Source organism: Mytilus edulis, chromosome 2, assembly GCF_963676685.1.
Source record: "Mytilus edulis chromosome 2, xbMytEdul2.2, whole genome shotgun sequence".
In the NCBI taxonomy this organism is placed as follows: domain Eukaryota; kingdom Metazoa; phylum Mollusca; class Bivalvia; order Mytilida; family Mytilidae; genus Mytilus; species Mytilus edulis.
In genome coordinates this window covers 12,238,753-12,382,931 of record NC_092345.1, presented here as the reverse complement: position 1 = coordinate 12,382,931, position 144,179 = coordinate 12,238,753, and the positions used below count along the sequence as shown (strand labels likewise).

The following is a 144,179-nucleotide window of genomic DNA, read 5'->3' as shown; positions in this document are numbered from 1 at the left end:
GAGAAGGGAGACTACTCACTCTACCCTTTTTGGGACAACGAGATGAGCCAAACTAAATAACACCTCATAAGTCAGACATCCCACACTAGCCAACTGTTTCAAATGATGTACCCACATGCCAGACAGACTAGCAAACAATACCAATCTCACTGGATTTTTTTTTATTGTTACATAAAAGTCGATTTACGATGTTTTATAGTTTTTCTGCAATTGTCGATTTATACTATTTCCAACCAGTGCATTTATTTTTCAGAGAAAATTTAACCTAATGTAAATCACTCTTTTGGAATTTTACCATTTGAAAGTGTTTCCTTAACTTGGGAATCTATCAAGTCAAATATTAAGAAAATGATTTTTATTGAGAGGAATCCATGAAAAAGTAATGTTTTAAATCTGATTAAATTGTATATCGCCAATTCAAGTACTAGTACATGGGGATAATTCGAAACGTTTTACGTCCAAACGTAAATTCTAATACTGTCCGAACGACGTTAACTTATAATTCGTATTAACAAAAACGCATTTCTAATGCAAATTGTATAATGCGATTAAGCCAATTCAAATCAATAAAAGAAGAGTGTGTGAACGCGATTAGCGAATTCCATTCGAATTCAATTTGAATTAAATGAACGTATGAACAAGGCATAACAGTTTCTGAGGTACGACAGAATGTTTATTAAAGCTTTTACTTTCGCTGAAAACCCGTTTAATGGACATATTTGATCCAAAACGTAGTTTGTTTTGACCGATTTTGAGACCAAAGAAGTGAATGAAGTTTAACCGCAATCGACCTTTAACTATGGTCAGCAATTGGAACAGTCCTACTAGGTCAAAATTAAACGAACGGGAAAATATCAAACTAAATGATAATACAAACATAATAGTTTTTGGTGGATAAATAAACTCATCATAGATCCCAGGGTTAAATTTTGTATTTACGCCAAACGCGCGTTTCGTCTACACAAGACTCATCAGTGAATCTCGAATCCAAAAAAGTTAAAAAGGCCAAATAAAGAACGAAATTGAAGAGCATTGAGGACCAACATTCCTAATAGTTTTGCCAAATACAGCTAAAGTAATCTATTCCTTAGGTCTAAAATCCTTAGTTCAAAAATTCAAAAGTTTCCTTCTGTTGTTTTCTGCTGTTTTGTCGGGTTGTTGTCCATTGGACGCATTCTCCATTCAATTCTCAATTTTATATTAATAAAGATACGTTTTTTTTTCAAAACGCACAACTTACAGCTTGGTCCAAAAGTGGCAGGTTTCCTTAAAATATAATAAAATGGACAGCAACTGTCATCAGAAAGGATGTTCAGACACAATACAGGAAGAATTCGGAAAACTTACCCTGGCTGATATAATAGAAATAATAAGATGTGGTATAGATGCCAACGAGATAACTCTCCACAAAAAAACAAATGACGTAGAAGTTTGCTTTTACGGTTTTCAACAATAAGCGAAACCCATGCCACAAAGTAAGTTTGTAACACACTAATAATGCGGATATTCAATATCAAAAAAGGCTTTTCCTTTTTTTTTTTGTTGCCTATCAAAAAGGAAGTCATTTACTAAACAAGGCTGAACATTCTGGTTTGATTTTGGTTAGCAACAATAATGATATTAACCTCATTCAATGTTGACCTACAATATGGAGGTATCATAACTATTGAAATATTTTAACTTCCAATGCATTATTCGGTAAACAGGCAGTGTTCTACTTTGTAAATACTTTCATGTTAAGTAAATACTCAAATTATCATCCTTAATACTTAGTGTCCATACTCATAATTGTAAACCATCTTAAGTTGAATAAAATATGTATAAATAAAAAGGTTATATTGATAGTGACGTATTCCATTAGAGAGTGTAGGATGCATTTACCTTGCCAACATCAATATGACAACAGAGTATTATTTGTTTATTTGACATCACACCTTACAATCTATGTTATTTCTATTTAATAAAATGGTTGAAATCAATTATTTTAAAAAAGACAGACACACCAATTACTTATCACTAGATTTATAATGAAGTCCGATTTGCAACAGTTTTAATTTATATTTTTTTTATTATTTCATTTTTTATTCTCATGTCGTATTCTGTTGTTTAATTTTTGATTTTTTGATTTTTTTATTTTTTTTTTGCTTTTAAATTGTTATTTATATATTTTTTTCAGCTCTTGTTGTATTTTTGTATTTTGTTTTCGATGTTTTATGTGTGTTCTTGTTTTATTGTGTATTTCATTGGATGTTTTTTGTGTGTGCTCATGTTGTATTCTGTATTTGCCGTTTTATTTGTTCTTACGTCGTATGATATGTTTTGGCTACTTGCGCTCATGTCTTATTTTGTTTGTTCGTGCTTTTTTTGTGATTAAGCTTTGTTCTGTATACTTGCTAATTTATTCGTCCTCATATAAAATTCTATGCTAGCTTGTTGGTTTGTGCTTCTAGTCTCATTCCATTTTAGTTGGTTTGTTTATTTGTGCTTTTTTTCTTTATTCCATTTCTGTTTGTTTATTTGGGCTTCTAGACTTATTCTTTTTTGTTTGGGTCTTTTTTTTATTCTTGTCTAATTTTGTTTTGTTTTGATATTTGTGTTCTTATCGTCCAGTTTTGGTTGGAATGGTTTATTTGATTTCTTGTCTTTTTCCGAGTTGTAGGATTCCCCTTGTTCTTTTTTGGTTTAACTATTTTTGTTTTTGCCTTATTCTTTTATTTGTGCTCATGACTTATACTGTTTTGGTTAATTGTGCTTATGTCTTCATCTGTTTTGATATATTATTTGTGTGTCTTGTCGTATTCTGTTTTACTTTGATTATATGCTCCTAATGACTTGCTCTGGTTTGATTTATTATTGGTGCTCCTGACGTATTCTTCGCATTTGGCCTGATTTGATTTTTTAAATAATTTGTGTTCAAAATGTTTTATTTTGTTTTGGTTTATCTATTTGTGTTGGTTGGATTATATGGGCTCATTTCTTATTCTGTTTTGGTTTAATTAAATATGCCCACGTCTTATTCTGTTTTGGTTTCAATTAAATATGCTCATAGATATAAGAAGATGTGATATGTGAGTGCCAATGAGACAACTCACCACCCAAGTCACCATTTGTAAAAGTAAACCATTAGAGGTCAAAGTACGGTCTTCAACACGGAACCATATAGCTTTCCCCAGCAAGCTACAAAGGGCCCAAAATAATGACTAGTATTAAACCATTCAAAAAAGAAAAACAAACGGTAGAATCTATATAAAAAAACGAGAAACGAGAAACATTTATGAACCACATCAACAAACGACAAAACTGAACATCAGGTTCCTGATGAAGGACAGGTGCAAACCGAAGTGGGTCATGTCTTATTCTGTGTTGATTTAGTTATATGTGCTAATTTCTTTTTCTGTTTTGTTTTTATTATTTATTTTTTATTTATTTTCTGCATTTATGCTAATGTCTTATTCTGTTGGTTGTTTTTTTGTGTGCTCATGACCTATTCTGTTTTTGGTTTAGTTAGTTGTGTCCTTCATCGTGATCTATTTTGTTTTTGTTCAGTTATTTGCGCCCATGACTTACTTCTGTTTTAGTTTAGAATTGAAATTCTGGTCACATTCTGTTTTGGTTTGATTATTTCTGCTCGTGACTTCTTCTGTTGTGGTTTATATATTTGTGCAAATGAATTATTCTGTTTTTATTCAGTTTTTTGCGCCCATGACTCATTCTGTTTTGGTTTGGTTATTTGTGCTCATGACTTATTCTGTTTTTTTGTTTAATTATATGTATTCGTGTCTTTTTTTCTGGTTTTATTATTTGTGTTCATTTCTTTTCTGCTTATATTTAAAGTCATTTGCGTTCATGACTTATTCTGTTTAAGTTTGAATATTTGTGCTCATTATTTTTTTTGTTCCGTTATGTTTCATTTATTTGTGCGCACGACTTATTTTGTTTCGATTCAATTATTGCATTTATGTTATTTAATTAATGTCAAGTAATAGAATGTTGAAATTCAGTTGATGAATAATATCATTTAAATTTCAAATATTAGAAAAACAAAGGCGAAACAATAGAATGAAATTCAAAACAGTGTGGCTGTGGCTATTGATTGACACATTAAATTCATCCATCTTTCTTGTAATTAAAATTATCTGTCTTAATAATTCAAAGATACGCTCTGCACCTTGTCTCATGTCTATAGACTTCTTCGTGTTAGTCCAATTCTCTATCATTTTTTCCCCCTTTCCGAAAGCGGGATTTAGGACATACGCACCCCATTTTAACATTCCTTTTCATGACAGGATGGTATATAAAGTATCGACAACGCAATTCAAATTAATCTCTAAAAAAATGCACACAAATTGTTAGATAACTAAGCAGAAAAGGATGTATTTTACAACAGTGTGATAGTTAAAACTAATAAATATTTCTAATGCCTCAAACTCCCATTCTAAGTAGAAAATCATTTTTCTTTCAATTTCCTGACAAATTATAACGTACTAAAATTGCTTGAAAAGGGTAAATAGTACAATGATGTATATTACTAGATTTGTAAACCGCGTAATGCTCATATTTTGGTAGTTTATAGAAAGTGTTCCCTTAAGTAAACAAAGTGGATTTGAAGTGATACACACCCACGACAGATATTTATACCAAAGAAGAGATGCTGTACTAACTGTTAACATCATTCAAAATTTCGGAAACAATGTTTGCAACAGTTCTTGTCACAGGTAAAGAATATTTACAACTATTTGCTATCTTTTTTGTTATTCGTGTTGTTTTTTGGTTTTTTTTAACCTTAAAACTTCCGAATCTCGAAGAGAAAACACTGTATTTAATATTTTTCGTACGTTTAAAAAGATTATAAGCGAATGATAAAATCAGAAGTGTAATTTCTTGCTCTAATAATTTGACTTAAAAAAAATGGAAGAAATTATTTTTATCCTTACAATCTACGGTAAAAAAAAATAAAGCAAATGTAGACACAATCCTGAGTTTGGCATCTATTGAATCTATCAGAAGCAGGCGTATATTCTCATAAGATATCATATTACTAGACATCCATTTTAGATGGGGATTTGTCTAATCGGTGCATTACGTTTGCGCGAATTACCATTACATTTGCGCGCACAAATCGTTACGTTTGTGCGCAGCTTTTAATTACAATTGCGCGCATTTTTTTGACAGGTAAACTCAGGTAAATTAAAAGTAGTAATAAAAATAATTACAAAAATATTAAAACAAATGTTAAAACAAAGCTAATCTTAAAAGTAAAAGTATTGATAAATTCATTACTTTACATGTCGGTGCGTGCCGAAACTCCATGTGTGTGCCTTAGTGTAACTTTACAAACTAACTTAAACTATTTACTAATTTTAAAAACGATCACTATTCGTTGAAACACTTTTCACTATGAAATATTCGCAATGAAGTTAATTATGTATGCATTAAGCTATACTACGGAGTTTATAATGATACTTTATAATTAGTTCTAGAATTCAATATGAACAAAATATAATTTGAATTAAGAAATATTTTCAAAATAAATAATTGATAGTCATATTTATTATGAAAAGTAGTGCCAAATTGCGGAAACGTAAAACGCCGAAAAATGTATATTTAATTTTTATTGATATTTTTACCTGAGTTTATCTGTAAAACGAATGCGCGCAAATGTAATAAAAAAAAATCAAAAGCTGCGCGCAAACGTAAAACATTTTAATCCCCAAATGCGCGCAAACGCAGTGCGTCCCGTCAAATACATTAAAAGGTGTATCAACCTGTCTTATCGTCCGTTTTCTTCTTAATTTTTTCTTGTTTGGTAAAAAAGGGGGAGAAAATGAAAAATTAACAAAAAATATATAACATTTTAAAATGATCAAAACGCATATCTAAAAAATGTAAATGTTTGGCTTGCGTCAATGGGACATCAACATTACAGCACAAATAATGAAAAGACATTTAGAGGTTTAGGGTTTATTTTCTTTCTAATATTTTTTAATAAATTTCCAATTAACATAATTTATAACTGTAAACTGCATTCTAGTTACTGTGGATTCTTTATTTTATGTGGGATATCAACTTTCGTAGATATCATGAATAAAGGTGACCCACGGATTGTTCAACGAAATACAAATGTTCTATAGTCTTGTATTCAGACTTTGGAAAAAACCACGAACTCAAATATCCACAACAATGCAATATTTCTTCAATCCACGAACTCAAATATCCACAACAATGCAATATTTCTTCAATCCACGAAAATTACCCATGAAAACAAATGAATCCACAGAGTAACATGCTGTCAAACAATTTTTGGAAACGGTATCAATGATTTTTTTTTGTTCCAATAGCTTTAGCTGTAGGATTGGTATTTGGATCCCCTACTGACAGACTAACTAAAGCAATAAAAGCTCAAGAATTCAGCTGCTACTCTTGTGTTGATTTACCCGAGGGAGAGACATGTGACCAGACCACTGTCTGTCAACCTGGCCATGTAAGTGTTTATTTATGTTTATTATTGAAAAAAAACCCATTAAAGTGGGATCTAACGATCCAGGTATCAATGACCAAAATCGCTGTTCAACATAAACAATATCAAACCAAGAAACAGCAACGCTTTTTATGCCCCATTTATGGGCATTATGTTTTCTGGTCTGTGCGTCCGTCCGTCTGTTCGTTCGTTCGTCCGTTCGTCCGTCTGTCCCATGTCAGGTTAAAGTTTTTGGTCGAGGTAGTTTTAGATGAAGTTGAAGTCCAATCAACTTGAAACTTAGTATATATGTTCTGTATGATATTATGATCTTTCTAATTTTAATTCCAAATTAGAGATTTAACCCCATTTTCACGGTCCACTGAACATAGAAAATGATAGTGCGGATGGGGCATCCGTGTACTGGGGACACATTCTTGTTTAAACGTAATTTTATCACTCTTACATCAATCTTTCATGAAAATTTAATTCTACCCGTCATAAACTTTGTTATTGACGATAATTTACTTATTAAACAAATAAAGGCATTTTACCATTTACAAATCACGTAAATTCAAACTATGACCATATGAATACGATTAGACTCTTAAAAAACTCTTATTATTTTAAAGGTTTGATCTGGTTGGTCATTTTTTTAAAGGAGTAGGTTCAGTAAGACCCCTTTTTGGCCCAAAAATATAGCTGTTTTACAAAATTGTGAAAATGTAATCTTTTAGCTATTTACTGGAAAGTAGAATGCTTCTGCTACACACATATGGGCTGTTTTTGACAATACAATGCTCATATATCGGGTACTAGCATCATTAAGTCATGCTAAATTACTAAAATCTTCACAATTTTAGCATTTTCGTTAAATTTTAGACAGTTTCCGTCTTAAATGAAAGTGGCCGCATTCGTGTTCATTCATTATTAGAAATGTAAGTTGTATTTCATGATATTACATAACATATATAAAGATTGAGGATAAACACGGATGCGGCCACTATCAATTTTGACAAAAACCATCTGAAAAAATGACTTTTTTTGCATATTTGATAGATTTTTCATATTTAAGTTTGAATCGGAGCGTTTTTAATGACTAAATCAGTTAAAATCTTTCACATAAACTAATTGAATCAATTGAAATAGACGCTCTTAAGTGTTTAAAAAATGTCTCGAAATCTTTCGTTAGATGAACCTGAAATTTGAGGCCAAAATCGTCCCTTACCGGACCTACTCCTTTATTCACTTATTTGTTCTGAATATTAATGCAATATGTGTCACTGGAATATAAGCAAACAACAATCAATCAACAAATCTCTTCTATTTAATGAATGCTATCATTTATTTTGAATTTATTGAACCATAAAATTAATTTTTGACACTTCATATTTTATATAATCCGCTTCGCGGATTAATCAATGTGAAGAGTAAAAAAAAACCATTCATTATAAATAATTTTTTATCAAAAATAAAGCTCAAAGAACATTTTATTATTTGTATTAACAATAAGAACGTACACACATGTTGGCGTATGAATACACAACGTCAGAGTGGGCGTGTCGCCATAAAAATTGACAACATTGAAAATAAAACTAATAATTTTAACCAATCAGAAAACAGTAAATACACCAAATTTATTTATAGGAAGATATTGACAAACTAGGAATTGGTTTTGACCTTTATAAAGATCATAAAGCAGTTAAAAGCAAACATCAAGTTTTACAAGTAAATAAATGATCGAAAAATCTATTTTTTTCTTATCTTTGAAAAATACAACACTTTAGCATTCTTCATACCATTAAACATAAGTTTGACCTGACACAAACAGTAAACATACTACAATACTCCTGATTTCTGCACAGTTGATATGTTCAACTGAGACAGCAGCCAAACAACACATTAAAAACAAAAGACATATGGAGAAACAGACATAAGCAATCAAGTATGTTTTCTCTATTAGGGCTTTATATAATTTCAGGAACATTGTATGACCCAGCATCACTATGAAGAAGATGGTACCAAGTTAATAACAACTGGGTGTAGTCACATGCATGTAAGTATTCATACTGTTGTTTATTGTTTGGAGATTGATTTTCTCTCTATTGCATTTGGTTATTTTTTTTTCTACTAATTGGTAGGAATTTCCATTGAGCTCTCGATTGTTATATTTTTTCATACCTGACAAAATTTTCGGAACATTTTCACTAGAAAGCAATTCAGTAATTCCTGGACTACATGCTTGATGGTTTTCGATATCAGTGATAAAAACCGTTTCGCCAACTACAATATATTTTTCAAATAACGATATCTTGTAGGATTGCCAATGAGACAATACTATACACAAAGTTCAAATGAAGTGAATGTTATCAACCGAACGACCTTCGACAATGAGAAAAACCTATACCGTATATTCGGATATAAAACGCCCCGACATTAAAAATATAAAAAAAAACTAATTGAAATAAGGTTACCATTGCGTTAGATATATTAGATAAAATATGCAGTAAAATTACGTTCTTTTATCGGGTGTCGTCATGTATGCCATAATTTTGTCTAAAATATGTTCAATTGATACTTTAATCGGATGTTTATCTAATGAATCAATTATGACTGACGATTTAATTGACCTTTTGATTCTTCTGACCTTTTGTGTTAAATTTGCAGATTTGTATGAACAAAGAAGAAAATAATGCCGAAGAGTGTTATTGGGATGAGAGTGGGGACTTTGAAGGATCTTGTACCTATTGTTGTGAAGATAGTTTATGTAACACAGTAGTCTCCCCTCACGATGACTGTGGTGAGTAATTACAAGTCAAAGTTCGTCGAAACTCTATTTGAACAGCACCTCGTATAATTGAAATGTATGCTAGACAATCACTATGCATTGAACAGTTTATATATATCTTGTTCAGATTGAGGTATTTGCGATAAATACTTACCAATAGGAAATAGGATTACCCAAGTCTCTAGACGAAAGAAGTTTGTTATCAAGATTGGTATTTTAACAAATACCCCTTTTGAAAATTATACATCTGTTAATTTCACCAAATGTGAATCGTTTGAGATTATAGAGCCTTTTCTAATGACCATTTGAACAGAGTATCATACGATATTAATACTTATTTAAAGTTATTTAAAATACACATATTTAAAATCTACTTTAGTAGTGTGTATTTAGTGTTGTTGTCAAGCGCTTTTATACTAATGTGATGTTAACGCAATCAACGCGCATCTACTTATAGATTATCGTTGATAGATTATCTTTGAGCATCTCAACAAGATTGATTTTCTCGCTTGAAAAAAAAGCAATCGAGTTGAGATGACTAATGATAATCTGTTTATCGCTATTTTACATATGACGACGTTTTCAATTTCATGTCAATTTCATTGACAACGCCACGTGCACCCTTAGTTTCTAGCGATAATTTTTTTTTTATATCACTCGACTCCGATGAGAAAGGAAATGATCAGTTTGCAAGATCAACGGAAAATTTGTAAAATAGCGAAAATATTATTTATTGATAAGAATAAAATAATAAGATTATCAAGCATGTTTACTCTTCGGTAGGCTACGCACAGGCACAAAAAGGGTACAGCGATGAGTTCAGATTAAGATAATATAAATACTCCTTTAGTTTGAAATAATTGTGTTAAGCTAATCCAATGCTAGCTAAAAACTGTTTTCGAAGAAGATAAATGGACAATATTTATTAACTTAAGATGGGAAAATAAGAACTATAAAATCATGATAATCTCACACTTGTTTTTCAGACGACCTTGACGACAAGAAAAAGTGTATGAAAAATGTACCTGCTGATAAACCAAATTCGAAAGATGCAAAGCCAGACTCAAAACCCACAAAACCAAATTCAAAAGGAACTAAGCCAAACTCAAAAGGAACTAAGCCAAACTCAAAAGGAACTAAGCCAAACTCAAATGGGAAACCAACTAAGCCAAACTCAAATGGGAAACCAACTAAGCCAAACTCAAATGGGAAACCAACAAAGCCAAACTCAAAAGGAACTAAGCCAAACTCAAATGGGAAACCATCAAAGCCAAACTCAAAAGGAACTAAGCCAAACTCAAATGGGAAACCATCAAAGCCAAACTCAAATGGTAGACCTACAAAACCTGTGCGTTCAACACCTTCTAAGACACCATCTGTAACTCAAGCTCCACAAACAAGACCACAAGCAACAAACGCACCACAAACTCAACCACCTGCAACTAATGCACCACAAACCAAACCACCTGCAACTAACGCGCCACAAACCAAACCACCTGCAACTAACGCGCCACAAACTCAACCACCTGCAACAAGACCACTGGCAACAAATGCGCCTCAAACCAAACCCCCGGCACCTCAAGGGAGCGGAGGTTCTTCATGGAACGGAGATTCTTCAAGCATAGAACATGGTGGTAATCGTCCATCATGCCATTCACACAATGGGCGTCCATGTTGTAAAAGTCATGGTGGACCTGCTATAAATGTTGACGTCCATGTCCATATAGATGGTGGCAGTTATGGGTTTGGCAATTGTCCAGCTTGCAATAACAATGGTGGTAAATCTACGAAACAACCAATAGTCAATATGCAAAAAACAGGTAATGTGAATAGATAATATTTTAATGCTCAAATTAAACTCATTGATAGTATTGCATCAGTAGTTTGATAACTAATTCGAATACCGATTATATCAGATATAAAAAAAAAAATGTCGATAAAGTGTTTTAAAAATCATGCGAATATTTTTTTAGATAAAAAATATAGATGCATGAAATATGCTTTTGTCTTTTCAATTATACAGATCTATTTAGTTTTTTGTAAATTATATTTATCGACATAATGACCTCTTTTTACATTTCCGAACATTGCTTTGCCTTTAATTTAAAGGACGATAATGATTTTGTTGATGTAGTTTTATTTGCAGGATCAAATATTTAATGTGTTTTCTTTTATGGACTCGTTGATTTATCAGTAGTTGGAGGAATGTTATATATTTGAACAACGGTGAAATATAAGTTTTGCAAGCGTGTCATCGTCTAGATAGGAATCTACACATCTATATTTATGTTTTTTTTTTAATCATAATCTTCATATAACTGAATTTCCTCTGTCTTAATGAAGAACTTTACTTATGAATTATCTATCAAGTTGTCAGTGACAATAATGATTTCATGAATAATTTGCATCCCCCCCCCAAAAAAAACCCCATCTTTTATTCGGAAAATAGAAAAAAATTGTTCGATAAATGTAAGAAATTAACATTATTTTCATGTGCAATTTAAAAGAATTTTTGAACGTTTTTTTCCCTGTTAATACGCACATAAGAAATTTTTTTTGCCAAAATTATTATAAAAGTCACATGGATTATTTGATAAAATGTCATGACTCTTTTAAAATATTAGCTGTTAAAAATTGTGAACGGAATATTAATAGTATATATCTAACCCAAACGATGATGACAAACTTAGTCATCAAAAGTTGAAATACTTTGCCAGAACATTTAATATTACAAAATACGAACTTGCAAATATCGGTCGGCTTTAATAAGTAAGATATTTTAATGCCATCTATTGTGAATGTTGTTGCCACTGACAACAGAGAATTGATTTTTAAAAGTAATTCATAATCATTTTCATTGTTGATTTTGTTTGAAACCTTCTCATATCTATGTCATTGGTAATCTCCTTCTATTCACATCATACCATATATTTTATTTAATTTACTACCCTAGACCTTTTGCATTAAAATGACAAGTCAATGTTTACCTGAAAAAGACTTTCTATGTCACCAGACGATAAAAGAGTGATTGTTGTATCTTTTCACATGGTTGTCTGTTTTAGCTGTTATTTTTGTTGGTCTACCTTTTTCATTTAGTTCTATTGGTCATGAGATTTTCCTAGTTTTATACCCTATGCTACAAAAAACACCTTTCTATAGGTTTTTTTTCTGGGAAGTTTATTTATGACTTTTTCTTTTAAACGTAATTTCGTTGAAATGAGTTTTTGTCGTGACCTTAAATTTGTAGTTTTATAACATGCTTTTATGCTTTTATTGAAACAACTTCAAATTTGTTTTTAGCTTGAATACTTCAAGTTCATTTTATAAGTATGTTGAAAGTTAATAGTATATTTCTGAATATAACGATCAGTTTTAGCAGACTTTATACCTTAATATTTTTTAAGATTAAAGGTTTTCAAAAATAGAAAACTAACGACAATATCATCAGCATTGTTTAAAAATGTATTGAAATATATATAAGTTAGCTATGAACGATTAATATTTCTGAGAACTGCCTAATTTTTGCAAGTTTTCACATTTTGCTTTCAAAATGTTCACATTATTAAAATAAAGAATTTGAATAATGAATGTACTGGTTGTTTACGTGAAGTTTTTTTTTAAAACAAAACGAAAGTTTTTGACATCATTCATTTGCATCAATAAAATTAAAACTATCAAATATAAACGCTAATAGGACTTTGTCTTTGTTGTCAGTTGCAACAACGCCCACTAAGTTGAAAGCATTAGTAACAACTGAAAAACCAACAACTGAAAAACCAACAACCGAAAAACCAACAACTGTTAAAACACCACCAGCAACTAAAAAACCAACGACTGAAAAACCAACTACTGAAAAGCCGACGACTGTTAAAACACCTCCAACAACTGTAAACCCAACGACAGAAAAACCAACAACAATAAAAAATCCACCAACTACTACAACAACAGTTCTACAAACTACAGACCAACCAACGACATCAAAAGCACCATCAACGAATGCTACATTAACGACAGAACAACCTACAACAATAAAGACGCCACCAACTACAGATCAACCAACAACGACAAAAGCTCCACCTACTACAGAGCAACCAACAACTACAAAGATGCCACCGACTACAGATCAACCAACAACGACAAAGATGCCACAAACTACAGAGCAACCAACAACCACGAAAGTACCACCGACTACAGATCAACCAACAACAACAAAAGTGGCACCCACTACAGACCAACCAACAACGACAAAGCTTACACCAACTACTGATAAACCAACAACATCTGCACCAGCGACTTTTATTCAAACAACTATCTTATCTACAAATATTCATACTTCTACAGGTCATCCAACTACTGACAAGCCAACAACTGACAAACCTACAACTGAACAACCAACCACAGTTCAACCAACTACAGCTAAACCAACAACTGTCCAACCAACTACAGATAAACCAACAACTATGCAACCAACCACAGCTAAACCAACAACTATCCAACCAACTACAGCTAAACCAACAACTGTCCAACCTACGACAGAAAAACCAACAACTGTCCAACCAACCACAGCCAAACCAACAACTGTCCAACCAACCACAGCCAAACCAACAACTGTCCAACCAACAACAGCTAAACCCACAACTGTTCAACCAACGACAGCTAAACCAACAACTGTCCAACCAACTACAGCTAAACCAACAACTGTCCAACCAACCACAGCTAAACCAACAACTGCTCAACCAAAAAGTGTTCAACCAACTACCGTCCCAACTTCTCCAAAACCAAGTTTGTATTTTTTTTCTAAATTTAAATAGAACTTTATCTTTACTGTTAATCATGACAAGAACTATCAAAAATTTATTGATTTGAAATAATTATGATTTATTCCATATTTTAGCAATGATAAACAATAACAAATTAACAAAGTTCAATAAATTAAAAATGCTCGCGCTTTTGTATGATTCAGTAACTGTCGATCTACTGTAACGCATTTCGTGTTTTCATTTTCCAATGTTATTATTTTACTGCAGTGTTATACTTCAAATGTAGATATTTCGTATGTGCTTAGAAATTATAATCTCTCTGGATATTTGGTAGTTCTCTTTCTTATAAACTTATCTTTAATCCATAAGCATGTTGTATAAAAGATATGTTTGTGTGGGTTGAGCGCTATTTTTTCTAATGCTTGTCATATAAAGGTTTGGTTGGCATGCTTCAGTTGGATGTTTAACTTTTTCTTCAAGCATTTTTATTAAGTTTGACATTTGAAATCAATAAATAGGCGTGGCTTACATTATACTTTAATGTTATATTATGTTCAGTATAACGCAGTATACTGTATACTTTAAAAGGTATTTCATATTTGATGGGTTTTTCGTTTTATATAAAAAAAAAAATGATTTACTTACGTTTACCTATAAAATGAGCTCAAATGAAATGCTGCTTACTCGTAAATTTAATGCAACGTTTACCCTTATTGTTATCCCTTTTGAATTTTGATAAAATTCACCTACTAAATAATAAACATCAAAAGTGATCAAATTAAAAAAAAATGATGAGAAAATAACCTGATTGAATATGGAAATGTATAATATTTTTCCTTTTTACTAGGTTTTACTTGCTACACATGTAAAGATCGTATTATATTTTTCCTTTTTACTAGGTTTTACTTGCTACACATGTAAAGATCGTATTATATTTTTCCTTTTTACTAGGTTTTACTTGCTACACATGTAAAGATCGTATAATATTTTTCCTTTTTACTAGGTTTTACTTGCTACACATGTAAAGATCGTATAATATTTTTCCTTTTTACTAGGTTTTACTTGCTACACATGTAAAGATCAAGAATGTCAAGACCAAAAACCCACAAGTTGTTCCTCTGGCTCTGAATATTGCATGACAACCATTCAGCAAGATAAAGATGGTAAAAGAATATTTACAAAAGGGTATGTATATCAAGCAGTAAGGCTTAATCATAATACTTTTAAATTATAGATTAATGTATACAGGGTAAAATAACAAAAATACCAGTTTCCAAGAAAATTCACCGCTGGTACATTTTGTTACATACAAAAAACATTCCTTATGTGCCATCTCAAGTCAAGAGCCTGTACTTCAGTGGTTGTCGTTTGTTGTTTTATATAATTTTTTTGTTTTTCGTTCACTATTTTGAAAATAAATCGGGACGTTAGTTTTCTTGTTAGAAATGTTTTACATTTGTCATTTCGGGGCATTTTATAGCTATATGGTATGAATTTAACTCATTATTAAAGGTCACGCGGTGACTTATAAAAAACATTGATTATGAGTTATTCACTTGCAAGTGAATAATTCGACCTCATTGAATCCGTATTCATGTGAACTTCAATTTATCCCTTATATTGAGATGGATAACACGTGAATTGTATGTGTGAAATTATTTAAAGGAAAAGAATGTCAACATTGAAAGTGAAACAAAGATAAATAATTTGATTGACTGATTCGATCCACAAAAAATCGTTCTTATACAGGTAAAAACGATGATAAACATTTATTTTTTCATCTATGATATGAAATTAAATAGACCTAGAATAATCCAACAGCACGAGTTTGCTTAATCGTTTATATCTATTTATGTTTACATCGCTCATATAGTCATCGCATGACTTTAGAGGTCAGCTCGATAATTAATCAGATGGCGTCTGGACTAAAATACATACGAAACGAAGCTACGTATGTTCATGTTCGTGCCCTGTTTATTATCTATTTTATAGAGGTCAACTCGATAATTAATCAGATGGCGTCTGGACTAAAATACATACGAAACAAAGCTATGTATGTTCATGCTCGTGCCCTGTTTATTATTTATTTTAGACTTTTAGATAGTTTGGATAAATGTTAAAATACATTGTTATAAATAAAATATGAGAATTTGATTAAAATCGGTGAAAATGAATTTGGCAGCTAGTGCCCCTTTAAGGTGAACATAAGGTGACAGGACGGAGTGCTCTTACATTCTATGTACAATGTACCTGCCTCTGAATAAAATATTTTACGATAAAAACATTTCTATACTAAATTATGTTAATTATTGAAATTAATATCTATATGCTTGGCTTTCAAATAGTCGGCTTTGAGCGTTCCTGGTGAAAGTACATCTACACAAGTGCTGCATGAAATTTATAAAAGTGTTGTTTTCATTTTTTATATTTGCTATTAGTGTATTTGGTCTTATCTTTTGTATTTTCCAAGATGTGTAACAGAGAGCGTGTGTAAGAATAAATGGTGGTTAGCTACTGCACCTAACCCTGATTGTCTTCTTAACATGGATGATGGACCTACTGGATTACCAAACCAAGCAATGACGTGTAGTTTCTGTTGCGTTACCAAAGAATGTAATGAACACGCAGTTCCGGAATTCTCAACATTTTACACCTCTACAAGAAGGCGATAAACTATGAAAAAAATTACATGTACTTCCAGTGATTGTGTATATTGTATTCTTAATCACGTAATTGGTGAAATTGCTCAAAATGGAAACTGAAAAACTTACAACAAATGATACGAATAACTCAAATGTAGACACATTTTAACCTTGAAACAAATTTTTGTATACTGTACATGAGACTAATTCAACAACTATATACAAATATATATACATGTATATATATATATATATTCACTATATTAAGGAGATTAAAATTATGAATACAAAACTAAGTTGGTGTTCTGTTGTATTCTTTTACAAGGAGAAATATTGTTCTCCAGTACAGGACAACTTTATGTAAGTATGATTTTCCTCTGGACTCTACACAAAATGTACGCAAATTTATTTTTTTGAATAAAAATACGTTGTATTATGTTGTGATTTAAAAGCTTTCTTTATTCTTGTGGGAACAAGTTAGTGGCAAAGCTAAATTAAGTTTTATTTATGTGGTGACCTTCATTAACTTCTTGGCTTTTCAAAGGATAACGAATAATTAGATATAGGAAGATGTGGTTTGAGTGCCAATCAGACAACTCTTCATCCAAGTCACATTATAAAAGTAAGCCATTATAGGTCAAGATACGGTCTTCAACATGGAGCATAGGCTCACATCGAACAACAATACAGAAAAGGCCCCAACAATTACTAGTGTAAAACCATTCAAACGGGAAAACCAATTGTCTGATCTATATGATAAACGAGAAATGAGAAACACTTCGGAACCACATAAACAGACGACAACTACTGAACATCAGATTCCTCGACTGAAGACGTTATTATATTATCTGCCTGAAGGAAAAGTAATGATTTACAAATGGTTAAAAAGTTAAATCACAAAAGTACTGAACTCCAAGGAAAATTCAAAACGGAAAGTCCCTAATCAAATGTCAAAATCAAATGATAAAACACATCAAACGAATGGACAACAACCGTCATGTTTCTGACAGGCATTCGCAAATGTAGAAAATGATAGATTGAACCTGGGTTTATAGCATCCAGTTAGGGCGAAGAGAAGAGATATTAGATTTGAAAAAAATCTAAACAGAAAATGGTTTAGAAAAAATGTTAACATCTGCCATATCAATCGGGATGGGGCAGTGACACAAGTAAACAACATCATTATGAAATTCAATTGAAAAAGTAATATAACAAAAATACTGAACTCCGAAAAAAATTCAATAAGGAAAGTCCCTTATCAAATGGCAAAATAAAAAGCTCAATAATCAAACGAAAGGATAAAAACTGTCATATTCCTGATATAGAAAATGGCAGTACTAACTGGTGTGTCTAGACGTCATTTGAAGAAGAATAAACAAACAAATGACAACAAACAAAATACGATGGGTGGTTTACAAACTTTTTGTAGCAATTTTAACTGAATTGGAGATAGAAATATACTCAATACTCGAAATACGGTAATATTTACATCTTAAATTTAAAACAAGAAACCACAATAATTAATCAACATCTTTAGTGAAATCCATCAAAAACATTATAGTTTGTTTTTTTACTCGTGTCTTTTTGTTCTCCTTGTATGTGACATGTTCTTTATGGGTCAATAGTTTGTTTACGAAAAGTGTATTTTGTATTCGTTTTCGTATACCTACAATATCAAACATGATTGCTAATGAGACAACTATTCAACAGAGATCAATGGTGGGGGTTGTAACAACTACAAATGCATTGTTATTCAGTTATGACTTTTTCTCCTCATGTTAGCTTGAAAACGAGTACAACAGACTCACTGTTTAATAATGACATTTATTAATTTGTATATATGAAGATTAATTGTACAATTTTCGGACCAAAACTTCTCTATGTATATGCTTATTGCATATTTAAAATGACTGGGTGAAAAATAACTTGTATGCAAACATTTGTAAATAGTTATCAAAGGTACCAGGATTATAATTTAGTACGCCAGACGCGCGTTTCGTCTACATAAGACTCATCAGTGACGCTCATATCAAAATATTTATAAAGCCAAACAAGTAAAAAGTTGAAGAGCATTGAGGATCCAAAATTCCAAAAAGTTATGCCAAATACGGCTAAGGTAATCTATGCCTGGGATAAGAAAATCCTTAGTTTTTCGAAAAATTCAATGTTTTGTAAACTGGAAATTTACAAAAAAAAATTACCACATTATTGATATTCATGTCAACACCGAAGTGTTGACTACTGGGCTGGTGATACCCTCGGGGACGAAACGTCCACCAGCAGTGGCATCGACCCAGTGGTGTAAATAGTTATCAAAGGTACCAGGATTATAATTTAGTACGCCAGACGCGCGTTTCGTCTACATAAGACTCATCAGTGACGCTCATATCAAAATATTTATAAAGCCAAACAAGTAAAAAGTTGAAGAGCATTGAGGATCCAAAATTCCAAAAAGTTATGCCAAATACGGCTAAGGTAATCTATGCCTGGGATAAGAAAATCCTTAGTTTTTCGAAAAATTCAATGTTTTGTAAACTGGAAATTTACAAAAAAAAATTACCACATTATTGATATACTTGTCAACACCGAAGTGTTGACTACTGGGCTGGTGATACCCTCGGGGACGAAACGTCCACCAGCAGTGGCATCGACTAAAAATCACGGTAGGATAATAATGTATCATATGCCCTTAAATTGATACTATACAATCAACAGATATTTCGAATTGTAAGCGATTAATATCATGACTATCATCACATCAACATGTCATTTTTATCAATTTCAATTTTTTTTTTAACTTATCTTAATTGAAAAAAACTATGATAATGACAAACTGGTCGCCTTAGTCTACAAATAAATCAAGACACAGAGAGTATTCAGTGATAAATCTGGTAAATGTTTTGCAAAAAGTCGTCAGCAATAAGTAAAACGGTATGAAGATAATCAATTAATATGACATTTATTTTCGAAGACATAAATACATTATGTCAAGGGCTATTTCCCACTAAATATACCATATTAGCAACTGTGTAATTAATGGTAAATAATCAAAATGTGAATAATCTAACAGGATCGGTGCATTACGTTTGCGCGCATTACCATTACATTTGCGCGCAAAAAAACATTACGTTTGCGCGCAGCTTTTGATTACAATTGCGCGCATTTATTTGACAGGTAAACTCAGGTAAGCTCAGGTTATAATACTTATTTATTTATAAATTTGTTCAATTATTTTTAAGTAAAAGTACCTTTCCGTTAGTCTAAGTCACCTACTCACCCACGAGGAGGTTGAAGTGGGATTCAAGCAGGATAAGTCGGTTGCATTATATTCTATTAATACGAAAAGTTTTATATTCATCATGTTCTAATGATTTTCTTCCCGATTTGTTATAAAAAAAAAACGTCAACTGTTCGTGCCTTGACCAAACTTTTCAAACTAACTTAAATTATTTACGAATTTAAAAGAGATCACTACTCGGGGTACTTGTTCACCCTGACAAATTCGTAATGAAGTTATATGTTTGCTCTAAGTTATGACGGAATTTATTAGGAACACTTTATATTTTGTCTTAGAGTTCGATTTAAACAATATATAATTAAAAAATATTTTCAAACTTAATGATTTTAAGTCCTATCTAATATGAAAATTATAGTCATTTATATTTTGATATTATTTATATCTTATTATATTCCTTTTTTGACCTGAGTTTACCTGTAAGATGAATGCGCGCAAATGTAATCAAAAGCTGCGCTCAAACGTAAAACATTTTAATCCCCTAATGCGCGCAAATGTAATGCGCCCAACAGGATACAGGTAATGCCGCCAAGGTTTCTGTCAATGTGTTAAATATAAAGTACTAAAAGGTGGCCCCATTGCTGGCAATGCTGTTTTTAGCTATTCTACTTAAAAGGCGTTTTTAATAAATTAATTATGGAAAAACTGCTGTTGTCTAATTGGAGCTCGATATTTATTTGTGATTTTACCGCACTCAAATATATATGGTCCCATGGCTTTTCTTGGTGAATTTTGCGTTTTTTTACGATACCTCACGATTTCGCAGAAAATTTTCCTTTATTTTGATCAAAACAAAAATAATTCCGGACCTTCATCATATACATTTCCGGACAAATTTGTGCTTGCATGAAACGTTATTCATTATGCTTTCTAGAAGAAGAAAAATATAAATGATATAACACAAATCAAAGAGAGTCGTCTATTTGTATCTCTCTGTCATGTTCATGTAATTCTATTTGGTACATTATAACCTGTTCGTCTATGCTTTTATTTAACAGCAACATACTTATTGCATAAACAGATGACTCGTGTATAACCGGGTCTATAATTGTCTGAATTATTTTGATGTCCAGTATAATATAGTTATATATTTTGATCCATTAATATTTGTCAAAGCGGTTATGAAGTCCGAAGAAAAGGTTGCTACCAATATTGCATGAAATCCGCTAATAGTTAATAAAATCTACATTAAAAACTGTCACAGAGTTCTTTCGTTTTTATGAAGATGGATATAGTTTTCTAACAAAGAAATTATTGACAAATGAATTTTTTTCCAGTTAGCATATTACAGGAATATTTTCCATAGACAATTTTGCATACATATTTTCAGAAATAGTCGTTATGTTTTGTAGTCAAATTGATATACATGTACTGGAAGATAACGATTCTTGGGAAAATGACATGTTACATTTTTTTCAACCAATCATATATCTAAAAAAAAAATGAGAATTAGTGTCAACAAAATAGGTATTGGAGGGTCGTCATAGAAAGGTTGTTCAAGATAAAAGAATTTGTTGCGTTTGCTACCCGAATTTAATTGAAGATGAAAATGATGGAATATCCAGCATTCAAACAACAACGACAAGCATTGCTAAAATCTGCTTTGAAAATATGTAATTTATTCAAAAATCTTCATACAGATAACTAACATATTCCTTCTTGTGATTATAAAGAAATATGCAATTCTGAGACTACAAATATTACAATAAGAAATTAACAGTTAAAGGGGCCCTAGCTACGAGATGTAAAAAAATCTAACATCTTTTTGTTTGCTCAATCAATAATGAAATGCAAATAGTGACATAATAATTCGCTTTTAGCAGCCAGAATGGTTCAATTTTTTTTTCAAAATAAGCTAAAAATCCCATTTATTATGAATTATTAACTTGCAAGTGAATAATTCGACCTTATTGAATCCGTATTCATGTGAACTTCAATTTAACACCTTAGCTTGAGATGTATAACACGTGAATTGTTTGTATAAAGATATTTAAAGGAAAAGAATGTCAACATTGAAAGTGAAAAAGGTAAAAACGATAATAAACATATATTTTTCATCTATAATATGAAATTAAATAGACCTAAAATAATCCAACAGCACGAGTTTGCTTAATCTATTTATATCTATATTAATGTTTACATCGCTTATATGGTCATCGCATTATTTTAGAGGTCAACTCGATAATTAATTAGATGGCGTCTGGACTAAAATTCACACGAAACGAAGCTACGTTTTCATGCTCGTGCCCTGTTTATTGTTTATTTGAGACTTTTAATAGTTTGGCTAAATGTTATACATTGTTATAAATAATATATGAGCATCTGATTAAAATCGGTGAACACGAATTTGATAGCTAGTGCCCCTTTAAATATATATTGTCGTAAGCAAGATCAATATTTTTTTTTACTTATATGACTAGTTGTACTGATTATATGTAACGTTCCCTTTATGGGTCGATAATTGGTGTAATAAAGAATTCGTATTCGTATGCCTGCATTGTAAAATAAGGAGGTGTTAAGACTGCAAATGAGATTGCTAGTCCAAAAGTGTGAATTAAAGCAACTATGAATGTATTTGTATTGTTACTAAATCACGCCTTTTCTTCTCGTTTTTTTTTAGAAAACGAGTACACGTAACCCTCTTATAAAAAGTGCATCTGGTTTCATTATATATGAACAATTTAATTTTGAATGTAACCTGTCTTCTGATTTGCTGACGTTGTTTAGTTTATCTGCTCATAGACATAATTTTGTCGTGTGATTGTGACGTCATCAACGTTTTTTCATGGTTTACTCGGGTTTAAAATGGAATTTTTAATTAAATTATAAGAAATTACTGTAATATTTTTTCTGTCTATTCGAAATAACATTAAAAAAAATGTGGTGCACACATTAAAATAACCCGCGTACAGTGTGCACCACATTTTTAATGTCATTTCTTCATAGACAGAAAATCATTACAGTCATTCCTTAAAGATTAGTTGTTCAGTTTTTCATAAACAAATCACCGATGCCTCTTTTTTTATTAAATAGATTTACAGCAAAAATACCGTTTAATTTCTAAAATCATGAAAATATAATAAACAAACAAGTATTTCCAAAAACGAAAAAAGTGAAATACCAAAAATACCGAATATCAAGAAAAAATTAAAAATGGATAGTAAACTATCAAAAAGCAATTAACATATTTGGACATAAAAATTTGAAAAAAAAACCACTTCCCTAGCTAAACAAGATATTGCACAGCTTGTGATCGACTGTATCTACTTCTATCCATTGCTCAAGAAGGAGGACATCATCAAAAAATTGAAAACAGCACGTTTAATAATTTTGTGTGTCCGAAGCGCTTTTCTGGATTTACCTTCATCAGGAACGCTCAAAGTCAAACATTTGAAATCCGAAGATGTATAGGTAGCAAAACCGTTGAAGAGCTATATGTAAAAAAAAAAACCTTAAATAAATAGCCAATTTCATCTTAAGCCAACTTTGCCTGAGGGAGTTGAAACCTTAGATTCAATATGCATAATTTATAGGCTAGACTATGTTATAAACTTCACACACATAGAATCAGACTATTAAAGCTCTAGCTAGGATATGTGTCATTCAAGGAGACGATTATAAACTATGTATATAAAGTGTATAGTGAACAGTGCTTTGACAAGAATTTTTTTTCTATGTATGTATGTATATGTTACAGTAAATAGGTGAAATTAGGAATTACATGTAATTACTAAAATTTAGGAATTACATGTAATCCCCGATGTACTTAGTAAATACAAGTAATTCCTGAAACGGCCCAGTTATTACCAGTAATTACTAATTTTAAAATGAATTTTTACACCTATTTACTAACTGTTAAAACAATGTTGTAATATGGTAAGCTGATCAAAAGTTATGGTAATTCTAACTATAGAAGATCAGTGAGTAAAAATGTCCCTTTTTTGTTATAAGAGCATTAGCTACGAGATATAAAATAAATTAAATATGATTTTTTTGTTTGTTAAAGCATTAATGAAAATTATATAGTGAAATATAATTCACTTTTAGATGTCAATCTGGTTCTACTTTACTAAAATAAGCAGAGAAACATGGTTGATGATTTTTTTGCACTTGCAAGTGAATAATTGGACTTCATTGAATACGTATTCATGTGACCTTCAATTCAAAACCTAGCTGGAGATGTATTCAGATTTAAATTGTAAGGGTTTCGCAGAACCCAGTATCTCGCCTACTTTAGCTGTTAGTTACAAGCTCAACAAAAATGGGGGGAAATATCAAATCTTTTGACTAGTGCTGTAAGAAGCTTCTGTCCAACTTTGGTTAAAATCCAGGATGGTTAATGAAATCTAATAAATGTTTAAAAAAAACTTTAATCGCAGAGTGTATGTAATGTTAACTGAAAAAAACCAAGTCCATTTATAAGGAATATACGAAAAGGGATTCTTTTTTACAGACTTTACTTCTGGATATTATCTTATGATCACAAACAAGATTCCGTCCAAGTTTGGTAGAAATCGAGGATATTCTGAGAAAGTTATCAAAATTTTAAAAACTTTAACCACAATGTGAATGTAATTTTAACTGGCATATAAGTCCATTTATAAGTAAAATACGGAAAAACTTTATTTTATTTTCACAAAATTTACTTCTTGAAAATTATATCATAATTATAGTCAAAATTTAAACACCTTTAACCACATAGTGAATACTTGTGGATGATGCTAACGACAGAATGGTTTGCTCTGTCTCGCTTTTGCGACAAAGGTCGTAGGCTCGACAAAAAGAAACATAATCATAATGACAACATTGAAAGAAAATCAAAAGGGAATGGCTGATTCAATCCACAAAAGATCATTCTTATACAGATAAAAACCAATAATAAAATTTTGTTGCAGGTATATAAGCTGGAGTTTGGAGGTCTTGAAAAATACCGACCGTGCAAGGGCTGTATAGCCAGTCAAGGTCGTTAAAAACTTCCATTTGTTGTCTTGAAAAACTCATAAAAAAGAGAAACACAAAAATATGAAATTTGACTCCTAACACCATCAAATTGTATAAATTTGTTTGTGAAGAATGTCAGCTTTATTATAACAGTTTGACAAAAGAAGTCGTAAATAAAATTATTTTGTTAATTGAATTAGACTTATGTCATTGGGCAAGTTTATATGCAACAACAACAAACAACAAATATTTTATTTGCCAATCACGGCGCCCAAAATGAGCAGAACAATTACAATGTAATTTTCAAACATTATGTAAAGTAAATTAAGAATAGGTTAAAAAGGACATAATATGATTGATTTTGATTTAATTGATTAATATAAAATATTAAAGCAAATGAAGTAAGCAGGGTATGCCTGATGGAGTTTGCAATATAAAGAAATTATGAGATTTTAAGAATTATTCAACCAAATTTAGCATTATCAAAAAGAGCTGGCAAAGTTGCCTATAAACTTCTCACAAATGTATATCTCAATTTTGGATTGATATCATTGTCTTGCATGCTGCAAATGATATTAAAAGAGTTTCAATACTTTTAAAACAACCATTTTTCAGTTTCAATTCACAACCACTAAAGGTGTGCCTTATATTCATTAATCCTTAATTAAGTCAGCCCTAAAATACCTACCCTTTTATTTTCTTATTTTGTATCTTAGATTATATCTTTAATTTTAAAACAAAAATATCAAGTTAGTAAATAGCTGTAAAAATGACAAAGAAAATCAGTGAATACCAGTAATCACTGAAACAACTAGTAAATACATGTAATTACTAAATTGGCTAGTAGTTACAGGTATTTACTGAAATGTTTAGTAATTACGTGTAATATTTTACTGTATAAAGTATTCTCTTAGTTTTTTACATTTATAGGCTTATATAAATTTTAAAATAATTTTATTCCCATATTGTTACTGCATAAAATTAAAGTGTCCTCTAAGTATTTTAAATTATTGGTTAAAATAAGTTTTAAAATTGTTTGACACGTCAAAATCCACATACACATAAGAAGAAGAAGAAGAAGAAGAAGAAGAAGAAGAAGAAGAAGAAGAAGAAGAAGAAGAAGAAGAAGAAGAAGAAGAAGAAGAAGAAGAAGAAGAAGAAGAAGAAGAAGAAGAAGAAGAAGAAGAAGAAGAAGAAGAAGAAGAAGAAGCTCGCTATGAACAGGCATTTCCTTACGTTTACCTTTTTGAGATATTAGCCATTGAAATTATGGCGGGAAAATATTATCTCTTGACTTTTCATAGCTTTTATAACACTGTTAAGAAATAATTAAAATTTTATAAGACATTTACAGATGGCTTACCATTATACATTCAACAAATTTATAAAAAGAAAAATGGGGGTCAATGGGCATTTTTTTAAGGCATTCACAATGGATAAATCCAGAGGATTTCGAAATTCTGACAAAAATCCCAAAACATGACAAGCGAACTTCTTTAACAATAACATGCTTGTGTTAATCTGTTTAACATAAACGCTAGGTATGTTTGTCCAAGGAAGAAATATAATAGAAACCGACATTTTAAGTTAATTTCTCCCAGTGAACCCATTTATCTCTAAAAGTTAAATAAACAACAAAAAAAACAAAAACAAGGGTATATGTGTTATTACATATCCGATCTGCCTAGGTGAAAATAGTTTGTATGTAAAATTTTGTTTAATAATATCGCTTAAGAATCAAAACTATTTCTCCTTCCTTTTAATGGATGCATTACCATTCGAACGTAACATCAAATTATGCTTCATAAAAAAACATATAAGTTATAACTATGATTACTGTCAACAGCATACAACAGGTATGACTACACGTGATATTCGTGACAATGTAAAAACAATGTATAGAAAAACAAACTAAAATCTTAATATAACTTTTAATTTCATGATTTTAGTAAAATAATTTAATTATAATTGTATACTGTATTCCAACACCAATCTGAATTCCGATAACAATTTAAAAATGTTATTCGGAAGACTTCGTATACATATATATATATATATATATTCATTGAAGTTACATTACAAAATATTGATCACACGATGCTAGTATCACAAGACTAGCAATTGCTTTACATCAATCCGACACTAATTTAGTGTTTTGGCGATTTTTGTATTATATGCTTATGATAAATGTATAACATTTATGAATGGGTTTAAGCATTGAAGGTCCGCCATCATCAGATATTTACCTATCAGTTTATTTTAATTGTGTCGTTGTCAATAGATCTGCTATATGTTTATGCTTTTTAAAAGCTATTATTGGTTTGATTGAAAATATTTCGTTACATACTGCATCCTGTTTTAGTAGATCCCAATGTTTACTAATGCATTGTTTTAAATCATAAATGCATGGATTGAATTTCGTTGCCAACAGTAAAAAGTAAAATCTCAAAAATACTGAGCTCAGAGGAGAATCCAATCGGAAAGTCCATAATCATATGGCAAAATCAAACGACAAAACATATCAAAAACTAATGGACAGGAACTGTCATATTCCTGACTTGGTACAGGCATTTTCAAATCTAGAAAATAGTGGATTAAACCATGTTTTAAAGCGCTAAACTTCTCACTTTGATGACAGTCTCATCAACTTCCGTTATATTTACAATGATGCGTTAACTAAACAGACATAATAAAATAAATATTCAAAATATGGGTACAGCAGTCCTTATCGTGTAACAATTTTAAAGGGAACAATTTAACAGAACACAAAACACATCTATCTACAAACACATTCATTGATTCGCGTGTCTGACGTCAGAAAATCTTATACGTCACATAAATTTGTCGTTCAATGTATATACAATCAATTTAAAAATTTCACATGTGCAATGTTAGCATACAGGTTTAAAAATTCAAAGTATGCAAGAATTAATTTCAGAAATAGACCGAGATTTAAAATAGTCCAAAAAGTTATATAGAACTTATAAGAATCCACAAATAGTTTATTCAACTACGCGATTGAATAAAGGATTTTCTTTGTGTGCTTTTTTTGCCTTTTTTTCTGATTATATAAGATTTATCACACAATAATGACTCAGGGTTTGTTTTTTTGTGTTTTTTGTGGGTTTTTTGGTGGTTGTTTTTGTGTTTTATTTTTGTCATTCGGGTGTCGTTTGTTTCCTCTTATATTTGAGTGTGAATTGACATTGCTATAAGACGTGTCACGCTACTTTTCTATCCCAAATTCATGTATTTAGTTTTATGTTATATTTGTTATTCTCATCGGATTTTGTCTAATGCTTAGTTCGTTTCTGTGTGTGTTACATTTAAATGTTATGTTTCTGTTGTGTCGTTGTTCTCCTCTTATATTTAATGCGTTTCCCTCAGTTTTAGTTTGTAACCCGGATTTTTTTTTTTATCGATTTATGAGTTTCGAACAGAGGTATACTACTGTTGCGTTTATTTCGTAGTAAATAGTAACATTTATTTTTGTTAAACTCTTAAACATTATTGATTATGGGCCTGCGGACACCCGCCTCTGAGTGTGTTTCCCCTTATTGAAGACCCATGGATGGCATTGGGCTGTTTTTTTTCTTTGGTCAGGGTGTTGTCTCTTTGAGAATTCTCCGTTTCTATTCTCAACTTTATATTACACAAAAAATGCCGCCAACAATTTTTGGAGAAATATCATAACATAAAAACTAATGTAATAACTATTTTCAACCAGCATATATCATGTATATGTACGATGTTAAATAATAAGGTGTCGCATGAGTGTTAATGAGACTATTCAAAGAAACCATGTTGTGGATTGAAACTATTAATGTTTTTGTATTGTAATTTGATCATGATTTTTCTTTTTCTTATATTTGCTCGAAATCGAGTACACGGAGCCCCCATATCGAATGTCCAAAAACTATTGATCTTTTAAAGCAATAATAGACATATATTTTATTACATATTTGAATTGAACAGATGAAAAGTAATGTTTGTAATAAATCACGGTGGGATCAAAACTGTATCGCATGCCCTTAAATTTATGCTTAACAATTAGTAGATGTTGTATATATGTATTGTATTCGATTTATATCAAAATCACAGCAACATATCAGTTTCAAAAAATTCAATCCAAAATTCAAACAAATTGTTTGAATAAACAATTATCGATAATGACAAACTAGTCACCGTCTACAGAGAAAATGTCAAACGATAATTTAGGTTAATGTAATACAAAGACTCAACTGCTAAATAAAAAGACAACAATGAAACTAATCATTTTTATTCAAAAGGGATTTTCTAAAGCCCGAGCCACACTGTCACGTTTCAAGAGCTACGTTTTACTACGTTTTGAAAGGGTGACGAAACGGGAAAATACGTAACGAAGCAAATCGAAACGTAGTGACCCTCTGTTCAAAACGGGACCTTGTTTTGAGAATTTAACAACAAACGAAAATTGAAACGAAGTAGAAAACTAGTAAATACGTTTCAACGCTTAGCGGAACGGAACAAAACGTGCTTACTACGTATCGAAACGTATCAATGCGTGGTGTAAACATGGAGCTTCACGGACTAATACGTAGCAAAACGTGATAAGAAAGTTGCACAAACCAAGTAAAACCTAGCTTTCAAAATAACGGAACATTTTTTATTCAAAATGTAGTTAAAACGAAGCATTTTCAAACGTAGTTAAACATGACAGTGTGACTGGGGATTTAGAAACAGATTGAGTTATTACAAACTGAATATTTAATATCAACAATTGCGTACATAATGTTACCATGATAACAAATATAAAATAAATAGCCTTTCTGACTACATGAATAAGTCAATATTTTCCAAGTCTTCTTTCCATGCATTTGTCTTCTTTTTTTAACAGCAACATACCTGTTGCCTAAAAAGATGACTAGTGTAGAAAATTATAACCGGGTCTAAAATTGTCTGAATTAATATTGTTGTCCAACTGATCTGATATAATGTTTCAAAGTAGTCTGGTCTGCCACAATTGATAAGCATGAAAATAAACAATGGAATATGTGAACCAACGTGAACAGAAACAAGAAGACATATCGCCTTGTATGCCTGTAATTTTTTCTTGAAAGCACGCTGAACAGAAGTCGCAGGACATGACAACCCGTTGAGTGGTCGAACGTTTAAAACATTAGTTTCCAATCCAATTGTTTTTAGAGTCTTTTTTATCCTATAAAGTGTAGCAAAGCAAAATGGAATTGCCGCAATGAATATACACGAAAGTGTCCATACTCCTTGTAGTTGTGCGAAAGATATTTGAATGCTCGTTACAAGACAGTTTGTATTATCCGTGTTTCCAAAGTAAACGGCTGACGAACATACACTTATCACAAGGCCTATATCAAAGGTTAACACAAAATATCCCATTATCACACGACGTTTCTGTAATAAACTTGTGGTCATTGGAAACGAGGCTTGAAATCTATCGGCGGCTATTACTGCAAGTTGGAACGACGAGGCAGCGTATGTGAAGGCTGCAATAGTGTCAAGTATAATACAGTGATATTTTGATCCATTTGTTTTGGCCAAAGCGGTTATGAAATCCGAAGCAAAGGTTGCTACCAATATTGCATGAAGACCGCTTATAGTGAATACAAATCTATAATACAAACTGCCATAGAGTTCTTTGGTTTTTATGAAGATACAGAAAGTAGCGACGTTTTCTAACAATGAAATTATTGAAAATGGAAAATTTATCCAGTTAATAACAGAAATATCATTGTAAGGAAAGATCCAAGAACTGTTTTCTGAAGTATTCAAAGTTACCAACATGATTAGTTGTTCACATATAAAACAGAAAGTGACGAGTATCGGGAATATAACATATATCATAACATATAGTATAACACAATGTGATAAATGATTAGAATCCTTTACCTACATTACGGATATGGAGGTTTAATATGATTGCTAATGATATAACTATTCAACGGAGTCTAATGACGTGGATTGAAGCAATTGATTATGTGTTTGTATTGTTATTGAATCCTTTTTTTCATCTCACAGTCGTTAAGAGACTTAATTAGACGAGCTTTAGAACCAGAAAGAAAACACGAGGCTTCGTTAAAAATGTTTTATAACGAGTACACAATTATTTCGATTTGAGACACCTACCACTAGGAGAAAATATAGGGGATAACACTTGTACATATTCAAAACCACAAAGGGTATTTATTAGTTACAGAAAATTATACTATTATCATTTTTGTTTCAACATTAACAAAAGCGGAATATTGAAATATCATCTCGCTATAAGCAGTTGGTTTTGTTTAATTTGGCCAATACAAGCTTTCAAGTCAACAATTCAGTCTCGTTCGATTTCGTATTCAGGCGACCTTATTTTAACCATAAGCTGAAAATGTGTCACTTAACGCATGTGCTAAGAATGTGTAACAAATGTGAACACTCAAAATTGAAATAACAGTGAACTAACAGGGAGTGTCAAATCTATGACTGACTTATATGGACTTGAACAATTGAATATTTGGCTTCAGCTCGCTGCACATTATTTTTTTTATATCTTTACACTATATGTTTATATGATAACATTAAGAATCCACTTAACTAAGAAATGAAGTGTTTGGGTCAGTGCAACAGCTTTCTAATGAGTCGCATGTATCTTCATCATGGTGCATACAAGTTATTTTATACATGAAATGTACTTTTTTTTTTAAATCGAACGGTTACATCGTTTTCTGACACTCCTTATTTTCTTTCTTTCTAAAAGCAAGCGACAACATACTTTCCTGTGGATCATTTGTATGCATAACTTTAAAAGCAAAATCAATGTATGTGTTTTTATTCTCGAGGGTTATTGATTTTCAACTTGTGAAAAGATTTCATCGACATAATTTTTAATAATTTTTATTCATTTTTCGAAAATTCTCCCTGACCGATCAGATTTAGAGTTGACAATTCAATTTTCACAATTTGGAAGCTGGAACTTTCCATTTTTTTGTCAAGTTTTGTTTTCAAATGTTCTTTTTTTTCTTAACATTAAAACAAAATGGTCACTCATTTTCGTACTAGCAGAATGTTTTTGAGTATTGAAATTGGCATCATGATTAATTCATTTCATTTTCATCTTTTATCATTTATTTTCCAATTACAGTATAATGCTTTTTGTGGTATAGTCTCAGGTCTTTTCAATCATAAAACATTATCAGAATTGTACTATAGTCTGATATATTCTCACGTAGCCTTGCGACCAGATAAGAAATAAAAATGTTTGTTTTGTAAAAATGATCATTCAAAGAATTAAAGACAATAAAACATTGCTGAAAGGCAGTGAAACATCAGACATATAGAGATTTTCTGCCAATAAAAGATCATAGATCGTTATATCATAATACCTTAATTTTCATAATACAAAATCATCTAATAAATATTGTCTTTTTAGGAATTATCTTACGAAACGGAACAGCAATGATTATATATCATATTACTTTAAATGTTTCATATAATTTGAAGAATCACTGCAAAAAGATCGTTTCTTTTTTTTTTTTCACGGGAGACATACAACTACATCACTCAACGTACAACAGCTTACATTATAAAAGACGGTTTAATCAGAACAAACAGAAATTACAGAAAATCAAGAAGTAAAGGACAGGACTTGACCTTTCAAATTAAAACTATTTAAAGTATCTTTGATAATCATTAGATGTAAATTATTGATGCACAATTTCCCTAATGTTTTACCTGTAAATATTTTTTTCTACAAAATTGATTCATTTCAATGGTGTTAGGAAACTTGAAAATTTCACGGTCCCTAACACAATATTCACAGTACCGTTAACGGAATTGTATATGAATATATTATCAATCTAAAGTATGTAACCATCATGTTCTTGTTGTCATATCAAAAATAGGGTTTACAATCCTTTATCTTATTTCAATAATGATAATAATAAACTCGTTAAAGTCTCGTTTATCATTCTATTCAAATGAAATAACTATAATTGATAAAGAGCGATTTTAAAATTGAATCCTCGCAATACAGTGTGAAGCTATAAGTTTCAGTCGAAGTTCACACTATCTTGAAATTATTACTAAACAACATTTAGTTCTGATTCGTTGCTTATTGGCTATGACGAGTTTTTGACTTGGGAACATGGCACGAAGGGGATAAGAATAGATATAATTATTTATTATTTCATAATGTTATGCTTTAATCTGTATAACACGATTCTTATTTTTATTTCAATTACTTCTTTTGTAGAATGGTATTCACATCATTTCATGATCAGTCGTTACATATATGATATATTACGCTTTCTTTTTACACTCTCTTATTCATCACCCTAAGAACATAGCTAATTCCCTGAAAGGTGGAATTTTGTATTATATTACTAATAGATATGAAATCTAAATCAAAAAACGTGTATCCGAAAATTTACAGAATACATAATATTTTTGAAAAGATAAACTATTGGTTTCTCTAAGAAAAATTATTGACAATAATTTGTGAAAATGCAAGACACTCGATATCTTCTCGGTTAGAAAGGTTAAATGTGTACTGCTCTGTTCGTTAAGGTACAAATGTCATTCGGGTGTCACTATGATGACCAAACCACTTGGCAATAAACATAATTGACATAATATTTCACTTTTTCATATAGTTGATGGAAAAATTGAATACAAACAGTAGCAAAACACAAAAAGATATGTATTCACATAATCATATTTGTATGAAATATCTATGATGAGTTTATGCACAAAAAATAAACTCTATCTTTGTATGTGCTTTGTGTATAGGCCATTTTTAATAGTAATTAAGATTATAACACAATGCTGAATGCTGTGCCTCTATAGCTATATTTTACATTTTTACATATTATACCGGGTAACAGATAGAAAACTGAGTTAAATCATGGTTAGAATTCTTAAAACAGACAAGGTGCAGTGGCAAATATTTCATGTATCACAGAAAGGTCCCCCGCCACCCTTTGTCAAAAAAAAATCTTATTTGTCTTTTATGTGCATGCGGACTTTATGTTTTAAATTGTAGTTTCACTTCCTGTATTCGGTATTTATTCTAATGTTGGCCACATGTGATAAAAATCACATTTTGCAGGTATATAGTGTCTCGACTGTCATGCTGTCATTAGCTAGCTATTAAATCGGGTTTTATCCACAGTTTTCAACATAACGAAATGCTTTTATCTTACTTCCTATACATTTCTAGGGAATATGATTGGTTAAAAGCAACCGCGTGTATTTTCCATATTAGGTTAGAGGGGTTCCATATTAGGTTAGTAGTCGGTGCTTTTTCCATACACGGTTAGTAGTGGTGTTATGTTCCTTTATACACACAAAACAATCCCGAAGAAATTAGTTCTTAAAAGCATACAGAAATTGTACCAATTCAGGAATATGACAGTTGTATATATAGAACTATAAACTTTTGCATGCTCTTTGAAAGGAGTTTACTTTAACTAACTTTGTTAATTGGAACAAACTTTTTGTTGATTTGCTAGATTAAGAACCACAAATCAAAGGCTTTCTCCTGGACAGGGAAGATAGAAAAATGAATACGTTTTGTGTTATATAAATCAAAACCAAATATTGCCAATGAATGCCATCGTACATAAGGTTTCAACTCCATCAGGCAAAGTTGGCCATATATTGATTTAGCTATTTTTAGGTCATTTTTTGGTAAAAAGTTCTTCAGCGTTTTTGATTCTTATACATCCTTGGCTTTCAAATATTCGACTTTGAGCGTTCCTGATGAAGGTAAATTCAGAAACGCGCTTCGAACACATGGAATTTATATCGTGTTGTTTTATTTTTTTCAGCACTGAGTGGATACCTCTGCTAACTGGTGGACTATCAGTCCCCAAGGGTATCATCAGCTCGGTAGTCAGGACATCACAAGATTCATAACAAATTATCTAAAATTAACCGATTATAAATTTTGAAATTATACAGAAATTAAGGTTTCAACTACCTCAGGCGATTTGGTCTTCGATGGATTTGCATATTTTTATCTCCTTTTTGGTTTATAGCTCTTTAAGTTTTCGGCCCCTATAATCTTAAGCTTCGGCTTTGAGCGTTTCTGGTTAAGGTACATCTAGAATCACTTCAGATGCATGAACTTTATATCTTGTTGTGTCAGTTTTTAGAATGTAAATACTTCGATGAAAACAAAAAACTTGGTATGTCAATTTTTTATAATCAAAATGCACATTTTTTTAACCACAGGAATATCAGAACTTTAAAAAAAAAACCAAATGAATATCATATTTAATTTATTTAATAGCAACCATTGTACATTAAAGATTTTTCAAACATTGAATAGGCATATTTTTTTTTTGTAAATATTGTACATATTTGTTGGGTTTCATGTTACCTATGTATAATTATATACTATCTAAGATAAGATAATAAAAGATATATAAATTTAGAGTAGACTGTTTTTGTCGTATTTGTCAATATCTTGTCGTAGAAATGTAAACGTCAGCAAAGTTTGATCAAAGTATCGCCATGCTTCTTCTTGTGTATATCAACTGAAATAATAAAAAAAAGAATGAAATAGACTAAGCGTTTGGTTATGATCACGTAGTATTTAAAAATGATAAGATAAGGTATGATTGCCAACGAATCAACTTTCAAAAGAAGGTCAAAGGACAAAGTTCTGGTAAAATATTATATTCACATTTTTCATTCTTTTCATCGGCCTTTTTGAAGTGAATTTGCATGTTGATATTATATCGGAATGTTTATGTTGATACAGTAACATTATGATATTTTAACGACATAATAATATAAAGTGAGTAGGTTCAAATATTGAATACCATATACAAGTATGTAATGCGAAATCATTTCTCAGGTGCAATGCCATAAATCTAATTTCAGTTCAGTAAAGCTGTCCAAAAGATAAAAGGGGTAAATGGATTCTACAACGACATGTATGGATTAAAACAATTTTATAAATATCGACATTCAAGATTGAATATATATGCATGTATATAATTACTAAAACATTCTATGATATCATATATAACATGGTATGTTACTTCTCAGAAAATTATTTCTTACGGATCAATCACATAGTACATCTGAGAAAGGTCAAAAGAGACATAGTACTACATTCACTAAACATAAATAAACTCATCATAGATACCAGGACTAAATTTTGTATATACGCCAGACGCGCGTTTCGTCCACAAAAGACTCATCAGTGACGCTCGAATCCAAAAAAGTTTTAAAGGCCAAATAAAGTACGAAGTAAAAGTATGCCATGCAAACCACATTTATCTAACACTTGTTCTGCAACTTCTGAAACAATATCAGGGGAAAAATTTAAACGGGGGATTGTCATTGGTAATGCTAAATATATATATATACAACTCGTCTAAACATCAACCCAACAATGTTTGATCTGTAAATTTGTTTTCGCAAATATTGTTCTTCCCTCGCCGGGATTCGAACCTATGCTACTGAGATATCGTGACACCAAATCGCATGCACTGTAGCCGTCCGGCTAGACCACACGACCACCTGACCACCTGGGCTTCCAAATAAAGTCTAAATTGAAAACTACGTGTGCATGTAAAACAAATTTCGCTGTAGAAGGGTCTAAATACAGCACAAACAACATTTTTCCAAAAGACCAAAAAAGTGAAGAAGTATATTTAAACTAAACGCATTTGACTAACAGGTCGAACAACTGATGTTCTTTAACCCTGCTGACTGCCATTGGCGATTGCCAAATAAAATTGATCACAAGATGTAACAAAATGGATCTTAATATAAATGTAATACTAAACAGAAAACAATTAACGTGTGGCCACGATATTATGCCACAAACATAAGGTGTTAATATTTTTTTTGTACACCAGATTTGGATTTCGACAATAAATGTCTCTTCAGTGATGTTAGGGATCGAAACGGTATTTGGAAGGCCATATAAAACTTACCCTCATTTTAAGATAGACTCATGAATTTAAAGAATCAATATAGGATGAACAGATCATATAAACCGGAGGGGAAATATATATACGAGTCTAAATTGAAAACCACGTTCAAAGCTATGATTGCGTTGGATAAAAACCGCAATTTTTATACATGTGCATGTAAAACAAATTTCGTTGTAGAAGGGTCTAAATACAGCACAAACAACATTTTCCCAAAAGACCAAAAAAGTGAAGAAGTATATTTAAACAAAACGCATTTGACTAACAGGTCGAACAACTGATGTTCTTTAACCCCGCTGACTGCCATTGGCGATTGCCAAATAAAATTGATCACAAGGTGTAACAAAATGGATCTTAATATAAATGTAATACTAAACAGAAAACAATTAACTTGTGACCACGATATTATGCCACAAACCTAAGGTGTTAATATTTTTTTTGTACACCAGATCTGGATTTCGACAATAAATGTCTCTTCAGTGATGTTAGGGATCGAAACGGTATTTGGAAGGCCATATAAAACTTACCCTCATTTTAAGATAGACTCTTGAATTTAAAGAATCAATATAGGATGAACAAATCATATAAACCAGAGGGGAAATATATATACGAGTCTAAATTGAAAACTACGTTCAAAGCTATGATTGCGTTGGATAAAAACCGCAATTTTTATACGTGTGCATGTAAAACAAATTTCGTTGTAGAAGGGTCTAAATCCAGCACAAACAACATTTTTCCAAAAGACCAAAAAAGTGAAGAAGTATATTTAAACAAAACGCATTTGACTAACAGGTCGAACAACTGATGTTCTTTAACCCTGCTGACTGCCATTGGCGATTGCCAAATAAAATTGATCACAAGATGTAACAAAATGAATCTTAATATAAATTTAATTCTAAACAGGAAACAATTGACTTGTGGCCACGATGTTATGCCACAAACATTAGGTATTAATATTTTTGTACACCAGATCCGGATTATATATATTTATTAAGAAACTATCCCTTTACAACGGGGGCACTTGTAGGCAGGGTACCCACAAATGCGTCTAAGAGCATATACAATGAATAATGTACAATTAAATAAAATACACATAGGACAATATCAAAGTTAAAAATGAATTCTCTTTTTAAAACAAGTCAACATTCATGTAAAACATAACAGCATTATATCTTAATATACAATCTCAACATTTAGAGATCGCATCAATGAAGTTGCACATGTAAATCACAGTTAGCTTAACTTTCTAAAATTGAAGATCTGTAAGTGTACATTTCACTCAACATCTTTTTACTAAAAGTGTCAACATGTTTACAAACATTATGATCAACCTGATAAACATATTCACCTAGCAGTATGTTTATTTTTTTCGTAGGACGGTAACTCCGTGAAGCAAAAGTCGGGGAAGTTAGTACTTAGGTACTCATTTATATCGGCAAAATACTTATTTCGTATAGGAGACTATTCAGAACATTAGAGAACGAAATGTTCCACGGACTCCTCAGATTTGCATGAACACATTTGACAAATGGTAGTCTTAGACATATTCATTTGATACAAAACTTGATTTATGGGTAAACAATTTGTTCGTGCTAACAATTTTAACCTTGTAGACTTAAAATCGAGCAAGTTTGACAAATAATTGATTGTTGGTTGCTTAACGTCCAGTGGGTTTGACAAGTTAGGCTGTCTAACAGACGCAGGGTTGAATTTAGAGAACGCATTAAGACTGCTTTTATTTCTTATAACTTGAAATTCTCTTTCACGAACAAACCTTCCAAAAAACTGTTTGAAAATATTCATGCTAAAAGAAACTTAATTTAAAGTAATTATAGTGAAACAAGTGGAAAGCCCCACTGAATTGGATCTTGTATTTCATTTTTTTTTATTGCTGATATGCGAGCGTAAAAATTCCTTGTATATTCCTAATATAATCATGTAACATTTAGCTATGTGAAGCTTACCATGATTTCGTTCCGCAAGGTTTACAAACATCGTAGACATGCTGGCAACTCTGACGTCTGTAATCAAACACAGTACCGACAGCACAGTTGTATCTAAATTGTCTCCCATAGTAACACCAGATATATCCCCGGCACCCTAGAGTAGGGTAATACTTATTTATCTTCCGGCTACATTCAACGACCTGACATGTCTTTTTGTTGAAACCATATCTGGCGTTTGGACAGATTCCGTCCTTTACAAATCGTTCGCCCTTGCAAAGCATGTACCAAGGAGAGCCTGCTCCGGTTTTCTCTGTGTGAGGGTTGGCACCATCTGGGTACCCTTCACAATTTGGATGCTGCAACTCACAAGGTGGGCCACGATTTCCAGCGCCAGGATGTGAATGATATTGACCTGATATAATCAAATGATAAAAAAAATAATTACACGTGATTTTGAGACAAGTCTATGAATATAAAGATTAAATGAAAATGTCATACATGATCATTTCAGATGAGTGTATCATATTTAATAGGATCTGTTGACCCTTCTTAGTAGATGGGTTCACGCCAGAATTAGTCTCTATTACTCTGTTGGGTCCTTTTATAACTGACTAGGTAGTACGGGCTTTGCTCATTGTTGAAGGCCGTACAGTGGCCTATAATTGTTAATTTCTGTGTCGTTTGGTCTCTTATGATGAGTTTTCTCATTGGCAATCACTCCACAACTTCTTTTTTTTATATAATGTATATAGCTATCTTTGTAATGTTTAATTTTTCGATTTTTGCTATACTGTTGTGGTTTCTTTTCGACTAATGAATTTTGATTATTCTGTCTCTCCTGACTCTTTTTTTCAATCAATCTGAGATACCACTGACGCACAGGCCCGGCAGGAGGATTTTTTTTTTTGGAAATAGGGTATAAGATTTTGATATATTATACATATCTATTTCCGGGATACAGTGTTATATGCAAAGAAGGCTTTTTTGGCAATTTAATAAAATCAGTATTAAAAGAGTTGTCACTACTTTTTTGTCAAATGAATCTTATGATTATATATCGTTCGTTAATCTCTTAATCCTTTCTTTTTCGTTGTATTCTTATCTATCAATAGTTCAGAATCTTTATTTTTATATCTGAGGAAGGGGCAAATCATAAAAAAAAATTCTGCCAAGAACATCTTGTGTTAATATGTAATGATTTGGGTAATGTTCCTACCCAAACAAGTGTGTTTGTGCACAATCGATATTCATTTTGGGGATTTATATAACACAATTATTTGACATTTTATGAATAAATTGAAGCTTTAATGAATAATGTATATATAAAGAAGTTAACCATACTTACAGTAAGATTTAAACTCTATCCTAGAACCACATTTGACTTTCCTGAAGTCTCGACATGTGTTCGTCTTTGTTGAGAATAGTTTCGGATACTGACAAATCTTCGATTTAGCAGGGTTAGAACAATCGTAATACAGATGACAAAATTTAGAATCTGGAAGTAAACCCGATGTCCTCTTGGAACATGCCTGCTGTCTTCCTGGAAGGAAATAAGTTTTCAGATCACGTATACAACATCTGCTCTAAAAATCCATATATGGCGTTATATATATATGCATTCATTTAAATTATAAATAGTCAATTAAAAAAAATCAAATGCATCAAAGTGACTGTTTGTATATAATATATAATAGTTATCGGAATCCCTTTTGTTTCTTTTTTCTTATTTTTATTCTTATAAATTAACATTAATGACTATTTACCATATCAACACATAAATCCACTTCCCAATAATGTGCGATCAATTATAAAAATACAGTATGCTGTTGTGAAAGAACAAATCTAAACATAGCTTAGCTGAATCAAAGATTAATTTAATAGTTAATAATTTGTATGCCTTTATTTGTATTCATGTACCTCAATATACTACAGATATTTTTATCGATATAATTATGTTACCGAGCATATTATCAAGGCTATTTAAGTTGATATTTTAATGTATTCGATCGTATTGTGAATGTTTTTTTTTAATTTGATTTTCGAGTGAGTTTATCGAATGATGTTATTTAGCAAGAGCGCAATGTGGTAGGAAAGTTGATGATGAGGAAGTTGGGACAAACACATTTAATTTGATCTTAGAAGATGTTGTGGCATAGTCTCCTCGAAATAAAGAAATATTAAAACAAAATTAAGGGCGGACACATGATTTTAGATTAGGGGCGTGACCTTTAACATCTTGTAGAGAGTAAATATATCTGGAAACTTGTTTGATGACAAGTTATGACAATTTCTAGTTTAAGGGATGTGATTAAGCCCATAACGCCCTCGTGATAATCCGGAACTTAATCTTTAATGTCAAAGACAGTTTGATTTTCGTACAAATAAAACAATGTAGACGTTGACACAAGTTAACAAAAAAATCAAGGGAAGCCATAGGATAAATAAATATATATACAAAGAAGCCATACAATGGTATAAAGAAGAGTATGTTCTTTTTTGTCCATTCATCTTTTTCTCTCCTTATTCTAGTGACCCTCATTCAAAATTTTAAGATAAAAACTGATTCTGTCCCATTTTTTTTTGTTAGTGGAGGCTGTTTTATGACTGTGTACATGATAACTAAGTATATACAATGGATTTTCTAGGCGATCTTGATGTTTATTTGCTTAACATTGGGACTTACTCTGTAAACTGAATAGGCAATAAATTAATCAATTACTAGAAACAGATTGTTTCTCTGGTTTATTTCATTTTAACTAATGAGGTTATACCAAGATTTTTTTTTTAATTTTTACATTTTATATTTAACATACACTGAAATTCCTATTGGCTTGGAAATAGGCAATCAAATATGTATGTCTATCGAAAAAAAGATGGTTCAGCTATCCTTTCATCGGATGTTTGGATCCATTTTTTTAAAAATCTAATTTTCATTGAATACGTCAAATTGCCAATGATGTGTTGTGTGAACTTGTTTTCCAGTTTACTAGACTATTTATACTTTAAAACTTACTTTGTAATTTCCGTAAACATTCATAGCTAGTGGTCATTACACACGACGAACCAGAAAGCTGTAAATCATTCCTATGTCGACAGGAATAGACACGAGCAGTCCCTCTACAATCAACCGATGTTGCACAATCATCGCTCGTGACCACACCATTTTTTGCTATATGTTTACAATATGAAGAATCTAATTTAGCAACACTTGGATTCAAGAACATATAGGTTAAACTATACCCCCATAACAAAGAAAATGTTTGTAGGAGTAATACAGCGCAACACAAATTCATCTTTTAACGATCGAACCGTCTGAAATGTACGTTCACCAAAAATGATACATTACAATGTATATTTCACAACAGCTTGTTTATATAGAACTGAAATAGTCACGTCATCCATAGATTAAGGAATTACAAACTTTCAACGAATTTTACAGCATCGACAAATCCATAAAAAAAAACAATTTACAAACAGCGCATTGTCTGAGGGGATAAACAGGGATCTGTCATTCTAAATTCCTGACCCTACTACCTTAGTCCTATTACCTTTTTATTATTGTTATAAAAAAATCAATGAAAGGAACTTTACATTATTTCCCTATTTTTACCTCTTCTCTCGATGTCTTATCGATTTTTCTTCCTGTCCCATATCTTTTTGTCTCCCTCCCGCTGACTGTAACTTACCAACCCTTCATTTACTAATAACCCAATCCAACTCCTCACATTTATTTGATTTTCTATAGAAAATGAATAAATCTCTTTTTGGACAAATAAAATATAAAAACGTGCACATATTGGATTTGCTATTTTTATCTGGGAATGAGGGGCTATTCAAATGAAGGGTGCACAACTAGGATTTGTTTAATTTTTGTTAGATTTAATTTTTGCTGTTGAAGTCGAAAAGATACGTTTTAATATTTTTTTAACTACTAAAATCTTGTTAATTATTTTTTGCATCAGAGCCAACCTAAAATGGCCCTGGAATTGTGCGACTCTGTTGACCGACTATGCTTATTTTGAATTCCATTGGCTTTTAATGAGTTTACTCTAATTTTTTTATTTCAATATCTCTATTTATTCTTTATGTGTCTGTCAAAAGCATGTATTAAGTTGTTTTTGTTGGTTGTTGTCTGCCTTATTTTTTAATAAATTGTTTAGGTGTAAATCGGGCAGTTAGTTTTCTCTTATAGTAGATTAATTTGATTTTTTGTGTAAAATGTCTGAACCCAGGCAGAAATATAGCAGTTGTTTTTAAGTTGTTCCGTTTATTGATACCGTTTGATTTTGTCCGTTTTATGGACTTTTTGAATTTGCCATGGAGTTCAGTATTGTCGTTATACTTTTTGTCATACCAGGAACTTTTAAATCTTACTAAGGTGAGGGTACCCACATTGCACATATTTAAACAGGTTTTTACCTTCGTTTTTTTTTTATAGACGAAAAGTCCATTCAGTGTCTGTTTTACAGGTGAATTTTTATTTTCTAAATTATACCACTGACATATTTAATTTTGAGTCCATACTGAGTCATAGTAAAATAGGTTTGAACCTACCTAAAACGAACCAAGATTTTGTAATGAGGAATACATAAAATTATACCTTAATATCACCAATTCTTAACTTCACTTCCATACAAATAGAACAACTGATGTTTTGCTCTATTTCTCCACATTTTAGGAACAACTGCACAAAACTACATACATACTATGCATATTGTTAAAAAAACGAAAGCCCATTCGACATACGGATATTTAGCACATACTAACAACTTCTCGTCCAATCAAATTGCTTGAATTTGCCTTCTAATTTTCATAGTACATACTTTTTCCGTGTACTAAGTAACTACGCATGAATGACCACAAGGGTACGATTTCATTGAATTGTAATCAAGATATTAGAACAAATATTGCTACTAGCTATTTTGAAATAAATGATGTGTTCCAAATTTAACTAAATAGTTTGTAATTAGTTTTCAAACAGATTTTTATCATCCTACTAATCAATCTTTTGATCTAAATTTTGTTTTGACAATTAAAAAGTTTCTTTCATTTAAATAAAGAGTAATAATAATGGTGCTTTATACCTTGATTAAAGTACAACTCAATCTAAAATGTGTAATCCTTTATCTTCCATGCAATTACTTTGTACACAAAAAGAGTCAACCATGAATCTTTTGAAGGGAAATTATTAATAAAGCAATTTGATATATTTAGTCATAAATTGGTCGATAATTGGTTGCCTAATGTCCAGTGACAAATATTTCATGCATATAAACTATCCACTAGACTACCTATGGGTACATCCCAAGGGTAGATTCAGCCATTTTTAAAACGTGTTTCAACCAAAGATGTGGGAGGGGGATCCGACTGTTTGTAATAGTTTTAGGTTTTATGTGAAATAAAAAAAATGTTTTCAAGAACGTAAAGCTTTCACTGCAATTTAAGAATTGTCTGCTCTTGGTCAATTCATTTTGTCATCTTACCATGTAAATAAGTACATGTATATTAAAACAACGCTTCGTTCATATCAATAAACATACTTACACCAGCAGCTACCTTCTTTACATTCTAAAGTCAAGGGCCTTTTGAAATCCCATTTTTACAATGATGTTATTGTGAGTAGATTAACAAAACTACGTAAATGAGCTACATCCAGTCAGCCAAAACATATCAATAGACTAATTACAGAATTACTCAAGTTGTAAATATGTGCTAAATTGGATATTGTATAGAAAGGTATATACTATGAAAATAAGAGCTTGGGGCAAATCATAAAAGACATAAATCAACATTGGTACAGCCAAACTGATAAAAGGACACAAAACCAATAAGTGTGTTTCTTACTCAGTGGTGTGCACTAACATCATAATAATACGTCTATGTTAGACTTTGTTTCGATTTTTATTGTAAGTATTTTACATAAATTTCTTTGTTTAGCATATGTATAATTCTGAAGGTGTTTGCCAATAAAGATATATATTTATTTAAATTAGTGTAAAATTAAAGATGACAGTTTTGTCGTATTTCCTAAAATCTTGTAGTGGAGATGAAAGGATTGTCACAAAAACGTTTTCCTCGGCAGAGTTAGATTAAAAAATATCGTCCTGCGTCTTTCTGCCTATCAACTGAAAGAAGAAGTCGACTTTAAAATAGGTTAAGTTTACATGGGTTACTCATTATATTAAAACATGTTATAACTTTCATTGAGTCAAATTTCAATGCGGATCAAAGGACAAAGGTTTGAAAATAATTATATTCACTCACATTCTTTGTTTTATGTATCGGTCTTTACAATTTACTGTTCATCTGATTATATCTGATATTGTTGCTTTCATTTTATAAAACCAATAGATAAACAATTGTCGTTGTTAACACATGTAATGATAACCAAGCATCGTGTAATAAAGATGTTATATGCTAAGGTTTCGTCCTCGAGTTATCCCCAAACCTAGTTGTCAGGATTTTTTTAACTTGGCTTCCAATTTTGTCTTCCATCTGCTTTGATTCGAGCTTCACTGATGAGACTGATTAGATGGAATGGGCATATTGAGTACAAAATAATAAGCCTGGTATCATTGAAGATTTTTTAAATGTATGTTTCTTTTGCTATTCACTCCGACGCTTATTCTAAAGGATTTATTCATATTGTAAAATTTAAAAGAACTGTCAAGCGGCTTAGTACAAAATTCATTAAATATTTAAGTGTGATATGTTAACCAGGTAAATTAAACATGTTTTCTGTTCAGATACGGAATCAGCAAAATTGAAATAAATCAAAAGGATAATTTTTCTGATGAAGGTAACGCTGAAAAAGCGATTCGGACACACACAATACATACAGTGTTGTTTTCATTTTTATTGCATTGGGTAGAAATCACTACTGGTGGACTGTCAATCACCGTGGTCAGTACTTTGGTGCTGATATGATTTATAACAAACCTTTCCTAAATTATATGTTTATAAATTTAGAAATTATCAGGTTAAAAAAAGGTTTCAACTTTCTCATGCAGAGTTGACGTTAGATAGATTTGAATATTTATTTGTTTCCTTTTAGGTTATACATCTCTTCAGCTGTTTTTTATGCCCAACCTACGATAGAAGAGGGGCATTATGTTTTTTGGTCTGTGCCTCCGTTCGTCTGTTCGTCCGTCCGTTCGTTCGTTTGTTCGTCCCGCTTCAGGTTAAAGTTTTTGGTCGAGGTATTTTTTTATGAAGTTGAAGTCCAATCAATTTGAAACTTAGTACACATGTTCCCTATAAAATGATCTTTCTAATTTTAATGTCAAATTAAAGTATTGACCCCAATTTTTCATGATCCACTGAACAAAGAAGAAGATAGTGTGAAGCTCAGGTTAAAGTTTTTGGTCAAGGTAGTTTTTGATGAAGTTGAAGTCCAATCAACTTGAAACTTAGTACACATGTTAACTATGATATGATCTTTCTAATTTTAATGCCAAATTGACCCCAATTTCACGGTCCAGTGAACATGTAAAATGATAGTGCGAGTGGGGCATCCGTGTACTATGGACACATTCTTGTTTTTAAACAACATTGGCTTTCAAATATTTAGCTTTGAACGTTCCTGGTGAAGGTAAATCCGAAAGAAAAAAATACCTCAAGCGCATGAAATTTATAACTTAGTTTTATTTTCATTTGTACAGCATTCGGGTGGATTATCAGTCCCCGGGATATCATCAACTCAGTAGTCAGTTCTTTGGTTCTGGTTTGATTTATCAAATAAAGTCAACAGAAGTATACAGGTGTTCAAAAGCCATAAATCAATTGAGAGAAAACTAATCCGGGTTACAAACTAATTCCGAGGAAAACACATCAACTATAAGATGGGGGGAAAGGAACAACAGGAACACGGAAGTGCATCACAAACAAACGCCAACATACATAGAATGAACTATTGGATAACAACTGCCATATTCCTCACTTTTAACAGGGCAAAAAAAGAAACAATCTGGTTTTTTGGTTAGCCAAACAAACCTTTCTTAAATTGTCCGTTTATGAATTTATGAACTATTAAGAAACTTAAGTTTCAACTTATTCGTGCAATGTTGCCCTTAGATGTTTTAGATAGGTCCGATTTCTGTCCTATAACGCTTCTACGGTTTCAGTTTTTATACATCTTTGGCTTTTGAATATACAGCTATGAGTGTCCCTGATGTAGGTAAATCCAGAAAAGTGTTTCGAACACATGAAATTCATCAAGTGTTGTTTTCATTTTTTTGGACGGTTATATATATATCGTCTGATAAAACAAATAACCAAAGATGCGGCTTTTTTAAATCCATTCTGTGTTTTAGTCTAAATCGGGATTGTCAACATTTAAGTAATACTAACCTGACTATATGCTCGAGTTCCGCAAGGTTTATACACATCGTAGACATGCTGACAATTCTGCCGTCTGTAATCGAACACAGTACCGACAGCACAGTTGTAAGGGAATTGTATACCATAGTGACACCAGATATATCCCCTACACCCTAGAGTAGGGTAATACTTATCTATCATCTGGTTACACTCGACAATCTGACATGTCTTTCTGTCGAAACCATTGCTAGAGTTTGGACAGATTCCGGTTTTTATCAATCTCCCGTCCTTGCAAAGCATGTAAAAAGGTGATCCATCTCCAGTTTTCCCTGTGTGAGGATTGGCACCATCTGGAAACCCTTCACAACTTGGATGATAAAACTCACAGGGTGGGCCAAAATTTCCATATCCAGGAGATGAATGATATTGACCTGATATAATCGAATGATTAAAAAAAAAGTTACACGTGATTTTGAAACATATCTATATACATAAAGATAAAATGAAAATATCATTCAAGGTAATTTCCGATGGGTTTAGTAGGACCTGTATACTCATCTAAGTACCTGGGTTCATTCAAGAATGTTGGTCTAGTGTCAGTTACTCAGTCGGGGCCTTTTGTAGCTGACTATGCGGTATGGGCTATGCATGCCGTACGTTGACCTATAGTTAGTAATCTTTGTGTCGTTTGCTCACTTGTGAATAGTTGTCTCATTGACAACCATACCGCATCTTCCTTTCTTATATATATATATATATATATATATAGTTATCTTTGTTGTGTTTGATTTTTCAATTTTTGCAACGGTGTTGTGGTAACTGGTTTCTTTTCGACTAAGGAATTTTGCGGAGACAAGCGACACATTGTTTCTGAATTTTTACAGAGCATATTACATTCAAAGACTTGCTACAGGTAGATCTAGAAAAAAGCCGTTATTCGTCAGAGCAATTTCGGTCTTTCATGGAAGTAATTTAAAATGTGACCATACCAATTTTCACATACCAATAACGATAAAACACAATTGGCAAAAAGTTAATTTAAAAAAATACAGAACACCGAGGAAAACTCAAAACGAAGATTACAAGCATTTTCACATACAGAAAATGGTGGATTCAACATAGATTTATAGCTAACTGAACCTCTCACTTGTATGACAGTCACATAAAATTCCATTATATTGACAACGATGTGTAAACAAAACAAAAAGACTTAATAGATAAAGATGTTAAAATTGGGGTACAGCAGTCAACATTGTGTTCAATCTTAATCATTATAAAACAAACACATATGTAACAAATAAACCCCAAAGGCCTATACACAAAGCATATTATCAAAAATGAAAGAAATCAACATTAGAATTTGACATGGCACAGTAACAGGCAAACAGTGACAAAACAAAGCCCATGTTAGCAAATTTATCAAATATCATATTCTAAATATGAACATACCTTATAGGAATTTGAAGTTATGTATAGTGATATGAAAACAGATAAAAAATTGATTTCAGATATTTTTTCCCTGGCAACCGTTACCATTGAAATATGATCAAAAAGCATTTTAGAAAAATGCAAATTTCTTCTAATTTCATTAATTTTTTTTAGAAACAGCAACAGTATACAAACTTTTATTATATATTTCCTTTAAATAGATGCCCTATAGAATAAATTTAAACAAAAACAAATTCGTAATTTGTTTGCTGCTATAGGTGGCAGCACCTTCAAAATCATCAATTTCTAATTATTTTTTTTTATGTTATTTCTGATTTTTACGCACCATGTTAATCCAATTAAAGTGAAATATTCACTAAAGTCATGCCAATACCTCTACATATGATCTACCAGGGTTTAAAGGGTTAATTTTCGGCATTTGAGTAGAACAATATATAGCGTGTTTGTGTATTATTGGGGAGGAGGGTCGCTTAAACTATTTCCAAGGCGGAAAAATGTTATGATTTGCATTAGAAATGAGCTAAAGTCCACAAGAAATTGTTTTGTTACTTTGCAAGTTAAAACTTGTTGTTAGGTATGCACTGTCGTTCCATGGCAAGTTTGCGTTGCTATTTTAAAGAAGAACAGAAATTGAAATGTTGTGGCACTACTCTTTTTGTAAATTGAATCTGATGATTGTGTGTCTTGTGTCTTTATTTAAGAAGAGTTCAGGACCTATATTTATTTCTAAAGATATTGCATATTATAAAATGTGACTTGTTTCTGTAATGATCCGGGTAATATTCCTACCCAAACAAAGTAGTTTATGAATAATCAATATTCATGTAAGGGATTTGACATACTTTGACATTTTATGCATGAAATTATTTAAAAAATAAAGAAAAGTCATTTGAACCTACTTACAGTAAGATTTAAACTCTTTTCGGGATCCACATTTGACATTCCTGTAGTCTTGACATGAGTTTGTCTTTGCTGAAAAAAGTTTCGGATACTGACAAATCTTCGATACAGCAGGGCTAGAACAGTCGTAATACAGATGACAAAATTTAGAATCGGGAAGAAAACTTGATTTCCTCGTGGAACATGCCTGTTGTCTTTCTGGAAGATAAAACGTATTAATTTAAGGATCACTTACACATAAAAAAAAGTGCTAAGATATTCCATAAATGGCGTAAAATATGTATTCATCTTAATTATAAATAGTAAAATATAAAATAAAAAATGAACCGAACTCCGAGGAAAATTATAAACGGAAAGTCCCTAAGCAAATGGCAAAATCAAAAAAGATCAAACACATAAAATGAATTTTCCTGACTTACGTAGAAAATGGTGGAATAAACTTGTTTTTTAGCAGGTAAACCTCTCACGTGTATAACAGTCACATGAAATTCCATAAATAGAGGTAGGAGATAAAAATGTAAAAAAAATAGGGTACAGCAGACAACATTGTGTAATAATGATAATCACTATAAATAGAAATAAAACAAATGTATCAACAAAGAACAACAAATGCATATAGACAAACCAGATTAGCAAAAACGAAAGACGAGAAAACACAATTTTACCAAAGCACAATAACACAATGACAAGATAGATATAGGAAGATGTGATGTGAGTGCCAATGAGACAACTCTCCATCCAAATAACAATTTATAAAAGTAAACCATTATAGGTCAATGTACGGCCTTCAACACGGGGCCTTGGCTCACACCGAACAAAAAGCTATATAAGTACCGAGCCACGTCAAATTAGATATTACCATAAATAGACTAAACAGTAAAAGTCATTATTTACAAAGAAAAATAAAAGAATACTATAACACGTTATTAAGATGATAAACAACGTCAATACTTAAATTCTAAACTTCAAGACCGTCGATGCACTTGTGAAGTTGATACGGAATATTAAGAACAAGTGATTTGTATATTCCAATAAAGTTTTTTTTAGAAAAACGACGAGACGTTCTTTAATGAACCCCTGGTTCCTTACATTTCTGCTCAGAAACTGGTGACGTTTAACAAAGAATGAGTAGCAGCTGTAAGCCCTTGAATATTGAATATGTTAGGAAATGTACATCCCACATGCAGGTGGAGTTGGTATATTGCTATTAAGGTCAGAGAATAATTTGATAATTTGTTTAATTCAAATCGTCTTGTTTGTCATAGATTCTGGTACTGAGATGCCCGCTTATGTCAAATTCGAGGTATAATAAGTCTGAAAATAAGACAGAGAAAGACGTGTCTGCTGTATCGGGCGTATGACATTTGCGCCGATTTTGAAAATTTTCATTCTTTCATTTGCGCCGATTTCATTTTTTCATTTGCGCCGATTTTATATTTTTTCCTAATTGGATTTACAGGTAAGTTACAGGTAAGTTTATACTTTTATATTGGCTGAGCACAGAGTATAAAGACAAATCAAGTGACATTGCAATTGGTAAATGGCTATCCCAATGTTTCAGGTTACCATTCCTTTCCCTAAATGAAATCGATGAGTGCTTCACGTTTGACATTGTCTGACACTCCGCTCCTTCTGATGACAAATGTCATACATTCTTAGACAACGTGCAAGTACACATTCCATAACGGTCAACTAATTCGCCAAATATAGAAGATGCGAAATCATAAGAAAGGAATATATTAGATGTGTTGCCTAAACATACTCGGCAAGAACAGATTTATGATTTGAATGTATTCCGATTTTATGGATTTGAATGCTGCACATATATTTTCAATTCGTCATTTAAGTATAAACAAAGTGCTTTTATCTTAGAATTTTACTTCTTGATTTTAAGCAGGAGACAACAGTTTTATACATGTTATGATTGACAATTCATAACATATGTACAACTGGCTAACGGAAGAGGTCTTTAATGATAAATGAAAATAACATTACTGGGATGGAGAGTTGTCTCATTGGCACTCATACCACATCTTTTTATATTATTTCACCTGTAATTTACCTGTTATTTACCTGTAAAAAAAATCGGCGCAAATGAAAGAAAAAATCGGCGCAAATGAAATGCAGATCGGCGCAAATGCAAAACGCCGGCTGTATCGTATTACTACACGGGCCTCAAAGGATTTCAAATCGAAAATAAATGCAAAACATGTGTTTTTGTGTCTTTCAAAACACAATTAATATACAGAATTAATTGCAGGATAGAGATAATAACTGTTTAGTGTCTTTAAATATCAGCTGTATTTGTACTCGGCTTGAAACAGGTGTAATAGCTCACTAAAAGTTCGCATACACCTTGTTTCCTAGCCTTGTACAAATACAGCTGATATTTAAAGACACTAAACAGTTATTGTCTATGTAGCAGTTCAAACTTTAAACAGGTTTTGTTGATCAGAATGTTAATAATGAATCAAATTCCACTAATAACGTTGCGATTCAGGTTTACTGTCGAATAATGATACAAGACTTTCATTTTCAGTGTAGACCGATTCATTACTATTGTATATGCGCTGCATTTTCACGAAATGATATTAATTAAATTTCATCATATAAAGTCGTAATTTAGCCGAAGCTTTAACAAAAATTATAAAGTCAGAAGGATTGATTATGCATACTTAGCGAGTTTAAGTCGGAGGTAATATATCAATAAATTATGCAAAATTGGCATTTATTTCTAATATTGTAAATTTTATTTCTGTGAGAATTTGTTCAGACCTAGATCTACGTGTAGGATTAAAAGTAGGAAAAGTTCCTATGACATGCCATTATTGTATGTATACAGCTAAGCCAATCTTGAAACAGTATATCTAACGTTAATATATATAATCCTGATCCAATCCACGTCACCGAAAAAGCAGTTTTCGATTTCGGTCAAAATATACCGCACATACTTATAAAACGTCTCAAGAGATATGTTCCTTATGCTTGTCGTTCAAAGGTGTAGTAAGCTTGCTTGCTTTGTTTGCAGAAATGTGTGCTTTAAAGCAATCGAGTCAATTTAATTCATGTTTGAGTTTCTCACAAATCGTTGTTACAAATAATCAAATTCAAAATTGTAAGAATACAAGGATATATTTGATAGTTTATTACTGAAAAATTATTACACCAGAGTTTTCGATATCACAAACCTGTCAAAACATTTACTAAATTTTATCATCGGTATAAGGACATCATTCGTAAATATAGCTCAACATGCAGACTTCTTATACGTTCAGGTATTTCACATCCAATTTTTTATGGAAATATTCTTTATAAAGCACAAAGGTGTCAGTATTCACCTCAAAAACTAACAAAACCTTTGAATAGACTTATTAAGAAGGGATATAGTTAAGATACTGTTGTCAGGTCATTAAAGATTGTATATTTTGGCGTTAATATTGATTCACTTATAGGGTCTTTGCATCGGAACTAAACACATTTATTCATGATGGTATGATACTAAACCCCTAACGGGAAGGATTGTGCCTGATGTTCATATGATGAAATCATAATCTTTCAGTCAGTTTAATTGAAGTCTGGAGCTGGCATGTCATTTAACTGCTAGTAGTCTGTTGTTATTTATGTATTATTGTCATTTTGTTTATTTTCTTAGGTTACATCTTCTGACATCAGACTCGGACTTCTCTTGAACTGAATTTTAATGTGCGTATTGTTATGCGTTTACTTTTCTACATTGGCTAGAGGTATAACAAACATGTTTAACCCCGCCGCATTTTTGCGCCTGTCCCAAGTCAGGATGCCTGATGTTCATATGATGAAATCATAATCTTTCAGTCAGTTTAATTGAAGTCTGGAGCTGGCATGGCAGTTAACTGCTAGTAGCCTGTTGTTATTTATGTATTATTGTCATTTTGTTTATTTTCTTTGGTTACATCTTCTGACATCAGACTCGGACTTCTCTTGAACTGAATTTTAATGTGCGTATTGTTATGCGTTTACTTTTCTACATTGGCTAGAGGTATAACAAACATGTTTAACCCCGCCGCATTTTTGCGCCTGTCCCAAGTCAGGAGCCTCCGGCCTTTGTTAGTCTTGTATTATTTTAATTTTAGTTTCTTGTGTATAATTTGGAAATTAGTATGGCGTTCATTATCACTGAACTAGTATATATTTGTTTAGGGGCCAGCTGAAGGACGCCTCCGGGTGCGGGAATTTCTCGCTACATTGAAGACCTGTTGGTGACCTTCTGCTGTTGTTTTTTCTATGGTCGGTGTTGTAAATGTATATATTGGTTATTTCCAAGTAAAGGACTATTGTTATTATTGTATTAAGAGAGTTTATATAAGTTGTCAGAAGTTATTTCTAGTATTTAGTATATTGAATGAGTAATTAACGTACGTTTTACTTTATGTTATTAGCTGTATCGATAACGTCGTATATGGCGCAACTTTGTCATGTATTGTTCAGAACGTTACCGTTGGGTCAATATTTTAAGCGTGAACCCAAAAGTGTACATTTATGAGTTCTTAACTGGAAGAATTAATATGTCTAGATATGTTTATTTATAAGAGTGTTTGATTATAAGCATTTTGAGTCGAGGACTCCTATATTTTATGTAAGCGTTTTACGTTATGTTACGTTATGTTTTTCTTCCTGCCTAGAATATTTACTTCCGGTAATTTGAAATAAATACCAGTGCAACGTCACGTTCGTGAGTCTTTGCTGTGTTTACTTTTGGCTTGCAGCAAGGCTCATCCCGGGGGTTCCTAGAGGTAAGAAGCAGCGCATTAGCTGTATGCCTCGCATTTTATATTACAAGTAAGGGTTATAATTTAGAGGTAAAAAGCAGCGCAGATAGCTGTATGCCTTGCATATTTATTTATATTGTCAAGTTAATCCCGGTTGGTCCGTACGAAAATACAAGTAAAAGACTATTATTTTAGTAGCTCCGCCCGTATGTAAATTATATATATTATGGTTGGAATATTGTACTTGTATGGAAATATATCGGCTGTTTAATAAAAGTATCATTTTTACTATTGACTAGTTATTCACGCTACCAATGATGAGAGAGAACAGACAACAGATTTGACGTCCGTATTTATTTATTACCCCGTGCATTTACTAGTTTTATGAGATATTCGTATTTGCTGGCTTTATAACTATATCAAAACATAGAAAGAAGCAGAAATTACGACAATGGTGGCAGCGGTTTAGTTCTCACGTTTCAAGGAATTTGGCACGTCTATTTTTAGAAATATTAATTTGTATGGAACACACTAAGTGACATATATTGTGTATGGAGTGCACTTAGCTCTATAGATTATACTGTGTTGAATGGATTATTTTGGATAAAACAGGAATGCATTTAGCTCATATATTTTTTAAATATTTATTAAGGAGGTGCATTTAGCTTCCTATAAAAAAATATTTATTAAGGAGGTGCAATTAGCTTCCTAGAAAAAAAAATATATTAAGGAGGTGCATTTAGCTTCCTAGAGAGAAAATATATAAAGGAGGTACATTTAGCTTCCAAATAATTATTTATTAGGGGAATAGAGGTGCACAGTTAGCTTCTATTGGCATATTACTGTTTGTTTTAAACATGGATCTTAGGAATAGAAAAATCCCAGCTCCAAATTTTGGAAGGGGGGAAAGTATGGAGAATATGATTATTTCACAGAGCGGAACTGTTCAGCCCTGTAATTTGATAGATTTGGGTATAGAAGATGATGTTAATTTATCTACCTACAGCCCCATAGTAAGCCCGATAAACTCGTCTGTGCAGAATACTAGGACGATTGAGGAAAGTAAGACGAATTTGAATGATAACAATATTATTGCTATTCTAACGGACATTCAGAGACAATTAAAAAATCAAAATGATAGATTTTCGGAGCTCAAGACGAAAGTTTCTGAGATGAGCACGCAAGTATCAGAGATGAGCACGCAAGTTCAGCTAAATCAGAAAAATATAGCTCAATTAGCAAGGGGTAACCATATGGCTGAAAACAACACCAATACGCAGAATTTCAGTCAAAATAGCATGACCACAACTGAACAAAATAACCAGGTATCAGTGACCCAGTTAGCAGCTGGTCCAAGTACTGACAGCATTTATACACCACGTCCAGTTAGTACAAATTTTGTAAGAGAAAGTAGTCGTATTCAGCAACTACAAAGGGAAGAACCAAAACCTAGAAATCCATTCTTTGATGGTAAAGGGGATTTCAAGGCCTTCTGGACACAGTTTAGTTTACTAAGTAATAGGTTTAGATGGTCCAATGACAGACAAATAGAGGAATTAATTCTAAATTGTCTGAGAGATGAAGCCCTAGTATATGTAAATGAGCTTCCTATGCCATTCCATAAAGATATCAAATGTATTCATAAGGCTATGTCACAGAGATTTGGGGACCATATATTACCAGAAACTTATAGGACCAATTTGCAGTTTATAAAACAGGACCACAAAGAAAGCATACAAGAATATGCATTTCGTGTTGAGAGACTAGTAGGTAAGGCATACCCTGATGTAAATGACTTGAGTTTGCTAGATCGTTTCAAAACGGAACACTTTATTAAAGGTCTACCAGACCAATCAGTAGCATATGAGGTCCTCATACAGAAGCCAGCAACATTGCAGGATGCAATGAATATAGTCACATGGCACGAGTGTTGTCAAAAAAATGTAAATAAAAACTTTAGTGTCAGACAAGTAAATACAGATGCAAACTGTATATAGCACAAGAGAAAACAGAAGACTTCGAGGTATGGAGGACGAAGAATCCAACCCAATATGTCACTCATGCAGAATTTAAAATGGGCATAGACAATTTGAAAAAGGAGTTCAAAATGGATGTTGAAGACATAAAGCAGGATTTAAATGAGATAAAAGATCTATTTAAAACTGAGAAACAAGAAAGAGAAAATTTTGGTCCGTTGAATAGGCATAATGTTAGGAAGAAAGACCAATTTAAAGCAAACAGCAGTTACCGAGTAAATACATGTTACTCGTGCCACCAAGAGGGACATTACAGCAGAGATTGTCCTTTCTCAAGAGGAAAAAGAGGGAAACCAGAACATATGAATACTTTCGGAGGAAACCCGCAGTTTGGATTTACAAGTCAGGATTATCAGAAATAGTTACGACTATATATCTGATAAGCCTACACTGGCCAAATATCAGAGTATTTTGTGTAGATTCTGATTTTTTATAATGTACATATGAAACTTGTGTGATTATTTGTAATTGATGAAGTGTAAAAAGTGATTTATTTGTTTATTGAGAGGACTTGTAATATTAGTGTATACACTAAGTATAATAGGCACAAATATGTAGAGTATACAGTATTATAGATTTTTGCACTTTTGAAATATATTATGGTATTGAAATTGTTTTGAGATATTTTGGAAACAGGTGATTTTTTATCAGAATCTGGAATTTGATGGTCCTATTGGCGTTGTTGTCTTAATGCAGTAAAGATTGTTTGATACTATTTTGGTGGGAAGCTGCTTTAGGTGGTTGTATATTGACAGTTGGGATACTTTAGGTGCCATTTTTCTTTTGGTGCGAGAATAAGTTAAGGCTAATGATTAGTCTAGATTGTAATATACATTTTGGTTACACCATGGGTATGCTGAGCTATAGTCTACACCATTATAGATATTTCTCGGGGAATACTGATGATTTTTTTGTTTATTTAGTTGTACTTTGTACCTATTTTTATGCTTATGTTTGTATGGTGCATCAGTATCGAAGATAGTGTATATATTTATATGCGGGGTACCCTTGTGGTATAGAAATTTATAGGACATTTTTTGGCTTATAGTTAGCCGGGTGTTTACAAGAAGTTGAGCTTCATGAATTCCAGCGTCTAATAGAATAGAGAATCTTGGATTGAAATTTTAATGGAGTATATTAGTGTTGTAACTGGATGGAAAAATAGAACTTTAGTTTTTTCGTGAGATACTTTACTGTTATTCAAGTATAAGAGAAGATATTTATACATTGAAGGATATTTTTTAGTTTAAATGTATATTTTGTCTTTTAAGAATAACAGGTGCATTAGTTTGTTGACGCAGATATTGTTTTTTAAGATGACATTAACAGGCGCAGTAGTTTGTTAATGTATGTTTAAGTTTTAAGTTAGCTTAAATACTTGCTTGTTTTCTGGCAAATAAGAGATTTGTTTATTTTGTATGATAGGGGATTACGTACATAGGAATATTGTGCAAGAAGCTAGATGTATTGTCAGAATTGCCAAGCCCATATTTCGAGGACGAAATGTATTCTGGGGGAGGGGCAGTGTTGTAAATGTATATATTGGTTATTTCCAAGTAAAGGAATATTGTTATTATTGTATTAAGAGAGTTTATATAAGTTGTCAGAAGTTATTTCTAGTATTTAGTATATTGAATGAGTAATTAACGTACGTTTTACTTTATGTTATTAGCTGTATCGATAACGTCGTATATGGCGCAACTTTGTCATGTATTGTTCAGAACGTTACCGTTGGGTCAATATTTTAAGCGTGAACCCAAAAGTGTACATTTATGAGTTCTTAACTGGAAGAATTAATATGTCTAGATATGTTTATTTATAAGAGTGTTTGATTATAAGCATTTTGAGTCGAGGACTCCTATATTTTATGTAAGCGTTTTACGTTATGTTACGTTATGTTTTTCTTCCTGCCTAGAATATTTACTTCCGGTAATTTGAAATAAATACCAGTGCAACGTCACGTTCGTGAGTCTTTGCTGTGTTTACTTTTGGCTTGCAGCAAGGCTCATCCCGGGGGTTCCTAGAGGTAAGAAGCAGCGCATTAGCTGTATGCCTCGCATTTTATATTACAAGTAAGGGTTATAATTTAGAGGTAAAAAGCAGCGCAGATAGCTGTATGCCTTGCATATTTATTTATATTGTCAAGTTAATCCCGGTTGGTCCGTACGAAAATACAAGTAAAAGACTATTATTTTAGTAGCTCCGCCCGTATGTAAATAATATATATATTATGGTTGGAATATTGTACTTGTATGGAAATATATCGGCTGTTTAATAAAAGTATCATTTTTACTATTGACTAGTTATTCACGCTACCAATGATGAGAGAGAACAGACAACAGATTTGACGTCCGTATTTATTTATTACCCCGTGCATTTACTAGTTTTATGAGATATTCGTATTTGCTGGCTTTATAACTATATCAAAACATAGAAAAAAGCAGAAATTACGACAGTCGGGTTGTCTCTTTGGCACATTCCCCATTTCTATTCTCAATTTTATGTTACATGTTTAACTTGTTATAAACCATGAAGTGGGCGTCTACAGTAATAGGCCTGGGTCTTGACACTGCGGTTTTGAACCTTGGGGATGTTCCCAAGCTAGCAGAAGCTTGACTGGCTCATAACTGGACCAATTCTCCCCTGTGACAAGATAGAGTCCACCGGGTACAACTCCCGAAGTTCTTGACCTCTTCTTTCTCCAATCCATGACATAATTTATATTTGTATCCTCCAGTGAATTAATACCCCTGGAGAATTAACAGGGACCAGAGTAAATTGAGATAGCAAAGACCATCCACCAGCAGCACATACTTCCCTCATTGGTCCCATCTCCACTTCCTGAACGGTACTGAGCCAGTTTTTCATCTTTCGATAGACCAAGGCAGCTAAACCCCAAATATCCACTCTTCCTAAAATCATTTTTGACTGGGTCTGGAGGGCCTCAAACCGAGCTTTAACCAAAAGGTTAGATCTAAGCCCTCCAGACGGTTCCTGAAAAATCTCAAAAAGGTGTTCTCCCCTGATGTGTGGTTCTATGTTGATGGCCCTAACATTGCAACAATCTACCGGACACAACATAAATCCATCCTTCTTGTCCTTAGGAGACTGTAACTTGTCATTAGGAGACTGTTTTGTCCTTGTCTCTACGGGACAGCGCTGGACATAGAATTGAAGGCCTACCATTCGCATAAGAATGCTCCAGGGTCCGTCTGGTTTCCTGACTGTTTTTTCTGGAACTTATGACTTGCCCCCTTTTTCTTCTCTAAGTAATGCCCTTCGCCTACGCTCAGCCCGTTTCCAGTTTTCCTTTGCCCTCTTCTCTGGATCTTTGGCTCTTTGCTTGCCTGAGTAAAAGCCTGTTTTGGAGAAACCACCGGCAGGTCCCACTGTCCTTGTAGGATCATCACGATCAACTGTTATCCAACGCTGGAAAGGGACTGGGGCCTTGATTCTGCCTATCTGGCCTTCCCCTCTGGATCCTTTGGAATACACACGGATTTCATCATGACCCTTCTTGGCGCTGATCCGTCTCCCTCCAAATCACTTTGAGTGTCTGTCCACTCGCTACATACGAGGTCCTGGACAAACGTGCCTCGGACCATCTTTCGGGAGCCTTGCCCCTTTTCTTTCCCCGGCTATTCTCTTGGGGTCTATGGGACTGTTCTATAAAGGTCCTCGTCCTCCTACCAGTACGGTCAAGATCTCTCCTGGAAAGTCTGTTTGTTGAGGCGGGTCGTCTGGACCCTGCCCCTCTGTGCCCTGCATATTTCTTCTTTTTCTCAGCCTGTTCTCTCCCAAACTTCCAATCATTGTTTCTTTTAGAACTCCCTTCGTCGCTTGCACTGTTCATTTTGCTTGAAGTTCTAAAAAATACAGGTATACCCAACCTTACTCATCACCTCAAACGAGTAAGCAAGTTCCCCTACCCAACCTAAAGTTCCCTTACCCAACCCCCCTTTTTTCCTGTCTCATCAACTACCACTTCACTCTTTTGTAGGACGCCGGCTGCGTAAGCTCCTACGGAGTTTAATGGGAGTTGAGGTCACTCCCTTTGTTTCTTTGTTCTCTTTGCAAGTTTGGCATAGGTGTTCCCCTAGTTCTTCCACCTCTTGTGGTGAAATACCCACATACCTCCAATGGAACCATTCTGTGCACCCATCACACCCAATCATAAAATCCCCTATATCTGCACACTTGCAGATGCAGTACATTTCTTCCTGAGAGCTTACAAGGCCGGGTTCAAAATTATGTACCCCTGACGGTTTCCGCTCTATGCTCTGAGTGGGCCTACATATTTCAGTGCCCTCCTCATCCTCCCCTACGTCTAAATCTTGTAAATGTTCTGGTGTGGGTGGATGGTCATCCTGGGTTTGTTTAGGGGTTTGTTTTGGGTTATCTAAGGTATTCTTCTCTATTCATTCGTTCCCCTGTTCCAGTCTCTTCTTTTCCTTAACTAACCAAGGAGGGAGTCCCCGATCTTTACAGATCTTTAACCTATCGTGATTGACTGTTACTAACGACTTTTTCATTTTCACCTTGTACAAGTATGCGGAAACCTTGTGAAACACAATCCCGGGGGCCCTTCCATACAGGACAGAGTTTCTTGCATTTCCCTGGGGTTGTGGCAGTGTCCTATTGGTACACCAAGTCCCCCACATTGTACTGGCGTAGATTTACCCGCAAATCATAATCCCTCTTACTTCTGTGTTGGCTAGTCTTTATGTTTTGTCTTCCCACATTCATGAGCTGCATACAAAGCCTCGACTTATTCTGCCAAATCTTGCGGGCTCCCATCCCTGGGGGGAAGGGGTCTAAACATTAACTCGGCTGGGGTGGTAACTGTCCTCCCTAGCATAAGCTTATTAGCCGTAAACCCTGTTGTTCTATTAACTGATGCCCTTATTGCTCCTGCCAATTGGGCAATGTTCTCGTCCAACGCCTTTTGAGTGGTTCCCACAAAGCACCTAACTGCGGCCATTTGGGTTCGATTGAACCGCTCAACCTGTCCATTAGCTCAAGGACGATATGGGGTTGTTCGGGCCTTATGAATGTGTAGTACTCCACACACAGCCCAGAAGAGTTGGCTTTCAAAATTTCTACCCTGATCGGTAAAGATTTCAAACGGGTACCCAAAGCGACAGAAAAACTCATTGACCGCTGCCGTTGCAGTCACTTCGGCAGTCTGGGATGGAAGGGGGACACACTCAACCCATTTGTTAAATTGGTCTACCATCATGAGCACATTCTCATTCCCTCTCTCCGTCTTGGGGAGGGGTCCGATAAAATCAAGATGGACTCTCTCCATCGGATAACCAGAGTGGTAAATGGTTTGGGGACACCTAGCAGACCCCGTATCCTTCTTGTTCTGGCTACAGTGATTACAACTTGCTACATATCTCTCAACATCCGCCCCCAGCCCGTGCCAATAGTAACTCTGGTGTCCCGCGGACGGAATGTCATGACACAACTCAAGAATCTCATTCCTCCATTCTATTGGAACAACTAAACAAGTGTTTTCCCCTTTCGTAGGAATAAGAATCACCTCTCCCCGGTCTGTCATCGTGAATCTAGACCTATTCACCCAATAAAACTTTACATGTCATTTTTTGTGGACAACTTTTGATAATGTCTCCTTGCGGCGGGTCACCTTCACCCTTCAGCCCATTACCAACCACTCTAGTTCTGGGTCCTTACCCTGACTCTCACAAATCTCATCCACTGCATATTTCCCCAAACCAACGCCATTTTCACCCTGAATGACCCGAATGGACATTTCCCCTGTATCTGGAGAAACAATCACATTCCCGTCTGCCACAAGTATCATTACCCTGGAAACATGAATTTCATCCAACTCTTGATCTCGGCTACTGGCTTGGCCCTGAACTATTCTGACTTCCGGTGCGGATGTTACCTTGGAAGCATGGGGTACAACATAATTTACCTCCTCCGCAAACACAGACTTTTGATTTTAAACATATTTTATTCATTAAGATATGAAAAGGATTGAGCAACAGGCACAGCCTATAAAAGCTCTCTCCATATTACATGTTCAAGGTATAATTCAATTATAACAACTGTATTAAAATAATGCAATATACATGTAGTGGGACATGCATGCTACTTATGAGCACACACGAGCAAATATATGTTTACAGTGTTACTTACTAAATGCAAAGTATATTTAAATATATAGACAATTACTCATCATGTATTCAAGAACCTTGAAACATGCAAATATCCTTTATAAGTCATTAGAAATATATATATATGGCTTGAAAGAGACACTAAGCTTGCTTAGTGGATTAATTGAATTAATGTTTAAGTGGAGGAAAAAAAATAAAAAATAAAACTAAATGAAACAAAAAATAAGTTAGTTTCAAACAAAACGTTGAGTGTCACTGATATATTTATGAACAGATTTAAAAATAGCAATATTCATATCATATGAAAATAATCTGTTTCCAAAAAGTAATAATTCAATATTTATATCAACATTATCAGCAATGGAGTTAATGGAATCAAGAAGGATCTGTCTTACATCATTGTACTTAGGGCAAATGAAAAAGAAATGTTTGTTATCCTCAACAGGGTTATTACAGTTTGCACAAATAGTGTTCTCGGATAAGAATTGATTAAACAGATGAGATTTTAGGTTGCTAGCATTATTTCTGAGTTGACAATGACTTATATTAAGTTTCCTTATCCCATAGTTGAAGGGTTTAAATATATCATCAGTCCTATAAAACTTTTCCAGTCCACTTCTAAATATACCCAAACTTGGGGATTTTTGTAAGCTCAAAGGAAGACTGTTCCAAAGTCTTATAGTGGAAGGAATGAAACTATTGAAATAAGAGCTAGTTCTAGCAAGAGGCGGATGAAAAGTGTTATTTTCATTCCTCAAAGTATAAGGGGTTTGTCTGGGAAGATATGGCTGGACTAACTCATATAAGTATGCAGGTGTCATCCCATTTAATATTTTATAGAATAGTACAAGCTTATGTTTATTACGTCTATTCTCCAGAGTTTCTAAACCTAATTCAATATAAAGTTTTTGTCTGGAGGAATTACGTCGTAAACCTGTAATTATTCTAGCGGCTTCTATCTGAATATTTTCAAGAAGCTCAGACTCGTGCTGGGAGCAGTTGCCCCATATAACATCCCCATACTCTAATATAGGTCTAATAAAAGCATAATAAATACGTATAAGTGAACTCCTATCTAATAAATGCTTAACTTGACGAAGCACAGATAGACGAGAGCATGCTTTTTTATAAATAATATCAATATGTGAGTTCCATGAAGCTGATGACTGAAATGTTATCCCAAGATGACAGTGAATATTTATTTTCTCTACCTCTTCCCCATTTATCCCAAAAAATACAGGTGGGTGTTCCTTTTCCCTTCTTGTAAATACAATATTTTTAGTTTTCTTAGAGTTAAATTGAACAGCCCATGATTTTGCCCAATTTGAGATAACATCCAAGTCATCAGTCAAAGAAGCAGCTGCTACAGCAGGATCATCATCTACTATAACAAATAAAGAGGTGTCATCTGCAAAAAGTCTAATATCATTAGAAATGTCATTTACTATATCATTTATATAAATAAGAAACAGAAAGGGTCCTAAAACTGATCCCTGGGGGACACCTGCATGTATACTTCTTAGAGTTGACGAAAAACCTTCTGAAACGACCTTTTGTTGACGATCTGAAAGATAGCTTTCTATCCAAGATAAGAGCTGATCATTTATGCCAGATTGTTTAAGTTTAAATAAAAGTCCTTTATGCCAAACTTTATCGAAAGCTCTAGATACATCACAAAATACAAACCTTACATCCCTCCCATTATCCATATTACTAATAATTTTATGATATATTTCAATTAACTGATTAACAGTAGAGTCACCTGGCTGGAATCCAGATTGAAACTTTGACAAAAGGTTGTTACTTCTCATATAATTATATAAATGTTTAAATAGAACTTTTTCCATAATCTTACAAACAATACTAGTAACAGATATTGGACGATAGTTTAGAGCTGAATGTGGACTACCTTTTCCTTTAAAAATAGGATTAACATGTGCAATTTTCCATAACAGTGGAACCTGTTTAACTGATAGAGACATATTAAATAACTTAGTTAATGGTTTAGAAATAAAGCTAGCAACCTCTTTTAAAATTCTAGGACTGATACCATCAGGTCCAGCTGGTTTGTTAACATTCAAGATTTTTAACTGATCTAAAATTTCTTTCTCAGTGATGACAAATTTATTTAAATGACATGGAGGAGGCTCGTTATTATCCGGAATTTCTGGTTCTGTATCAATATTAGCTATATTAGCAAAATGATTGTTCAGGATCTCTGATTTGTCCAATGGATGAATAAAAATTTGGCCATCATGTTCCAAAAAAGGGGGGGACTCTCTATTTTTAGTAAAATTTGATACAGACTTGGCAATGCGCCACCATTTACCAGGAGGAATATTTTTGTCAATAAGTTGAGATGTCAGTTTGCACTTATAATCTTCTTTTGCCTTTCTAACTAAGCTGATAATTTCATTACGAATTTCTCTAAATTTTTTCCAGTGATCTGGATTATTTGAAGTTTTCGCTTTGTGGTGAATTCTATTACGATGTCTTATCTTGTTTCTTATTAAGTTGTTCATAAAAGGTTTATCATTTGGTCTTACTGTAATAGTTTTAGTAGGTATATATCTATTTACAGTACTTTCGAATGTTCTGACAAAGTTCATATAAACATCATTTATATTATTTGAATTAAAAACAACATCATCCCAGTCAGTATCATTCAACTGGTTTTTAAGACCTTTGTAATCTGCACGCTTAAAATCACGAATTTGTCTTTTAAACGAGTGTTGTTTAAAAGTTTTAAATGAAATTTCGACTGAAACAGGAGAATGAGAACTGCATATCGGTGTAAGAACAGTTACTGATTTAATTAAGTTCTTGCGATTAGTCACACATAAATCAATACAAGTTCCAGTTTGGGTTGTAAAGTTGGTAGGCTCCCAAACAACATTTTCTAAGTTTAAACGGTTAAGTAACTTTTTAAAAGAGTTACTTGTGTTTGACATCATATCACAATTGAAATCACCACAAAGGAAAATTGGCAAATTACAATCAAGTGCTTTATCTACTGACTCATTAAATAAGTCCCATATATTAGAATTAGAGTTAGGAGGCCGGTATAAGACACCAACTAAAAATTTTTCATTACTATAATTCCTCACTTCAACCCAAAGCAACTCAAGATTGCTTACAGATATGTCATTCTGTATAATAAAATGTAGACTATTTTTCACATAAATGGTCACACCTCCACCATGTCTATTTCTATCTAACCTAATAGGCTTATGAAACCCATTTAATTTAATTTGGTCATCGGTAATTGACTTGTCAAGATGAGATTCTGATATACAAATAATGTCATACTCATGTAGTTCATTGTTAATGAGATCTAACTTAGGAAGTAAGCTACACACATTATTGTGTACTATTTTCAAATTCTTTTTGTTACTCTGATCTGGACCTGGATTTTGCTCAATTCCAGCAACCAGTAACAAAAACTGTATAATATTACTGAGGAAAAAAACATTTTTTATGATTATAGGGAGGATTATTTTGTGATTAATATTATAGTTTACAAATTTACAGATTAATGTTAAAAACATTGATCAGTCAAAACTATCAAAACTTATAATGAATATATAGTGAAACATAAGCACATGATGTACACTTTGGACAGACCTTCGAAACCAAAAGCTGGCATATGCATTGATTAACAGGACACTCAAAACTAGACGAGATAAAGTACAACACAAAACATACATGTACATAACATATATACAATAGGAAAACATTGATAAATAACAAATGTTAACGATATCAATTATCACTTATATTGTGATACTGTTGAATTTTTTTTAGCAAGGTCTGTGTTCATGCAATAATTTTTGTTTTAGAGTTACAAAGATGTGGGCAGTAATTGTAAATTGTGAGACTGTGAAATGTAGAAGACAAAACAAAAATAAATAAGTAAAAGTAGGATACTATTTAGCTTGCATTTCAGACGAAAATTGAATAATGCGCAGTGATATTGACTAGACTAATCTGTAGAATATGCTAGACAGAAATTTGTAAACTCGACTTAAATTTCAATTTACGAGTGTAGAAGTGAGAAACATATTTATATTCTCTATGTTTTAGATTCTGGTAATACTATAGTTATGATAATAAATGTATGGGGCACCCTTTACTATTGCAACCATTTGTCAGTTGTTTTTGTGTAAATCTCATGTGTAAAACTAGTTACCTATGGATATAAATAATAAAAATTTTATGTTTACAAATCTGCAAGCAAACCGGAAATATGAGTTTTCAAAAATTAAACCAAATACGTAGGAAACGTATATTTTCCGGAAAATAAGTATGAAATAAAAATAAAAAAAACACAGACCACTGCCTATGGGCTTTTGCACAGTACATGTATTTGCAACCTTTACATGGGAGATTGGACAATTCTACCTCCGTAGAGAACCCCGGGCATGGTAGTTCTGTGGGGATTCTGGAAAGTCCATCATCGTTTCCATGTTTTACACTCTGCCAGTGTTGGACTGTCATATGGTACTGGCTGAGTTCTTCCAATCACATAGCTAATTGCCCCTCTGGGACCAGGGTTCTTGAACCTAGGGAGCCATGTGAGACTCGAATGATCAGTTCTGACTACAAATGGACGTCCCGCCAAATAATGACGAAATTGGTGGGTGAACCTCACAATAGCCAATAGTTCTTTGCGTGTTGTACAGTAGCATTGCTGCTCTGGGGCCAGTGTTAAACTTGAATACGTCACAACCATTTCTTTTCCTTCCTTGACCTGTATCAGCTCGGCTCCCAAACTTTTATCGGAGGCATCCCAGTCCAAGATGAAGGGATCTGTGGCATTCGCTAGGGCGAGTACGGGGGCTAAGGTCAAGGTCATTTTCAATTTGTCAAATGACTCTAGCTTGCTGCTCAGTTTCACACCTGAATAGTCTTTTACCTGTGACCTCTTGGAGGGGGACAACTATTTTTAAATATGCATGAATAAAGGATCGATGGTAATTGGCGAATCCCAAGAACCTCTCGATATATTTACTATTGTGAAGGGTAGGCCAATTTTTTTACATCCTCAATATAGCCTGGACCTATCTCCATACCACCTTCTCCTACTACTCTCCCCAGAAACTCCACTTTTGTGAAACAATTCACACTTTTTCGGTTTGAATTTGAGCCCATATTCCCGGAATCTTTGCAAGACCGCCCTAAATTGGCGAAGTGGGCCTCGAGAGTATGACCTAATACCAAAATATCGTCTAGGAACGCCTAGACTATGTCCCACGTGAACCCCGTAGGACCAGATTCACAACTCGTGCGAACGTGGCCGGACTTTTGCATAAACCGAACGACATCCTGGCAAATTCAAACAGCCCGTACTTTGAAATGAACGCCGTCCTATACCGATCTGGTTCCCGAATCTTAACTTGCCATTACGCACAAATACCACTGGTTTCCCGCCAAAGTATCTAGACAATCCCCGATCAGTGGCAAGGGGTGTTGAAGAATCTTAATGAACCACGAGTTGTGTTTTTCTATACGTTTAATCGTCGTGATACCTAATGCATATAATATAACGTCACAGAGTAAAGCGGTATGGTAACAACGTTACCATAACGTAATGTTTGTACTTCGCGTATTTTCCGACATTCTGGGGGCCGACAAAAGTGAAATATGTAACGAAAATTAAAAAATGTAAATTCACAATATAGATAAATAAATTTAAAATTAATGTCTATCTCAAATAAAATAATCTAGTCCCTTAACCTTAAATAAACACAATTAAAGTTTATTTCTTAGTCCATTCGTGGATGTTTCTTCTGGCACACACGGCGGCGTCACGAAACGGTAATCGTCTTTGTATGTTACTAGTTCCTGGTTGTTGAGTTTCACGTGTTTCCTTTTGGGTGAATATTGTCACATATCTCTAAGGGATATAATGTGACGATCGATCGAGAAAAGCATCCGGATTTTGTTCTCACTTCGGCTGCTCTTGTAAGTCCATCGTTTCCAGTTATTAAAAAATCAACGACTCCGATTGTCCATTTGTTTCTTGGATACTTGTCTTCATGGATTTGCACAGCATCTCCCACTTGAACTGTCTGGTCGTTATCTCCTGTTCGTGGTATTCACGTAGCGACGTTAGATATTCTGATTTCCATCGCGACCAAAATTGGTCAATTACGAAAGTTTGTAGCTCATTACGTTTTGAAATGTCGCTTCTGTCTATGAAACTTGTATTTTCGCCGATGTCTTGTCGTGGATACGGTGTAGTTGTAATCCTTCTCCCATAAAGCAGGTGCGATGGTGTCAAAGGTTCCTGATTCTCGATGTCGGTGGACACATACGTTAAAGGCCGATCGTTCAACACGGCTTCAATTTCGGTGACTATTGTTTGTAAATCCTCCAATGTAATGTACGATCTTCCAAGAAATTTTCGTAAGCACATTTTTGTTAGTCATATTAAGCGCTCCCACCAACCACCATACCAGGGAGCTCGTTTTATTATGAATTTCCAACTCGTCCCACAAACGGATAACGCATCATTTGAGGTTTCAGATTTGGTTAGTCTCTCTAAAGTCTCGGATGCGGCCATGTATGTTGACGCATTGTCAGATACCATCACTCTCGGCAAAGACTTGCGGCTCTTCTGACGCTTGAAAAAAGATCTTTCTTTAAGATCTGTGACGACTTCTAAATGCACTGCGCGCGTTGACGCACATGTAAATAAGCATATGAATACTTTGCTTCCTTGTCCGTTATTGTCTTTAACATATAACGCTCCAGTAAAATCAACACCTGTGACGGTAAACGGTGGTGCTTCCATTAATCTTGTCTTTGGTAGATGTGGAGGATCTGGCGCACTGTACGGTTTTCCGGTTTCTTTACGGCAAGTAACGCATTTACGAAGAACTTTTTTCACTTCTTGACGTATTTTAAGTATCAAATAATTTTGGCGAATCTCGGTGACTGTGGCTAATACTCCTGAATGTTTTAAATTCTTATGAACTTACGATATAAGTAATTCAGTAAAATGATAATTATTTGGTAATAAACACGGAAATCTAGAATTTTCACTAATTGGAGCATTATGAATTCTCCCGCGGCAACGAATGATTTCTTTCTCATCTATATAAAGTCGTAATTGTCGAATTAAGGTATTGGGTGTGTTCGATTGCGACTTCAAAGTCCTGATTTCTTTATGAAATGAAATCCTCTGAGCACTTATTATCCATTTTTCTGTTGCATCTTGTAGTTCCTCGCATGTGATGAATTTGCTCTGTATTCTATGTAAGCGTGATTTGCGGCAATTCGCTATGAATCGGTAAATCAACGAACTAACACGTAGTATCTTTGTTAATGTACTGTATCTCATAATATCCAGTATGCAATGAATGTCATGTGTATTATTCACTTCAATTGTATTTGTAACGCTTTCCTCTTGATCTATATTCGTGTGCATGTGTTAGGTGTCCACTGCGGCCAAGATGTTGAACAATTGATCCATTCCAGTCCATTATTACACAGTTTAGCATCTGCTAGTTGTGAAGCGCTGATCCCTCTTGTTAATAGGTCTGCAGGGTTGTCATTCGTCGGACAATATTTCCACTCTGAATCCTGTGTTAAAGATTTAATTTCTGTAATTCTGTTGTGAAGGAATTTTTTCAAATGTTTAGTCGTTGTTAACCAGTGTAAAACTATTTGACTGTCCGACCAATACGTGACTTTGTTTATTGATAAAGCTGATTTTACGTGTGCTGCAATTCTAGCTCCTATCACAGCGGCCATTAGTTCTAATTGTGGTAATGTCAATGTCTTTATAGGTGCAACACGGCTCTTAGCAAATACTAATGTTGACTGATGTCCATTTGTAATATAAACAGCTGATCCGTATGCTCTCTGGCTGGCATCAACGAAAACATGTAACTGTTTTGGTTCATCTGTACTCTCAGTTAAAAACTGTCTCGGTAACTCTGTGTTTGTTGAAAATTCTAAGTCTCTAGCTAATTCCATCCACTGTTGTTGTACGTTTAACGGTAGTGGCTCATTCCACTTAAGTTTGTCTTTCCAGAGGTCTTGCATTAAGATTTTGGCCCTAACGGACACTGGCGAAAGTAATACCATAGAATCGTAGATTCGAGATGATTGACTCAGTATTTCACGTTTCGTAATGTTCGTCAGAACCGAGATCTTCAAAAACTAATTACCATAGGCTTCCAAAGTTAGACTTACCCTATTTTAATGGAGATATTCTCAAGTGGCAAACATTTTGGGATTGTTTTGAGTCGTCTATACACTACAACGACACATTAACGCCAATCCAAAAGTTTAATTATCTTAAAGCCCAGCTAGAGGGAAGCGCCGCACAAACAGTAGAGGGATTCGCTTTGACTAATGGTAACTACGAAACCGCAGTCACCTTTCTCAGAGATCGGTTCAGACAACCTAGCAAACTTATACATGCTTACATGAAAGCACTCATGAATTTACCCGCACCGACAAATGATGCTTTTAGTTTTAGGTCTTACGGAGACAGATTAGAATCATACGTACTAGGATTAGAGTCACTTGGTCAAACACCAGAGATGTATGGTTCGCTTTTGATACCTGTAGTTTTGGACAAGTTACCGATTGACATTAGAAAATCTATTGCACATCTGTTCATATCATCTCTAGTGTCGGGTGTGAAATGATATGCGTCTGGGTTAAGTCTGCTCGTTGAAGGACCAACAGTATCATGCGAAATTATAGAATTTGTTTCAAAGGACTTAATAAATTTCCGAATTTGTCTAATTTTACGATCGAGTTCGTACATATACTCATCTGAGTCGGTGATTTCCTGCTCCAGATTTTCCTCCGATGTCTGTTCTAAAAGTCTGTTATTCAGGTCAATCAATGTTTTCTGTTTCTGCGTGACGGCATCATCAAGGCTTTCACTTCGTCAACCTCTGTGTCTGTTTTTGACTTTAACTCGTTGAATTTCACCAGTAGCTTCGTGACGGCTCCTTTGTGTTCAGCACGAACTGACTTCAGCTTTGAATCCATATATATCCTGGTCACGGCACTATTAAATGTTGAAGAATCTTAATGACCCATGAGTTGTGTTTTTCTATACGTTTAATCGTCGTGATAGCTAATGTATATAATATAACGTCACAGAGTAAAGCTGTATGGTAACAACGTTACCATAACGTAATGTTTGTACTTCGCGTATTTTCCGACATTGGGTACACATCTTTGACCGTACCGGAAGTACGGGTCTGTAATCAATGCACCACCTGACCCACCATCTTTCTTTCGAACTAGGACCGGGGCAGAGCACCACTCTGACACTGAAGGTTGGATTACCCTCGCCTCAAGCATTCGCTTCAAGTGGGCTTCCTCTTCTTGAGCAAACCCAACAGGCGTTCGCCTAATTCGACAACAGAGAAGCTAACTTTTTTTGGCCATCTGTATCTAGATTGGCTTTTGACTTGTCAAACAGATCTTTCAAATGATTGGGCACACCCTCCTCAACCAATGAGTGATCCTCCCCTTCAACTTTGCAAACCCAGGGGTTCTTTCCTTGGGTCAACACCATCTCCCTGCCTGGAAGTATTTCAACTTCAATCGCCCGGGCTATCATCTCATTCTCTGGTATTGTCACGTGCTTATCCTAAATATTCATCAAACAAATAATAGGGCGACACACCGGGGCCTGTAAAGTTCTGGGGACTAACAGTTCATCATGGGTACAGGCCTCAACCACGTATCCTGACATCACTGAGATTACATGATACCCCTATAACTGAATTCGGAGGAAACAGTGACTGTCTTATCTAAGACTACATTAGCTTCACGGGGGACTTGTCCCACCGCACCAGATGTCATGGGGATAACTTCAACTCCAATTTTCAAATGCCCTTCTAACATATCCCATGCCACTCCCTCTTCTCTTAACAGATCAAAGCCCAAAAGCATGTCATCTGAGATTGGATCTACATAGATATTAGCTTCCATCACTCGTGCACCCAACTGAATTTCAGCGGGTCCCACGATGAATCCATTCATTTGCATACCCCTACCCGCCGTGTGCATAATTATTTCCTTAAGAACTGGTGGAACAACCTTCAGTAACTTGTACACTTCCTCTGAAATAAGTTTCACCTCAGAAGCAGTGTCTACAACTGCAAACAAACTCTGCCCTTAAACCTTCACAGGTACCTTGAAAACTGAACCAGAACGAAGTCGACAGACTTTAACCACGCGGGTACGCCTTCTTCATTATCAGGATCACCTTCACTGTCTTGCGTGCCTTTCACCAGGGTGTTATCACTGACTAAGGTTTCGTCACCAAGTACCCTAGTTGATTCACGATATACGGGCGGAGTGTCATCTTCAATTTCAGAAACCCCGTCCCTTGTCGAGTCTGACCAATTGTTCAGTATTTTGGCCAACTGTTCCCCATTCAGTTGACTTGCATGAGTTGTCAAAAAAATGTTTGCCGGGGTCTTCACTTCGAGTAGACTCTGGCTCACGTGCCCGACTTCATATGACCCCTTTACCTGCTCTGAAACCTGTGGTGTATCATGATGGACACACCTAACCTCGTTCACACTATCACATGAAGAACATATGACCATGATTTGCCTTAATCTATAGTCGACCTGTCATATCATCAGTTGACAATCCTAACCTCTTTTTGTCGTCAAATCTTACCACCCTACAAATATCTTCGACCGAGTACCCCTTTAGACCAGGTTGACAACTCAAGATTTCATTAACAAACAGGTACCCATCCAATTGTACATCATAATTGTATTTCTGGGCCCCATGCCTTAAGATATAGGCTAAAGTCTTTGACAAGTGGCGATCCGCCCCGCTCCCTCACTCCCTGTTAAGGTTAAGTCAGATCCCACATTACCCCCTCCACTCCCTTCCTCCCTACTACTTTCAAAATAATCCCAATCCCCTGTGATGTTTCTCTTAGCTTTGGGGGCATACATGCAGGAAGCATTGGTTCAGGTAACCCTACATCAGATAAGGGTTCAGTCTAACTATCAACAATGTTGCCTCTGGATGTTACATCCATGGCTGGAACACCCTTGTCTTTGGGGTTCTCTACTACTTCCCTTACCCAAATATTTGTGGTTTCGCCCTTATTGAGACATGCATCTATTTGGAACTGGCTCTGGCCACCCGAGCAGCTCCGTTCATGTTTAAAGCTCTAACCTGGTCTGCGAAAGTCACAGCTTTTTCCCTATTCCTCGTGGGCCAATCCTTCTTCATATGCCCAGGGCGGTCACAATGAAAGCAATTTGCCGGAGACCCGGGGGATGGAATGTGGTAAGGTGACCTTCGCAGTTTAGGGCAATCCCGCTTAAAATAGTTTTGGGAACCACAGCTATAACATTCCATCCACGCTGGAGATTGATTTCTCCCTGTTTGTTGGCTAGGAGCAGGGGCTGGAATTGCAATCTTTTTAAGTTTAGAAAGTAAGTCTGACTGCATCTTGTCAATGTTGTCTTCTACCCTCTCTTTGTCTGCTTTCCAAGGGGTCTCTGAGTCCCTCTTAGATGGTAAAGTGGTAGCTGAAACAGTTACTTCCGGTTCATACGGGTACCCCCTATAATGACATGTCTGTCTCACTTCCCTTTTAGGACCCCTACCATAAATAGCCTGTTGGTTGTGTTGGAACCATCTCATTTTATCAATGGCCTCCTCAATACTTTTTGGACGGCAATTCGAGGCTGCAGTCCACGCCTTCTTATCAGGCACACCCTGACAAAACCTGAGTACCGCCTGCTGGTACATGTGTTCCTCAGGTAGGTCCCTGAATGCCTTTGTAGCAAGGGAAAGGATCCTGTCAGCCCAGTCTTCCAGATTTTCGTCTGCCTGTTCACGGGCAATCTGAAATTGGACCTGAGTAGTTTCAGGCAACTCTTTATATCCGAAACGCTTTTTAAACTTTTCGATCATATCCGTGAATGACATGTGTTTATTTCGCTCGGTCAACATTGCGTAATATTCACTGGCCTTACCCTGTAAGTATCAACAAATTTGATCCTTACACTCCTGAGGGGACCATTTATATACCTCCGCGTACCGTAAAAATTTCACATAAAAGGCTTTCCAATTTGATATTCCATCATACTTTAAAGTTTGGTGCATGGTCAACTTGTTTATGTGGCTGGGACCCCTGCACCCTTGACCTGGTTTGAATTTCTGATGGCAGACCTGGATTTAATGGTGTGAAACCTACCTGTACCTTGTTTTGTGTGACTGGTTCGGATCTATGCCATACCTATAATCTTGTCCCCTGCCATTTTATCCTGACTGTGGGGCCGTATTGTGCCTTACTTGGACTGAGCCTTCCTCGTATGGGGTACCTGGATACTGTACCCTTGCCCGCATGGGCTGTGGCCCTACACGGTAATGTTTTGTAGTTCTGCTGCTTACCTGTGTATTCATCTGACCCACCTCATAATGGTTTGAGGGTGGGGCTTCGTTTAAATATGGGAGTTGGGGCCTTAAATTATTCTGATCCCTGGGTCCTCTTGGTCTTTGGCTGGCCCTCACTTTTTGGTGTTTTTCATACCTTCTTCTTGGCTTCTCACCGGGTCTCCAAGAGGTCTGATCCCCACCATATGGATGGTATGGTGCTGGGGAGAAGCCCTGGGACTCATCAAGATTAGCCCCGGGCTGAGATGGACCTCCATAACCTTGTTGTTGGTATCCAGTATTTTAGTTTTGGGATGGTGGATACCACTCCGCTTTTACATAACCTGTATACCCCATTTCATAATCTTGAGTCTGGGACCTGTACCGGCTGTCACTCTGGGCGGGGTTTAATTGAGGCTAACATATGTATGCTGTACCCTGCTGCCATACGCTCCTTGAGGCTCAGTATCCCATGGAACACTCTCATCGTCTGATTCTCCTAAAAAGGCGGAATTCATAAGAACCAGGGTCCCCTGGGATCTGTATGTCTTACCACCCTTGTTCTTGTTTTACTAGGAAGGGGGAACTTGAAAACAAACACATAGTTTTACGCACAGTAAAACTCAGTTTAAATGAAGTCCGAGTCCGACGTCAGATTAGGTAACAAAAGAAAATATTTTCTAGTATGTTAAATACATACAAACTACTTATTGGAGTAGTATTACTATGTAAAAGAGTTTGGATAGCTAGAACTTTGATATATGTTTCGTGTTTTTGCTGATTCGAATTTAGACCTCAAAGATTCAAGAAATTTGTCCTCAATAGAGATGTTGTCACTTAATGCTAATAATCCAGATGAAGAAGGTAAAGAGAAGATGGCCTGGGGTATCTAAAGAAATTTTTAACAAAGAAAATTTACTTATCCAATAAAATAATCGAAAAATGGTGTAAGCAAAAATTCATATCTTAATGTTGTCATCTTTTCAAACAAGGTCAATACATTGTGTATATAATAATAATACATTGTATAAGAAAGAAGATGTGGTATGATTGCCAATGAGACAACTGTCCACAAGAGACCAAAATAACACAGACATTAACAATTATAGGTTTCCGTATGGCCTTCAACAATGAGCAAAGCCCATTGTGTATATAATAATAATATAACATCTCCACACGCTTAAACACATGTCTTATGTCTATCTCTAGATTACGACTATTGAAGTTATATTTTTGTATATAGCAGATGTGGTCAAGTGGTCTAGAGCGCTGGACATGAGGCTAAGCGATTGGTGCCGCAGAGGAACGGACAAAATCCTGTCAGCAGAAAAATCTAATTCTAACATTGTTGGGTGTAATTTTCAGACTTATATATATAAAGTCAATAAAAGTCAACGATTTTCCCCCACGAGGGAGTTGGATCGTTACGAGTAAAGATACATGTACACAATAAATATTTATATATAAACGCCTATAAAAGTGTACACAACAACACCAAAAACAAAATAAGGTAACTATAAATGTAATTATTTATAAATATTTCGGATAAAAGATATCCTTCCTCAGTAAGATTCTGATGTTAAATGAATCATCGTTCAGTCTTCTTATATTAAAGTATAACAATCTTGAAATTTATACAATACTGAAAAGTCAAACCGAACATCAGTTAAAACGCATTGCACCATTCTAAAAATTTGTTAAACATGACTTAGGTTATATGGCTAATTACAACATAGAGGTTAAATATGTGCTTCAAATAAAAAATAATAATGTGCGATATGAAATAATATAAAATACTAAATAAACAGTACTGAACGATCTAAGTTTATAAATATTTCAAATTGACAGAGTAGAGTAGTTGCAACAGAGTCTGCGTATTTAAACATCGCAAACAAACGGCCGTTAAAATATTATAATAAGTTTTGACTAAGGTTAACTAGTTGAACGTGGCTTGGTACTTTTACATCCCTCAAAAAGTAAGCAATTTAAATTGGTATATACAACAAATTTATTTTATAGATGAGCACATCTCAGCTGATGTTGTTAGCACGAGAAAAAAACCTTTATCAATGTCTTTTGTAGTCCCGATGTTTTAGGTGACCGCGAAGTTTTGTAGTCGTTTTTTTTGCAATATCTTTGGTGGAGCAAAACCTTTTTATTCGTATGGCCTGGCTGTAGTTAATGCTCTTGGTGCAGTGTTTAGGATGACAACTCAAAGAGATAGATATTAATGTATGATCTGTGGGCTTGCAATACAGATCTGTAAATATGTTTCCATCCCTCACTTGCGTTGTAGTGTCAAGAAATGTGATCTTAGAGTCAGAGATTTCATATGTGAACTTTATTGAGGGATGGGCATCGTTGGCATGATTATTCTTACTACATTCATATATCGTTATACTACTAACGACTGTTGTCTTATTTGTTGTTAGGGTGAAATTTTGTAAGTTTAATAAAAAAAAAAAACGACCATTCATCTTTTGTTAGTGCTGTGGTTATTTTAAAAATATAAACAGTTGAGATGTGGTATATAAGGCAACAGTCGTATACCGCTGTTCAAAACTCATAAATCCATGGACAAAAAACAAAATCGGGATAACAAACTAAAACCGAGGGAAACGCATTAAATATAAGAGGAGAACAACGACATAACACTAAAATGTAACACACATAGACAAAATCCCACGAGAATAATATATATAACATCAAAACCAAATACATGAATTTGGGATAGACAAGTACCGTGACACGTCTTATCGCAATGTGAATTTACACTCAAAAATAAGAGAAAACAAACGACACAACGTTATAATGTAATACACACAGAAACGAACTATAATATAACAATGACCATATTCCTGACTTGGTACAGGGCATTTTTAAAGGAAAAAATGGTGGGTTGAACCTGGTTTTGTGGCATGCCAAACCTCGCACTTTTATGGCCATGTGAAATATAACATCAAAATGACAACACAGGACTACAATATAAATAAATTGGAGAACACAATTGACAAAGAATCACACGAACAACAGCCAACAAAAGGCAACAAGTTCAAAATTTCAATACGCCAGAAGTGTATTTTGTCCACACAATACCTATGTGTGACGCACAGATACAAACGTTTGAAAGCCGAAACGAGTACAAAGTTGAACAGCATCGAGGACCAAAAGATCAAAAAGGTTGTGCCAAAAACGGCAAGGGTTTTCTGTTAAGTTACCAGAAAATCCCTATAATTTAGAGTAATTTATACTTTTGCAAACAGTAAATTTAATAAAATGAATATTCAAAAGATGTACATGATAAAGCTGAAGTATTAACTAATTACAGGAAACAACTGAAATACATTTACATAACCAGACATTTGAAACACAAAAGTAGACACATCCGAATACGTTTAAACCTCTACGCCAAGTGACGTCCTATTTGAAACTGAAAAATGACGAAAAAATGACGTCATTTGAATTAGTAAAACAGAGCATCAAAAAATGAAAAATGACGTCACATAAGAATGAATAAGATAGAATTAGGATTAATTTAAGATTATATATTTGAACTAAATACTGATATTGCATTTAATTGCAAATAAGATAACTACCCACCAGGATCAAATAAAGTATATTCATATATCGTTATACTACTAACGACTGTTGTCTTATTTGTTGTCATGGTGAAATTTTGTAAGTTTAATAAAAAACGACCATTCATCTTTTGTTGGTGCTGTGGTTTTAAAAAAAAATATTAACAGTTGAGATGTGGTATGATTCAATAAGAAAACTAACGGCCTTACTCATAACAAAACAATTTACAACAAAAAAAAACAAATATGATATGAGTATGCAGCATCAGGGTTCTAAAATATGTCAACCTGTCCATATCAGATGGTATTTGATTTTATCTTACCTCCTATACATTTCTAGGAATATGATTGGTTTAAAGCGTCCGCGTGGAGACCGTGTATATTTCATATTAGGTTAGTAGGGAGGCAGGGCTTATTTCATACACGGTAAGTAGTGGTGTTACGTCCCTTTATAACAACAAAACGGTACTGAGAAAAAATCTTAAAGGTTTCAACAGACAAAGAAATTGATGATTAAGTTGGAAATAAATTCATAAAACATATTTAAACCTAACAAGTTGTTATTGTTGGCATCTATTTTTGTAGGATCAATGGAAGTAGTTTCTTAATGCTAATAGTATTGAAGACTTGCTCGTTTTAATAGGTCACTAGTCTAAAAGAGGGACGAAAGATACCAGAGGGACAGTCAAACTCATAAATTGAAAATAAACTGACAACGCCATGGCTTAAAATGTAAAAGACAAACAGACAAACAATAGTACAAATGACATAACAAAGAAAACTAAAGAATAAGCAACACGAACCCCACCAAAAACTAGGGGTGATCTCAGGTGCTCCGGAAGGCTAAGCAGATCCTGCTCCACATGTGGGACCCGTCGTGCTGCTTATTTAATAACAAATCCGGTAAATAGTCTAATTCGGTAGGTCACATTCATGAAAGGGAAGGGGGTTGTAGTTACGACGTAATGAAAATATCCGATATCATTTGTGAAACGGTTATTCCATAACGGTAAACAAACTCGTGATGGCGTCCGTAAAATTTACGAAGGGGCAATTTCAACTTCACCATTTGGAACTCTTGGTTTAATAGCTTCCTTGTGAGCAGCAATCCTCTATCAAGAAAATCATGATAGGATATGCCAGCACGGGAATATCGTATCAATTGCGAGATAAATACCCCGTATGCAGGTGCTGCTGGAATGTTGCTACTTAGAAATGAAAAGTTCACATTTGAAAAGCTGAAATCATCTCTTTTGTCGTAAAGTTTTGTTTTTAACCGACTCTCATTGTCAATTTCTAGATGTAAGTCAAGATATGAGGCCAACTTAACTGTATCTGTAGTATCCTTTATCTCTGACTTGTTCGATGGGATAGATGCGTTCAATATAGTTACCAAATTTTGAATTATTTAGCGAAAGAACATCATCTATATAGCGGAAGGTAGAGTTAAAGGATATTGCTAACTTCTTATCGTTCTTCCTAAGAAGTTCATGTATTAGGTCAGCCTCATAACAATAAAGAAAACCAAGCAATACCAACTCTTTCAATTTGTCTTTTAGTTTGGAATGTGGAATGCTTGTGTAAAGTGTAGAAAAGTCAAATGTTTTAGTGCTATAACAAGATGAAAGAGAGTTAGATTGTATGTACTCTAAAAGATCTTTGGAATTTTAAGTATCAACATCTGATGCACGCCACCTCTAGAATAGGCAGTTTCACAATAACTTTGAAGCCCGTCTTTGATTGCTGATAAAATAGATGTTAAGAATTTAGAAAGAGGTTTCGTGAAGCACCTGGAAGACCTAGCAATATACCGTTGTTTATAAGGGCACTTATGTAGTTTAGGTATCCAATACAGTGATGGAAGATCAAGTTCTTTGTTGAAATTTCAAAGGAACATAGGACAAACCTATGATTATCCAGGATTTCCTTTTTGGTAAGTTTCGTGAGGGTATATGTTGAGTTTCCAAGTGAACTATATAAGTATATAACATTAAAATGCCGACAAGCAAAAAAACTTCCTACAAGGTCATCTTTATTCTCAAGTAGAAAGTATATATAAATAGTTTATGCCGTAGCCATAGACGGATTTGTATCCCTTGTATCGGATTCTTCTTTCATTCTTTCCAAAAATGATTAATTTATGGTTAATATTTTTTTTAAATTAATTAGTATTAGCTAACGAGCTTGTTTATTACATCATAGAAAAGAAGTTGAGCTCTTTTTTTTACAAAATTCAATTATGTTCTTTAAACTATATATTGGCTGTATCTGCCTCTAAAATAAGGAGACGTGGAATGATTTCCAAAGAGACGATTATCCAACAAAGTCCAGATGAAATGAATTTGACCAACTATTGGTCACTATACACTTAACAATGAACAAAACCCATACCGAATAAAAATTGTCTAATTTATGACAAAATCATAAACAAATGTCAAACAGCAACCTACGACAGCCGTTATATTACATGTTCCTGGCAAGGGACAGACACAATCACATATAACGTCAGGGGCCTAACGTCATTACCTCCCCTATAACTGTTATTTCGCGACGTCAAACTATGACATATATATCGGGAAAAGATGCATTTTTCGACTGATTTTGATCATTCAAACTGATTTAATTTGAAAACGAGTGCATGGACCCCTATTTTTTAAAACGACATTTTGTTTCATTTTGCAGGGAGATTATGTGGACCAAATTTTATAAAACTGTAAATAGTGCAATTTTTTTAATTTTGATAAATGTAAAGCAAAAAAATACTTTTTTTTCTCAATTCATGACCAGTTGATAAATATGAGTTATTTCTGAATAAAAAATGCATACATTTTAAAATACAGAAATTACAAATTATTTAACAAAAAACAATCTGTGTTTATCTTTTAAAACAAAAAAAGTTATAACTTTCTATCGAAAGGGAAAATACGGCCACAAATACCAAATTTGAGCAAATATACAAAATGTCGACCTCATTTAACTCAAAAAGTAGCACATGAAGGTATATTTTTTATTATATATTTGATTTAATCAGGCAAAAAATAGCCTATATGAAATTTTTCATCAAACTGTAAATATGGGATTAAAACTGTATCGTATGCCCTTAAACAGTGACATGCTTTTCCGAAAGTTACAACATTTGCCAGCTTTTGTATATGCCGTATTCATATTGTATGTAAAAGATGTAAAAGGACTGTGTTCAAGCCTTATATTGTGTATACATCTTTTAAAAACGCTGTCAACCGAATTGTTTTTACAGAAATATAGTCAGATATTTGAACATAATACTTTGTTTTCTTTAAAAGGACGGTAAATAAATATTTTGAAATTAGCAAGTTGCCATACAGTGAATGCTTTAACACGTGCAAGTTGCCGTACCCTAGACTTTATTTTTTATGGTCTATATTCTTAAAAAAAAACAAATTTCAGTAAATATGATGCCACACTATAATAATCTAAAAATGTGTCTGGAAAAATAATGAAACCCAGTTGAATATCTTGCCAATGGGACGACAGAGGACGATCGAACTCATAATTTTCCGGTACTAAGTGGCAAGTTTTTCAGAAAATCATTTCTTAAGCGGTAACCTCGTCAAATCAGTAGAAAAGCTTTAAATTGAATGAATTAATATCTTGTTTACTTTTTATTTCTCTCCGTTTCGTTAGTACCAAATTTCCGGTGGCGATGATACACAGTGTATCAAGTTACATTCGAGATGACATTGATTTTTTATCACATCTAACCAAAGACTACATGGAGAATACCAGCCTTGTAAGTTTCGATGTAACAAGTTTGTATCCAAATATACCTCATGATTTTGGTATTGCAGCTCTTAAATATTGGATAGAAAAACACAGAGAAGCAATATCCAGTCGTTTTACCATCGATTTCAATAAATTTTGGAAAACAATATATTTTATTTTGATGGGAAAAATTAAACATAAACGAGAGGAACTGCTATGGGTAAAATATTTGCCCCAACTTATGCTACACTAGTAATTAGTTTTTTAGAACAGAAATTGTATCAGGACATTGAGAATAAATTTGGTATAGAAATGGCCAGGCAATTTGAAACCTCCTGGAAAAGATATTTTGACGACTGCTGTATCATTTGTACAAAATCCGATGAAGAGCGTAAAATGTTTTCTGATATTCTAAACAGTCTCCATACATCTATAAAGTTCACCATGGAAGTAAATTCTCACAGACTATCATTCCTGGATATAATGATTATTAAAGAAGGCACTGATCTTAAAACGGATATTTATTATTAAAACACTGTCACACACCAATATTCAAACTTCCATTCTTGCCACCCAGCACATACAAAAAGAAAAATCCCTACTGTCTAGCCAGGAAAATATGCACAGTAGTTGAGAATAAAGTATTAAGGGATGAACGATTGCAAGAACTCGAAGTATTTCTTGTTGCACAAAAATATCCTTTAAGCCTAATCAAAAGAGGTATTGAAATGGCTAAAAAAAATCTCATTGAACAACTACGGGCAACAGTTAAAAAATCTACCGAAAATGATAAGATACGGTTTGTTGTCACACACAATCCTCGTAACCAGGATATATTTTCTGTAGCGAAGAGAAATTAAACAATTCTTAGACAAGATTCAAAAGTATATACCCTTATAAATCAAGAAACGTTGGTACTAGACAAACGGCAAACTAAACACTTAAATCGTCTATTGATCAGTGCCAAGGTCGACCCAACCGAAAGGAAAAACAATTAAAGGTATCGAAATGCACAGATTCTCGTTGTGGTACATGTGATTACATATGAATCGGAAGCAACTTAAGACAAAATGCGGACAAACGATATATGCCAATACCAACATTACGTGTAAAAGTTAAAATTTAATTTACTGCATCGAATGCTGCGGCTGCAAAGAAATTTACATCGGACATACCGGTAAAAGTTTAGTGAAAAGACTACGCATTCATCGACAACACATCCGACAGCTGCAATATAGGAAAATCCCTCTTAGCGTTCTTTAAAATTAATGTAGAATGTGACATTAGAAGACCCAAAAAGAAACAATATTTTAATACCAAATTCAAGCCAAATTAAATGCGCATTAGGCTTTCAATAGCGTTACAATTGGCTTTCCATATTCTATCATTGTAAATATAACGGAATTTGATGAGACTGTCATCTAAATGAGAGGGTTAGCGCTATAAAACCAGGTTTAATCCACCATTTTCTACATTTGAAAATGCCTGTACCAAGTCAGGAATATGACAGTTCTTGTCCATTCGTTTTTGATGTGTTTTGTTATTTGATTTTGCCATGTGATTAAGGACTTTCCGATTGGATTTTCCTTTAAGTTCAGTATTTTTGTGATTTTACTTTTTAGTTTAGAACGTTTATCTCCCTTTTGTAATTGTTTTATGACGTAACGTAGTTGCCTTTCACCTGAAGATTGTTGTAAAACATGAAAGTTCTTGTGAATATTAAATAATATATGCATTATCCGGCAATATTGGATTTTTTTTTTATTTAGATAAATATATATTGTTTGTCCCTATGTCTTTCTTTTCTCATTATTCTAGTGACCCTCATTCGAATTTTCAGGTAAAACTGTTTCTCTACCATCTTTTGTTGTGGATGGAGGCTGTTTGATTATCGCGGATATGACATCTATAATGGATCTGCCTGGTGTTATTGATGTTTATTTAGTTAACCGTAGAACTTGCTTTGTGAAAGGAGATTGCTTAAAATACGGGGGTCGGAGGGGTTCTGATCCCGAAATCCTTGGCTTAAAAAAATGAGATCCCGAGGTCCGGAATTTAAAGAAATTCAAATCCCGACATCCCAAAATTCGATAAAAGAATCCCGAAAGGATCAATCACGAAATCCCTAGCTTAAAAACACCAAATCCCGGAGTCCCGATAAAGGTCCACCCCCTCTTAAAACAGTTCCCAAGGTACATTACACAATCAACAATTAACTTATCAATATAAGTGAACGATTTTTTTCACTGGTTTATTTTATTTGAACTGAGGAATAATTTAAAAGATTTGTTTAAATGTTTTTTAAATTTTACATCTTAAAAACAATAAATGTTCTATTCGCTTGAAAAAAGGCAATACAATATATATATGTCTATCCGGAAAAAACCCAACTTGCAGCTATTCTTCAACGGAGGCTTGGGCATGGATCTCTTTTATCTTTTGTGTTTAATTTTCATTAAATATAATACACACGAATCGAAGCTACACATTATCGAGTGCATGTCCTTTAAATTGTTTATTTTTGACTTTTTATTTTTTGGTTAAATGTTTTACACTGTTATGAATCAAATATGGGAATTTGAGTCAAATTGTTGAACATATATTTGACAGCTATAGTGCCCCTATAAAACTTTTAATGTAATTTTCACGAACATTCAGAGCTAGCAGGTTTTTTTTAACAAGTGTTGAGTACACATTTTAAGTACACCTTTTTTAACACGTTTAAAGTACACTGTTAAACTTACCTTGTAACTTCCTAGTACATTCAGAGCTTGTGGTATTTACACACGAAGAACCAGCTGACAGCTGTAAATTCGAATGTCGACAGGAATATACACGAGCAGTCTCCCTACAATCAATTGCTGTTGCACAATCATCGCTGATATCCACACCACTAGGTGCTATATTTCTACAATATGTAGAATGTAATTGGACTTCACTTGGAGTACCCATATAGTGAAAATGATTACCCCATAATAAAGACAATGTTTGTAGGAGTAATACAGCGCAAAACAACTTCATCCTTTAACAATCGAACTTTATGAAATTACGTTCACCAGAAATTACACATAAGATTGTATATTACATAACAGTTTGTTTATATAGAACAAAAATAGTCACGTCATCCACAGATTAAGGAACGGTGAACTTTAAACTAATTTGGCAGCTGCGAAAAATCCATTCAAAACTATGATATATTCGGAGCATTGTCTGAGGGGATTAACAGGGATCCCTCATTCGAACTTTTATACCATACTACCTGTTATCTTTTCATTATCGTAAGAAGAAAATCAGCCAAAGAACATCTGCATCGATTTCCTATCCTTAACTCTACATCTTTTCTCTACTCCTTACCGATTCCTCTCTCTGTTCCATATCTTTTGCGTCCCTACCCCCGACTGCCACTACCGACCCCTCATTTACTAATTGTATGACAGTTACATCAAATTTCATTATATTGACAACGATGTGTGAACAAAACAAACAGACACAATAAGTAAAAAATGATTTTAACTTCATCATTTGGAACTCTTGGTTTAAAAATGAAAAGGTCACAATTGGGAAGCTAAAATCATCTCTTTTGTAGTAAAGTTTTGTTTTAAACCGTCCCTCAAAGTCAATTTCTATATGAAATTCATAATCAAATGGCAAAATCAAAAGCTCAAACACATCAAACGAATGGAAAAAAACCCGTCATGTTCCTGACTTGGTACAGGCTTTGTCTCATGTTGGAAATGTTGGATTAAACCTGGTTATAAATTACCTTATTCGTATTTTGCACAACTTTTCGGTTTACAATGCTCTTCAACTTTTACTCTTAGACCTTTAACTATTCTCAATTCGAGCGTCACTGATATGACTTATATAGACGAAACGCGCATAAGTCTTACCAAAGTAAAGCCTGGTATAGCTGATAAGTTTATACAGCTAGTGCGTATATGGCTATGCTAGTGGAATGTTTGTCCTTAATGGTATTACAACCCCTGTAGTCAGCATTTTTGTGTTGACATAAAATGTATTTGATGTTCTCGTTTTGTGTAATTTACTTTTCTTACATGTTGGAAATACGGTTGATTTTATTTTCTACTCCCATGCATAGTTTACAATTTACTCTTTTGGCAAAACCGTTTGAGATTTTCATGTCTTCAACTTTGTAAATGATTTAGCCTTCCAACTGCTTTGAATCTAGAGCCTCTGTTGAGTCTTATGTAGTCAAAATACGCGTCTGATGTACCAAAATTAAAAGCCTGGTATTTTTTATGAGTTTTTAATATATGGTATTTGCCAGTGAAACACTTAACAACTGGATAATTTTCACTGCTGATGGTTGGTTCTTACCCGGGTGTGTCACAGGCATAGTAGTTCACGCTCCTTGATTCTGCAAGGTACAGAATTTTCATTGGTGTGGTAATGTCAGTTTTGAATTGTTAGATACGTTTTGCTTAAATTTGATATTTTTTTGAATTCAAATTGACTATGTGTGAACTACTACTAAAACCTAGTCAGTTAGTTTTGTAACTAAGCCAAGCTCAACTGCATCTGCAATTGTGCAACTCTGTTGACTGACTTAAATTTTTGAATTGTTTGAATCGTTTGAATTGTTTTACATTGTTATTTCGGGGTCTTTATAGCTTACTATGCGGTATGGGCTTTGCTCATTATTGAAGGCCGTACGGTGACCTATAATTGTTAATATAGTATTATTTTGGTCTCTTGTGGAGAGTTGTTTCATTGGCAATCATACCACATCTTCGTTTTTTATATCAAGGAGTCAATAAGAATATACTTCAATATAAAAAAAGAAGATGTGGTATGATTGCCAAAGAGACAACTATCCACAAAAGACCAAAATGACACAGACATTAACAACTATAGGTCACCATACGGCCTTCAACAATGAGCAAAGCCTATACCGCATAGTCAGCTATAAAAGGCCCCGATAAGACAATGTAAAACAATTCAAACGAGAAAACTAACGGCCTTTATTTATGTAAAAAAATGAACGAAAAACAAATATGTAACACATAAACAAACGACAACCACTGAATATACAGGCTCCTGACTTGGGACAGGCACATACATAAATAATGTGGCGGGGTTAAACATGTTAGCGGGATCCCAACCCTCCCTCTAACCTGGGACAGTGGTATAACAGTACAACATAAGAACGAACTATAAAAATCAGTTGAAAAAGGCTTAACTCATCAGATGGACAAAAATATAAGTGGACGTGGCCGGGTACTTATACATCCCGACACAAAAAGACACAATGAACAGATCTGAGAGTACTCGCAGTTATCTGACAGCTAGTTCAAAGCCACTAACAACTAATAAAAAATCATGCATTTAAGACTAAACTATCAATCCGTACACATCCAACATCCAATGGATTTAGTGTAAAGACATCTATCCAAGTTCGTTACTTTATATTCTTTACCTTACTCGTGAATTCGAGTGCTTTTGGTATTTAACTTCCGTTTTTTTCTTTTAATGTCTTAACTTTTGCTATATCAAATAAAATGTATTCATTCTTAATGTGTCTGTCTCAAGTCAAAAGCAAGTAATGTAATGTTGTTTTTATTGCTGTCTGTCATTTGTTTCCGTTATTTGTTTTAGAATAAACCTGGCCGCTGGTTTTTGTCTTATAGATTGTTTCACTTTGCTTCGGAAAATATCTGTACCAAGTCAAGAATTTGGCAGTTACTTTTCACTTGATCCGTTGATTGCATGAAAATGTTTGGTGTAGTAAGTTTTTATAGAATTCGACTTTTTGATTTTGCCTTGGCGTTCAGTATTTTTGTAATACTTTTATTTTGTCATAGCGGGACTTTTTCAATCTTACTGACGTGATTGTACTCAAATTGCACTCTTTTGACAGTTTTATCACCTTCATTTTTTGTTTATAGGCGAAAGTTACTATTGATTATGTTTCTTGTAGATGTTTACAAATTTTCTATATAATACCACAAATTGAATTCTAAGTCCGCATAGAAATACGAGATTGAACCTACCCACAAAAGAAACAAGTTTTTGTAATGAAGAATATATATACATAAATTACAACAATTCTGAACTTAACTTCCGTGAAAAATTCAACAACTTATGTTTTATTCTATTTCTTCATATTTTTAGAACAATTTAACGATACTCCATGCCTACTATACATGTTGTTAAAATCGAACGACCATTCAACATGCAGGTATTTAAACTACACTAGGTACAGCCAACTAATAAAAGGACATAAAACAAATAAGTATGTCTCTTACTCAATGCGCTCTAACATCAATATAACACTTTTATATTTGATTTTTTTTTCGATTTATATATTAATGTGTCGGCTATTCATATCGATAACAACTTTAAAAGTAGAGATAGAGTATGTATTTATTTAAGGTATATTCCATTTGTAAGTTACAAATAACAATAACAATCTTCTTATATATATATATAAGGTTTTGGTGTAACGATATCTCAGTAGCATGGGTTCGAATCCCGGCGAGGGAAGAACAAAAAATTTGCAAAAGCAAATTTACAGATCTAACATTGTTGGGTTGATGTTTAGACGAGTTGTATATACATAATGTACGCAGCCATGTATCACCATCACTGCTGGTGATCCGATGGATCAATATGTTGTAGAGTTGTCACTGGCTCAGACGTACTTATATATATATATATATACAACTGTATTAAAGGAGAAAACAAACAATTTCTTTTTCATCATATATCTATTTTATTTTTAGCCTAGTTTTTTTTTCGGTTTTGGTCATTAGTTTCTTTCTTTCCTTGATACCATTTGTTTTATTGTTTATCATGCAGAAATGTTTATGCAATTGATTGATAAAAAGTTCTGAAAGGATGCACCAGAAATTGTGCACGTTACTATTGTAACTAAGCCAAGCTCAACTGCATCTGTAATTGTGCAACTCTGTTGACTGACTTAAATTTTTGAATTGTTTGAATCGTTTGAATTGTTTTACATTGTTATTTCGGGGTCTTTATAGCTTACTATGCGGTATGGGCTTTGCTCATTATTGAAGGCCGTACGGTGACCTATAACTGTTAATTACTGTGTTATTTTGGTCTCTTGTGGAGAGTTGTCTCATTGGCAATCATACCACATCTTCGTTTTTTATATCAAGGAGTCAATAAGAATATACTTCAATATAAAAAAAGAAGATGTGGTATGATTGCCAAAGAGACAACTATCCACAAAAGACCAAAATGACACAGACATTAACAACTATAGGTCACCATACGGCCTTCAACAATGAGCAAAGCCCATACCGCATAGTCAGCTATAAAAGGCCCCGATAAGACAATGTAAAACAATTCAAACGAGAAAACTAACGGCCTTTATTTATGTAAAAAAAATGAACGAAAAACAAATATGTAACACATAAACAAACGACAACCACTGAATATACAGGCTCCTGACTTGGGACAGGCACATACATAAATAATGTGGCGGGGTTAAACATGTTAGCGGGATCCCAACCCTCCCTCTAACCTGGGACAGTGGTATAACAGTACAACATAAGAACGAACTATAAAAATCAGTTGAAAAAGGCTTAACTCATCAGATGGACAAAAATATAAGTGGACGTGGCCGGGTACTTATACATCCCGACACAAAAAGACACAATGAACAGATCTGAGAGTACTCGCAGTTATCTGACAGCTAGTTCAAAGCCACTAACAACTAATAAAAATCATGCATTTAAGACTAAACTATCAATCCGTACACATCCAACATCCAATGGATTTAGTGTAAAGACATCTATCCAAGTTCGTTACTTTATATTCTTTACCTTACTCGTGAATTCGAGTGCTTTTGGTATTTAACTTCCGGGTTTTTTTTTTTAATGTCTTAACTTTTGCTATATCAAATAAAATGTATTCATTCTTAATGTGTCTGTCTCAAGTCAAAAGCAAGTAATGTAATGTTGTTTTTATTGCTGTCTGTCATTTGTTTCCGTTATTTGTTTTAGAATAAACCTGGCCGCTGGTTTTTGTCTTATAGATTGTTTCACTTTGCTTCGGAAAATATCTGTACCAAGTCAAGAATTTGGCAGTTACTTTTCACTTGATCCGTTGATTGCATGAAAATGTTTGGTTTAGTAAGTTTTTATAGAATTCGACTTTTTGATTTTGCCTTGGCGTTCAGTATTTTTGTAATACTTTTATTTTGTCATAGCGGGACTTTTTCAATCTTACTGACGTGATTGTACTCAAATTGCACTCTTTTGACAGTTTTATCACCTTCATTTTTTGTTTATAGGCGAAAGTTACTATTGATTATGTTTCTTGTAGATGTTTACAAATTTTCTATATAATACCACAAATTGAATTCTAAGTCCGCATAGAAATACGAGATTGAACCTACCCACAAAAGAAACAAGTTTTTGTAATGAAGAATATATATACATAAATTACAACAATTCTGAACTTAACTTCCGTGAAAAATTCAACAACTTATGTTTTATTCTATTTCTTCATATTTTTAGAACAATTTAACGATACTCCATGCCTACTATACATGTTGTTAAAATCGAACGACCATTCAACATGCAGGTATTTAAACTACACTAGGTACAGCCAACTAATAAAAGGACATAAAACAAATAAGTATGTCTCTTACTCAGTGCGCTCTAACATCAATATAACACTTTTATATTTGATTTTTTTTTTTTCGATTTATATATTAATGTGTCGGCTATTCATATCGATAACAACTTTAAAAGTAGAGATAGAGTATGTATTTATTTAAGGTATATTCCATTTGTAAGTTACAAATAACAATAACAATCTTCTTATATATATATATAAGGTTTTGGTGTAACGATATCTCAGTAGCATGGGTTCGAATCCCGGCGAGGGAAGAACAAAAAATTTGCAAAAGCAAATTTACAGATCTAACATTGTTGGGTTGATGTTTAGACGAGTTGTATATACATAATGTATGCAGCCATGTATCACCATCACTGCTGGTGATCCGATGGATCAATATATGTTGTAGAGTTGTCACTGGCTCAGACGTACTTATATAAAATTGAGAATGGAAATGGGGAATGTGTCAAAGAGACAACAACCCGACCAAATAAAAAACAACAGCAGAAGGTCACCAGCAGGTCTTCAATGTAGCGAGAAATTCCCGCACCCGGAGGCGTCCTTCAGCTGGCCCCTAAACAAATATATACTAGTTCAGTGATAATGAACGCAATACTAATTTCCAAATTGTACACAAGAAACTAAAATTAAAATAATACAAGACTAACAAAGGCCAGAGGCTCCTGACTTGGGACAGGCGCAAAAATGCGGCGGGGTTAAACATGTTTGTGAGATCTCAACCCTCCCCCTATACCTCTAACCAATGTAGAAAAGTAAACGCATAACAATACGCAGATTAAAATTCAGTTCAAGAGAAGTCCGAGTCTGATGTCAGAAGATGTAACCAAAGAAAATAAACAAAATGACAATAATACATAAATAACAACAGACTACTAGCAGTTAACTGACATGCCAGCTCCAGACTTCAATTAAACTGACTGAAAGATTATGATTTCATCATATGTACATCAGGCACAATCCTTCCCGTTAGGGGTTTAGTATCATACCATCATAACATATATGAGAAGAACATAACCCGTGTCATGCCAACAACTGTTTTTAGAATAAATGTGTTTAGTTCCGACGCAAAGTACTTATATATATGTTACAGTAAATAGGTGAAATTAGGAATTACACGTAATTACTAAACATTTCAGTAAATACCTGTAATTACTAGCCAATTTAGTAAATACATGTATTTACTAGTTGTTTCAGGGATTACTGGTAATTACTGATTTTTTTTGTCATTTTTACAGCTATTTACTAACTTGATGTTTTTGTTTTAAAATGAAAAACATAATTCAAGATACCAAATAAGAAAGTAAAGGGTAGGGATTTGAAGGGAGCTTACTTAAGGATGTAGGAATATAAGGCACATCAAAAGTGCATACTCTTTAGTGTTTGTGAATTGAATCTGGAAAATGGTTGTTTTATAGGTCTTGTAACTACGTCACTATATGCATTTATATATGCAAGACAATGATATCAATCCAAAATTGATTTTCATAATTTTGTTAAACTAAAATCTCAATCATGTACTGTAGTTTAAAACTTTAAAATAACTTTCTCCAAATATCCTGGATTTCTACCCAATTTTGACAGAAGCTTCTTATAGTACTTAAGTCAAAAGATAGTATCTAGAGGAAAATTTTAATATTTTTTCCTCATTTTTGTTGAGCCTGCGATTAACAACAAAAGTAGGCGAGACTATTTGTTCTGCAAAACTCTTACAATTGTAATAGCTTAATACGTCGATAAACCATCTCCAGCTAGGGGTTGAATTGAAGGTCACATGAATACGTATTCAATGAGGTCCAAATATTCACTACCAAGTGCACAACTCATCAACCTTGTTTCGCAGCTAATTTAACAAAATAGAACCAGATTGGCTGCTAACAGTGAATTATAATTTCACTATATCATTTTTATTAATGATTTAACTATAAAACAAGAATGTGTCCATAGTACACGGATGCCCCACTCGCACTATAATTTTCCATGTTCAGTGGACCGTGAAATTGGGATCAAAACTTTAATTTGGAATTAAAATTAGAAAGATTATATCATAGGGAACATGTGTACTAAGTTTCAAGTAGTTGTGACTCTAACTTCATCAAAAACTACCTTGACCAAAAACTTTAACCTGAACTTCGCTCTTTCATTTTCTATGTTCAGTTGACCATGAAATTGGGGTCAAAAATATAATTTGGCATTAAAATTAGAAAGATCATATCAGGGGGAACATGTGTACTAAGTTTCAAGTGGATTGGACTTCAACTTCATCAAAAACTACCTTGACCAAAAACTTTAACCTGAAGTCGGACGAACGAACGTACGAACGAACGGAGGCACAGACCAGAAAATATAATGCCCCTCTACTATCGTAGGTGGGGCATAAAAATATATATATTTTTTTTATATCTGGAAGCTAATGCACATAACAGTTCATTCCAGTTCTTAACCTACATAACGTTATCTTATCTTTATAAGTCTAAATATTCTAAATTTAAAAAAAAGTTAAAACATAATGCTTTGGGAGAATTTTCCATTTCTGATTTCCATGTCTGCTGAAATTGGTAAAAAATTCTCTGTTTAATGCTCATCTTTAACCATTTTGGATTAAAACTAAAGTTACTCTGATTTAACCAAATATTTGAAAGTCCATATTTATTCAAGATATTTTTAATACAAATCAACTATTCAATATTTTAAACGTACTAACTGATCTTCTAGTTAGTATTACCATATAACTTTTGATCATCTGACCATAATACAACATTGTTATAACAGTCAGTAAATAGTTGTAATAATTCATTTTAAAATTAGTAATTACTGGTAATAACTGGGCCGTTTAAGGAATTACTTGTATTAACTAAGTGCATCGGGAATTACCTGTAATTCCTAAATTTTAGTAATTACATGTAATTCCTAATTTCACCTATTTACTGTAACATATATATATATATACAACTGTAGTAAAGGAGAAAACAAACAATTTCTTTTTCATCATATATCTATTTTATTTTTAGCCTAGTTTTTTTTTCGGTTTTGGTCATTAGTTTCTTTCTTTCCTTGATACCATTTGTTTTATTGTTTATCATGCAGAAATGTTTATGCAATTGATTGATAAAAAGTTCTGAAAGGATGCACCAGAAATTGTGCACGTTACTATTGATTTTGAAAACATCTACAGCTACGGGTCGCTTGAGATATAGTCGGTGGAATTGGGCATAAAAACTAGATCATTTTATTTTGTGGAAAATTAAACTGTGGTTAAGAGACAAAGGCCGTGTTCACACCAAACGGCGTGTACAGTAAACATGTTTACATTTGGTTTAATGTAATGTACACTAGTTTCACATTAAATTTGTTCACATCTATACACCTTGTTTAGCTACCTGTACATAAGATTTGTTCACACTTGTAAACTATATGTCATTTAAATGTTCATTACGTTTAATGTAATTAATAGTTATCCCATAAGGACGCGGTGTGTCAGTGTAAGATCACCCCGATGGCCGGAGGCCAGAGGGTGATCTAACACTGACACACCAAGTCCGAATGGGATAACTATTTTACATCCCAGCTGTTTTAGATTAGACGAAAAACCATTTACAATTCATAAAATCTAGTTTAGAACGCCACACAACCATTATAATATACTTTATACATTACTATATGATGTATACCCTTTATGACCCCCGAACACGATGAGTAGATATCAAACAATGTCAACTCGCCCCACTGGCCAATCGGCCTACACTATATCGCCACTTTATAAAAAATCACCCCACTCTTGTTTACCGACTCGCCCCACTTTTGAAAAAGTGTAAAATCAAATTGAACAGTCAGTCTGACAACTCACTTATTAACGAAAAAGGTTTTAACCCCACTAAATAAAGGTCTGTCAACTCGCCCCACTTATAAAAAGATCTTGCTTCCTTTAAGTATGTTAAATTACTGTAGGGTCGTATCCAGTCGTCCTAGTGTAGTGATATGTGTCGTGGCTTGATATGCTTAAGGTCTTGAGTTCGAATCCCAGAATATACACTGGATTTTTTCTACCTGAATTTTGATAGATAGTCTTTTCCGTATAATTAATTATAAGTTTTATAGTGGATTTGACATTCCCGCCAAAATATTACAGAATAAAGGAAAGCATGCATAACAAAGAGACTCAAACTGGGGTGATCTGGTAGGGGTGATCCGGCTCAGATCACCCCTGTTAGAACAAAGGAGCTGGGATTAAAGAACCGAATTCAACTTTTCAAACAACTTTCCTAGCAGTTGGGGAACGACCATTTGACTCCAAGGAGTATTTGGCAAAGGGAGGGTGTAATTTTTTTTTTTTTTACTTCTAATTGTATTTTAACGGATCTGAGATACTACACAAACAAACAATTAACCTAACTCTTTTTCAGTAATGCATTTATGAGTGAATCGTTGTTTGAGTAAATACCAGTGGCAAACATTTCTGTCAGTGTGTACGTCCAGTAGATTCGGGAAGACCTTTTCAAATGAATTATGTGTTCGGCAAGAATTATGGATGAGTCTTGATAAGAGGTTAATAAGGCTACGTAAAGTGTTTTATAACAAACAAGTTTAGACAAAAATTTCTGTAAAGAAAGGAAGTGTTATAAGTATCACATTTATAAAAAAAATCTTTTCTTTTTTAAATATACATGGGAAAATTAACGTTCCGAATGCCTAGTTTTGTGTACACTTAACCTACACAAGGCCTACATCGACTATCGACTGCATGTAGACAAAACATGATTTTAACTACATGTAAACATTGAGTTTTATCAATGGTAACGTAATTATGTTTAGTTTATGTGTGAACTACACTAACCCATCACCGAGTTTATGTCAATGTGAACACGGCCAAAATATCGTATACTTTACATTTAATGTATAAAGATAATCAACAAAGCTGTGTGTGCTAATTACTAAAAATGTAAATATCTTACATAAATGTCTTCTGTTAAACCATGGAAGTGTCAATATAATACTTCCATGGTTAAACAATGTATACTGTTGGAGTTTTTGTCAATAAAGATATATATATACACTATGAGAGCCCAGGTGGTCGTAAGGTCTAGCGGGACGGCTGCAGTGCAGGCGTATCACAGTAGCATGGGTTCGAATCCCGGCGAGGGAAGAACCAAAAATTTGCGAAAGCAAATTTACAGATCTAACATTGTTGGGTTGATGTTTAGACGAGTTGTATATATATATATATTCTAACATTGTTGGGTTGATGTTTAGACGAGTTGTATATATATATATAACATTGTTGGGTTGATGTTTAGACGAGTTGTATATATATATATATAATATATATATTACGAGTTGTATATATATATATATATATATATATATATATATACAACTCGTCTAAACATCAACCCAACGTGATGTTTAGACGAGTTATATATATATATATACAACTCGTCTAAACATCAACCCAACAATGTTAGATCTGTAAATTTGCTTTCGCAAATTTTTGGTTCTTCCCTCGCCGGGATTCGAACCCATGCTACTGTGATATCGTGACACCAAATCGCCTGCACTGCAGCCGTCCCGCTAGACCACACGACCACCTGGGCTCTCAAAAAAGAGCTTTCGCTGGCCATGTGTTACCTTTCCACGTCAGTTTTAATCTAGCGGCGTACTACAGTACATGATATATAAGGCATGATATATATATATATATATATATATAGACACTAAAACGGAGAACTCTATATATTAACATGTGACACTTGTGGCATTCAGTATGTGGGAGAAACAATGGACAAATCTAATATTCGGCTCAATAACCATCGTTCATCGTACAAAACCAACAAAAACTGTCCTCTCACAAGACATCTTCGTTCAACGAAACATCCTTTTGATAATGTTACTTTCCAAATTATAGAAGTCAACACCGAGTGGGACACCACGGCGAGAAGGAGAAGAGAAAACTTTTGGATCCACCAACTCCACACTTTAGAACCTGATGGTCTTAACGAAAAAGACGAGAAAAGATACAGAAAAGATAAAGATTAATTTAAAACAAAGCATCGTCCTTTTTATCCCGTAATATTGGCCAATGGACGTTGCTTACTTCAACTACCAATTATGTATTTTTAAGGCAGCTAAATCCAAGTGCAACATATACATTGAGCTGCAAAATTTTCTTATTTTCAAGGCAGCTAAATTCAAGTGCAACATAGACATTGAGCTGCAAAATTTTCTTATTTTCAAGGCAGCTAAGTGCAACACATACGTTGAGCTGCAAAAGTTTCTTATCATCTACATCCGATTTCACCTGGATAGATGCACGCTTGATAAAGCTAGTTGGTCTAGCGAAATATTGCGTTTATTTTCATCATTTTGTAAATATTTTAAACATTCTTATATTTACATACTAAATAGTGTGTTAAAATTACATTGTTAGGCAATCTACATATAGAATTATATATACATATCAGGGTACTTTTTATATGGCTTTCCAAATACCGTTTCGATCCCTAACATCACTGAAGAGACATTTATTGTCGAAATCCGGATCTGGTGTACTAAAAAAATATTGACACCTTATGTTTGTGGCATAACATCGTGGCCACAAGTAAAAATAATTTCTATTTAGTATTAAATTTATATTGAGATCCATTTTGTTACATCTTGTGATCAATTTTATTTGGCAATCCCAAATGGCAGTCAGCAGGGTTAAAGAACATCAGTTGTTCGACCTGTTAGTTAAATGCGTTTTGTTTAAATATACTTTTTCACTTTTTTGGTCTTTTGGAAAATGTTGTTTGTGCTGTTTTTAGACCCTTCTACAACGAAATTTGTTTTACATGCACACGTATAAAAATTGCGGTTTTTATCCAACGCAATCATAGGTTTGAACGTAGTTTTCAATTTAGACTCGTATATATATATATATATATATATATATATATATATATATATATACAACTCGTCTAAACATCAACCCAACAATGTTAGATCTGTAAATTTGCTTTCGCAAATTTTGGTTCTTCCCTCGCCGGGATTCGAACCCATGCTACTGTGATTTCGTGACACCAAATCGCCTGCACTGCAGCCGTCCCGCTAGACCACACGACCACCTGGGCTCTCAAAAAAAGAGCTTTCGCTGGCCGTGTGTTACCTTTCCACGTCAGTTTTAATCTAGCGGCGTACTGCAGTACATGATATATAAGGCATGAAGATGTTATTGTTACAGATCAGCTAAATTATCTATAGTAAAGGATCCTACAAATTAATGTAAGATACAGTCACAGAAAATAATTATATTTATAAGTACGTCTGAGTCAGTGACAACCCTACAACAGATGTATCCATCGGATCGCCATCAATGATGGTGATACATGGCTGTGTACATAATGTATATACAACTCGTCTAAACATCAACCCAACAATGTTAGATCTGTAAATTTGCTTTCGCAAATTTTGGTTCTTCCCTCGCCGGGATTCGAACCCATGCTACTGTGATATCGTGACACCAAATCGCCTGCACTGCAGCCGTCCCGCTAGACCACACGACCACCTGGGCTCTCAAAAAAAGAGCTTTCGCTGGCCGTGTGTTATATATATATATATATATTTATACTGCAATCAGCTATTTTACTATACTGATAAAGCTATACGTATAAACGTTAGCTATATACGTCAATGACCTCAACTCACCTATAAGCCCCGCCTACTTACAACGCCGTCACGTCACAACCATGACAACGTGTAGTAACAATGGTCAAACTTTTATGAATTTAAACCTGTTATGTCTTCAAATTGGTAATTTATATGCCATGTTTATCAAATGTTATTAATTAAATTCATTTTCCCTTTCTAATTCCTTAAATTGTCAATGCTTACCGCCTATACTACGCTCATAGGGAAATACCCCAAAATGGTACCCCAAGGGGGAAATTCCAAACACTTTTTTTTAATAATATTTGTTTCATATTTTTATTATTTTTTTATTTTTTTTTATCGATTTCAGTATAAAAACAATATACGTATAGTGTCTTGAAATATGAAATTTATTTGTATTCGGCACGAAACGGGGAAAATGTTCGGGAGAACCTCGCATTTTCCCGTTTCTAAGCCTCATACAAATAAATTTCATATTTCAAGACACTATACGTATATTGTCTAAATATATTACGGATTACAAATGTGTCGAGGTTTGTGATTGGATAACAACACAGAGATGTCAGTATATATTCAGGAAACTGCCGGGGTATATACGACGTTTTTATCCCGAATTGGAACCTCAAAAACGTCATCATAACACCGGTTACTATGTGACGTAGTCAAAAGCTATCAGACTGTCAGAGGCTCACAGAGGGAAAATAATGACGTGCTTCAGTCAATAATACATGTTTGATACAAAATCACGCAATTTACACTTTTAATACTTAAATTTAATGTTAAAAGTGTTATTATAAATTATTACATACACGATAAAATTATGTTCACAGCAAATTAGAAAATCCTTCACGTATGCCGAACATATCAAGTTGGGTTTTTCAATATATATGTGTTGTCAACAAATACCTGCACTGGAAAATAACATTAAGTCAGGGGTAATCCGTAATATATGTGTAATTCAGGTCTCAGAAAGGGTATATACTGTGACATTCCCGGCTTAGGGCTTATATCCCCTTCGCCTTCGGCTCAGGGGATATAAACTCTAAGCCGGGAATGTCACAGTATATACCCTGTCTGAGACCTAAATAACATATAATATATATATATATATATATAAAAGTCTATAAAAAGGACCAACCAGCAAATTTACTATGTACCGGATCGTCTAGAATAGGCGATACTATGCAGATAAGGAAAAAATTATATCAGTCTAAAGATTTGCACAACGGTACTAGATTTGCACAACGGTACTGATATAAGGTGTTATTAAACGAAAATGTTGTTATAAAATCGTGTTGACAAATATTTCGGCTCAACAAATGGCCTTCTTCTTGTGTCACAAGTTTTAACAGTATGATATAAGGTGTTATTAAACGAAAATGTTGTTATAAAATCGTGTTGACAAATATTTCGGCTCAACAAATGGCCTTCTTCTTGTGTCACAAGTTTTAACAACAAATGGCCTTCTTCTTGTGTCACAAGTTTTAACAATACTGTTAAAACTTGTGACACAAGAAGAAGGCCATTTGTTGAGCCGAAATATTTGTCAACACGATTTTATAACAACATTTTCGTTTAATAACACCTTATATCAGTACCGTTGCACGGTACTGTTAAAACTTGTGACACAAGAAGAAGGCCATTTGTTGAGCCGAAATATTTGTCAACACGATTTTATAACAACATTTTCGTTTAATAACACCTTATATCAGTACCGTTGTGCAAATCTTTAGACTGATATATATATATATACATATAGATTGCCTAACAATGTAATTTTAACACACTATTTAGTATGTAAATATAAGAATGTTTAAAATATTTACAAAATGATGAAAATAAACGCAATATTTCGCTAGACCAACTAGCTTTATCAAGCATGCATCTATCCAGGTGAAATCGGATGTAGATGATAAGAAACTTTTGCAGCTCAACGTCTGTGTTGCACTGAACTGCCTTCAAAATAAGAAAATTTTGCAGCTCAATGTATATGGACTCTTGCATTTAGCTGCTTTGAAAATAAGAAAATTTTGCAGCTCAATGTACATGTTGCACTTGGATTTAGCTACCTTAAAAATACATAATTGGTAGATGAAGTTAGCAACGTCCATTGGCCAATATTACGGGATAAAAAGGACGATGCTTTGTTTTAAATTATTCTTTATCTTTCCTGTATCTTTTTTCGTCTTTTTCGTTAAGACCATCAGGTTCTAAAGTGTGGAGTTGGTGGATCCAAAAGTTTTCTCTTCTCCTTTTCGCCGTGGTGTCCCATTCGGTGTTGACTTCTATAATTTGGAAAGTGACATTATTAAAAGGATGTTTCGTTGAACGAAGATGTCTTGTGAGAGGACAGTTTTTGTTGGTTTTGTACGATGAACGATGGTTATTGAGCCGAATATTAAATTTGTCCATTGTTTCTCCCACATACTGAATGCCACAAGTGTCACATGTTAATATATAAATTGAGTTCTCCGTTTTACAGTTGGAATTAGAGTAGATGGTATAATTTTGTTTAGTAACGGAGCTGATGAAAGAACTGCTTGTATTGGCAGCTTTACAACACAAACAATTCCTTCGACCACATTGTTTGTAGCAACCGGGCGATGGATTAGGCTGCTTGGTTAATACAGATGTCACTAATTTGTCACGGATGTTTTTAGGTCTTCTGAAGGCCATGACTGGTGGTGAAGAAAATACTTTTTTTAGATTTAAATCATTTTCTATAATTTTCCAATGCTTCTGAACAATGGATGACACATTTTTAAAATCAGGATGGTAAGTGAGTACAAGGGGTGTTCTGTTAGCTGCATTATTCTTATCTTTGTACTCAAGAAGTTCTTGGCGACTAGTTTTGTTTGCTCTTTCGAAAGCGCTATCAATAATGTTGTTATTGTATCCTCGAACAACTAGATGTTTACGAAGTTGTCCAAGTCTAGCATTTTTCGTATTTTCAGTAGAGCATATTCTCTTGATTCGCAATGCCTGGCTGCATGGGATACCACGGGAACATCCGTGACAAATTAGTGACATCTGTATTAACCAAGCAGCCTAATCCATCGCCCGGTTGCTACAAACAATGTGGTCGAAGGAATTGTTTGTGTTGTAAAGCTGCCAATACAAGCAGTTCTTTCATCAGCTCCGTTACTAAACAAAATTATACCATCTACTCTAATTCCAACTGTAAAACGGAGAACTCAATTTATATATTAACATGTGACACTTGTGGCATTCAGTATGTGGGAGAAACAATGGACAAATTTAATATTCGGCTCAATAACCATCGTTCATCGTACAAAACCAACAAAAACTGTCCTCTCACAAGACATCTTCGTTCAACGAAACATCCTTTTGATAATGTCACTTTCCAAATTATAGAAGTCAACACCGAATGGGACACCACGGCGAGAAGGAGAAGAGAAAACTTTTGGATCCACCAACTCCACACTTTAGAACCTGATGGTCTTAACGAAAAAGACGAAAAAAGATACAGGAAAGATAAAGAATAATTTAAAACAAAGCATCCACCTTTTTATCCCGTAATATTATATATATATATAACACGTCAAAAAGGGTACAACATCACCAATAAATAACTATAAAATATACAAATATTAGATATTTCGGATAACAGATATCCTTCTTCAATAATAGCACGATGTCAAATAAATCATGTCAATATATTCAAACTGAGATACTTTTTCTACATCTTGAATTTATACAATTTGAGCGAACACCACAGACGCTGATACAATTTTAAAATTTCCAAACACGGCGCAAAGATTACAAAGATATGCCAAATGAAAATAGTTATTTTCGTTGTGAACTGGCACAACTCTAGATTTCCAAAGGTTGTGACAGTTGAGATGTTATAACTGCATTGAGAGCAGTCCTGAAACAAAAAGATCAAAAATGTCCTAACCGATCCAGGATGGTATAAATTAGACAACGGTAGGGCAATTACAAAAGAAACTACATATTTAAGCCTCCCAAACGAATAGCAGTCTAATAATGATTGAAAAAATTAGTTTTATATAATGAGGTAAAATAATTGAACGTGGCAACGTACTTATACATCATCCCGAATCAATGGAAACCTGTAATTTAAACTGTTATTTTTAAAAATAATTTCGAACTGTAAAGCCAGTACTAAATCCGGCGTTGTTTGAAACAGGTGGTCACAGGAAAATGAGGGACTCGTTCTATGTTTTTTCATTTATGCCCTCTGGGGAAACTGTCCGTAACTTTCTTATCCAAAATCTTTCCCGAGCGACTCTGTCGACCTTCGACCAACCCTCGTTGTGGTCTATGATTGTGATGGTAAGGTTTTTGAGATCAGCTTGTGTGTGTCCAGGTGATCTCAAATGACGACTTACGGGTAGGTCGGGCTTGCAAGTGTAGTCACTTCGATGACCATTCATGCGTTTGTTAAATGGCTGCTCTGTCTCGCCAACATACTGCATGCCACATCGACACTGAAGGAGGTATACAACATTCTGGGTTTTGCAAGTTACATTGCAATATATAGTGTACACAGACCCAGTCGAGTGGCAAGTGAATGTTTGAGTATTCAGTATTTGTTGACAAGTCAGGCAACGTCTGTTACCACATGACTTGCACCATCCTGCAATTGAACAGCTTTTATTTGAGGAGACGTCAGCTCTAACAAATAAGTCTTTCAGACTTGCTGGTCTCCGAAAAGCTAAGACAGGAGGATTGGGAAAGATCTTGGATAATTTAGGGTGTTTGGCAATAGTTTGCCAATTGGCACGGATCAAACGTGAAAGGTTATTAAAGGCTGGATTGTATGTAAGAACAAACGGGACTATTTTGCTGCGCTTCTTCCGTTTGTACTGTAAGAGGTCATTGCGGCTGTTATTGTTAGCGCGCGCAAACCCCTTATCTATGTCCAATTTCTTATAACCTCGTTTTGTCAAAAATCAGCGAAGTTCCTGTAACCGTTTCGTGACAGCCTCCTCAGAGGAGCAAATCCGCTTGACTCTGAGAGCTTGACTGTACGGGATACTTTTTGTACAGTGTTTGGGGTGACAGCTTTGGGGAGAAAGGTATTGATGTTTATCTGAGGTCTGTTGATATGACACCGTCCTTTATAGATGTGGTTGTGTCTAAGAAAGATATCTTAGAGTCGGAAATTTCATACGTAAATTTAATTGAATGGTGGGCGTTGTTTGCATGTCTGATGAAATCATCCAGTTTTTGTTGAGATTCAATCCATTTCATGTCAACATCATCAATGAAACGGAACCAAGACAAAGGTTTGGATAAAGATGCTGCAATAATTTGTTTTTCTAATTTGCCCATGAAAATATTGGCGTAAGACGGTGCCATTTTCGTCCCCATCGCTGTCCCGTTCATTTGAAGGTAATGATCACCATTGAAGGTGAAGTTGTTGCATTTCAGGACCAGAGTAAGCAGCTGGACTAAACATTCAGTAGGTGGTTCTAAAATGTTGCGCGAGTCCCATATTTCCCTACAAGATTGTATGCCGTCATCATGAGGTATGTTGGTATACAATGAGGTGACATCTAAAGTGACAAGGAGGGTTTCCGGAGGAAGAGGGTTCATGGATTCCATTTTACGAAGATAATCTGTAGTGTCTTGAATGTGGGAAGGAAGATTTTCTACATGAGATCTTAAATGAAAATCGACGAATTCCGAGATTTTCTCAGTCGGATGGCCGTTTGCGGATACAATGGGTCTACCAGGGTTGTTAACCTTGTGTATTTTGGGAAGAAGATACAATCGACCAGGCTTGGCATTCTCTGGCTTTAAATAACCAATTGTATCCTCATTTATGTGACCGTCATTGTACATGGTTTGTAACGCAGTGATAATTTCGAGCTAAACTCGGAAGTAGGGTCACTCGGAAGTAGGGACCCTACTTCCGAGTTTAGCCGAGTTTTGCTCCAAAATTATCACTGCGTTACAAACCATGTACAATGACGGTCACATAAATGAGGATACAATTGGTTATTTAAAGCCAGAGAATGCCAAGCCTGGTCGATTGTATCTTCTTTCCAAAATACACAAGGTTAACAACCCTGGTAGACCCATTGTATCCGCAAACGGCCATCCGACTGAGAAAATCTCGGAATTCGTCGATTTTCATTTAAGATCTCATGTAGAAAATCTTCCTTCCCACATTCAAGACACTACAGATTATCTTCGTAAAATGGAATCCATGAACCCTCTTCCTCCGGAAACCCTCCTTGTCACTTTAGATGTCACCTCATTGTATACCAACATACCTCATGATGACGGCATACAATCTTGAAGGGAAATATGGGACTCGCGCAACATTTTAGAACCACCTACTGAATGTTTAGTCCAGCTGCTTACTCTGGTCCTGAAATGCAACAATTTCACCTTTAATGGTGATCATTACCTTCAAATTAACGGGACAGCGATGGGGACGAAAATGGCACCGTCTTACGCCAATATTTTCATGGGCAAATTAGAAAAACAAATTATTGCAGCATCTTTATCCAAACCTTTGTCTTGGTTCCGTTTCATTGATGATGTTGACATGAAATGGATTGAATCTCAACAAAAACTGGATGATTTCATCAGACATGCAAACAACGCCCACCATTCAATTAAATTTACGTATGAAATTTCCGACTCTAAGATATCTTTCTTAGACACAACCACATCTATAAAGGACGGTGTCATATCAACAGACCTCTACTGTAAACCCACAGATAAACATCAATACCTTTCTCCCCAAAGCTGTCACCCCAAACACTGTACAAAAAGTATCCCGTACAGTCAAGCTCTCAGAGTCAAGCGGATTTGCTGCTCTGAGGAGGCTGTCACGAAACGGTTACAGGAACTTCGCTGGTTTTTGACAAAACGAGGTTACAAGAAATTGGACATAGATAAGGGGTTTGCGCGCGCTAACAATAACAGCCGCAATGACCTCTTACAGTACAAACGGAAGAAGCGCAGCAAAATAGTCCCGTTTGTTCTTACATACAATCCAGCCTTTAATAATCTTTCACGTTTGATCCGTGCCAATTGGCAAACTATTGCCAAACACCCTAAATTATCCGAGATCTTTCCCAATCCTCCTGTCTTAGCTTTTCGGAGACCAGCAAGTCTGAAAGACTTATTTGTTAGAGCTGACGTCTCCTCAAATAAAAGCTGTTCAATTGCGGGATGGTGCAAGTCATGTGGTAACAGACGTTGCCTGACTTGTCAACAAATACTGAATACTCAAACATTCACTTGCCACTCGACTGGGTCTGTGTACACTATATATTGCAATGTAACTTGCAAAACCCAGAATGTTGTATACCTCCTTCAGTGTCGATGTGGCATGCAGTATGTTGGCGAGACAGAGCAGCCATTTAACAAACGCATGAATGGTCATCGAAGTGACTACACTTGCAAGCCCGACCTACCCGTAAGTCGTCATTTGAGATCACCTGGACACACACAAGCTGATCTCAAAAACCTTACCATCACAATCATAGACCACAACGAGGGTTGGTCGAAGGTCGACAGAGTCGCTCGGGAAAGATTTTGGATAAGAAAGTTACGGACAGTTTCCCCAGAGGGCATAAATGAAAAAACATAGAACGAGTCCCTCATTTTCCTGTGACCACCTGTTTCAAACAACGCCGGATTTAGTACTGGCTTTACAGTTCGAAATTATTTTTAAAAATAACAGTTTAAATTACAGGTTTCCATTGATTCGGGATGATGTATAAGTACGTTGCCACGTTCAATTATTTTACCTCATTATATAAAACTAATTTTTTCAATCATTATTAGACTGCTATTCGTTTGGGAGGCTTAAATATGTAGTTTCTTTTGTAATTGCCCTACCGTTGTCTAATTTATACCATCCTGGATCGGTTAGGACATTTTTGATCTTTTTGTTTCAGGACTGCTCTCAATGCAGTTATAACATCTCAACTGTCACAACCTTTGGAAATCTAGAGTTGTGCCAGTTCACAACGAAAATAACTATTTTCATTTGGCATATCTTTGTAATCTTTGCGCCGTGTTTGGAAATTTTAAAATTGTATCAGCGTCTGTGGTGTTCGCTCAAATTGTATAAATTCAAGATGTAGAAAAAGTATCTCAGTTTGAATATATTGACATGATTTATTTGACATCGTGCTATTATTGAAGAAGGATATCTGTTATCCGAAATATCTAATATTTGTATATTTTATAGTTATTTAATGGTGATGTTGTACCCTTTTTGACGTGTTATATATTATATTTTGTAGTGTACAGAATCATATTACATGATCCATCGCCCTGTAAGATTGATCGTTGACTATTTATTCAGTCATTTTATATATATATATATATATATATATATATATATAACTCGTCTAAACATCAACCCAACAATGTTAGATCTGTAAATTTGCTTTCGCAAATTTTTGGTTATTCCCTCGCCGGGATTCGAACCCATGCTACTGTGATATCGTGACACAGAATCGCCTGCACTGCAGCCGTCCCGCTAGACCACACGACCACCTGGGCTCTCAAAAAAAGAGCTTTCGGTGGGCATGTGTTACCTTTCCACGTCAGTTTTAATCTAGCGGCGTACTACAGTACATGATATATAAGGCATGAAGATGTTATTGTTACAGATCAGCTCAATTATCTATAGTAAAGGATCCTACAAATTAATGTAAGATACAGTCACAGAAAATAATTATATTCATATATATATATATATATATATGTAGGACTCTAAAGTGCGATGGGGACGCTAAAGTACGATGGTCACGCTAAAGTGCGATGGTCTACGCTAAAGTACGTGGTTCTATACGCTAAAGTGCGATGGTCCAGGAAAATATAGACGTAAAAACGTAGTTCGATAATAACGTTAACAGTAGTTTATACAAACTAAAAATGAACATACCGCAAATATATTAGGAATATTTGATTAACAATTTTTACACCATATGTCCATGACTTACGAGTAATTGATTGAATTTAACCGTTTTTTGTCGGCTGAATCACAATGTTTATAATTTGTGAGTGCTGGAAAAAGGACTTGTGTCCTACAGTCGACCATTTTACTATATAAATACAAAACAGTATACACATACTTATCCTGCTTCTATTTGAAGCGAATAGATACATTCGAATCATTATTTATGTGGCAGTTTACTTTGTGATCCCCATTAAAATGCTGTCGATTTTAATGAAAAGTAACGTCGGTAAAATAGAGATACATGTTTTCATCATTAACTATAAATTGTCTGCTAAAACAAGTTCGTACTGTATATTGTAGGAAAATACGAAAAAGGAGAAAGCTCGGCGAACATTGAATTTCTCTCGCATTTAGATTTAAGCTTATGCAAATAAATGTTGCATTTTTAATTTTCAATGACAAATGTAAGGGAGGTTGCAACATTAGTGTGAACGGCAATCTACACCAATTATCCAAATATTCAATACGCTCCGAATTGTTTAAAATTTATTTTACATGAAATATAATATTAGCAAAACATAAATAACCTTTATAGCAATTATTACTTGGTCAGACTTGTTAATTTAGAAACAATTACTTACGTCTACCAGTAAATTGTAAAGCCTATCACATATGTTATATCTTAGCATAATAGCTTTTGCAAAATGACTTTTTAAACCTCTATGTTTTAATACTTCGAATCTTACCCTTTGGACCATCACACTTTAGCGTGATACACCATCGTACTTTAGCAAACAAACAACCAACGCACTTTAGCGTGAGACACCATCGTACTTTAGCGTAGACCATCGCACTTTAGCGTGACCATCGCACTTTAGCGTGACCATCGCACTTTAGAGTACCATCGCACTTTAGAGTCCTTCATATATATAGACTTGTTTATATAATCCGTTCATCCTATTTTGACTCTTTAAAATTCAAGAGTCTATCCTAAATTGAGATAAATTAAATGGCCTTCCAAATACTTTTCGATCCCTAACATCACTGATAGACATATTAATTGTCGAAATCCGGATATGGTGTAAAAAAATTAGCACCTCATGTCGTGGTTAAACATCTTTGCCGCAAGTTTATTGTTTCTACTTGGTGTTAAGTTAATACAGATATCCGTTTTGTTACACTTTGTGATCAATTTATTTGGCATCGCCAATGGCAGTCAGCAGGGTTAAAGAACATCAGTTGTTCAATCTGCTAGTCAAATGCGTTTTGTTAAAATATATTTTTTCACTCTTTTGGTCTTTTGGAAAATGTCGTTTGTGCTGTATTTAGACCCTTCTACAACGAAATTTGTTACATGCACATGTATAAAAATTGCAGTTTTTATCCAACGCAATCATAGGTTTGAACGTTGTTTTCAATTTAGACTTGTTTATATAAAATTAGCACCTCATGTTGTGGTTTACCATCTTTGCCGCAAGTTAATTGTTTTCTACTTGGTATTAAGTTAATACTGAGATCCATTTTGTTACACCTTGTGATCAATTTATTTGGCAATCGCCAATGGCAGTCAGCAGGGTTTAAGAACATCAGTTGTTCGACCTGCTAGTCAAATGCGTTTTGTTAATATATTTTTTTCACTCTTTTGGTCTTTTGGAAAATGTTGTATGTGCTGAATTTAATAAAAACAGTATTAAAAGAGTTGTCACTACTTTTTTGTCAAATGAATCATATGATTTTATATTCATTCGTTAATCTCTTAATCCTTTTTTTTTCATTGTATTTTTATCTATCAATATTTCAGAACCTTTATTTATATCTGAGGAAGGGGCATATCATAAAAAAAAAATCTGCCAAGAACATCTTGTGTTAATATGTAAAACATTGATTTGGGTAATGTTCCTACCCAAACAAGTGTGTTTATGCACAATCGATATTCATTTTGGGGATTTATATAACACAATTGTTTGACATTTTATGAATAAATTGAAACTTCAATGAATAATATATATATATATAAAGAAGTTAACCATACTTACAGTAAGATTTAAGCTCTATCCTAGAACCACATTTGACTTTCCTGAAGTCTCGACATGTGTTCGTCTTTGTAGAATAGTTTCGGATACTGACAAATCTTCGATTTAGCAGGGTTAGAACAATCGTAATACAGATGACAAAATTTAGAATCCGGAAGTAAACCCGATTTCCTCTTGGAACATGCCTGCTGTCATCCTGAAAGGTAATAAGTTTTCAGATCACGTATACAACATCTGCTATAAAAACCCATATATTGCGTTATATATATATATATATATATATATATATGCATTCATTTAAATTATAACTTGTAAATTAAAAAAAGATATAATCATATGCATCACAGTGACTGTTTGGTATATAATATATAATAGTTATTGGAACCCCTTTAAGTTTTTTTCTAATTTTTCTTCTTATAAATCAACATTAAATATGTTTACCATATCAACACATATATCCACTTCCTAATAATGTGCGATCAATTATAAAAATACAGTATGCTGTTGTGAAAGAACAAATCTAAACATAGCTCAGCTGAATTAAAGATTAATTTAATAGTTAATAATTTGTATGCCTTTCTTTTTATTCATGTACCTCAATATATCACAGAATATTTTTATCGATATAATTATGTTGTCGAGCATATTATCAAGGTTATTTAAATTTTAATGTATTTCGTATTGTGAATGTTTTCAGATTTTGTTGTTAGTGGAGGCTGTTATTTTTAATTTGATTTTCGAATGGGTTAATCGAATGGTGTTATTTAGCAAGTGGGCAATGTGGTAGGAAAGTAGATGATGAGGAAGTTGAGACAAACACATTTAATTTTATCTTAGAAGATATTGTGGCATAGTCTAGGACGCCTCCTCGAAATAAAGAAATATTAAAATAAAATTAAGGGCGGACACATGATTTTAGATTAGGGGCGTGACCTTTAATATCTTGTAGAGAGTAAATATAGCTGGAAACTTGTTAGGTGACAAGTTATGACAATTTCTAGTTTAAGGGAGGTGACCAAGCCCATAACGCCCTCGTGATAATCCGGAACTTAATCTTCAATGTCAAAGACAGTTTGATTTTCGTACAAATAAAACAATGTAGACGTTGACACAAGTTAACAAAAAAATCAAGGGAATCCATAGGATAAATAAATATATATACAAAGAAGCCATACAATGGTATAAAGAAGAGTATGTTTTTTTTTTTCGTCCATTCACCTTTTTCTCTCCTTATTCTAGTGACCCTCATTCAAAATTTTAAAATAAAAACTGATTCTCTCCCATTTTTTGTTGTTAGTGGAGGCTGTTTTATCATTGTGTACATGATAACTAAGTATATATAATGGATTTTCTAGGCGATCTTGATGTTTATTTGCTGAACATTGGGACTTACTCTGTAAACTGAATAACAAATAAATTAATCAACTACTAGAAACCGATTGTTTCCCTGGTTTATTTCATTTAAACTAATGAGGTTATACTAAGATTTTTTTCAAATTTTTACATTTTATATTTAACATACACTGAAATTCCTTTTGGCTTGGGAATAGGCAATCAAATATGTATGTCTATCGAAAAAAAGTTGGTTCAGCTATCCTTCATCGGAGGTTTGGATTCATTTTTTTTTATCTAATTTTCATTGAATACGTTAAACTGCCAATGACGTGTTGTGTGAACTTGTTTTCCAGTTTACTAGACTATTTATACTTTAAAACTTGCTTTGTAATTTCCGTAAACATTCATAGCTAGTGGTCATTACACACGACGAACCAGATAGCTGTAAATCATTCCTATGTCGAATAGACACGAGCAGTCCCTCTACAATCAACCGATGTTGCACAATCATCACTCGTGACCACACCATTTTTTGCTATATGTTTACAACATGTACAATATGAAGAATCTAATTTAGCAACACTTGGATCCAAGAACATGTAGGTAGAACTATACCCCCATAACAAAGAAAATGTTTGTAGGAGTAATACAGCGCAACACAACTTCATCTTTTAACGATCGAACCTTCTGAAATGTACGTTCACCAAAAATGATACATTACAATGTATATTTCACAACAGCTTGTTTATATAGAACTGAAATAGTCACGTCATCCATAGATTAAGGAATTTCAAACTTTCAACGAATTTTACAGCATCAACAAATCCATAACAAAAACAACTTATAAACAGCGCATTGTCCGAGGGGATAAACAGGGATCGGTCATTCTAAAATCCTGACCCTACTACCTTAGTCCTATTACCTTTTTATTATTGTTCGAAGAAAATCGGTCAAAGAAACTTTACATTATTTCACTATTTTTATCTCTTCTCCCGAAGTCTTATCAATTCTTCTTCCTGTCCCATATCTTTTTGTGACCCTCTCCCTGACTGTAACTTACCGACCCCTTATTAACTAATAACCAAATCCAACTCCTCACATTTATTTGATTTTATATATAAAATGAATAAATCTCTTTTTGAACAAATTTAAAAAATAAAATATAAAAGCGTGCACATATAGGATTTGACATTTTTATCTGGGAATTAGGGGCTATTCAAATGAAGGGTGCACACATCGGATTTGTTTAATGTTTGTTAGATTTTAATTTTTGCTGTTGAAGTCGAAAAGATACGTTTTGATATTTTTTTCAACTACTAAAATCTTGTTAATTATTTTTTGCATCAGAGCCAACCTAAAATGGCCCTGGAATTGTGCGACTCTGTTGACCGACTATACTTATCTTGAATGCCATTGGCTTTTGGTGAGTTTACTCCCATTTTTTTATTTTAATATCTTAACCTTTGATATATCATATGAACTCTATTCTTTCTTCATGTGTCTGTCAAAAGCATGTAATTAAGTTGTTTTTGTTGGTTGCTGTCTGCCATATTTTTTCATTAAGTACCGGTCTTTGTAAAATGTAAAAATCATGCAGAAGGTGATTCATGGCATGTCACAGAAGTATTTTTTTTGGCCCTATATCATAAGAACTTTGGTAGATGGTCAAAATTCTGTCTTTATTTTCCCTGTATTATGCCCGTTGCTATGGTAACCACCAAATCAACATTTTGCCTGAATATGTGAAAAAAGACCCTTTTTGAAAATATAAAATAAGGGAATTTAAAGTCCCATAGAAATAAAGTTAATCAATACAAACAATATGTATATTTACAGTATTGACAAACAAAACCCCAAACTATATAAAAACGTTAAAATTGTGAATTTACTAAATAGTTTGTTTCCATAGCAACCATTTAAAAATGTGTTAAAATTCGAAAATGAAATAAATCTGTTTATCTCCCAAGACCAACAATACCATGACATGTCATTGACAAATTTTGAAAGACCACACTCTATATATTAAGAAAATAAAAAGAAAGTCGTGTGTTTTTTTTTCTTTAAAAAAAAATTTAGTCAAAAATTGTCAATTTTCACCAAAATTCAGATTAACAATCAGATGAATAATAAAAAATTTTGAACTTAAAAAGCTAAAACATTCCATTTATATGTGCATTTCTGACACACATTTGTTAATTTTAAACGAGAATATATGATAAATGAAGATATACTTGTACAAAATGAAAAATCATCACTCTGGGTATGGTGCACCCCCCTTTTTTTTCAATTTTTTTTTTTTTTTTTCAAAATTATAAAATTTGTTGAAAGAAATGTGGTATCTCATTGTGTTTACTTGTGAACTAAGAATTTAAGCATAACACAACTTCTAAAGTTGAGGGCAGCACATGTACCCCCTCCCTTCAATCTTATATGTAAGATTTCTCAGAAGTTTAAAAAACAAATGGTAATACGCATAACCCGTTGTCGTGTCTAAGACTGATGCTGTCAGTGAAAAAGAATAAAGTTGAATCCAAAACTTAATTACTAGTAAGTCTATGTATAAAGATAAGAGGATGTGTTGTAATTGTCAATGAGACAATTAACTCTCAACCACAGAGCAAAGACATAGAAATAAACAAAAGAAGATCACCGTATATCCTTCAACAATGAGCATAACATGATTATCTATAAAACAAATCTTAATGAACATTTAAAAAAAATAGCTCAGGATCCTTTCTCTTTCAAAATGGCTATAAAGAAGTTACAGTAACAATTTAATGCAACTCATTGTTGGTTTTTGAAACAGATTGATGCTTTAAAAACTTTAACCCTGGACTAAACAAGAAGACTCACCCTGAAATGTCTGGTTGGTTTTATTTATAATTGAATTACTTTTGTAAATCTGCAAGTGTTATGTAAAGATTTTAATACAAGTATCATATTAACTTAACATTATCAATGTTCTAAGAAAATGAGGTCAGGGTAAGATGAACTATGTCAGACAGACGAAAAAAAGAGAACGGAAACGGAAAATTCAGCATTTTTTCCATTTTTAAAGGGGCATAACTTATTGACAGTACCTGTTACACCAATAACATTCTAACTGTTCTGAATTTTATGGAAATAAGCATTGTGTGTAAGTTTCAAAACATTTGGTTGTGGCAAACTTAAGTTAGAGAACGGAAACAAAAAAGTCAGCATTTTTTTCCATTTGTATAAGGGTATAAGTCTGAAACGGACGTACTTACAGACAAGGGTACAACTTAATGCCCCCTTTGCTACAGTGGGGGCATACAAATTCTACATGTTCTATCTGAGGAAATATATACCAACGATCTACATTAAATTGTGCAAGAATTTGTCAATGTTTCTATTGTATATGGTGGAAAAGGACAGCTTGTCTTTTTTTTTTTTTTTTTTAAATAACTGAATTATTATTTGTATACCGCAGAATAATCGCGTCTTTTTATGGTTCTCAAAAATATTTTCCTTGTGGCCCTGAGGAAAATTTGCTGGTCCGAACTATTGTATACTGTTTTGATTCTCAAACCTTTATGACAACCATGTGCAATGACCATTCTTGAATTTTGCCTAATTTAATCAATTGTTATATTTACATATTTTTATGCCCCCGCAGTGGCGGAGGGGGCATTAAGGTTTACCCTTGTCCGTCCGTCAGTATGTCCCAACGTTGGTTTCTGTTCTCTATCTTTAGTTTGCCTCAACCAAATGTTATGAAACTTAATCACATTACTTATTACCATAAAACAAGACTAAGTTTGGTAGTGTCACTTAAACCTTCCAAGAGTTATGCCCCTTTACAAATAGAAATATTGCTGAATTTCCGTTTCTGTTCTCTAACTTTAGTTTGTCTTTACCAGATGTTATTAAAATTATACACAATGCTTAAAACCACCAAATGCAGATCAACTTTGAATTTTGGTGGTGTAACTTTCACTGTTCTATGCAATGCCTCTTTATAGAGGGAAAAAGATGCTGAATTTTTTGTTTTGTATTTCATTCTTTAGTTTGCCTCAACCAAATGTTACGAAACTTTTACACAATTCTTATCACCATAAAAGTTAGTACACAATTGGTAAGTGTCTTCAGTCATGTCCGTTTATAACTTTTATGATATGGAAGCGGGAGCATCATCTGTGTCCAATGGACACATTCCGCATTTATTTCAAATCTTTTAGATAAGTTAGAGTATTATATATTAGAATAAAAAGAAAGGTTCTGTAGTTCTTCTTCAATTTCAATTTTAGCACAGTTAAATCGACATAGTGACAAATAAGTGTTTGCATAAAGGTTTCGATACATGTCGATTTACATTGGAGGTAAATAGTAACAGCCATTATAATCTGACTTTGCGCAATAGTATACTAGTCCACAAAAGAAACGATACAAGGCAATGTATTTTCCATATATAATGAAATTGGAAACACTGTACCAAGATTAAAACTGTCCCATTTGTCTAATCTTTACAGAGTGTTATTATCTTATCAAAACCACTGATTTATTATAAGACAAAAAAAATATTTTATTTTTTTATTTTTGTTATATCAAAAATAGTATTTTTATAAATAAACCAGATGCTCCACAGGGGCAGCTTTATACGACCGCAGAGGTATTGCACAATACTTAACATAATAATTTTGGACCCCGATTTGGACCAACTTGAGAACTGGGCCCATAATCAAAAATCTATGACCATGTTTAGATTCAGCATATCAAAGAACCCCAAGAATTCACTTTTTGTTAAAATCAAGCTAAGTTTAATTTTGGACCCTTTTGACCTTAATGTAGACCAATTTGAAAACAGGACCAAAAATTAAGAATCTGAATACACGGTTAGATATGGCATATCAAAGAACCCCAATAATTAATGTTTTGATGAAATCAAACAAAGTTTAATTTTGGACCCTTTTGGCCCCTAATTCGTTGGGACCAAAACTCCCAAAATCAATCCAAACCTTCCTTTTGTGGTTATAAACCATGTGTTAAAATTTCATAGATTTCTATTAACTTATGCTTAAGTTATTATGCAAAAACCAAGAAAAATGCTTATTTGGTACCTGTTTTTGGCCCCTAATTCCTAAACTGTTGTGACTAAAACTCCCAAAATCAATTCCAACCTTCCTGTTGTGGTCATAGAGACCTTATGTTAAAATTTCATAGATTTCTTTTTACTTAAACTAAAGTTATTGTGCGAAAACCAAGACAAATGCTTATTTGGGCCCTTTTTTGCCCCTAATTCCTAAACTGTTGGGACCAAAACACCAAGAATCAATCCCAACCTTTCTTTCATGGTCATAAACCATGTGTTTAAATTTCATAGATTTCAATTTACTTTTACTAAAGTTAGAGTGCGAAAACCAAATGTCTTCGGACGACGACGACGCCAACGTGATACCAATATACGACCAAATAATTTTCAATTAAAAAAAATCGAAATAAGAACTTAATTTTTTTCGTTTAAACATGGTGCGCTTAAAATTTTGATTGCCAACCGTCCTTGTGTCCATCTGGCTGTCCTTGCAGCGCTCGCACATGTACAAATTATGTCAGATTTTTAAGAAACTAATACTTTAGGTTATTATAAGCAATCAATATCTCAAACAAGTTAAATATTGGTGGTCAATCGACTTTTATAAAAACAGTTATAACCCTTGAAAATAATAAATTTATGGAAAATAGCCCCTTTAACGCTCCCACAGGTACAATTCTTGCCAGATTTTTAATAAAACTTATACACTAGATTAATATCAACAATATCTCGGATGAGTTCTATAATCATGGACAATTGACTTTTTTTAAAGAGTTATGACCCTTAAAAATATTAAAATTTATGAAAAGTGGCCTTGTTAGCGCTCTCGATGGTACAAATTTTTTATTTTTTATTTTCAGTTTATTTCTGATAGAACGGATGTAGTTTTTTTAGGTCACCGTTTCAAAGGAACTGTGAATTTTACCATCACTTTGCTTCCGTTGTCGTCTGTCCGGTGTAAAATATTTGAAACATTTCCACTGAAACTACTGAACCAATTCCAGTAAAACTTATAAACTGAATGATTCTTAGGATATCTAGAATAAAGTGTGTGTTCTATTTTTATTTTGTAAAAAAACATGGCCGCCATGGGTAAAATAAGAACATGGGGGTAAAATGCAGTGTGTAGCTCATATCTCAAACACTAAAGCCTTTTAAGAGCAAATTTTCAGATGAATCTAACAACCCATTGTTGGGTTGCTGCCACTAAATTGTTAATTGTACGGAAATTTTGCAGTTTTGGTTATTATCTTGAATATTATTAATGACAAAGATAAACTGTAAACAGCACAACTTTCAGCAAAGTAGGATCTACAAATAAGTTTATATGACCAGAATTGTCAATTGAATCCTTATGGAGTTATAGCCCTTTAAAGAAACTTGTTCATCTAGTTTGCTTCCTTTAAAAAAAATCTTCTTCTGAATATGCTTAATCAATTTCAGTCCAACTTGGGAGTTATAATCTTGTATAAATTTAGTTTTTTATTTCCTTGTACTTCAAGAAACTTAGCCACTATGGCTAAAATGGAACATAGGGGTAAAATTCATTTTTTGCTTTTGAAGAAAAAACGACAGATACAAAGAACATTTAAATGGAATTGTTAAGCCACTCATTGATATATATTGAAGGGACAAATAATCATTGATGCAAGATTTAACCAAAAATTACAGGCGATCGATTCAGGTTCTTTAGAGTCAATTTTAAAGACCATGAAATAGCATCTAAAGATTTTAAATTTCTGTTTTGGTTGTTCTCTCTTTGACACATTCCCCATTTCTAAAAAAAAATCTAATAGAGTCTATATAAAAATGGTGTAGGGGGTTCTATTATTGCCATCACCCTTTTAAGAAATTTCATGTTTGAATGCTCAAAATGTTCACAATTGAATTCCATCTTTTAAATTTTTTAATAATTTTTTGAATTTTGAAAAAAAAGGGGGGGGGGCACCATGCCCAGAAAGAAAAAATGTCCTTCTCTACAAAAATATCTCTATCAATCATATTTTCTCATTTATAATTACCAAATTTGTGTCAGGAATGCACGCATAAATGGAATTTTTTAGCTTTTTAAGTTCAAAATGTTTCAGTATTCATCTGTTTGGTAATCTGAATTTTGGTGAAAATTGACAATTTTTGACTAAAATTATTTTTTAAAGAAAAAAAAACACACGACTTTCTTTTTATTTTCTTAATATATAGAGTGTTGTCTTTCAAAATTTGTCAATGACATGTCATGGTATTGTTGGTCTTGGGAGATAAACAGATTTAAAATTTTAAAGTTTTTGAAATTTTTCATTTTCGAATTTTAACACATTTTTAAATGGTTGCTATGGAAACAAACTATTTAGTAAATTCAAAATTTTAACGTTTTTGTATAGTTTGGGGTTGTGTTTGTCAATACTGTAAATATACATATTGTTTGTATTGATTAATTTTATTTCTATGGTTCTTTAAAATCCATTATATTTCAATTTTCAAAGGTTACTTATAGACGTATTTAGGCAAAATTTTGTAAGGATGGTTTCTATGGCAACCAAGGTTGAAAAGAAAAAATTAATACAGAAAACTTATTTTCATACCATACCTTCATCATAAACAAAATATAAAGACATTCGAAGAGGGGTCATGAATCGCCCATCAACAGGAACCTGCATGATTCTTACAAAGACCGGTACTTAATTGTTTAGGTATAAATCGGGCCGTTAGTTTTCTCTTATAGTAGATTATTGTGATTTTTTTTGTAAATTGTCTGTATCGAGTCAGAAATGGGGCAGTTGTTCTTCACTTGTTCCGTTGATTGATTTCGTTTGATTGTGTCAGCTTTTATGAATTTCACCTGGATGAATTTGCCATGAAGTTCAGTATTTTATGGATTTCACCTAACTGAATTTGCCATGAAGTTCAGTATTTTAGGGATTTCACCTGGATGAACTTGCCATGAAGTTCAGTATTTTGATTTCACCTAGATGAATTTGCCATGAAGTTCAGTATTTTCGTTATACTTTTATGGATTTCACCTGGATGAATTTGCCATGAAGTTCAGTATTTTCGTTATACTTTTTGTCATACCGGGACCTTTTCGATCTTACTAACGTGAGGGTATCCACATTGCACCTATTCTTGAAGGTTTTCATCTTCGTTTTTTTTTAAACGAAAAATCCATTAATTCTGTGTCCTTTTTTTTGACAGCTGAATTTTCATTTTCTAAATTATACCATAAATTTAGTTTCCAGTCCATACTGAGTCATAGTAAAATAGGTTTGAACCTACCTAAAACAACCCAGATTTTGTAATGAGGAATACATATACCTTAATATCACCAATTCTTAACTTCACTTCCATACAAATAGAACAACTAATGTTTTGCTCTATTTCTCCACATTTTAGGAACAACTGCACAATACTTCATGCCCTTATGCTCATTGTTAAAAAAACGAAAGCCCATTCGACATACAGATATATAAACAACATTGGTAAAGCCAAACCGATAAAAGGACACAAAACCAATAAGTGTGGTTCTTACTCAGTGCGCACTAAAATCATAATAATACGTTTATATTTGACTTTTTTTCAATTCATATTAATGTGTAGGCTATTTATATCGACAACAAGTTAAAAAGTAGAGATAGAGTATATGTTTTTATTCAAGTTATATTACATTTGGGTTGTCAAGTAAACTTTCCTCGGCAGAGTCAAATTAAGAAATATCGTCCTGCTTCTTTTCAACTGAAAGAAAAAGAGGACTATAAAATAGATAAGGATTACATGGATAATTGACACTCATAATAAACAAATAGATAATAATTACCATTGAGACAAATTTCTACGCGGATAAACTATATTATATGTTTATAAATTTAGAAATTATCAGGTTAAAAAAAGGTTTCAACTTCCTCATGCAGAGTTGTCCTTAGATGGATTTGGTTATTTCTTTGTGTCCTTTTAGCATGTTTAGGTTATACAGCTCTTCAGCTGTTTTTGTTTTTAAACAACATTGGCTTTCAAATATTTAGCTTTGAACATTCCTGACGAAGGTAAATCCGAAAGAAAAAAAATACCTCAAGCGCATGAAATTTAAAAGTTAGTTTTATTTTCATTTGTACAGCATTCGGGTGGATTATCAGTCCCCGGGATATCATCAACTCAGTAGTCAGTTCTTTGGTTCTGATTTTATTTATCAAATAAAGGCAACAGAAGTATACAGGTGTTCAAAAGTCATAAATCCATTGAGGGAAAACTAATCCGGGTTACAAATTAATTCCGAGGGAAACACATCAACTATAAGATGGGGGGAAAGGAACAACAGGAACACTGAAGTGCATCACAAACAAACGCCAACATACATAGAATGAACTATTTGATAATAGATGCCATATTCCTCACTTTTAACAGGGCATCTTAAGAAACAATTGTGGGCTGAATCTGGTTTATTGGTTAGCCAAACAAACCTTTCTTTAATTGTTCGTTTATGAATTTATGAACTATTAAGAAACTTAAGTTTCAACTTATTCGTGCAATGTTGCCCTTAGATGTTTTAGATTTCTGTCCTATAACGATTCTACTGTTTCAGTTTTTATACATCTTTGGCTTTTAAATATACAGCTATGGGTGTTCCTAATGTAGTTAAATCCAGAAAAGTGTTTCGAACACATGAAATTCATAAAGTGTTGTTTTCATTTTTTCTAGGCGGTTATATATCGTCTGATAAAACAAATAACCAAATAGTATGTCTATAGAAAAAAATAGAGAATACGACTAACATGCATACTGAATATCATTTTCATTATTGAAATGCGGAAAGGCAAAGATACCAAATGAACATTCAAACGTATTAGTCGAAAATAAACTGACACCGTCATGGCAAAAAGGAAAAAGAACAGAAAGACAAACAATAATATACAAATCACACCGAAGAAAAATTAAAGACTGAAAACACGAACCATACCAAAATACAGTGGTGATCTAGTACGTAATATTCACCGTATATTCCAAACATTGGTGAATTATAGAGCTACTCATCGTTGTGGTGTGCATACGTTATAGGTATGTTCTCCTTGAAAAGCGGTAAAAGGTGCTGTTTTTTATTAATCTATTCTGAATGTGTTTTGGTCTATATGTTATGCTAAGCTTACCATGACTTGGTTCCACAAGGTTTACAGACATCGTAGACATGCTGGCAACTCTGACGTCTGTAATCAAACACAGTACCGACAGCACAATTGTATCGGAATTGTCTCCCATAGTAACACCAGATATATCCCCGGCACCCTAGAGTAGGGTAATACTTATTTATCTTCCGGCTACATTCAACAACCTGACATGTCTTTTTGTTGAAACCATATCTGGCGTTTGGGCAGATTCCTTCTTTTATAAATCTTTCGCCCTTGCAAAGCATGTACCAAGGCGATCCTGCTCCAGTTTTCTCTGTATGGGGATTGGCTCCGTCTGGATACCCCTCGCAATTTGGATGATATAACTCACATGGTGGACCTCGAAATCCATGTTGAGGTGGATAGTATTGACCTAGTATAACAAAATAATAATTTAATAATCACAAGTGATCATTATAGTATTTTCACAAAATATGCCGTTTAATTTAAACAAAAAGTCAACGAAATCACATTATACAATTAACACAAATTTAGTCAGCCTGACAATGTACCACTGACAGGTTCAAGAAGAGAATGTACCGGGGTTTCATTATGACAGTGTTTGTGGAGACCCTCTCAAAAGCGCTTTTTATATTTTAGATCCGCACCATTCTTTATAATAAACTTAGCATCTTGTCAAATTAAGTGTCATATAATTGCTTGCACAGATAATACTGGTCAATGTTTTACTTTGCATACGAAACAGAGAGGTTTTAGCTTACAGTGTGTTTTGCAATAACAAGACCTTCGATCTCACCCTATATGAAATTTACTGACCCCATATATCTCGTATTAGGTCACTAACACACCATGTAACTAATAATATCAATCAAGCATAGTTCCGAATATTTTTTGGTAAATTACTTTGTTTATTTACCTTTTTAATAGGATTAATAAGGAAAGTTTAACTTTTATTTGACATATTTGGAGAGTCCAAACATTTATCCTCTTTTACATTAGACAGCATATGACATTCAACTAGGTACTTTAAAATATGTGCAGAAATTCAAATGGTTTACTTAGTATTGGTGTTCAAATCGTCTTCAATATTACTGCAGTATGTTATAACAACCTATAAGATTATTGTTGATTTTCGCAAACCAAACTTATTATGCTTGTATATCTTATGATATTTTATGATATTGTATGTAAATTGTAATACTTAACATGCGTTTGCTTGTCTTGAAGTGAAACAACAACCGGAAAGAAATAGTTCTTAAAATATTTGTATAATACAGTACGTTTGTCATATCTCTTGAAATAAATCTTTAGAAAAAGAAAATGGAGTACAGCTCTATGTTTGACATACTTACAGTAAGATTTAAACTCTATCCTGGATCCACACTTTACTTTCTTGAAGTCTCCACATGTGTTTGTCTTTGTTGAGAAAAGTTTGGGATACTGACAAATCTTCGATTTAGCAGGGTTAGAACAATCGTAATACAGATGACAAAATTTAGAATCCGGAAGTAAACCCGATTTCTTCGTGGAACATGCCTGTTGTCTTTCTGGAAGATGACAATATCATAGTTTAAAATCAAGGAACATATTCCTGTGCCATTAGTGTAATTATTTTAATATAAGGGTACTCAATTGTTGAATGCAGACATTCTACCACTGAAAATCGTATTTATCAAACATTGAATATCCGTCAATGATCAAATCAAAAAGCATACTAATAACTTTAAACGGTATTATGTCTTCCTTTATATTATCAGAGGTTTGTTTGATGCAAAAAAAACTCATTCACTGCTTTACGATTAAAAAATATCATTTATACATGTTATATATATTCATTGATGATTAAACTTGATATCAAGGGAACATTTTGTAGATCATTCTTGATATTATAACTCGGATAAGAACCACGTTGATAACAAGGATGCCTCTTTCCTGACATTCTTTGATTATCTCTATCGCATATTCAAGTTCTCTGCCTGTACCATCTTTTCTCTTTCAAAAAACTTTCCAATGATTTATGTTTTTGTTATTTTAACTTACCTTGTAACTTTCTGGAACATTCTTCTGAGCTGGTAGTTTTAGAACACGTCGAACCATTCAGTTTTGAACCACTATAACGGTGTAGACAAGAAACAAAGCGTGCAGTCCCCCTACAATCAATTGTGGCTCCACAATCATTGCTGGTAACTACGCTGTTAGCAATATTTTGACAATATGATACATTCAATCTGATTGTCCTTGGGTAATCAAAGAAGTTGGGCATACGATTAAAACCGTAACCCCCTTTAAATGACAAGGTTTGTAGGAATAGAATAACGCAAAAGAACTTCATCATTTAAGATCGAACCTTCTGAAATGTACGTTCACCGAAATGACACATAACAATGTATATTACACAACAGCTTGTTTATATAGAACTGAAATCGTCACGTCATCCATAGATTATTCAAAGGCAAACTTTTCAATAATTTGACAGCAGAAAAATCCATTTAAAAATATTATGTAAATGGTGTCGTGTTTGGTTTCCTGTTTGTGTTATGTGAAACGAACTTGACGTAAGGGTACTATGGTATATGTCGGTTTATTATGACAGTAACAGGGGGTGACGAATTACTTGTACAGAGAGTTATTATTATATACTACTATATTTTATTTTATTTTATTTGATATGAGAAAAAATAATAATTACAAATAAACGCGTTCAAATTATTTTATATAGAGAACCTATACATATAACGGAATTCGTATTTTTAGCTGAGAAAAGGGTCAGTTTATCCTTATATTTTGTAAGGAACAAAAATGAGATTTTTTTTTTTTTTTTTTTTTTTGATAAAATTCAATGTTTTGCTTCAAGATTTGTGGCTACTTTATTCGTAAAATACAAAAACAATCAGGTATACCGATTAGCCCAAAGTTAATTTAAAAATTTTAATTGTGTTTTGTTGATTTTGCTTCGAAATGCAGTACATATTATTACCTATATTACATGTATGTTTCATTTGAATCCGTAATTTTGATTGGCTGAACACAATTGCGATGCACTCTAATATCACATTTCATTTCCGTATAAAATACAACAGCTTTGGCTGGATGTGCTATCCCTGCATAAATAAATGCATAGAAAATAGACAGCTGCGCCATAAGCGCATGATACGCCCGCCGTGTTATCAAAGAATAAAGTTTATTAACTTATCAATGTTACATTAGAAATTTTATATATAAAAAAAAGAGTTATCTTTAATGATATAAATCAGTCACCTACATTTCACGAAAACTGCTCAAAGCATTTTTGAGTTATTGTCCGAAACTTTAACCTGGAATATCTCCCTTCTTTAAGGTGGCTCGGGAGTCGGGCCTATTTAAAGTTTCTATCAGACGTGCCGTATTTTTTGTTATTCTATTCTTTACAGAAAGTGAATCAAATTGGTAAAAAAAATAGGGTGTCACGGACCATTTAAGCTCAAAATTTTACTTTTAAATAGGTATGTAAAAGGAACAATTTTCAATGAAAAGATAGGAAAAATAGAGGTGTTGACATATTTTTATCAGAATATCAAAAAAACGTTCTATGACAATTGGTCCAAAACTGTTATATAACAAGCTGAAATATAGCTTCAAAAAATGAGCAAATAAAAAACATAGGTCACCGATAAGGAAAAAAATACTTTGCCTTAAAACTCAAAATTTTGGCGGGAAAATGTTGAAAATGGGTGAAATGTCATTTTCAGCCGTTCACAGATACACATAATAACGATAATATTCTTTTAGTGACATAACTACAATGATTTAACATTTCTAATCAATCAAAATATTTTAAAAAAATAATATCGAATTTGCGACACATACTTGTCGTGTAGATTGTAATCCATGCGTGAAATTATGCGCAGTCGAATAGTCCCACCTTAATGCATAAAACCCCCAAACTTGGAAACTTAAAATCTGAAATTGATAAGAATTGAAAGGGAGCTTGCAACTATAGATATAAACAATTCACCAGAGTTTCAAGATAACTGCTCAAAGCATTTTTGAGTTATTGTCCGAAAACTGGGAAATTCCCCTATTTGTAATGAATAAAACCCATAACTCGAAAACGTAGAATCTAAAATTTCTAAAAATTGAAAAGGAGGTCATGTCAATATAAATGAACAATTGACCAAAGTTTCTTGCATATTGGTGAAAGCATTTTTTGAGTTCATGTCTGAAAACTAAAGAATCCCCCTTTTTGTAATAAATAAAATCCCAAAACTCAGAAACGTAAAATCTAAAATCTACAAAAACCAAAGGGAGCTCACGTCAATAAGTATAACAATTCACAAAAGTTTCATTCAAATTGGTAACAGCGTTTTTGAGTTAATGTCCGACATGTTACGACGCATCGGAACAGACGGACGGACGGACGGACGAACAATGGTATAAAATAATAAGTCCTGTAAACGGACGTATAGAAAACAAAAAAAACTTCATTATTTACTCTCAATTAATTGCATGGCAGTAGCATACAATTTAATACTAAGATCTACTATCTAAAAGTATTCCACATGTATGCTTCTTTTTTTTATGATTTTATATGACCGTGGTATAAATCGTACTTTAATTGTGCTTACATTGTTAGTATGAAGCGTGGAAATCGAAAAGTGTTTAGATGATCAACGTTTTCACATCCCAATAAAATTATATATCAAAAATAATCTATAAACAAACAAAATCTTTGGGTATAACTCTTATAATTTCATGGTTGTGGCATACACATGTAACATAAGAGTTGCCTTGTTTTAGTGATTTTATATGTTGTAAAAATGCTGAACGTGCGCACAATATCAGTATGACCACTGAATCGAAATGTAATCATAAGAATTAACTGCTTCTTTGATTACGGAATTTCCGTTTTGAAATTTCCTCGGAGTTCAGTATTTTTGTGATTTTACTTTTTATAATTTTAAAGGTTTGATCGTGCTGATCCTTTCAGAATGTATTTAACGCCTCGGATCCCTACTTCATACAAAATAGTAATGTAAAAGAGGGACGAAAGATACCACAGGGACAGTCAAATTCATAAATCTAAAACAAACTGACAACGCCATGGCTAAAAATGAAAAAGACAACAAACAACAGCACACTTCACAACATAGAAAACTAAAGAATAAACAACACGATCCCCACTAAAAAAAAATAGGGGTGATCTCAGGTGCTCCGGAAGGGTAAGCAGATCCTGCTCCACATGTGGCACCAGTCGTGTTGCTTATGTGATAACAAATCCGGTAAATAGTCTAATTCGGTAGGTCACATTCATGAAAGGGAAGGGATTGTAGTTACGACGTAATTAAGGAACATATATCATTTGTGAAACGGTTATTCCATAACGGTCAACCAACTCGTGATGGCGTGCGTAAAATTTACGAAGGGATGATTTCAACTTCACCATTTGGAACTCTTGGTTTAATAGCTTCCTTGTGAGCAGCAACCCTTTATCAAGAGAATCATGATAGGAAATGCAAGCACGGGAATATCGTATCAATTGCGAGATATATACCTGGTCGTAAAGTTTTGTTTTAAACCGACCCTTAATGTAAGCTTTTACACCGAAAATAAAATTATATAAAGAAGCATTCAATTCTTAAATGTTTTCCTTCAGTTTGATAGGTGACTTCAATTTCAAGAGGGCGACTACATATACTGCCTGACATTAATTTCTGTAGCCTTGACATTTGTGTCATTTTGAGGGGGAAACTGTCGTCAGGTTATCAAAACTATATTGAATACGAGTATTTCGCCATCTAGAAGTACGAATAACACCATATGATCATCTTGGTTTTTATCTAAGAAAGAAATTGGCGCAATCATGATATTCTTTTTAACCCAATTTTTTTTTTAATGTCCTGTACCAAGTCAGGAATATGATCCTGGTAATGTCATGTATCATCTGTTTAACGTTCATCTTATTAATTACCCGGACCATAAGAGTATGAGAATACGCGTATGGCACGTACAAATACTCTTATGGTCCGGAACAATTTCATCTATATGGACCTGTTCTCTCTGTAGTGACAAATTTCAGGGGTCAAAAAATTACAGAGCACTTTTACTACTGAAATGTTATGATCGAAATAATACAAAAAAAATCTTCTTTCAAACAAAAAATGGTTCTCAAATAATTGTATGATTAGCATGTTTTATTTATGATTATTTTCATCATTATTATAATAATATGAAAGACCAATGGTTGACACAATCTTTAATTATAAATTCCTTAATAAAGGAGGTTTGCTACTCAGTTTCTTTAGAAATTTGTTAGATTTTCGGAATCCTCTGGGTTTATCCATCAAAGTGCCTCTAAATGTTTTGCCCATTAAAAGTAACCCCTTTTTTCTTCATATTTTCATTCCATACAGATATATTTTGATAAGCCTTGCTCAATCTTATGAAATCCTTGTTATTTAAAAAAAACCATTCTAAATAGATAATGGCCAATGTTAACTGAATCATGAATGAAAAGCCTAGGGAAAACCAAGGATTTGTATAGTAAGTATTATATATGTCTCTGGTAAGACTATACAAATCCTTGGGAAAACTTTCAGCCAAATTTTCAATGGCTTAATTATTTCTCGAAAACAAACACACGGACCCTCCATCATGTCCATTTTTTTCTTTATTTGTATACTTTCAATTCATAACAGTCTTTTAAAAAGATTTTATACAGAGTAGCAAACAAATTTAAATTCAGATTGCGAAACTTTTATTTCTTTTTTTCGAAATTATCTCCCCTTTCCGGAAGTGAAAAATAAAAACAAGTGCTTTGACATTTACCCACATGATTTGTCATTTCCAATAACAACAACAATAGACAGAGCTTAAGATAATTGCATCGAGAAAACCATCTAAGAAAATATTTGATGCAAACATGCATGAGGCAAATAAACCCACGAATTGTTCAATAAGGCAGGTGACACGCCGCGACAGACTGACATGGTTTCCTGACGGCTGCCATTGTCGACCCTGACGCCTGCGAAGGTCATGTCCTGACAGCCTACCTCTACGGCGACGAATTGTCTGTTAGGAACCCGGAAAGTAAAAAGAATCCAGAAGATATGAGAAACATGTGTTCATATAAAAAGGGTTGAAAGGTAAATACAAACATACATACACCGTAGCGTAGAGCTCGTAGACGTAGTTACAAATATTCAGGACATCATTTGTCTGACAAATAAACAATGATAAATGTCAGTGAAATGTCTAATTATACAAGTGTACATTTACATAAACCAAACATATCACAGTATATTGAATACTGAACCAAGACAATGTTATTAAAATTGTTCCTGTTATGGTCTAAAATGTTCCAATATTAATGCAATTGTTAGTCTTCTGTCTAATCCCCCTCTAAGGGTTCATTATAAATGAGGATATGAATGCCCCTTTTTGCGGTATTTTCCCAATATTCATACCTCAACCAGTCACCCGATAATCATATCAGGATCATAAAACAAGTCAAAATCCTGATTTTCACAAAATATATTATCGTGTGATGTGTTTTCGTACTAATAACAATTTTCACTGTTGAGTTTTTATTCAGGTGTTTACTCTGATTTAAAAAGCATGTCCTATAGATTGATTTTAGGTATCTATTTTTTTTTTGTCAAGGCTTACTTATACTATGATTTTTGTTGAGCCTTCGACTGTAGTCGAAAAAGCGAGACTAATTAAGCGATCCTGCAATTCGGCGGCGTCCACAAATATTCACTCTGTGGTTGAAGTTTTTGAAATTTTAATAACTTTCTTAAACCATACTGGATTTCTGCCAAACTTAGACAGGAGCTTGTTTATGATCAAAAGATAGTATCCAGAAGTAAATTTTGTGAAAATAAAATTCCATTTTTTCCGTATTTTACTTATAAATGGACTTAAGTTTTTCTGCGGGAAAACATCAATTCACTCTGTGGTTAAAGTTTTAAAAATGTTAATGACTTTCTTAAACTATCCTTGGTTTGTACAAAACTTGGACAGAAGCTTGTTTAAATTTATGATCATCATGATCATAAGATAGTATCCAGAAGTAAATTTTGTAAAACGATAATTCCATTTTTCATGTAATTTACTTTAAAATGGACTTAGATTTTCTGCCAGGAAAAAACACATTCACTCTTTAGTTAAATTTTAAAAAATTTTGATAACTTTCTTATACATTTTTAATTTGTACCAAACTTGGACAGAAACTTGTTTATGATCAAAAGCTAGTATCTAGAAGGAAATTTTGTTAATATTTTGTACCTGTGCATCTGTATTTTACTTATAAATAATTAAATGGACTTAGCTTTTCTTCCAGTTAACATTACATCCAGTCTGCAGATAAAGTTTTTAAAACATTTGTTTGATTCATAAACTATCCTGGATTTTTACCAAACTTGGACAGAAGTCTTTTACAATCAAAAGATAGTATCAAGCGGAATATTTTTATTGATTTTTTTCCTTCGTTTTTGTTGAGCCTGCAATTTACAGCAAAAGTAGGCGAGACACTGGGTTCACTGGAACCCTTACAATTTTTTTACTGTATCCGATTACTTTGCGATTTTTGTATGTCAAAAAAACGATTCATACATGTATGTTTTTGTATGAAATAGAAATTGGATAAGTACACAGACCAGAAATGACTATAAAATCCGTAAATCAGTATTTTCTAAAGCCATATATATATGCATGGTTCTGGTGATTGCTTGAAAAATAAAACTTTTCAGTACCAAAAATTACTAGGTTGGTGTTTCATGTGCTGAAATTGTTAGATTTTGATTAATTTCAGTTTGGCACCTGGTTTGTACAAAATACATTATTTTTATATGACTGCAAAAATTGAAAAATATTTGGTCGTATATTGGTATCACGTTGGCGTCGTCGTTGGCGTCGTCCGAAGACATTTGTTTTTTGGCACTCTAACTTTAGTAAAAGTAAATAGAAATCTATGAAATTTAAACACAAGGTTTATGACCATAATTTAAAAGGAAGGTTGAAATTGATTTTGGGTGTTTTGGTCCCAACAGTTTAGGAATTAGGGGCCAAAAAGGGCCCAAATAATAATTTTTCTTAGTTTTTGCACAATAACTTTAGTATACATTGTAAGTGAACAGAAATCTATGAATTTTAACATAAGGTCTATGATCATAAAAGGAAGGTTGGGATTGATTTTGGAAGTTTTAGTCCCAACTGAAAAGGAATTAGGGGCCAAAAACAGGTCCCAAATAAGCATTTTTCTTGGTTTTGCACAATAACTTTAGTATAAATTAATAGAAATCTATGAAATATTAACACAAGGTTTATGACCACAAAAGGAAGGTTGGGATTGATTTTGGGAGTTTCGGTCCCAGCCAATTAAGGGCCAAAAGGGTCCGAAATTAAACTTTGAATTATTGGGGTTCTTATTCAATCTACAATGTAAACATGTACTTAGATTTTTGGTTATGGGCCCAGTTTTCAAGTTGGTCCAAATCTAGGGTCCAAAATTATTATATTAAGTATTGTGCACAGCAGAGCTCCAGATAAGCTGCTTATTTGCATAATCACGCAATACAAATAATAAAAAACCCATTGCAATTGCATGCCCATTGCAGGGTTCAATAATCCAATTAATTCAAAGGAAAACCCAATTGTATGCTAAAATCATGAGTTCTCAACCCTTTTATTGGCTACCATTTGCGTTATTTACCCTTATCTGTTTACAGTCGTTGCATAAACTATTTTTATAATATTTATAATTGGGAATTTCCTTTCGTTCTAAAAATAGATCCCTGCATCAAGTAGCTGAAATGGTCCCTGTTAGAGTTTTCTGTTGCTCAATAGGTACACATGTTTTTGAAAACATTTCGATCTTCTCGGCATTTATCAGTCAGGGGACTTACTTAAATAAGTGATTTTCTAAATCACTGATTTAAGTAACATTATTTCCATAAAGGTTGGAAGTTAGAGTTGTCTTTCTTTAATAATCACCTATTTAAGTAGTACAAATTAATCACTAGAAGAAGTGATTTAATTTTATTGTAGCTTTAAATATAGAATACTAATGATCCAGGGACTAATTATGTTTCTAAACTTATCAGAACCAACATCTGTGTTGTCTAGGATGACCAGGTCATTTCAGGTGATGATCTTGTACTGAATCTAGGATAATGACATAAAAATCACTTGTTTAAGTATCAGACCTCAATTTCCTTCCCAAAAATCACTTCTTTAAGTATCATTCTTTTAATAATCCTTACTAATTTCAACACCCCCGAACAGTGAGATTTTTATCGCGAACAGTAGAATTTGATTACATAATCTGAAAGATGAAACCTTGAATTTCACAGGAAAAATACTCCCACTGCTGGGAAAAATCTTTGAAGAAAGTATCCGTTCATTATGTAAAGCCATTATTATAGCATTTTTTCAACTAAAAAAGAATTTTCAGCTAAATGATAGCATCAAAGGCAGAAACCTTTCTACTTAAAAGAAGCAAAAAGTTTTTTTTTTTTAATTTTACTAATTAAAAGATATTATTTAAACCTATGTGTTTAAAATTTGGAAAAAAATACAAAATTCCAATTTGTGACAAAACCACGATTTTGCTACTCAAATAAGTGATTTAAAAATCACCTATTTCAGTAAGTCCCCTGACTGTTTATCCCATATGCCAATTAGCGTGTGTCATGTAGTCATATTTTTTTCGCATTGCTCTGAATTTATCATAACATACATTGAATTAAAACGAAAGTGAATGTCCGGTAAAACTATTGAATAGAAGCATGTTTTCTGCTTCTTTTGAAAAGCTGAGGGAAAGTTATGATGATAACAAGACTCAGCAAGTGTTTTTAGGAAGCCTCCATCGAACACAGGGCTGTGTGTGCGTACCTTAATGAGAACATCGCTAATAAAAACAGGGTTTCCTCAAAAACGAAATCAGTTGGGGAAAAGTGAAAGGCCAAATCAATTATGACATGATAAAGCCTCAGAAACCAATTGCAAAAGTTCTAATAAAACAGTAAAATACAACTAAACCCAGATTTATGAAAATTGGAATAAAACAAAAACATTCAAGTATAAGTAGAGTTCATATGCTATTTTTTTTTCATTTTACTGTTAATTAACGAATACACACACAGGCACTGGTATCAGAATTTATTATATAAAGGTATAAGACGATTGCCTGTGAATACATATCTGTTTTTTTACAGTTTATATGAGAAAACACAAAACTGGCAGAAGGTTTGAAACGGAACACAAATTAAACCTACAATTGCTCCTCAGTGAAAAATTTAGTAATAAACTCCTCTTAGTAAAGGGGAGACAACTCCAGGTATTCTAATAAAGTAAAGTATGATTGTAAAAATAAGATTACATGAATACTATTATGTTATTTCAGGAAATTTTCAGTACCACCAAATTCAGGAGATAATATTTTAAGGAATATGAAGACATAAATTAAGTATGGAAGATATCAAGATAATCAAAACAGAACCTCAAATTAATTTGTTAGAACATTCATTTCAAAATGTAAAGAAATTTGCTGAAATTTTATATAAATGTAAGCTTTGTACATCTTTACCATCAATACTAACATCTGAAGAAAGTTTTCTGACCCATGTTAACAATACACACTACCAAGACAGTGATGCTCTCAAGAAATGTCGAAATTGTAGATTGAAATTCCGCACAAAGGAAGATCTATGGGCTCATCAGAAGTTAATGCACTCTGATTTTGGGAGTGAAGATGAAAGCTCTGATGATGAGAATGGTAAATTTGAAATTGCCTGGCAAATAACTACAGACCATGCTGATTTAAATAATGTTGATCAGCTGAAGCGAAAGAAAGGAAAAAAGGAAAAACATAGCAGAAAACAAAAGAAATTGAAAAATTTGACAGCTGAAGATGTGGAACAAGATCCTCATGTAGTTATAACTCATGGTATTGAACAAAGCATATCTCCAGCACCACAGAATGACTCAGAAGATCTTAAAAAACTGACCAATCAGATCGCTTCAGACGCTAGTCCTAAAGGAAGTATGGGTAGCAATGGAAATGTTTATAGTTCTACCCCAGAATTTGGCAAATATACAAAATTAATACGTGAAGGTGGAAATATAGTTTATTTTTGTCAAGTTTGTAATTGGAAATCTCAAATGAAAGTTATGTTTACAGAACATTGTAAAAGTACTGCACATTTAGTTAAAGTGACGGTAGCAGAACAAAATGATAGCCATGATAAAAATACAAACGATAATTCATCACAAAACAAATATGAAAAAAGAGGACATTTCATGTCATTTTTGGATGAAAAAATTAACTATTACATCAACAAAAGACTTTCCAGTGAATCAATTAATCCTGAAATAGAGGAAAAAGATAACCAATCAGAAACAAGGAAAGAATCTCTAACTACTACAAATGATGACCATGTAATTAGTGTAGAAATAAAGAAAGAACCTGCGGATATTCCAGACAATGTTTCAATAGATATAGATCAGGTGGAGACTAAAAACAATGTTCACACAAATAGAAGAAAGAGAAAAGTAATTAGTAGGTTACTGAAAAACAGTGAAATAGAGAATAACAACTGGTCAGATGATGATTCAGATAGTATACCACAACCCACTTCAAACAAACAATCCAGACAGTATATAGACAGTTGTAGTGATTCTCAATTCAAAATACAAAAATCTACTGCACAGTTCTCTCCCTTGAATCTCAAGTTAATGGAGGATGAATCTCAAAGTAGTAAAACAGACGAACAAAGTATTGTCAGTGAAGAGAAGGAAACAGTAGGAAGGGAGCAGTCTGCAGGGAATGATAAACTTGATATGGTGGTGAAAGATGTTATATCTAAAGCTGTAGATAGTGAACTGTATCGTAGCAGCATGTTTATGTACAGATGTTCCTTGTGTCCATTTGTATGTAATGATATCACAGAATATAGGTAAAGTTGTACTTATAATATTATCTTATTCTATACATATACATGATATATATAGATAAACATTTACATGTACTGTAATACTTTGGAAATTTACATCTGTTGTCTTATCTCCTATATCTTTTGTAATTGTATGCTTTTTTCAACATTTTTTCAACACCTGTCAATCCAACAATTTGTGAAGTTATTTGAAACAGGTGGGGGGAAATATATCCTAGAAAGAAAAAAAAATCAAGAATAAAATGTATTGTTCAATTAACATTGATTTAAGGCCCTTGATTAGCAACATGATATTTACATTAATATTACACTGTCAGTCTTTGATTTTACAACACAATTGTACAATGAAATGAAATATAAACTGCTTATATAGTCATATATATATATATATATACTTGCATATATCTATAAAGTCTCATTCAAATCATTTATTTCAAGACATAATCATCTCTAACCATTGCTAACACATGTAGTATATATAGATAAATTGTAAAAACCACAAACTTTCAGAAACGTATATTTTAGTCATGTATGGCTCCCTTCAGTTGATTGTATTGTTACTCCTTGTCATACAATTTGCTTTCAATCATAAATTAAACATCAATCCATTTTTCTTGTTCAGGGTCCATTTTGAGACCGAACATGAGCCAGAACAACAAACAGATGTAGTGACAGAGTCTGGGTACACTGACTGTAAAACAGAGCAGTGGAAAGTACTAAGGATTAAAGAACTTCTTCCTGGTTAGTAACACCTAAACAAACAGTCAGAACTTATATTGTTGATAGCTGGCTAAAAAATATATTCTTAAACTAGCTAATCATAACATAGCAAATGAGACATGCTGGCTTTGCCATTTGGGTAGTCTAAAAATATTATTCCAGAACAAAACATTCAGCCCATTCAACATACTATTTTGAAATTGATGGGATAATAAAAATATCTGACACAGTCATGACAGTGTTTTAAAAATGCAAATATTTGATAATACAAATTACATGTACATGTTGTACTTCATTTTTTTTTGTTCTTATCTGTTTTAGAAGATGTAACAATAGATTTCATATGTTGCCTCAAATTTCTGTAAATTATACCAAGTTTTTATGAAGGGAGACCACTCTGATAGATTTCAAAGTCTAGGGTTATGTTCACAACATGACAATAGAGTTATAAGTTATATATATATATATTATTTACTTAAAATTGAGAATGAAAATGGGGAATATATCAAAGAGACAACAACCCAACCAAAGAGCAGACCACAGGCCACAATAGGTCTTCAACACAGAGAATTTACATATCATAATTTAACAAGTTTTTGTTTTTTACAGACATAATAGTAGCTCATCCGAGAGGAAATGTTTCACGTGACCTTTTACTACAGAAAGCCAGTACGGTGGCAAGTGAACCAGAGATAGCTTTGTGGGGACCAGCATGTAACAAAGCTTTGAGAGAGTTGTTTCCTGATAGTTTGGCACAGCGCAAAGGAAAATACAAAAAATATCCTTTTTGATTATTCATTGCAGGCATTGTCTATCTTGTCTCTTTATGTGTAAGTGTACACTTACTTTTATAAACATTTCACTTTTGTTTTGTTAACAGTACTACTTTGATCATGTTCATATATACAAATGTATAAGCAATATAAATAATTGTAAATGAATTGGGTTTGGTCCTGTTCTATTGATTCATCTCTTTGGTACCAAATTTTGTACATTGAGTAAAAATCAAACGTTTGCAAACAAAAGGCAGGTCAACCAATTTCTTGTGGGAAATGCTTTCTTAATTTAGATAGATTGCAGTTCTGATTTGATTTTACACTTGAATTTGCTGTTCACCTACAATATATATCAACAGTTGATGGATGTACCCATATTTGTCTGTCAATATTTTAAAATGCATTTTACCTGTTAACAATTAGTCTATAAAAAAATATTGGAAGCAGCCCTGAAACAACGCATTTTACAAACAGAAAAACACTTTGAAAAATAATTTCCTTAACAGTCTAACAACCTATTTCTTTGGTGTGGCCTTGATAGATCAGGTACAGCAGGAGGAAGCAGCATCAGCAGAAGGAAATGATGTGGATTTCTCTCCTCTCAGAGATATGACACAGGACATGGATAAAATACTACAACATTTACATAGTAAGATCTGTCTTATATATATATTATTACATGTATATACATGTGTATATAAACAATTATAAATTGAAAACTACGTTCAAACCTATGATTGCGTTGTATAAAAACCGCAATTTTTATACATGTGCATGTAAAACAAATTTCTTGTAGAAGGGTCTAAAAACAGCACAAACAACATTTTCCAAAAGACCAAAAAAGTGAAAAGTATATTTAAACAAAACGCATTTGATATATATATATAGGAGAATGTTAAAGTTTTCTATTAGCATAAAACCTCTACTGTTGTGTTGTGGTAGTATGTTGCCTTGAGTACTCAAGGTTAAACATGTTCAACCAAAGACTTTAAAATTGGTATTTGCTGCTTCTCTGCAAAGCACATGACATGAAGGAGTAAGAGCAGTCAGCTTGTCAGGAATAATGTGTCTACCTACCAGTTGTTACCTTGTCAACTAACACATTGGAAAATATAGCATGTTAGTCTTGTATAAAGCAATGTTGATATATATATATATATGTAATTTCACTTACAATTTAAGTTTTAATATATTTATATATAAGTATGCCAATTATTTAACAAAGATATTTTTTGAAGCATTTTATGTTTCGATTTGATCATTGATGTGAATACTGTTTTTCCAGCTATAGTGCGATGGAGGGGTGATTTAGAAGCTGGCGTTTCTCGAGATGATGTATTACATATACTTGGACGTAAGATAGATGACCCAGAAGTCCAGCACTGGGGTGTACAGTGTAACAGAGCAATCAGAATACTATTCCCACATGTACAGATGAAACGCAAAGGAAAATACAAAACATATCCTTTTAATATATATTACTGATTCTCCATATAATTTATGACATAAAGGCTCATTTGTCATAGTTAGTTAAACTGATTCAGGGAAACAATCTTATATCAAAAGTATAGGGATTTTGATTGTGTAAATCTTCAACATTCTAATGAAGTACTTCAAGAAAACCATAGGCTTTTATTGGTGATATATCTTAATACATGCAATAGGAGTGGGACTTCATGGCATAATATCAACATTGAAAAAAAAGGTATATATGTGAGGATCATGTATTTCAGAAGGAGAGGTCATTGATTTGTTTAAAGGGATGTGGGGTAAACCGTAGCAACCTAACAACTCAAAAAACAAAATGAAATATCTGGAGATCAGCTAACATTTTTTGACAAAAGTCATAGGTCTATTCTATTGAACCTATGCTATGTTGGGTGCTAATGAGTTATTTGTAACAACATGCAGACAGAAAATATATCACTTACATATGATTTTCCTTAACTTTAGCACTACAGTATATTTTGGAGTTACATTTTCTGATCAGGTGACAAAAGAGGTAAGTCAATAATTACAGAATAATAAAAAGGTATCTCTCTTTAAAATGTGACCATTTAAAATTTGAAATACAATCAAAACTGTTTTTATAAACAGTTACTTGAGAAATTTGCATTGTGTTTATTATAGCAAATTATTGCAAGTATACATGACAGTCACTTAGAAATGTGGTGCCTGGTGAAATTACACAAGAAAATAAAGTTTTTGGTATCGAACAACCAACAAGACTAGTGTTTTAATTGCTGCCTTTTTCTCCTAAGATGATCAGTAAAAATGGTTCATTATATTTGAATACCAGAAAATTATGAAATATTAGCCTGTAGAATTTAGAAAATGTTAATATATATCTGATACATACAAGTATGAGAAAGTTGTTGATATAAATGACAATCATATTGTGAACTTTAAACAAGAATTCATCAACTATTATATATACAACAATATTTAAAAAATGTCAATTTTGTCCAAGAATGAAAGTCTATATATATCAATTATTTCTTTTAGGACTTTGCATCCTTAACTGCACCAAAATCAAGACCACAGAAACCAGTAGTTAAAGATGATGGGGTTAGTTTATTTCTAGATTGTGTACATTATTTGTCCATCTATTAAATATACATACTGATGTATAATGATGACTCACAGATCATGTTTGAGTTTCATGTTGCATTTGTTGTTTGAAGATGGGAAGAATAAAGTTAGCATATTGACATGATTGAAGAAATTATGCATAGCACTTTAGAAGTTTACCAGCCTACATCAGTACCTATTTATTTGGATCAGCCTTTTTCATAGTATACACATTGTAAAAAGATTTCAAATCATAATTTACTCATACCTCTCAAATTGAAATAAATAATAATAGTTTGTTTTGTCTTAACATCACCATTATGGTGTAATGGAAGACAGCGTTCAGATAAGGTCTGTTTTTACATTTTATATGCCATTTATTATCGGTTGACAAAATATAACAACATCTTACAAAATATCACAGTACACTACTGCAGAACCAAAAGTATGACCTAATAGAATCTGTAGGTGTTTGTTTCTTTGATCACTAGTCTACTTATTTAGTTTTATTTCAGATCAAACCAAAACTAACATGGAGAGATGCCATTAGAACTATAGGAGGTAAAGCTTTTACAGCTCAAGACAAGAAATCCATTATTACCAAAGGTTGGGGTCCATTGATGAGCCTAGGGGGTCCATCAACCTCTGACACGAAAGAGACGAGCTCATCTCCAAGTATGTTCATGCAAGATCAAGGACTTGCTCCGCCAAATGTCACATCTGAAATGATAAATTCAGCACAGCCATTTAAAGAATCTCAAGAGCTGCCACCAAGAAGTGGTGGCTCTCCACAAAATATGTCATTACTCAGGTATCATCTAACATCTGATGAGTTCAACAAGTACTACAAATTTGGTGCTGAGTTGGCAAAAACAATATGGCATAGTAAAGAAGAACTAGAACAGGCCAAGGACGATCGGGAAAAATTGGCAGCAGGTGGAGACACTGTCAACAGTCAGATCTCAAATAGTGGAGATGAAAAGAGCAACGATGCTGACGATGAGAGTAGTCAGAGTACATTAGGTGATGGTAAAACATCGCCATTTTTCAAAGAAAAATCAGATAATCCAAACATTATAAAGACTGATGATGGCATTATGTATATAAAACAAGAAGTTGATTCTGATCAAGACAGCTGATAGTTGTATATTAATGTGTTAGGCAATTCATATGTACATGTATATGAAGTAGAGGACAAAGTCCTAATTACAGTAGAAAACTATACTTGGGAATCCAAAATCTATAACTTTTTTGTCAGCGCTTCTGTATTTGCACTGTTATACCATTTCCCTGTTACATTCTTCTAGTTAAGGATTTTTGGTAAAACTGTTAAAGACGTATGAATTATTTTTCAAACAAAGGAGTAGGTCCGGTAAGGGCCCATTTTGGCCTCAAATTTCAGGTTCATCTGAAGAAAGATTTGGTACACTTTTTAAACATTAAGTGTCTACTTCAGTCAATTCAATTAGTTTGTGTGAACGATTTGAACTGATTTAGTCATTTCAGACGCCCATATTCAAGCTTAGATATGAAAAATCTATCAATTATGCCATTATATGTCACTTTCAGATAGTTTTTGTCAAAAATGAAAGTGATCCCATCCGTGTTCATCCTCAACCTTTATATGTTATGTATTATCATCTAATACAACTTACATTTAAATATTAAGAATGAAAACTAATGCGACCACTTCCATTTAAGACGAAAACTGTCTAAAGTTTAACTCAAATGCTTAAATTGTGAAGATTTCAGTAACTTAGCATGACTTAATAATGCCAGTACCCGATATATGTGCATTATATTGTCAAAACCAACCCATATTTATGTAGCATCAGTATTATACTTTCCAATAAATAGGTTAAAAAAATAAAGTTTACTTTATAACAATTTTGAAAAACTGATATATTTTGGGGCCAAAAAGGGGTCTTACTGAACCTACTCCTTTGCATCAGGTTATCAAAACGTTTGATGACATCAAGATACAATTTATTTGTCAACTTCATATAAATATATCCTTATTATAACGAGCATTAGGAACGATTTAAATTTTAATTTACATTTACATTTTTGAGAAAAATTACTGTGGATTCATTATTATTCCTTGGGTACCAATTTTCATGGGAGCAGGTAAACCAGGAGTTCATATCTTCAATTTATAAAATTCCTATTGGCTGTTATACAGAGATTGGTAAAAGCACAAAATTAAAATATCAGTGCAAATGTAAGTTTTCCTTAATCCACGAAAATGGTTACACACGAAAATAAATTAATTCCTAGTATGCCATACATTAGTACTTTAACTTATTAGTTCAGGCGTAAATCATGAAGTCAAATCTAATTTTGAAAAAAGAAGTTATTATCCTTGTATGGGCTTCTGCCTCTTTCATCAGTATTTTCACATGCCTATCATTTTTAGAAATGTCACAAACTTCAGTGTTTTTATAGCTTTTAAGATAAGAATTTCCATTAAAATATATGTGTAAGCTTGTTTATTATGTTTTATGACACATGGAAGTCTCTTCTTGTTAATCTAGGTTTGTAAGACTTGTTTTTACTGCCTCTAACTATTTTGTTGTATTTGGACTTTATATACAGAGTGACTTTTGAAGATGATTGTAATGCACTGTTTATCTCCACAAGAATGGGTTCAAGTTATTTTTCTTTTAAAATGTTTAACAAATATTTGTATGATTAAAAGTAAGATTATTTCTCAATCAAAAAGAATGTAGTTTTAATTTTGATAAATCAACTTTTTTGTAAAGATGAATATGAAATATTAAAGATTTACTAGGCAACTTTAATTCATTAAAATGAATGTGGGAGGGAACAATAAAAATGTGAATTTTTGGACCATTGGTTGTTGAACATCAAAGGTTGTATGCAAAGTTGATGTATGTTTTTTTAAGAGGTGGTACATCGAAATTCCCATGAACTTTCCTTCCTTCAACATCATTTTAATGGAATAAACCCTTAAACTTCTTATTTTACTTTATTTTAATAAACAATATTTATTTATTTGAGATCAAACACAACATATAAATAATAAAAATGTCTAGGTACTGGGGGGCATATAAACATCTATGGTAGGTATATTCAGTTTCGACAGCTCGAATGTAAGCAATGTCAATTATGGCATCTTATAAATTCACAAGAAACTTACCATGCTTAATGTATCTTAATATAAAGAATGAAATTTACATGAAATTCATTTTGTATGGTGGAAAATCTTTTTAAAACATATTCTGTGATTTGTATACATGTATATGGTTAATATTTCGTATGTATTTGAGATTATGTCTTTGTTTACACATTACACACATGGTGATTTAACTCATATGGATAGTCTCTTTTGCTGGTTTGAATGTGATAACATCTTGAACTTTAACCCTGATACATGTATATCAAGAGACATCATGAAAAGGGACCACCCACAATTGACTGCAATCACTTTCAGAAAAAAAAACTTTTGGGAATAATTTTTGGTGAATCACCCTGTGTGTACTGTAAATTGTTTTGTGTAAGGTGTAAATTATGTACTTATTCTTGTATGCACATCTATTTTATACACAAATTTCTTGTTGTATATAATTGATATTATGTATACCGACCATGTGAAGGCTTTATAGCCAGTCAAGGTCGTTAAAAACTCCCATCATCGTATACACGTATAAGAATCTTAGTTTTCACCGACTTTTTACAAAACAAGTTTGAAAAGGTGATTGTCAACTTTGCCAAAGATATTTAGAATTATAAACTTTATTCAAATACTGTGGATTCAGGTTTTTTCCAGAGTATCAGTTTTTGTGGATTAAATACAAATTCTATTTTCCATGTATATTTTATCTGTTATATATAGATTTAAGTTATTTAGTAAAAGTCTGTATACAACCATGGTTAACATTTTAATGAAATCCACAAAAATTGTTACTCCACACATAATAATGAATCTACAGTAAATTAAAACATTTTATTCATTTACTCCTACTTATAAATGGAAAATATCATATTTATGGATTTATTTTACATAAAAGTAGACAACAAACTGAAAGAGTTGAAAGTTTCTTATGACTTCATTCTACAAGGACACTAATTTATTTAAAAAATAGAATCTGTTTTGTACTATATATATAAGAGTGTGATACTTTTTCTCTGTTTTGTTTCATTAGTTTACTCTGTACATCTTTTCTGACATGTTTAATAAACTTTATTTTTATGTTTTTCACTATTTACTTATTATTAAAAATGGAGGAAAACAGTACAATTAAGAAAATAAGATTACTAAGGTCATATTCCACTCTGGCCTAAGTTGACCTAATCTGAATTTGTCTATTCTGTTAAGGTCCCTTTTGTTCATATAGCTCCTAAACTTTTATGTATTAATCTTATTTACACATCCCAGTCTTTGAATTTGACCTATGGCAGTCATCTAAGTATCATTATCTATGACAACTGAAATGATTTCAAATTTAAAAAAAATCTCACCTTAGCAGCAATATACTAACTTCACTAGCCTATACATTCCTCAACTTACAATATTCAAGAGCTTTAAGGTTGTACCTAACACTACAGGGAGATAACTCTGTAAAGTCAGCTAAACGTTTTAATTACGTTGTGTTGTAAAAGGAATATTAAGCTTCTGAATGATCAAAATTGGTGTTTGTCAAATTGCTATATAACCAGTGTAATTTTTCTGACAAAACGGTTGGTTCAAATTTTTTTTAATTTTTATACGACCGCAAAATTTGAAAAAATTTTCGTCGTATATTGCTATCACGTTGGCTGCGTCGTCGTCCGAATACTTTTAGTTTTCGCACTCTAACTTTAGTAAAAGTGAATAGAAATCTATAAAATTTTAACACAAGGTTTATGACCACAAAAGGAAGGTTGGGATTGATTTTGGGAGTTTTAGTTCCAACATTTTAGGAATTAGGGGCCAAAAAGGGCCCAAATAAGCATTTTCTTGGTTTTCGCACTATAACTTTAGTTTAAGTAAATAGAAATCAATGAAATTTAAACACAATGTTTATGAGCACAAAAGGAAGGTTGGTATTGATTTTGGGAGTTTAGGTCCCAACAGTTTAGGAATTAGGGGCCAAAAAGGGACCCAAATAAGCATTTTTCTTGGTTTTCGCACCATAACTTTAGTATAAGTAAATAGAAATCTATGAAATTTAAACACAAGGTTTATGACCATAAAAGGAAGGTTGGTATTGATTTTGGGAGTTTTGGTCCCAACAGTTTAGGAATAAAGGGCCCAAAGGGTCCAGATTTAAACTTTGTTTGATTTTATCAAAAATTGAATAATTGGGGTTCTTTGATATGCCGAATCTAACTGTGTATGTAGATTCTTAATTTTTGGTCCCGTTTTCAAATTGGTCTACATTAAGGTCCAAAGGGTCCAAAATAAAACTTAGTTTGATTTTAACAAAAATTGAATCCTTTGGGTTCTTTGATATGCTGAATCTAAAAATGTACTTAGATTTTTTATTATTGGCCCAGTTTTCAAGTTGGTCCAAATCGGGGTCCAAAATTAAACTTTGTTTGATTTCATCAAAAATTGAATAATTGGGGTTCTTTGATATGCCAAATCTAACTGTGTATGTAGATTCTTAATTTTTGGTCCCGTTTTAAAATTGGTTTACATTAACGTCCAAAGGGTCCAAAATTAAACTAAGTTTGATTTTAACAAAAATTGAATTCTTGGGCCTCTTTGATATGCTGAATCTAAACATGTACTTAGATTTTTGATTATGGGCCCAGTTTTCAAGTTGGTCCAAATCAGGATCCAAAATTATTATATTAAGTATTGTGCAATAGCAAGAAATTTTCAATTGCACAGTATTCAGCAATAGCAAGAAATCTTCAATTGCACAGTATTGTGCAATAGCAAGAAATCTTCAATTGCACAGTATTGTGCAATAGCAAATATTTTCAATTGCACAGTATTGCACAATAGCAAGAAATATCTAATTGCACAATATTGTGCAATAGCAAGAAATTCCGATTGGATTTCAATTGGAGTTATCTTTCTTTGTCCAGAATAGTAGTTGAATCAACTTAAATCATTGCTTTATACAATATACAATGTATATTCACTTTTACTACCAACTGATAGATTAAAAAACAATCTTTACCATGCACTTTTTTTACATTTTAATATTTTATGATGTATTTAAATGAGTAGTTATTGTTGCAAACTTCATTAGAAATTTGAATTGAGATCAGTTTTGAAATAAGGGAAAGGGGGATGTGAAAAAAAAATTGGAGGGTCAATTTTTTTCATTTCAGATTTCATAAATAAAAAGAAAATTTCTTCAAACATTTTTTTGAGAGGATTAATATTCAACAGCATAGTGAATTGCTCAAAGGCAAACATTT

At 33.3% G+C, this 144,179-nt stretch overlaps 4 protein-coding genes across 6 annotated transcripts; 2 read left to right on the top strand and 2 right to left on the bottom strand.

Moving 5' to 3' along the window:
* The first annotated feature begins 4,587 nt into the window (after nucleotides 1-4,587).
* On the top strand, nucleotides 4,588-17,083 carry LOC139511478 (integumentary mucin C.1-like). Of its 2 annotated transcripts, none has more exons than XM_071298254.1 (8): nucleotides 4,588-4,715; nucleotides 6,339-6,481; nucleotides 8,439-8,513; nucleotides 9,125-9,257; nucleotides 10,232-11,065; nucleotides 13,587-14,027; nucleotides 15,061-15,190; nucleotides 16,476-17,083. In XM_071298254.1, exons 1-8 carry the CDS (start codon nucleotides 4,691-4,693, stop codon nucleotides 16,675-16,677), a joined length of 1,983 nt encoding a protein of 660 aa, XP_071154355.1. In that variant the 5' UTR covers nucleotides 4,588-4,690; the 3' UTR covers nucleotides 16,678-17,083. The 2 variants fall into 2 exon arrangements, with proteins under 2 accessions (XP_071154355.1, XP_071154354.1); XM_071298253.1 differs by having other exon boundaries at nucleotides 12,960-14,027.
* Nucleotides 17,084-35,064: 17,981 nt separating this feature from the next.
* Nucleotides 35,065-42,120, bottom strand: LOC139511477 (uncharacterized). The gene is made up of 4 exons (XM_071298252.1): nucleotides 41,788-42,120; nucleotides 40,120-40,314; nucleotides 38,793-39,186; nucleotides 35,065-35,418 (listed from the first exon to the last, which is right to left on the bottom strand). The coding sequence occupies exons 1-4, from the start codon at nucleotides 42,065-42,067 to the stop codon at nucleotides 35,415-35,417; spliced, it is 873 nt and encodes a 290-aa protein (XP_071154353.1). The 5' UTR covers nucleotides 42,068-42,120; the 3' UTR covers nucleotides 35,065-35,414.
* Nucleotides 42,121-44,733: 2,613 nt separating this feature from the next.
* LOC139511476 (uncharacterized) lies at nucleotides 44,734-123,213 on the bottom strand. 2 transcript variants are annotated; one of them, XM_071298250.1, is made up of 4 exons: nucleotides 122,843-123,213; nucleotides 122,155-122,349; nucleotides 120,824-121,214; nucleotides 44,734-44,899 (listed from the first exon to the last, which is right to left on the bottom strand). In XM_071298250.1, the coding sequence occupies exons 1-4, from the start codon at nucleotides 123,135-123,137 to the stop codon at nucleotides 44,896-44,898; spliced, it is 885 nt and encodes a 294-aa protein (XP_071154351.1). In that variant the 5' UTR covers nucleotides 123,138-123,213; the 3' UTR covers nucleotides 44,734-44,895. The 2 variants fall into 2 exon arrangements, with proteins under 2 accessions (XP_071154351.1, XP_071154352.1); XM_071298251.1 differs by lacking the exon at nucleotides 44,734-44,899 and adding an exon at nucleotides 119,298-119,417 and having other exon boundaries at nucleotides 122,843-123,185.
* A 4,347-nt stretch (nucleotides 123,214-127,560) lies between these two features.
* Nucleotides 127,561-142,018, top strand: LOC139511475 (uncharacterized). Its single transcript, XM_071298249.1, has 9 exons — nucleotides 127,561-127,923; nucleotides 132,186-133,737; nucleotides 134,357-134,475; nucleotides 135,064-135,233; nucleotides 135,744-135,879; nucleotides 136,516-136,690; nucleotides 137,187-137,232; nucleotides 137,736-137,798; nucleotides 138,317-142,018. Exons 2-9 carry the CDS (start codon nucleotides 132,251-132,253, stop codon nucleotides 138,938-138,940), a joined length of 2,820 nt encoding a protein of 939 aa, XP_071154350.1. The 5' UTR covers nucleotides 127,561-127,923; nucleotides 132,186-132,250; the 3' UTR covers nucleotides 138,941-142,018.
* Nucleotides 142,019-144,179: the final 2,161 nt, after the last annotated feature.

What these genes read in the sequence shown, in the direction of transcription:
- LOC139511478 (XM_071298253.1), top strand. Translation starts at nt 4,691, where the DNA reads ATGTTTGCAACAGTTCTTGTCACAG. An exon ending in TGCAACAGTTCTTGTCACAG is followed by an intron (nt 4,716 to 6,338) that starts GTAAAGAATATT and finishes TTGTTCCAATAG; the next exon opens with CTTTAGCTGTAGGATTGGTA. An exon ending in CTGTCTGTCAACCTGGCCAT is followed by an intron (nt 6,482 to 8,438) that starts GTAAGTGTTTAT and finishes ATATAATTTCAG; the next exon opens with GAACATTGTATGACCCAGCA.
- LOC139511476 (XM_071298250.1), bottom strand. Translation starts at nt 123,137, where the DNA reads ATGATGAAGTTCTTTTGCGTTATTCTATTCCTACAAACCTTGTCATTT. An exon ending in ATGTTCCAGAAAGTTACAAG is followed by an intron (nt 122,350 to 122,842) that starts GTAAGTTAAAAT and finishes GTCATCTTCCAG; the next exon opens with AAAGACAACAGGCATGTTCC. An exon ending in GATAGAGTTTAAATCTTACT is followed by an intron (nt 121,215 to 122,154) that starts GTAAGTATGTCA and finishes TTGTTATACTAG; the next exon opens with GTCAATACTATCCACCTCAA.
- LOC139511475 (XM_071298249.1), top strand. Translation starts at nt 132,251, where the DNA reads ATGGAAGATATCAAGATAATCAAAACAGAACCTCAAATTAATTTGTTA. An exon ending in CTGATCAGGTGACAAAAGAG is followed by an intron (nt 137,233 to 137,735) that starts GTAAGTCAATAA and finishes TATTTCTTTTAG; the next exon opens with GACTTTGCATCCTTAACTGC. An exon ending in CAGTAGTTAAAGATGATGGG is followed by an intron (nt 137,799 to 138,316) that starts GTTAGTTTATTT and finishes GTTTTATTTCAG; the next exon opens with ATCAAACCAAAACTAACATG.
- LOC139511477 (XM_071298252.1), bottom strand. Translation starts at nt 42,067, where the DNA reads ATGAATTTGTGTTGCGCTGTATTACTCCTACAAACATTTTCTTTGTTA. An exon ending in ATGTTTACGGAAATTACAAA is followed by an intron (nt 40,315 to 41,787) that starts GTAAGTTTTAAA and finishes ATTTCCTTCCAG; the next exon opens with GAAGACAGCAGGCATGTTCC. An exon ending in GATAGAGTTTAAATCTTACT is followed by an intron (nt 39,187 to 40,119) that starts GTAAGTATGGTT and finishes TGATTATATCAG; the next exon opens with GTCAATATCATTCACATCCT.